We start from the raw sequence: 129566 nt of genomic DNA, 5'->3' as shown, positions 1-129566 counted from the left end.
TGCCTTTGACGCTGTGGTGTGCGGTGGACGAGCCGGGGCCACACGGTGCCCTCCCCCAGCCTCCACCCCCCAGAGCCATTCTTACAGTGTCGCCAATTCTGCGCTTTGTGTTCATCTTGGATATGTATTTGTAGCCCCTCCGTGGTAAACAGGAAAATAAATCATTTCATAGAAAATAAAAGCTACACACCTTGGCCTACGCTGTGTTACCTGTTGCCTTAACCCCACGAAAAGTTTATCTTAGCAGGGCCACCTGCATGGTCACCCTCATGTAGTCCGTCTGCCTCCCAGTGAAGCACACGGGGAAACTAGACAGTAAGCTCTGCTCAGTGGACAGCCTGATGGGGAGCGCATGGGCCTTAAGAGGGATTGCTCAGTATACGATCTCTGTGGACTGTTGGAAAAGCAGATTTTACATGGAAGCACATCCTCTGCCGGGCTCAGAACACCAGCCCGGCCTGCCTCGCCGCCTGAGGCCTTGGGCTAAGCCCTCCAGCCTCCCTCCCTCACCTGAACTGCGTCTTTTGGACTCTGAAGAGGTGTGGGAGGGTGTGTTCCAGGCACACGCACTGAGGTGTGCCCATCGAGGGTGTGTGGATGAGGCTGGGGGGCCCTGTCTGTGTATTGAGCAAGTACCGTCCACTTAACCCTGGAGCAACCCAGGTGGGAAGGCAGGTCTTCCCCAGTCCCAGCAGCCAACCATTGTTGATGCCACCAGGTCCTACAGCCCTCTGCGGGGCAGAGAGATTGTCAATGCCAGCAGATCGACAGCCCTCTGCGGGGCAGAGCGATTGTCAATGCCAGCAGATCTACAGCCCTCTGCGGGGCAGAGCAGATGTCAATGCCAGCAGATCTACAGCCCGCTGCGGGGCAGAGCAGATGTCAATGCCAGCAGATCTACAGCCCGCTGCGGGGCAGAGCAATTGTCAATGCCAGCAGATCTACAGCCCGCTGCGGGGCAGAGCAACTGTCAATGCCAGCAGATCTACAGCCCGCTGCGGGGCAGAGCAGATGTCAATGCCAGCAGATCTACAGCCCGCTGCGGGGCAGAGCAACTGTCAATGCCAACAGACCTACAGCCCGCTGCGGGGCAGAGCGGATGTGTTTTCAGCTGTAGATTTGAAGGAGTGTGGATGAAGAGCCAAGGGCAGGGCACGCTGGCCCACAAGCAGCAGGCCGGGCCTCCCCGGGTAACACTGGATGCCAGGGACCGTGCCTAGCGTGCAGACGTGCCTTGGAAGCCCCGGTCACCGCTCCCCTGCCTCTCCCCCGCCCCCTTTGTGCTTGGCTCCGTTCGGAGCCGTGGGCCTGCGCGGCCATCTCAGCTCGCTTTTGTTTATGCGCTCAGTCAAGTTGTGCGTGCAGCCCCATCCTTCTCATCTGGCGAAAGCCACGCGAGACCCTCCTCAGCCTCCGCGGTCGATGGAGCCGTGACTCTTCTCCGCAAGACCGGCTTCTGGAGTTCGGGTCCTCCAGGCTGTCTTCACCTCCCCTCCAGCCTCTCCAGAACTTGGTCCTGTGGCAACGGTGCACGCGCTCCCCGAGCAGCGTGCCTACCGTACTGGCAAACATTGCGCTGACGAATCCCGTTTCTGTCTCCCACTTCCCATGAACTCAGACTTGTGCGATACTGTATTTGACACCTGCATTTACTTGATTCAGATCGATCCTGTCCAAAACTAAATTCCAATGCCTGCAATTCCAGCATTCAAGCTGCAGCAGAACCGGGAAACCAAGGTGAGCTCAGCTATACAGCTCCCGACACCACAAACCTCGGAGTCCTTCTCATCGGTTCATTTTACACGGAACTGATGAGGAGAGGCTGGTTTACCTCTGGAGTCTGAGCGGCCCTCACCAGGGCACAACCTGGTGCCGTAAATGCTCCAGACTTCCACCATCACCCAGCTTCCCACCGTCCACTTTCAACCGACTGGTGCAGGTAATCCTTTCAAGATAAGAGTCAGAGGATGCAGTTCTGTTGCTTACAAAGCTCCTGTGGCTTCCCACCGAGTAAAGTCTTCCAAAAACCCCCAGTCCTTTAGTGACTGCGAAGTCCTCCTGTCTCCTTGTCTGTCTCTAGACGCCCTCACCTTGCTGTCTCAGATGCCGGGTTCCTCCTGCCCGGACCATCTGCAGAGCTGCATGAGCAGCTCCCCTGAACGCCTTCAATGGCCTTTTGCCTTTGAATGCAGGTGCTTTAATTTAAGTATATCAACTAAAGCCCTTGCCCCGTTTTCCATGACATTTATAACCCTTCTCACTTTGATGGTATCCAGTGAGTGGGTGCCTCTCTACTTGCCATTCCAAGTATAGGAAGGAGGGCGGCTTGTTCTCTGATCCTAAACCTCTGGCTACGACAGCAAGTACGATAGTGAGTGCTCACAGGATTGTTGAGTGTGCTTCCAGTATCTTGAAAATACAAAGAACATACTATTGGTAACAACGTGCTGTGAGGATGAAAATGGTTTTTAGGGTGTTTAGCATCTGCATCAGAAAGCAAGACACGGCTTCTGTAACAAACTCACAGCAGAGAAAAGAAGTGAAAGTACGCTCATGAGCTATGAAGACCCTGTAGCTCAGCTAAGACGCGAACACGTTTAAGCCACTCTCCAGCACGAGAATCGCCAAGCACAGCGCAGGCCCGTGCGGAAGCGGCGAGGCACAGAGTGGCATAGGGAGAGTGAGCCAGCACCAGTTGCCCGGGCCTACATCCCAGCTACTCAGGAGGCCAAGATCCAGACATAAAAAGTCCCCAAAACTCCCCTCTCGGAAATAACCAGGCAAAGGCCAGCTAGAAGTGTGGCTCCAATGGTGGAGCATGAGCTGGGCAGGTGAAGGCCCTGAGATCAAATCCCGGACACACACACACACACACACACACACACGGGAGAGAGACAGGAAACTACCCCTGTGGTGCTGAGGAATCAAACCATCACCGCAGACACCGTCCACATCAGTCCTTCCCCTCTGCAAGGTTAATCAGGATGTCCTGGCTGGTGGAAGGGGGGGCCGGCGCCAGTGGTGTCTGGGGGGATGTAGAGGTCTGCAGGGACTCTGGCATTGGAGAGGAGCAGGAGTCACAGTAGTGGGAACTTGGGGACGAGGTGACTGCGGCGGAACACCACACTTTGAGAACAGTAAAATGGCAAGCGGAAGGCGACTGGTCAAGAATGTAAAGCAAAAACCTTTCACAGAGCAGTTAACGAAGCTTCCATTTCCCAAGGCTGAAGAGCAGAGGGAGCAGAAGTCAGGACCTTAACTGTGAGCTACTGACTTCAAACAAGAATGAATTCTGGGGGCTGGGAAGGTGGCTCAGTGGTAGAGCGCTTGCCTTGCATGCATGAGGCCCTGGGTTCGATTCCTCAGCACCACATAAGCAGAAAAAGCTGGAAGTGGCACTGTGGCTCAAGTGGTAGCGGCTAGCCTTGAGAAAAAGCAGCTCAGGGACAGTGCCCAGGCCCTGAGTTCAAGCCTCAGGACTGGCAAAAAGATGATGATGATGATGATGATGAAAAATTCTGAGTCTGGGTAGGTGTGTGCTCAAGTCAGGGCCCCGCAGGGGAAGGAACGGCACCTGGACGTGAGGTGCAGGTCCTGGGGTGGAAGCCCCTCAGGAGCCAGCGTCTTCAGATTCCCCTGAACTTTTGGGTCCTGCAGAAGTAACCTAACCCCCAATTCCCCTGACTTGCCTTTGCTCAAACGTGATGCTGAAGCTCAACCAAGGCGGACAGCTTCAAGATGATGACGATGCAGCCGGGCACCATAGCTCACGCCTGTAATCCCAGCTACTCTGGAGGCTGAGATCTGAGGATCACGGCTCAAAGCCAGCCTGGGTAGAAAAGTCTGTGAGACTTATCTCCAACAAACCACTCACAAAACCGGAAGTGGCGCTATGGCTCACGCGGTAGAGCACTTGCCTTGAGCCCAGGCCCAGAGTTCAGCCCCATGACCAACAACAACAAAAAAAAGATAATGATGATGGTCCATCCTGAAATCAGACTGTACCTCCCGACCTGCCACCAGACTCCAACGACATTGAAGATCAAGACAAAGGCTCAGGAGTTTACTCCACACTTCCAAAGATGGGGTGGGTCATGAGCAACACTGGAACTAAAAGGCAAAGCATCACCAAGTCCACCATATCACACCAGGCTGCTCACAATTTCCAGCATCCGTGCAATGTTTGAACATAGGATGTCTTGTTCAAAAAGCAAGCACATAAAGCTCTTCCTTCTAAAAACATGTTAGAAAACATCATGGGGTCGATGCCAACTCTCATTAGGGAAATGCATATCAAAACCACATCGAGATACCATCTCACTCCCATGAGGATGCTTATTACCTTAAAAGAACTAGAGTTTTGATGCTGACACGGTGGCTCAAGCCTGTAACCCTAGCTACTTGGGAGGCAGAAAAGCTTCATGACTCTGTCTCATCCAACGCCTGCACATAGTGGCTCACACCTGTCATCCCTAGAAATGCAGAGATGCACAAGTAGCAGGATCACAGCCTAGCTAACCCAGGAATAAAGGGAGATCTTCTCCCCAAAAGAACCAGTGCAAGGAGGGTTGACCGGCGATAGAGAACCCAGACAAAGCCCTAAATTCAATCCCCAATGGTGCAAAAAAAATGGTGGTGAGGACAGGAAGAAATTGAAATCTTTGTACCCTGATCGGGGTACAACAACTAGGGATAGCCATTATGAAAATCAGATATTGGCTCCTTAAAAGAAAAAAAAGACACAAGAATGGCCTGATAGCCCAGAAATGCTGATTACTTGTATAGACCAAAGAGTTGAGCCGGGGATGGTGGCGTAAACCTGTAATCCCAGCAACTCAGGAGAGGCCGAGGTAGGAGAGTCACCAGCTCAAGGTCAGTCTGGGTTACACAGACATTTTGGGGGAAAAAACAAAAAGTTGAAAGTGGCAACTCAGACAGTTGGATGCCCGTTTCCACCGCAGCCTCGTGGCCCCGAGCACAGGAGAGAAAGCCCCCACCGTGTTCAGCGACAGCCAGGGGGTGCGCACCTAGAGAACCCAGCAGGCATCAGCATGGAGGAACCATGAAGTCATTATCTACGGTGATGTAAGTCGGTCACCAGAGGACAAACGTGTGCAATTCGATCAGATCCTGTTAACTGTTAGTGGTTAACTAGTTGGAAATCAGTACTGTCTTACTCACAGATACCCAGTAACTCATAACAACCTGGCCCCAGGGAAAGAGACCTCAAGAAGGTCTTGGGTGTGTGTGGGGGGGGAATCCTAGGGGGTCTTTTGTTCTCTGTGATGGATATAAAATCAATAATAAATCCATCTGTTAGAACTGTCTGACTAGTGCTCTACTACTTTGAGCCACAGCGCCACTTCTGGTTTTCTGGTGGTTTGTTAGCGATAAGTCTCACAGACTTTCCTGCCTGGGCTGGCTTTGAACCGTGATCCTCAGATCTCAGCCTCCTGAGTAGCTAGGGTTACAGGCATGAGCCGCCACCGGCACCTGGTCTCTGTTGGTCATACCTTCTGGAACAGCACTCTGGGCTGGCAGACAGTACCCAGCAGTCCACAGAGGTTTTTAAGTACTGGGAGAGTGTCAAGCACAGTCTGCATGCTTAACGTGAATGATCTCGACACCAGTTACTCTGTTACATTCTGTTCCTGTGTAGAGGTATTCTGGTTCTCATAGCTGCTGGCAGCTGCCACTAATGCTCTTGTTAGCATTAGCAAAATACACCCACAGACTGGCCCAGGCAAAACGTGAGCAAGACCCTATTTCAACCAACAAGCCGAGTGTGGTGGTAATCCCAGCTACTGGGAAGGTATAAAGGTCCAGGATGGTCTGTGCTGAGGGCAAGCTCAAGTATCAGAGCTCTGGCTAGCGAAATGAGACCCTCAGTTCAAACCTCAGTACCCTCAAAACAAAAGTCGTTTTTAACAACAAAAAATGCTAGTGCTTAGCGGACCATAGCTCATTTTGTGAGGAAATTAAGAAAAATTCAGCATTTTGACCATTTTTCCCATTGGTTTTTGCTCTTGCTGATAGACCTCCAAACGAAGTCTGATTGTTACCCTGTGAGTAACACTTTTCTTTCCTATTTTACCCTCCCTGCGTGGAGGAGCCTCTTTAGCGTTGTGAAGATGCAACCAACGTTTCTAAACCCTCTACTTCACACACACGTCAACAGCAGCAGCCCCACAGCAGCCTCCCAGCAGCCCCCACAGCCCCACAGCAGCCCCACAGCAGCCCCACAGCAGCCCCACAGCAGCCCCCACAGCAGCCCCACAGCAGCCCCACAGCAGCCCCCCAGCAGCCCCCACAGCAGCCCCACAGCAGCCCCCACAGCCCCACAGCAGCCCCCACAGCAGCCCCCACAGCAGCCCCACAGCAGCCCCACAGCCCCCACAGCAGCCCCACAGCAGCCCCACAGCCCCCACAGCAGCCCACAGCAGCCCCACAGCAGCCCCACAGCAGCCCACAGCAGCCCCACAGCAGCAGCCCCACAGCCCCACAGCAGCCCACAGCAGCCCACAGCTCCCACAGCCCCACAGCAGCCCACAGCAGCCCACAGCAGCCCCACAGCAGCCCCACAGCAGCCCACAGCAGCCCCACAGCAGCAGCCCCACAGCCCCACAGCAGCCCACAGCAGCCCACAGCTCCCACAGCCCCACAGCAGCCCACAGCAGCCCACAGCTCCCACAGCCCCACAGCAGCCCACAGCTCCCACAGCCCCACAGCAGCCCACAGCAGCCCACAGCAGCCCCACAGCAGCCCCACAGCAGCCCACAGCAGCCCCACAGCAGCAGCCCCACAGCCCCACAGCAGCCCACAGCAGCCCACAGCTCCCACAGCCCCACAGCAGCCCACAGCAGCCCACAGCAGCCCACAGCAGCCCACAGCAGCCCACAGCAGCCCACAGCCCCACAGCAGCCCACAGCAGCCCACAGCAGCCGCTCTCGGAAGCTCCTTGCAGTGCTCACGCACAGCCTCATCTTCCAACTTACTCCCTGGGGCATTATTTCCTGTTGCGTATGTTTTGCCGATGTTTTCCCCCAAAAGTTTCCATTATCCTGTCCGCTCCAAAAGTGTGCGTTGCCTTCCACAGCTGGCCTGACTCCCCTTTTGCAGTGACTCGAGTTGGCTGCACGCACGGCTGTGTCCAGTTGGACTTCGCCGTGCGGCTGAGCCTTCCACGAGCTCCCGTTGCCTGGACAAACTCTGCGCCACGAACAAAACCTAGCCACTTCGAACCTATTGCTGTTGAGCCTTGAAGCCCATCTTCATTTCACTCCCCTCAGCTCCTCTCCCCTCTTTCCAGACTGAATCACCTTTCAAGGCCGGCTCACGGGAGAGCCACTAAGTCTTGTTTATCCTAAAAACTTGGCCAGCGTATTGTGAATTCTGAACAGTAAGCTCTACTTCAGGGGAGACTTTAGGGGGAGAGAAAATAGCTTTTCCAGAAGCAGGCGGCTAAGACTCGAGCCAATCCAGTTTTTTAACATTTCGAATGACTTCTCCCTCCTTTGTTTCATTTTAAGAAGGGCTGGTAAGCCGGGCGCTGGTGGCTCATGCCTGTAATCCTAGCTACTCAGGAGGCTGAGATCTGAGGATCACGGCTCAAAGCCAGCCCGGGCAGGAGAGACCGTGAGACTCCTATCTCCAATAAACCACCAGAAAACCGGAAGTGGCGCTGTAGCTCAAGTGGTAGAGCGCTCGCCTTGAGCTGAAGAGCTGAGGGACAGCGCCCAGGCCCAGAGTTCAAGCCCCACGACTGACAAAAAAAAAAAAAGAAGGGCTGGTGGAGGCCTGGTCGCTTTCAAACGCAGGCCAGGACTGTGCTTGTAAACAGGTTGTTTGTCTGCTCCTCCTGTTTCCTGCCTGCGTCCATTCATCAGAAGGGCAGAGTATTTCTGAAAGGGACGTCTGATGAAACACTGGCTGGGCCGCGTTCATTAGAAATACAAGACTGCTCTAGAGAGACTGATGAGTCCCTTCTTGGCATTCTGCTTGAAACTGAAGCCGATACCTCCAAGTAAATACTGGGCGCTTGCATCTGCCAGCAGGCCCAACCGTAAACTCACTCCAGATGTGTCTCAAGTCGTAAGTATGATTTAACAATGACACGTTTAAATGGAAGCGTAACTTTTCCCCATAACTAATTTGATTGCTAAAAATAAGTGGAGTAAGACTTTTATATTCTAGGCGATCCCCGAGTGCAGGGGTCAGCGGGCAGGCGGGATCCTGTGCCAGAAGGAGAGGTCTGCTCACCTCTGGATGGAATAACAGCCCAATAAAGCCTTTGTGATCTGAAAATATCTGGTTGTAAATGCATTTCACAGATCCGACCTATTGAACAACATAACCTAAGCAACACAGTGCTCTGGGAAGTATCAGGTGTTGAGCCCAGAGGTCATGAGCGTTCGCGAGGGCCTCTGCCCAGCAACGCATTGCACTGCACCTGCGTTGCATTGCAGATGCACCGCTCCACCTCCCCCAAAAGTCAAAGATCAAAACCTGAAGTGTGGTTTCTATGGGCTGTTATCACTTTTATCACTTTTTATATTATTGTAAAGTTGAAAAACTGTGAAAACATTAAGTTGGAAGAATCTGTATTTTGGCTGTAATATATAACTATCTATTAGCCAAAGCTTATTTAGACATAGAGAGGAGGGATTTTACTGAACGTAAATTATTCTTAAATAAATGCATTTAAATTATATTACAGAATAGAAACTGAAAAATAGAAACTGAAATCTCATGTATCCTAATTTCTATGGGCATTTTGCTATACGTATAGATATCTTTTATGTATAAAATAGATATTTAAAAACCTAGGGTGACATTGGGTAGCAGTTTTATAGTTTCACTCAACATAATATTTTATATATCAATAATCTTCTGAAACTTTACTGATGACTTTTTTATTTTGTGATATATGCTGTAGTTTCTTTAACTACTCCCTTAGTAATTGAAAATTAAGGGTTTCCTGACAGTATTTTACAATTATAAAGTATCTCATCAATATTGTTAAAACCCAACGGCCACTTGCATGTATACAAATTAAAATGGAATGATTTTCATTAAACAACAATAATAAGATATTGTATGTTATACTGATACAAAATTACAGGCTTAAAAAGTGGTCCAAAGCCAGGCACTGGGGGCTCACTCTTTTCATCCTAGCTACGCAGGAGGCTGAGATCTGAGGATTGCAGTTCGAAGCCAGCCTCTACAGGAAAGCCTGTCAGACTCTTCTCTCCAAAAAGCCACCAGAAAAAGCCGGAAGTGTCTCTGTGGCTCAAGTGGGAGAGCACTAACCTTGAGGAAAATCAGCTCAGAGCCAGCACCCAAGACCAGCAAAATACAACAAACAAAACAGTGTGGCCCATGCTGGATGCTAGTAGCTCACCCCTGTAATCCTAGCTACTCAAGAGGCTGAGATATGACGGTTCGGGGTTCAAAGCCAGCCAGGAAGAAAAGTCTGTGAGATTGTTACTTGCAATTAACCACCAAAAATCCAGAACTGGGGAGGTGACTCAGTGATAAAGCTAAGAGAGAGCATGAATTCCTGAGTCTAGCCTGAGTACTGGCATAATTGATAGGTAGGTGGGTAGATAGATATACACAGACAGACAGACAGACAGACAGACAATTATTTAGCCAGTTCTGGTAGCACCCCTTGCAATCCCTGCACTCAGAGGGCTGGCCCTTTTTGGAAGAGTGGTTCAACCAAACAAATAGAAGGAACAGCTCCCAAGAGCATCCGTTCCTGAGCTTGTTCTGTTTCGCTAGGTGAGATGAAGGCTGGTAAGGTCAGGATAACCATTTTCCACGTCGACTGTAATTCCTCATAAACACCAGTATAAATCAGCAGCTGCTGTGTCTTTGTGTCTTGGATTTCACAATGGATTTCACCAGAAGCATCCTAATTAAAGTCAACGGAGCCATGGGTATTTCCCGGATGCTCCTGAGCCTGCGGCTTGGCCTACGTGCACACCTCTGCATTCCTGGGCAGAGCACTTCAGCCGGTTTTAGATCACCACTCTCGCTAGGATCTTGGACAAAGCCACATTTTTTCCTCATCTGTAACATATTATGGTAATGACAGTACTTGCTTTATAAGTGTTTTATGGAAGATCGGTGAAGTCAGTCTGGTAAAGTGCTTAGCCTGGCTGCTAGCACATGATAAACCCAATCACCGTCAGCTCTTGTTATTGTTATAATCTGCGCCTCTGCTGCTCCCATGGCTCTTTCCCCTTTGCATATAAACACGCGAAGATGTTTTTATCTTAGCGTAATAATAGTCCTTAGGCATTAACTGTTATTTCTTTTCCTCCCTTTTATTTCTCTCAACTCATATTCTACCTTTGTCTTCAACAACGCACGCACAGCCTAGGAGAAGGCCTGAGGAGCCGAGAATGCTGACCCGGCCCCAGCCCCGGTCAAGGACACAGCAAGGGCATGGCACTGAGGAAGAGCCTGAGCCTACGGGTGGATGGCTGTCCATCACAACTCTTGGTTCTCTGACTTTCTAGATGTGGTCTTGGACCATTTTTGTCTCTGCCCTCTCTGACTCTCAGCTGACTCAGACCAATAAGGTGGGAATGAAAATACGTTTGCAAGATGGCACAGTGAGTTGAAACATCACGCACAGGGCACAGCGCACATCTGCTGCAGCACTTCCTGAGCAGCGCGAACGCATCGCCATCGAAGACACCAGGCGCGTCTACCGGGGGTCATAATGATCTGCTGAAAATAGCTCTAGGACAATTGGAGATCTGTTTGACACCATCTTTAAGAATCATTTGATAAAAGACGGAGCTGAGGTGCTCTATCTGGGGTCAAGGATGCCGGTGGGACGTGGTATCCCTTCCAAGTTTCTAAAAAAAGAATCAGTGGTAGTGATGGGAATTAGGACTCAAGATGACGGACGGACCTCAGAGAAATGACTTTGCCGTTCATTTTCTCCTGGACCGCGGCGGGAATTATCACCTCTGTCACCGACAGGGAGAAAGACTCTGCCAGATGAACGGAACGAAGGCTCTCTGGCTGGCAGAAGAGACGAAGCTATGTCTCGCAACCAGGGCTCAGACTCTGCGTCTAGTGCCTATCAACAAGGCAGAGTTCAGGGCTCGAGTTGCGTTTCCTACGGAACGGGAACTCAAAGTGGATATTTTGGGCATGGAAGACAATTAGGAGGCAAGTGGGGCACAGGAAAGATTAGGGGTAACAATTTGCAGGGTGTGGTGAAGAGAAGAGACCCGGGCTCGAAGGGCTGCTGAGAAGCTAACACACACTGCGTAAAAGAACGCTGGGGAATTCTGAAGGCATAGCCGCCAAATCTTGGCAATTAGCGGGGAGCCAGTTGCTCTGGCACATTATTCTAGCTTCATCAGAGGCGGAGATCTAAAGGATTGTGGGGTTTTGTTTGTTGGCTAGTCCTGGGGCTTGAACTCAGGGCCTGGGCACTGTCCCTGAGCTTCTTTTGCTCTACCAGTTGAGCCACAGCACCACTTCCAGCTTTTTTTTGTGTGTGTGTATGTGGTACCGAGGGCTTCATGCATGCGAGGCAAGCACTCTACCACTGAGCCACCTCCCAGCTCCAGGATTGTAGTTTGAAGCTAGCCTGGGGAGAAACGTCCATGAGACTCCATCTCAGAAATAATCAGCAGCCGAGCACCGGTAGCTCACATCTGTCATCCTAGCTACTCAGGAGGCTGAGATCTGAGGATCAAGGTTCAAAGCCAGCCTGGTCAGGAAAGTCCATGAGACTCTTATCTCCAATCAACTACCAGAAAACTGAAAGTGATGCTGTGGCTGAAGTGGTAGAGCGCTCGCCTTGAGCCCCACAACTGACAAAAAAAAAAAAATTAAATAATAATAAACAGCAAAAAACAGGACTGGAGGCATGACTCAAATCATAGAGTGCTGGCTGAGCCAGGGTAAGGCCATGAGTTCAACAACAACAACAAAAAAATAGTGACAAAAACTGACTGTACATAGAGACACGGAAAAGTCCAGGGTGGCAGGTGACTGGCTGGACAGACAGGAGGAGTGCAGCCCTCATCCGTCAGGGATGCAGGGTAGCTAGACAGGAACAAGCCTGGACAGGACTTTAGCTGGGCCGGGACGGGGCATGAGAAGAGGCTCACACCCTCATGCTGGAGCCTGGAATTCCTACGCGATGGAGAAGTCTAAGGCGGCGAATTCCTTGGGAGGTTATGGGTTAAGGCATAAGAAAGATGATGTGGGTTTTTTTTCCCTGCTATTATATAACACATTACCCAAAACTTAGTCCAGGAAGTCAATGAGAATGGGCTGGGCGCGGTAGCTCATGCTTGTAATCCTAGCTACTCAGGAAGCGGAGATCTGAGAATTGTGGTTCAAAAGCCAGCCTGGGCAGGAAAGTGTGTGAGACTCTTATTTCCAGTGAACCACCAAAAAGCTGGAAGTGGAGCTGTGACTCAAGTGGGAGAGCACTAGCCTTGAACAAAAAATAAAAGCTCATGGACAGTGCCCAGGCCTTTAGTTCAAGCCCTAGGATTGGCGTATAAAGCAAAACCACCAAAAACCCAATGTGCAGTGCACCTAGAAGTGGCATGTACAAGGCTCTGGGTTTGATTCCCTAGACACACACACACACACACACACACCACACACACACCACACACACACCACAGCATTTCCTATGTCACAGTTTCTGCAGGTGAGTCCTGAAGCAAGTTAGGTTCCAATCAAAGTGCCTGGGTTGTAGGAGCCATTCCCAAACTCACAGGCCTATTGCTGCTGCAAGTTGGCCTTTGTTCCTCATATGGGCTTCCCAGCCCCTAGCCTCTCCTCATGTGGCTGATCTGAGCGCAGGGAGACCATCTGAGAGGCCCAAGAAGGAATCCCAAGGTAAGGACGTCACAGTGCTCTATAATCGAGTCTCAGGCAAGCCAGTGTTACTGGTATTCAGTCCAACCGTGCTACAAGGTAGGCAAAGATTTGCATGCACTGGGATCTTTGAGGGCTACTTTGCAGTCTTATGCCCACAGATGAGCTCTCCAAAGATTGCATAGAGTGAGAAAGAGAAAGGAGGAGGAAGAATCTGCGGACGGAGCGGTGGGACACGCAGGGATCTGGAGGCGTTAGGCTCTTTGCCCGGCTTGTCTGGGGCTAGTGTGGAAACAAGGGGACAGGAGAGTGATGGTGTCCTGTAAGCGCTGTCTGTCTGTCTTTGGCTGTCTGTCTTTGGCAGAGTGACGCTGAATTAGGAAGGAGAGCCGTCAGCACTGAGCACGCTCCCAGCCTCTCCCTTTACCGCCGTGTCATGTCTGGCAGAGGCCACTCTTTAGGAAACGTGGCTTCTCTTATGGTAAACCCATCAGCAAGTGGCTAAGAAACAGGAGAAGATGCTGTGAGTAACGAAGACAAAGCAAGCTTTCTCCTCTTTGTCAGTTTCAGGAAAAAATGATGAGAACCAACAAGCAAGAAGGAAAACAGCTAGGGGTGGGCGGGGAGGGGAAGCTGCTTCCACGGATAACGAAATATCTGTTCCTCAGGAAGAGACTTGCATGCGAACTTGAAGGAAAAATGAGAAAAGCAGAAGGTAGAATAGGATGGATCTCAACTTCAAACACCACAGTGTGGGGGAAGACAGGGAGGCCAGGCTAGCAAGGACAGGAGAGTGCTGCAAAACCAAAGCGCTCCAAAGGCAGGGGCGTGGGAGCAGGCTCACGGGACGGCCACACACCTTCGCAACGCCAGTGGTCGTCATTAGCTGACTGCACAGCGATGCCTGGCCGATAAAGGATAAACAAAAGAAGATAATAGTCTCTGGTGTGTCTCAGGTGGCAGAGCACCTGCCTACAAAGCGTGGGTTCAAACTCAGTATCATGTACAAGAGGAAGGAAGAAGAAAGGAGAAAGAAGGAAGAAATTGCAGCCACCACCAGTGATGGCTGGCCCACGAGGAGACGAACTCAAGCGAAACAAAACAGAACACTTTACAAGGCTGTCTCCCGTCTCAGCCAATAAAAGGTTGGGTGTGGCGACCCGTGTCAATCATGAACTGTGTGAGGAAATCGTAAATAGGATGATGACGTCTAGACCAGCTCAGGCATGAACACCAGGCCCTATTTTAAAAAGAAGTACAGCACACAGGGATGGAGGTATGGCTCCACTGGTAAAGCACCTACTTAGCAAGTGTAGTACCCTGAGTTCAAACCTTGGTTCAGGAAGGAAAGAAGGAAAGTAGGAAGCAAGGAAGGGGGAGGGAGGAAGGAGGAAAGAAGGAAGGAGGGAGGAAGGGAGGGAAACAGGAGTAATTGTGCACTGAGCCCCTGAACAACGCCCCTCCCCAGCGCGCCCAGCTGCCTGTCTTGCCAGGCCCAGGCTGCTCAAACCTCCAACAACAACAATTCCTCCCGCAGCTGGCCTGACACACCCCATGAGCCTCTTCCTGGCCGTGTGTGCTGGAGACCCCCTGGCTCCAGGCAGGAAATGGAGATGGAATGCTGTGTGACCGTGGGGACAGCGTTGCCTCTCTGGGGGGGGGGAGAGCAGCTCCAGGTCCAGAATTCCAGGAGAGGGGGCGGCAGGGGACCGGGTGCTGGCCTGGGGAGGCAGGAAGGCGGTGTTGGCTGCTGCGCGCGGGGCTGGGCGTTTCCTTGCTCCTGCGAGCCTCTCTCCCCTGCTCTGAGGAGAATCCCTCTGGCTCATGAAAGCACACGGGTGTAGAAAATCAGCTGTTAATCCCTCAAAGCTGTGCACAAGCTGTCCTTCACCGAAGGCCTTTATTGACTGCAGTATAGGAGACCAGCAAATTTCCTAGAGTCCTGATCCATGGAGGAGTGACTGGAAAGTTCCATGCTTTCAGGGCAGACTGGTGAACTAGCCAGAACGTGGGAAACCGAGGCATCAGGAAAAGAGGTTTACTTTCCGCTTCTGACCCCAGGCTTCGGTTCTTCTCTGGAAAGGCTCTGGTGGCCCCGGTGTTCTCTGGACATGTCCCCAGGATCCTCCTTGAGAGGGAGATGCTCAGATCCCAGTGGGCGGCATGGGGGGGGGGGAGCAGAATGGGGGGGGAGCAGAATGGGGGTGCTCCATCAATCTCTGTCATCGAATCAGAACCCAGCGGGCAGAGATGGCCGACTGTAGCCATGCTGAGGAAAGCTTGGTGACTTAAACAACTGCCACGTCTTTTCCTCTGAGCCCACAAGATGCCAGGACACCGAAGGAAGTTTGAGGGGTCCTGGCGGCAGCTTTTGCCTGGTACTCAAAAACTCAGGCTGAAGCCAGAGAGAATGGCAGGGGCTGCTAAGCTTTTCGCCTCTGGCCGGATGCCCGTGGCTGGACAGTGCGGGGCGACGCAGCTGGCTGGCAGCTGAGGGAAAGAGCGGCGGTGTGCGTGAGAGAGCAGCGCTCGGTGGGAGGGCTGGGAGAACGAGCAAGACATCCAGAGGGACAGCCAGTGACAGGGCCCTGGACAAGGGGAAGCGGGCTGGTCTGTGGAAAGCAAGCCACTGAGAAGTCAGGGAGCAGAGTTCCTGTGCTCTTCCTTTACAAACAGAGAAAGCTGGAGAGAGCCATCAACTATCATCTGAAGAAGGGAGAGGACTCAGGTTTCTCTTGCTCAGGAATTCTTTTTCTCCGTGGGGAAGGCAGCCCAGGAGTGATGTTAGTTCTGTTCACAGAAAGAAAACGTTCACATGGTGCCTGCCCAGCACCGTGGCTCACACCTGTCATCCTAGCTACTCAGGAGGCTGAGGGCTGAGGCTCCAGGGTTCAGAGCCAGCCCAGGCAGGCCATGCCAAGAGAATCTTATCAAGATATGCCCACTTTTGTTCTAGAACCAGGGGCAAGAGAAGAAGGGCTCCGCTTCCCCGGTGAGGTCCTGACCTTCTCTTCTGGCTGGCCGCTCTGTCCTGGCCTTGCGGGGGGGGGGGGGGGCCCGTGTGCTGCGCTCTCCACCGCCGGGGTGGAAATAAAGCCCAGGAGCATCCTCCCACCATTGGACAAGCACACCTGCTGCCTGAGCGGTGCAGGAGTGTGCACATGAGGACAATTCTTGGGGTACATACGGGGGGGGCACGCACCCTCCCTCTCTCCCTCCCTCCCTTTATAGAAATTCAAAACAGACTTCTGGGCGGCTGCTTCCTGAGACTCCAGCCAGTATTAGGAAAGCAGTCCCCCACCCCACCCACGCCGGCCCTCCCCGGCTCACGTGGCCACGTCTTTCTCTGGCCCCCCACTATATAAGCACCCGTGGAGCTCAGGCTCGGGCCAGGGCCCCCTCGGGACAGCGGAGGGCGTCCACTGCACCATGCCGGCCGCCCAGCTGCTGCTTCTGGCCTGCCTGGCGTGGGCCACGGGGGCCAGGACAGCCCAGCTCCGGAAGGCCAATGACCGGAGCGGCCGGTGCCAGTACACCTTCACGGTGGCCAGTCCCAGCGAGGCCAGCTGCCCCGAAGAGGGCCAGGCCATGGCGGCCGTGCGGGACCTGCAGAGAGACAGCAGCACCCAGCGCGCGGACCTGGACGCTGCCAGGGCGCGGCTCGGGGCCCTGGAGAGTCTCCTCCACCGCCTGCTCTCAGGCCAGGCTGCCGGGCCTCAGGATGCCCACGGGGGACTGCAGGCAGAGCTGGACACCCTGAGGGACGAGCGGGAGCAGCTGGACACCCGAGCCCGGACGCTGGAGGTGGCCTACAGCAACCTCCTCCAAGATCACTCGGTCCTGGAGGAGGAGAAGCGGCGACTGGGGCAGGAGAAGGAGGATCTGGCCAGGAGGCTGGAGAGCAGCAGTCAGGAGGTGGCCAGGCTGCGGCAGGGCCAGTGCCCCTGCGCCCCCGAGGCCTCCCGGGACGTGCCCCCGGCCTCCGGGGAAGGTAAGGCCACAGGTGGAGGCCGGGCCCAGCCCGGCAGGTGGGTGTTCATGGCGACCGACCGGGCGCAGGCCCCAGAGCCGCACGCAGGCTGTGTGTCAGCCTCTCCTGCACAGAGCGCTAGTGACTCAGCCCGGGAGCTTGCGGAGTGCTGACGGCCAGCACCGTGCCCGTCCCTGTGCCAGCCCACGGCAAAAAGAAGCTCGGGCTGAGCGAGAGGTGTGCAGGGTGGGGACAGGCGGCAGCCTCCTTGGCACACTATGCTCTGAGTCTTTGCTCAGAAGTGATGATTCTGGTCTTCCCGTGGGAAAATAACCTCACTGTGTGAGAAGATAAAAGGCTTAATAACTACAAAAAAAACACAAGTCTTTTGCTTGTTCTTGCATCTCAACTTTGGCAGAGGAGACAGCTGTTCGTCTCTCGATGGCTTGCTTTGGAGGTTCCCTCTTTTATTTCAATCTGAGACTCCCTTTTTATTTCCCCATACAGCTTTATGAGGTGGCGTCCACCTGCTGACCACGCAGCACTCGCTTATTGAGAGATGGGCTGTGTGTGTGTGTGTGTGAGTGTGTGTGTGTGAGTGTGAGTGTGTGTGTGTGTGAGGGGACAAAGCACATTTTTCCCATGGGCTTGAAGACAGCAGTTGGGTCACTTTGCATGAAAATTCACTGCTTAGTATCTTTTCTTATTCCATGAGAAAATAGCAAGTAAATTCAGTTGTTATAATTAATCTGGGTTCTTTAAAGATAGTAGTATCAAGAAAGAAAGAAAAAGAGCTCTAGCTAGGCACCATTGGTTCATACCTGTAATTCTAGGTACTTATACTCTGGAGGCTGAGACCTGAGGATCGAGATTTGAAGCCAGCCTAGGCAGGAAGATCCCCTTTGAGACTTGTATCTCCAATTAAAATGGGAAGTGGAGCTGTGGCTCTAGTGATAGAGTGCCAGACTTGAGAAAACAGCTTAGTGACAGCACCCAGGCCCTGAGTTCAACTCCCAGGACAAAAAATTAAAAAAGAGCTGTATTCCAGTGGTAAATCACTTGCCTGCCATATGCAAGTCCTGGATTTAATTCTTAGCACTGTGAAAATAAAAGGAAGGGCCGTGCTCAAGGTTAAGGGAGACTAAGAGGCAGGGTAGCCAAACGGAACAGGTAATGCTTCATTGGCTCCTTCATGGAGGAAGAGCATGCTACAAGGGAAAAGCTCAGGACAGCCGGGGAGATTGGAGTGTAGACTGCTCACTGGGTTATGCGGTCACACAATTTTCCATTTGGGAGGTGAAATGTTAGCATTATAAAGGAAAATATCCTTCTCTAAGAAGACACCTGATCACCTGCTTAAGGTTGAGCTGTTCAGATGCTTGCAACTTGTTTCCAAACATTCCAGGAAAGAGTAAATATAGAGAGAATGGGAAGAAGAAAGGAAAAAAAAAACATAATAGCATAAGACCTGGCGAGGTGAGTGGCACATGGGGTGCATTACTTTTTGTGGTTTCGGAGGCCTGGGGTGCGTTATCATAATTATCTGCCAGTGTTTCTATAGACTTGAAGAACTCCAAAATAATACAGTGGGAAAACTTTTTTTTAAAGGGGGATTCTGCATGGAAGACAAGATCTGAATATGTTGATGCTAAAAATCTAATGCCTGAGTGTGGCCAGGGGCAAACTAACTCCGCGCCTTGATTATGTGTCCCTAATGTGACAAAATTAACTCCGAGCCTCCACTCTGTGTCCCTAATGTGACAAAGAAGCCCCTGCCCTCATTGCTATGGGATTCAAATGAAGTAACTAGATGGTGTAAAAGATTAAAAAAACAAAACAAAACTTCTCTGTTGTTGGAATGAATTGGAAGAGATCCAGTTCTGCATTTCTCCACCAAGGAAAGTGAGCTCCTAACAGGCTGTGTGCGGCTGCACAGCCCCAGGGCACATAGCCCTGGGTGGGGCGGGGGGGGGGGGGGGGGGGGGGGAGGTCAATGCAGAGCTCAGAGTTGAACTTGAGTCTGAGAGAGCAAACGACAGTTTGTTATTAACAGAAGTAGCATGAGGCATTATGATATAGACTGTTGACTGGATGAATTACACTGTTAGCAAATGTGTGTGTGTGTGTGTGTGTGTGTACACGCATATGAAAACAGCAGCAAGATTTTGCCTGTTTATGGTCTTGTGGTCATTTAACCCATCTTTGGAGGATTTATCTGATGTATTTTCTAATTTTATTTTACTGTCCTTTCCAGCTGCTCTAGTTTGGGAACAGGGAAACAGCCCATTCTACGAAGTCCAAACTTGGACTTCCTTTTCTCGGGTTGGATTGTTTTGTGTGGGGGTTGACCAGCATCCGGGGCTCGTGGCTCATTTTTCCAAATGTGGAAACTGAGGCCCAGAAAGGCCATTCAATTTGCCCAGGGCCATCTACCCAATGATGGCCGAGCTTGAACTAGAATCCTGTCCACTTCCCCTGAGAATCACTGACCACAGGACCCCAGCCATGCCGCGTGCTCTCCGTCCTAACCACGGGAGACAGAAAGACGCAGAAATGCTTGAACCAAAGATGCGCCTCACAGCCTGAGATGTGGGAGGTACAAGCGCGTTGAGTGCCTGGAACGTAAGGGTGAAGGGAATGACAAAAACTAAAGCCTAGGGTTCAGGTGGTAGAGAGCCTGGCTGGCACCGAAGCACGGAGTGTTTGAAGCCACGTTCGGCCAGGAAGGGAGGCTGAGCACCACGCCTTGGATTTTTATCACTGCTTTTTTCTATTATCATGTGCTTATTTCATAGGGGAAAAAGTCTTGGAATGACAGATAGATACTTAAAAATATGCCAGAAAACACACACAAACACACACACAGATACACACAGACACACGCATGCACACGCACGCACTCGCGCGTGCGCACACACACACACACACACACACACACACACACACAGGCCCAGAGAAGGGAAAAATACAATTTTCTCTAAAACTAAATTACAGTGGAGAAGGTAAGTCCCAACGTTCTTCACCGATCACTCCGCTTCCGCGTGGGTTCTCCCCATAGACCGGAAGCTGGGACAAGGGTGGCCTTCATGGGTCATGGTCCCCAGGGAAGAAAAATAGGGGACAAGAAGGGAGAACGATTAAGGGAAGGAACACAAAAAGGATCTTTTTTAAACTGGTCACCACAGTAAACAACAGCAGCTCAGTCCCGACCCCGAGACCGCCCAGGGCCGGGGGGATGTGCCAGAGGGGGTGGGGGTGGGGACCATCATCCTGGGCGTAATACAAGCTGGCTGTCCTGTGAGATAGTTGCTCGTGGTACCCGGATGTGGCCATGTTGGCTCTGGCAGACTGTGTCGCTGAGGGAGGGCTGTGCCGGTGATGGGCAGATTCCCCCGGCAGCAGCTGCCAAGAGGTGGGCAGGAGGAGGAGGGGCATCCCAGGTGGGCCGTAGACCCTCCGCTGTCACCCCAGGACCAGGACCCGACTCTTGTGGGTGTCACTGTGCAGAGTAGAAGTATCAGGAGAGGCCTGGCCGAGGGGCTGCATGCCAGAGAGCGGTGGTCAAGCACAGGGCTGCTGCGTGAGTCCCCTGCAGGTCTAAGCCCGCACCCACTGCGTCTACCAGACACAGCAAGCGCGGGCCGCATGGCGGCGTTCACACGCTTCCCACAACTTGCAAACGAGCTGTCATGGCACCGTCTTTGTCCTCATTCTCTTCCTGCACATAGGATTGACTGGGAGCTCAAACGGTACTAGAAGATCAATACAAAACCGATGCCAATGCCACTTGCGTGCAGATAGAAGTTAGGGCAGAACAGGCAGAAAGTTGCCAAGATTTTGTAGCAGACACGAACTTCTGAGCCACAGACTGACTCCATTTTAGTATTAAAAACCCAAACAAAATTAAAAAAAAAAAAAAACACCCTAAATTTCTTAACTATCTGGCCTAATATAGTAATGAACGGTTTTGCAATCTCTCAGAGCAAAATGGATTTTAAAACACTCCAGAGAATTCTGCGCTTGGCTGTGGCGCTCTTCCAGTTCCTTATGCAAGCCTCAGCTTAGGAAGCCACTCAGCTGGGAGGTGGTGGGCCTCCAGGAGGGAGTTCCAACTCCGGGCTCCAGGTGGAGCCCGCCTCGGGTCTCCCTGCCGGAAGGCTTCCAATGGGGCCAAAGGTGCCTGGCTGACCATCCCAGCAGCCAGCAGGCTCCCCGGAGCTCCACCCACCCCCCACCGCATGGGGGCGCTCTCCTGCTAGAAGCCATCTCTCACACTGGTTTACCATGGTTCTTGTTTACCCCAAGGCAGCCAGGAAGGTACAGCTCCTACAAGGAGCACAGAGCCAAGATGAGCTCAGCCCCAGGAAGGAGGCGCAATCCACCCAGGCATGCTGGGACTCAGCACACGGGGGAATGGCTCACAGCTTCCATGGATTTGGAAAACATGGGTTCAAGTCCCAGCCCTACCACCTACTAATTGTGTGATCTTGGGCACGTTACTTACTCATCTAAACCTTGCTTTCCTTATTTGCAAATGACGATCGGTGTTCCCTTTCAGGACTGAAAAGCACCTGACCTGGTGCCTGGCTCATAGTAGGCAATTAATTAGTAGTAGCAATAATTACATTCCATTAGGTGCAGACTACAGTCCAAAGCCTTGTTCTAGTTCTCTGAATATATTCATAAATACTTCAAATATGGCAAGAAATCTCAATATCCCCCCCCCGCCCCCCCCACACACAGAGTTCTCAGTATCTCTGAGCTAGTACTTTAGCTACCACAAAAGAAGTTATCTGTGAACATGTCTAACTTTTTTTTTTCCTTGCCAGTCTTGAGTCTTGAACTCAGGGCCTGGGCATGGTCCCTGAGCTTCTTTCACTCAAGGCTAGTGCTCTAATGAGCCACAGTGCCACTTCTGACTTTTTCTGAGTAGTTTGAGATCAGAGTCTCATGGACTTTTCTGCCTGGGCTGGCTTTGAACTGCAATTTTCAGATCTCGGCCTCCTGAGTAGCTAGGATGACAGGTGTGAGCTACCAGCACCCAGCATGTCTAACTTTTTATTTGCTTGCTTGTTTGTTTCCGCTGGTACTGGGGCTAACATTCAGGCCTGAGCTCTGGTCCGGCTTTTTCACTAAGGCTGCAGCATACCTTTGCGGCATGCATCAGGGAGCACTGTATTCAGAGCCTGACTTATGGCAGTGTCACCTCTATCATTACTTAATAAAACACCACCCACAAAAAGAAGGGCCCCCAGTGCAGCCGTCACCCCAGGTCTAGTGGTCCCAGCGCGGCCCAGTCCTGTGCGCGTCCCTTGCCCAGCCCCTTCACCACCTAGACCATGTCTCCAACGCCCTTCTGGCTAAATCCTGCCTGCTTACATGCCTCCCTCCCCTGGGACCATCCCTTCTGGGACCATTTCTTCTCAGCACAATTTTGCCTCTTTTATTGAATACAGTTTCTCCGTGGAATCTGGACAATTTGGCTTTCCAGGAACTGAAGTCCGAGTTAACCGAGGTCCCTGCTTCCCGAATCTTGAAGGAGAGTACCTCTGGCCATCCCCGGAGTGAAGAGGGAAGCCATGGTATGAAGTTAGATTGCTTCCCTTTTAAGCGCCCTTGGTCTTTGCGTGAGTGTGGTCTGGGGTTTGGAGTTGGGATGCGTGACTGTTGTCATCCTTGGGAGCACCAGAGGGCGGAGGGAGTGAGGAACAGCGTTTCCTCTTCAGCCTTCGCCAGGAAGGCTTTGCAGGCTGCCAGCCACACTTGCACTGGAAAAACCCTGCATTGAGAGCTGGCCACCTTGTGGAGAGGGGAGGAATATGAGAGATGCAGAGAGAGAGAGAGAGAGAGAGAGAGGGGGGGGGGGGGGGGAGGAGGGGAGGTAGAGAGAGGGAGAGGGGGAGAGGGAGAGGGAAGGGATACTGAGGCTCTGGGGCTTAAACCTTGCCTGTACACCAATCCTCAGCTTTTTCCTTTCAAGGCTGGTATTCTACTATTTAGGCCATAGCTCCACTTCTGGCTTTTTAGTAGTTAACTGCAGTTAAGAGTCCCACAGACTTTCCTGAAGGTGACTTTGAACTGTGATCCTCAGATCTCAGCCTCCTGAGTAGCTAGGATGACAGATGTGAGCCACCGGTGCCCAGCTTCACTATTTATTTATTGGGGTACTGGAGATTGGATGCACAACGTGGCTCTGATTTGGGGCTGGGCTCGAGCTCATGATTCTCCTGCCCCGTCTCCCGGCTAGCTGGATTGTGGTATGCACAAACACACCCAGCTGATCTCCCCCCTTGTCTCTGCATGTGTCTCTGTCATTTCTCTTTCTCTTCTCAGGTAGGAGCTCTATTCCTTGAACTTTGCCCCCAACTTTTTTTTCCTTCACCTTTGTTATTTTTAATGGGGGGGGGGTCCCAGAATTTTGGTTGAGCTGGCGTGGACTATGACCCTTCTCATCTCTGCTGCTAGGTAGGTAGTTCGAATCACAGCTGTGGGCCACTATGCCCTGCTGACTTTTCTGTTTTAATAACAGATTAGACTCGAACGTCACAAGGACTAGTTCATTAAACACAGGTGAGTCCCTGCCAGACTCCAGGAGAGGACAAATACCACTGGAGCCACCTACACAGCCTTGATTTTTTACAACTCATTACCAGATAGTGCCATTCCTATCGCAGCTGGATCGCATACATTTATTGGATGTTTCCTCCCTAGTACGTAACACTAGTCTAGTTGTGGATAACATTCGTGCGGGCTCCACTAACCCCCCCAATGCTCCCCCTTTGCAAGTGGGAAAAGGGGGGCTTCGGGAAGACTTGCCTTCCTGCCGGCCACACAGCAGCTGGGGGCAGGCGTGCCTCTCAAGGCGGCCAGTGCGCCCCAGCCCTGGCTCCCCGGGGCCCCCTGCCTCACGCTGGCCAGGGCCGGCCCTGCGCGTGTTCCCACCCGCCCGCCCTGCGCGTGTTCCCATCCACAGGCTGCGGGGCGCTGACTTGGGTAGGTGAACCTGTCACCCTGAGGACTGCCGACACCATCACGGGCAAGTATGGCGTGTGGATGCGAGACCCCAAGCCCACCCAGCCCGCCACCCGCGAGACCACGTGGCGGATTGACGCGGTGGGCAGGGACATCCGCCAGGTGCTGGAGTACGGCCGCGCCAGCCAGTTCGAGCAGGGTTACCCCTCCAAGGTGTACGTGCTGCCCCGGCCGCTGGAGAGCACCGGGGCGGTGGTGTACGGGGGCAGCCTGTACTTCCAGGGGGCCGAGTCCAGGACCGTGGTCAGATACGAGCTCAGCACGGAGACGGTGAGGGCGGAGAGGGACATCCCCGGGGCCGGCTACCACGGACAGTTCCCGTACTCATGGGGAGGCTATACCGACATCGACCTGGCCGTGGACGAGACCGGCCTGTGGGTCATCTACAGCACCGAGGACGCCCGAGGGGCCATCGTGCTGTCCAGACTGAACCCCGAGAGCCTGGAGCTCGAGCGCACCTGGGAGACCAACATCCGCAAGCGGTCGGTGGCCAACGCCTTCGTCATCTGCGGCACCTTGTACACGGTCAGCAGCTACTCCTCCCCCGACGCCACTGTCAACTTCGCCTACGACACGGACACCGGGAGCAGCTGGAGCCTGGCCATCCCCTTCCAGAACCGCTACCGCTACAGCAGCATGGTCGACTACAACCCCCTGGAGAGGAGGCTCTTCGCCTGGGACAACTTCCACATGGTCGCCTATGACGTCAGGCTCTCCCAGGACAAGCAGCCCTGAGCCCGGCCAGACGCCCAGCCAGACGCCCAGCCAGACGCCCAGCCAGACGCCCAGCCAGACGCCCAGCCAGCCCCGACCGCAGCCGCTGTGCCCGGAGCCTTCTTCATTCAGGAGAAGGCCCAGGCCACCATCTGACCACGCAGGCTCAGTAACGCGAGGCCTTGTCCATCTCCTCTGACTCTAGGTCTTTTCTTCTGCCAGCTTTTATCTTGAAAGGAATGCTCATTGAAACGAGTGCAGGTTTTCTGGCCATGTGGGGCAGGCGCGTGGCATGATGGGAGTTTCTTCCAAACACCATGGCTCTCGAAAGCTCCACGGCTCACCATAAACCACCCTCAAAGGACGAGGAAGAGCGCTCGCTTTGTGGCTGGAGCTGAACTTATGTACGATGCAGTTAGTATCAATCATTTCCAATGCTTCAAATAATAGAATTTAGCTGGGTATTATGTAATCCTCTGCCCCATGAAATAAAGTTATCTTACACAATTTCATTTTCCAGGAGCTTTCTGTAAGTCTGTGCATTAAGAGAAGAGGGCAGTCTCTAGCCATCAGATAGATTCCTTTGGGTGGAGTAACAGTGGCAGGACGTGACAGGTGTGTGTGTGCATGGGGGGTGGTTACACTGAGGGCTGGGGCTTGGTGTTGAGGCTTCACTCAGTCTAACACTCGGGCACGGGGACCACACGTCCCTTTCCATCTCTTGGTGTTCTACGTCCTCCCTGAACAACGCTTGCACCTCGCCGTCTGTCTCTAAAATCACCCTCCCTTCCTGCTAGGACCACCCACTTCCATGAGTATCCATTTCCCAAGCCACAATATCAGGGGAGCAAACGTGGCATTTTTCATGTGTTTAAATAGCACAAAATACACACAAAACCGTTACCATCTTGACCACTTTTAAACACACAATTCCAGGCCATTAAACGGCCTGCGCAACTATCACCACCATCTCACCTCAGGACTTTTTCCTTCTTAATAAAACTGAAATTCTAAGCTGGGCTCCTGGGACTCTCGCCTGGAATCCTAGCTACTCAGGAGGCTGAGAGCTGAGGAAAGGCCCTCAGATTCTTGTCTTCAATTAATCACCAAAAAAAAAAAAAGAAATCCATAAGTGGAGCTGCGGCTCAAGTGGCAGAGCACCAGCATCAAGCAACAAAAGCTCAGGGACAGAACCTAGGTCCTGAATTCAAGTCCCAGGACTGGCATTAAAACAAACAAAACATTGTCATCAACAACAAACACAAACCCCTGAACTTCTACACTCATTAAATGATAACCTTACCTTCTTCCACACCCGCTAGCGTTGCTTTTAAATAACTGGGTGCAGTTTCCTTCTCGGTTCTCTCTAGTGCCGGCTTACCACGTGAGGATGCGGGCTTTGTAACCTCTACTCTGCCAGTTCAGTCCGGCCTCTATTCCACCGGGGTGCTATCAGTCAGTCCGGGGTTTGAGTCGGCCTCATTCTCCCTGAGGGGGCTTGAGATGCGGGCTGAGGACACTGCTGGGAATGGATGCAGGCCGAGGTTCGTACAGCTGGTTTTGGGCATCAGGGCAGAGTCCAGGGTTTGCTGCCCACACCACGTCCCCCTCGCCAGGCCCGCATCCTCCGCCTTCTCCTGGCTGACTCGCAGGCTGTACGCAGGTGTAGGGGGCATTGCAGGAGCCGCTCCACAGGAGCTCGGCCTCCCCTGTGCTCTCGGTGGTGCTACAGGCTTGGCACCTTCCCAGCATGTCTGAACTCCTCTCTCTCACATGGCTCACACTATCTGGAATGAGGAGCCCTCCAGAGCCTCGGCTTCCCCTCTGGAATCCCTGCTCCCGCAGCCCCTCTCCACTCTGCTTGGATGGTCACCGTTCATAGGACCGGATGAAGACCTCTGATTGCTTTTTGAGCTGAGTCTGGCTTCTCCCTCAGCTTGACCTCACACTTCAGCCTTCTACCTTCACTGCCACGCCCACGAGTGGCCTTTTGATTCCAAAGAAGGTAAGAACTAGCTGTTAAAAAAAAAAAAGTCACCTGGGCTGGTGGCTCATGCCTGTCATCTTAGCTACTCAGAAGGCTGAGATCTGAGGCTCTGGGTTCAAAGCCAGCCCCAGCAGAAAAGTCCGTGAGACAATGATCTCCAATAAAAACCACTAGAAAACGGGAAGTGGTGCTGTGGCTCAAGAGGTAGACCACTTGCCTTGAGCTGAAGAGTGCAGGGACAGCACCCAGGCCCAGAGTTCAAGCCCCACAACTGACAAAAACAAAAACAAACAAAAGAAGTCACAATCGTGGGTCCTGGCATGGAAGCATACGCCTGTAATCCTGGCACTTGGGAAGCTGAGGTAGGAGGAACGAATCTGGAGTTACCCAAGGCTACATTGTCCTAGGCAAAAACAATTAAAAAGCCACACGCTTGGCTTTAAAGATAATTCTCACATAAGCTGATTTTTACAAGAAGACAATTCTCTCTACATCGAGTTCTAAACGCTCTTCTTTGGAAAGCAAATCCGAGAATTCGACTCCTAACACAGTGAGGTCAGGGAGGAATCCCCCGGGCATCTGTCAGCACCCGAGTTGCTGGTTGGGGCGGTTGACATTTTGCAATGATGTAAGGATCCTGAAACTTGTGGTAGGATCAGACTTCAACCGAGAAGGGTTGACTCGTCTCTCCCACATCACTCAATTCCGCTCCGTGCACCTGCCCTCCCACACGCAGCACGCGGGACGTTTTTCACTCTCGCATCGCTACACACATGAATCAGCACCTTGCACGGCCGCGTACTCCCTCAGAGCTCGGTCTCCTGAGTGGCTAGCACTGGAAGTGTGAGCCCCGGAGCCTGGCAACGTTGTCTTTCTTAGAGCAGGTGGAATTCCACTCTTCCAAGTGCTTAAACCAAAACCTTTGCGCAACCCTTTCCCTTCCTGCTGCTCTCGTCATCTTACAGCCAATCCGTCAGCGGCTTTGGTTGGCTGTGCCTTCGAGCGTGTAGATCCAGCATCTGGCTGCATTTCTCATCCCCCCCAAGCTGCCACAGATCCAGTTTACTACAATAGCATGTAAAGGCTCCCGGCCCCACACCCCACACGGCCTATCCATAGGGCAGCTGCAATAATTCCACTAGGCTAGGAGCCACACTGCGCCTCTCCTTTGCCTTAAAGCACAACGCCTTCCTCTCCCAAAGTCAGAACCCTTATAAAGCCCCCGTGGAGTGACCCCCAGGCCCTGCTCTGTGATTTTACTTTGGGGCTCACTCTGCTCCAGCCCTGCTTTTGCCTGTAGACTTCTCGCACCAGCTCCCCTCTTTCCGCTGACACTTCCCCCACATCCTGTCCACACGCTTAACTCCAACGCTGGCTTCTAGTCTTGGCTCAAACGTCACCTTCCCAAAGAGGCCTCCCCGGCTGCCTACGAAGCACCGCAAACACCCCATGCTTCCTGCAGCTCCTCCTACCTCCTTATGCCCTGATTTCTTTCCCGTGACACTTGTCACTCCCCAGCATATACTTTGTGCTTAAGCTGTATGTAAGTTTTGCTGGTCTTTTCCCACTGGAATGTCTTCCATGTGACAAGATATCCCTCCGACTGTACTTGCCTCCCATCATAGATGCTCAATGGAACTCAAGAGACCAGATATTAGAGGAGGGAGCAGAAGGGACATCCTGGAACAGAAAGACCAACGTAGACCACAGTTCTGACGCTGCCAACAGGAGGGGCCCTCGAAGTCTTCACAGGGGACCCAGGAAATGGACTTCTTCCCATTAACTCATCCTGTGCTTTCCTTCTGAAAGTGTTTGAAAATCACTTCAACTTCCTGCAGGTACACTTTGACAACATAGTAAATACATACCTCGATGATCTAACTCACACGCAGAAGAGGAGTGTAGCTCAGCTACACTAGGACGAATTGGCCGTTACAACAGTAGATTTGAACCCTGCTCCTCAGGAGTCTGAACCGGAGATCTTGCCAGCTAATGTCACAGATGCCTACAGTTTTTACTGAGTTAGAGTTAACAACAAACAAGGCCCAATAAATATACTTTTAATTCAAATACTGACGACTACCACAAGTGTTCTACAACATAATATCCATATATATACATATATGTCTATGTGTACATAGACATATATATATATATATCAGAAACTTAGTTTGAAAACTCAAAATCCGATATGTACATGGGTGAGGATAAACAATGTTCAACGGCCATTCTAGGAGAAGGAAAAGAGAAAAGAATAAAGATATGTAAGATGGTCGTCAAAAACATCACTGAACCCGGACTTTAAGTAATTTAAATTGTACTTGCTTGCCAGTCTGCAAAATCCTTTGCTGGAGATGGAGGAGGTGCAGGAGGTAGGGGGGAAGAGGCCTGGCTGGGAGAAGTCTCTTGTTCGGTGTCCAAATAGAAGGATATCTCCTTCACTGCATCATTTTCCATGGTGATCAGCTCTTCTCTAGAAAGAAAGACTCACATTAAACTCCATTTAGATAAAAACATGATAAACAACGTGCTGGTGGCTCATGCCTTTATTTCTAGCTACTCAAGAATCTAACATCTAGGGCTGGGAAGGTGGCTCAGTGGTAGAGCACTTGCCTTGCATGCCTGAGGCATTGGGTTCGATTCCTCAGCACCACATAAGCAAAAAGAAAAAAAGCCGGAAGTGGCGCTGTGGCTCAAGTGGTAGAGCACCAGCCTTGAGCTGAAGAGCTGAGGGACAGCGCCCAGGCCCAGAGTTCAGGCCCCACGACTGGACCCCCCCCCCCCAAAAAAAAAAAAAAGAGTCTAACATCTAAAAGAGAGTGGCCTCGGGTCAGCCTGGGCAGAAAAATCCTTGAGGCTCTGTCTCCAAAAAATAATCCGCAGAAAGCACTGATAGAGGCGTGGCTTAAATTGTGGAGTGCTAGCCTAGTAAGCACCAGGCCCTGAGTTCACGCCCACTACAGACAAAACAGGAGAAACAGGGAAACGAAGCAAGGAAGAAAGGCTTAGATACCAACAATCCAAGAGCAACACCTTAAAAAAACAAAACTTAGGTGGATTTATTGTTGTTAAGACATGGTCTCACTATATAGCTCAAGCTGGCCTTGAACTGTTGTCCATATTGGTCTGGAACTTGCAACCCTCCAGCCTGAGTCTCCCAGGTGCTGGGATACTCTCTAACATGGAGGCCTCTTCCACCACACTTAGAGACTTGTTCCCTTGAAAAACCGAGATAAACCCCAGGAACGCATCCGCTCTTTTCCGAGGGAAGTCTCCAATCGTCCCCAGCCTGTGGCCCTGGGGCTCACACTCTGCATCCTCATACGAGTTTTTTAGGGCTTAGAACAAGCAGTTCTCCCACTTTTTGGCTCTCTCCAATCCTATCAACTGGTTCTCTGTCACGTTCAGCCTGGAGCCGACTCTCTCAAGGTTTCATCTGTATTCCAGCTATTCACAAGCCCGGTCCAATCTTAGATTTAGTTCAACCTCCTTCAGTCCCGACTCTTCCTCCTCTCCAGCCTTCAGGGCTGGAAGGATCCTTCAAGACCAGGACCATCTTGCTCCAAGGCGCTTGGATTAGCATGTCAAGCTATTACAGATTCAGATCCAGTGGCTCCCTGAACAGTTACTAGGTTCCAGGTTCTAAAGAATATCTCTAAACTAGAAATGAGTTGTGTATGGATTCTCAACTGTGCCCTAGAATCCTAAGTCTTAATCCTTCAGCTGAATCTGAGACCTAAGGTAATTTTCCCAGGATGTGGGGTCAGTAAAAGGCAAAACTAGATCTAGTCTGGCTGTGAATTTCCTGCTGTCATCTTTCAGTGAGAGTGGATTCCCTCAAACCATTGAGAAGAGATGGGCTCCCGTGGGCAGTGGTACTTGGTGGCTAGGAGAGGCCATAGAACGGTGTATTTCTCCTTTTGGGTGGACATTCTGACCACAGTCTCTTGGAAACGATGTGCCCTCATGGTCTAAATCACGGATGGATGTCAGTCGGCTATGCACCTGTCAGCCAATGTTTCCAACACCCACATGTAAACCTACCTTACTCTAAACCCTAAACCAAAGGGATGTTATAAACAATTCAATATGTTTTATTTCTTTGACAGACAAAGACATATTTTTTGTGCTGGTCCTGGGGCTTGAACTCAGGGCCTGGTGCTCTCTCTCTGAGCTTTTATTTGCTCAAGGATAGCACTGTAACACTTGAGCCACGGCCCCTGTTCCAGGCTTTTGGAGGTTAATTGGAGGTAGGTCTGATAGACTTTCCTCCCCAAACTGGCTGTGAACTGGAATCCTAAGATCTCAGCCTCCTGAGTAGCTAGGATTATCGGTGTGAGACACCAGTGACCAATAAGATGGTTATTATTATTTTTTTTTTTTTGGGTCCGGTCGTGGGCCTGAACTCTGGGTCTGGGCGCTGTCCCTCAGCTCTTCAGCTCAAGGCTAGCGCTCTACCACTTGAGCCACAGCGCCACTACTGGCTTTTTTTCTTTTTGCTTATGTGGTGCTGGGGAATCGAACCCAGGGCCTCAGACATGCAAGGCAAGCGCTCTACCACTGAGCCACCTTCACAGCCCCAAGATGGTTATTTTTAAGCTAAATAATGTACAGGACAAAGAACTTAAACCAGAAGTGACAGATCCATCAATTATTGCTGTTAACTTGTAATTGCAATGTTCGAATGATTTTAGCCCGGGTTTTCTTGGAAGAGAGTTTTCTTTTAGAGTACATGTCTCTTTTTTAACCAAGACTAAATTATATAGCTTGTAAATCCATGAAGTCAAGTACACTACAGCAGGTTAGCATTCACTGAAAACAGATCAGCCTTGCCCTCCACCCTATCAGGAAGGATCAGTACCCGGCACACAGAATGTGGCACACAGACTGGCAATTCCAGTAGAGTTTCATTTTAGTGTCCGGCCATCTTCTTTATATGCCTTTTTGGGGGCTTTGGGCACTGAGCTGGACCAGGCCAGAGAACGAGGTCAACCCCACAGTGGTTAACAATGCTAGGCCACAGGTAGCAAATGAAAACAGAGGCTGCCCTGTTAGACTCACACTTCAGGTGAACAGTGAGCACTTTTCAAGAGATCAAAAATGTTACGCTTCAAATATTGTACATTAGATGAGAATCCTCTATTTTGTTTTTGTTGTTGGTTGTGGGGCCTGAACTCTGGGCCTGGGCGCTGTGCCTCAGCTCTTCAGCTCAAGGCGAGCGCTCTACCACTTGAGCCACAGCGCCACTTCCAACTTTTTCTGCTTATGTGGTGCTGAAGAATCGAACCCAGGGCCTCATGCATGCGAGGCAAGCGCTCTACCACTGAGCCAACTTCTCAGCCCCTATTTTCTGTGCCAAGACTAACACTCGCTTTAAGAAGGTGCTAGGCATCTTAGGACTGAAGGGCACAGTCCAGGTGGCACCATACACGGTACTCAGGAAAACCCTCCCCTTTGGACCAGCCAAGCAAGCTGGCCAAGGTCTCTTCTAAGGATCCTCAGGCCCAGTACCTGGTGCTAGGCATCGAGCGGTAGAGGAGACACACACAATCCCCCCAAGCCTTGTTGGGAATGAGAGTGAGCTTTCAGAAAACCAAGGTTGTCCCCACACTTTGTAAAAGTGTGCGTTTTCTTCCTAAGAGGTTATATCATTATTTCCACACGGTAGCAAAGCATCAAAGGGACCGCACATTTCATGAAGAGCTATTGACATGTCTGGACTCTGGCAGCTCACGTTGTCATCCTAGCTACGCCGGAGGCTGAGATCTGAGGGTCACGGTTCAAAGCCAGCACGGACAGGAAAGTCTGTGAGATTCTCATCTCCATTGACCACCCAAAAGCCAGAAGTAGAGCTGTGGCACAAGGGGTAGATAGTGCACTGGCCAAAAAAGCGCAGGGAGAGCACCCAGGTCCCAAGTTTAAGCCCCAGGCTTGGCACACATGCATGCACACAGCACAGAAGAGAAGAGCTACTGATCTGAAGTTCATCCCATCGCTCCTATGAGAGACTCGAACAATTAACACTCATTGCCTCCTGAGGGACCCTGGGAGAAAATTCCCTCACATTTCCCTCTTGCACAAGCAGATGTATTCCTCTGCTCTGGTTTAAGCAGAGGAATAGTTACATAAACCCATGTCTCTTGCACGCCCAGTGGGGTTCTCCATCCCAAACCCATAAGTGAGCGAGCGAGCGAGCAAGCGAGCGAGCTGTGGGGTACCTTGTGGCCATGTTAAGTCTGCGTCTAGACACCTCTGTCTCCAGGTCTCTGCAGAGCAGGTTGAGCGCGGTGTCCATGGAACTCTCCTGGGCCATGGCCGCCCTCAGAGCTCGGGAGGGCCTGGGATGCGTGGCAGCTGGGAAGGAAAGCTGGGTGATCACACCGGCTCTGCAGGTGTTGGGGATGCTGGGCTCCATGGGGGGAGCTGTTCTCCCACTCTGGTCAAGAGGCCACCCTTCCTTCCTCAGCTGCTTGGGGAGGGGGAAGGAGAGGGCGCGGCCCAGAGCTGTCTGCAGGAGCCACACACACGGCCACCCCAGCCACGGGAACGAAGCCCAGGACACAGGGCAGTGTCAGCCCCAGGTAGGACTGAGCAACTGGTGCCCAGAGAGGTCACTTGATTCTCCCCAGCAGGGCCGGCTGGCTCTGGCCGGTGCCGCCTCTCCTGACAGAGGTCTTTCCCTCCGGGGACTTCTTCCCAGACCCCTTCCTTCCCAAAGGATGGGAAGGAATAAGTGAAGCAGGCTCGGGGCCAGGCCGCTTCCCGGGCAGGCAGCGGGTGTCAGTGCTAAGGCTGGACCTCCACTGTGGAAGCCATGGCAGCCACCTAATTCAAAGCAGACGCCATGGCTATGATATTGTGACCTGCAGGACCCCGCCCCCCAACTCCCATGAGACAAATGGGAGATGTGGGGGGGGGGGGCAGAGGCACTAGGGGCTTTACCAGGAACCACAGAACACCTTCTCGCTGAACAACCTCCAGTTGTGCTTCTCTGAAGAAACGGGCCGAGTGTCCCTGCCTGTTCCCTGGGTCACACCCGCAGTGGCACCGCGTGAGGCGACATGAGCGAGGCCCGCATCCCCCAGCTCGCTCCTCCTTGCCCTTGGCACTCACCTTGGAATCCGGGTCTGCTCAGGGTCTGGGCACGTCCACTCTCTGGCTTGTGGTTTGGCAACGAAATGCTGTCATTGTCCCCGGTACCCACCTATTCGGCAAGGGTGAAGTCCACGAGAACACCTAGGTCACCGTCTTTCCTTCAGCATTTATCTCGTAGCAGCAGGCTCTCTCAGGAACTCGATGAATAGGATCCATTTGCGCCCTTCGATGGATGCAGCTGACACAAATGATCCCTGATGACCTAGCCTTGAGAAGCCCCACAGGTGTGCGGGGCAGAAAGCAATCCCGCGCAGAGCGCAGAGCGCCTTCTGTGCCGCAGGCCATGGAAGCCTCAGCGCTAAGCCCACGTCCTCACCTGTGTCCACGGACCACGTGTTCTGAATGGCGCCATCCTCGCTCCCACAGCACTCAGCGGAGGTGGCGGGCGCTGTGGCTTTGATGCTATGAGACAGCGATGGCTGTGTAGCTTCAAGTTGTTTTCCCTATCCTGATTGAACACACCTTGGAAGGTATATCAACTGCAAGTGTTGTCAGTTCACAGCAGAACAAGGCGGTGGTGAGCGGAGCATGCGAGACAGCCTGCTGCGGTACGGCATCATGCTGGACAACAGGCGAAATAAAGTCCTTTGCTACCTGGAAGAAAAAAAGAAGCATAACACATTCAGAAAGCTAGGACTTTGCGAAACAAAACGACTTCTTGGTACTGACGCCCATCTGTCAACATTTGTGTGTGTATAAATGGGTGTGTGTGTGTGTGTGTGTAATGCCAAGACCAATATGTATGCTACTGGCGTGGGAGCTGACCCGTTCCGCCAGCTGTCATTCCCATTTCTGCTAATGGTTCCTCCTGTTCAAACCTCCATTTGAGAAGTTCCCTCCCTCCCTCCCTCCCTCCGTCTCCCCTCAACCCCACACTGAGTCCATCCACAGGGAGGTGTTCAGCTATCCGGACCCAGTCTCTTCTCACCAGCTCCGTCCTTAGCTCCTGGCTCAGCTCACTATTTTTGGCCGGGAGCATCAAAGGCTTCCTGTCTGGCCTGTATTCGACGTGTCCCTCCTTCAGCCACAACCATGTTTTGTTTTGTTTTTTAAAGTGTCAAGTAATACTGCTTCTCTGCTCTAAGGACGTCCATCTCACTCCGAGGAAACGGGACACGTCTGCCTTCTTTCCCACCCGTCTCTCTGATGGCTTCCCCTGTTCAACTCTGTTCCCGTGACTGTGGCTCAACCAGCCGGGGACAATGGTCCTTGAAGCCAGGTTTTTGTGTTTGCTGTCACCTCTGCCTGGAATATTCTTTCTCCAAACAGGTGCACGATCCCTCTCTTCGAGTCTACCCTCAATACAGTCCGCGCAGTGATGCCTTACTGAGCCCTCCATGGCAAGTGTAGAGACGCGTGGCTTTTGTCTGCTACCTTTGATGGTCGCAGTCTGCAGCCAGCTCTGCGGTGCAGGGATCGCTGCAGTAGTGAGCCCTGCCCAGCTCTCCTTTCTGGCAGACGCACTTCTTTCCCTAGCTGGTGGTCCCGTGGGTCGGTCATGTTGGCTGCTGGTTCTTAGCGAGAGCTTGGCTGGCGTTGCTGTCAGCTAAGACAGCTGTCTTAACCAGGTTTATGCCCTTCCCCTAGAGACATAATAGCCAGCGACTGGCGCATGTGAACCTGCTGCCAGGTCTGCATTCTCTCACTCCACGGCTGCCTGTCATGGCAGCTGGCCTCTGCTGTCACCGCACCACGGCTCAGCTCTCCGTCCAGTCCTCCTCTCTTCCCCCACAGGTTCCCCGGGCCGAGGGCCCCTCTGCCCCACCCCCTCACACGCATTCTGCCCCAATCCTTACCTCAGTGTTGATGTTCCGGCGGACTTGATGGAACACAACTGGTGCTTGCAGAGGCTTAAGGAAATGGATTCTCAAAGAGATTTTTGTTTTTCCTTTCTTGCTTTCTTTTTAAACACTGGAAAACCAGGTACAGAGAATCCTCTCCTTAGTGTTCAGTGAAGAATCGATGGCTCTTGGCAAGCTGGCCACTGTACTTGGCTGGCAAGCAACGGCACTGTCACAAGCTGTTGCCTGCCTTCACTCTGTGCATGTGCTGCAGTGCATTTGTTGACTTGTGAAGGTCAAACCATCCCTGAATCTATGGTATGAAACCAACACGATTGTGGTGTAGGATCCTTTTAATGTGTTGTTCAGTTTAGTTGGTAAGATTTTCATTGTGGTTTTGAGTCCCTGTTCATCAGGGAAATTAGTCCCAGTTTTCTTCTAATGTTCTTATGCAGTGTTAATAGAGAGTAATACTGGCTTTGTAAGTTTAGAAATGTCCCTCCTTTTTTTCTATTTGATGGAATAGTTTGGGAAGCACTAGGCTTTACAGGTCTGGTAGAATTCTGCATGGAGCTTCGGGTTTTCCTGGTTGGGAAGCTATGATGATTCAGTCTCATTGCCCACTGGAGATCTGGTTCAATTTTGATAGGACATGTGTGTGTAGAAATTGATCTATAGGATATGAGTGTAGAAATGTATCCACCTCTTCCAGATTTTCCAACTTGTGGGAGTATAGTTCTGAAACGATTCCTTAATGATTCCCTGAATTTCAGGAATATCAGCTGTGACATTCTATTTTGCTGGTTTTATGCTTGCTTTTGGCTGCTGTGGTTAAGGACTTGTCCGTCTTGTTCATCTTTTCAGAGCCCTCTTTTTATTTCGTTCTTTTAATTTTGGTTTGTGTTCCACAGTTTCACCTCTAATCTCCATTCTTCCTTTCTGGAAGGCTCATTGGTTAGGTTCTAGGCCGCGCTGGGCTGGGCTGGGCTGGGCTGGGCTGGGCTGGGCTGGGGTTCTAGTTGTGCGGCTCTGCTTCCCTCCAGAGGAACAGGTCATTGCTGCTGTGCATGGCAGCAGGAGATGCCTCCAGCGCCAGCCATTCCTGAAGAGGAGTCTCACAAGGTTTTTTTGTCAGTCCTGGAGCCTGAACTCTGGGCCTGGGTGCTGTCCCTCAGCTCTTCAGCTCAAGGCGAGCGCTCTACCACTTGAGCCATAGTGCCACTTTTGGCTTTTTCTGCTTATGGAGTGCTGAGGAATCAAACCCAGGGCCTCATGCATGTGAGGCAGGTACTCTACCACTGAGCCACCTTCCCAGCACGAGCCTCATAAACTTTTATGTTCCAGCTCTTCTTGAACATGAACGGCAGACTGCTACTTCCTAAGGGGATAGGATTATCCACTTAGGTGTGAGCACCATGCCGGCTTCCTTAATTTGTCCACATCATCAGGTGGACAATAGGTTCTTTGAGATCTGAATTTTTAGATAAGGTCTCATACCCATAACCTTTCTTTTTTGAACTGTCTGTGCTGTATCCCACAGGCTGTGGTAAGTAGTATTTTTCATTTGACTAGGAACCTTCACATTTCTCCTGATTTCTTCAACCACTCAAAAGCATATGGGAAGTCTGCTTCCGTCTTGACAAAACATGGTCAACATTATCCTGCTCCTTCTCCCGCTTCCCTCCCTCCCTCCCTTCTCTCCTTCCTTTTTCCCTCTTTCCCTCTTCCTCCTTCTTTTTGCCAGTCGAGGGCTCAAACCCCTGGGCCTGGGCTCTGTCCCCAGCTTCTTTTGCTCAAGGCTAGCACTCTACCACTTGAGCCATAGAGCCACTTCTGGTTTTCTCATGCACCTTTGTGCCTGGGCTGGTTTTGAACCATGGTCCTCAGATCTCCTCCTGAGTAGCTAGGGTGACAGGTGTGAGCCACCATCACCGGGTGAGCGGAGGCGGAGGAGCGTTCAGTTGGTCTTGTTACCATCAACTGTCCGGAACATTCACTGCTCCTCTTCAATGGCAGGGAATCATGTACCCAAGGCTCTACTGCAGTGCTCAATCTCCATTTCTTAGTTTCTCTTGGTATTGGTATTGACTTTCTTCAAGGATCTGTTAAGATACAAGGAATAACTTTTTGGTACGTTTTTAAGACTTGTTATATGGCCTACCATGTGAACTATCTTGGAGAAAGTTCTGTGAGCTGCTGAGAATTTTTCCCCTGCAACGGTATCTGTAGATGCCTAAGTCCACTTGACCTATGTATGGTTCGGGTTCACTTGTTAAGACAGTTAAACTTGGTTAATTTTTTTGTCTCGATGTGAGGGTGGGGTATGGAAATCTCCCACTACCACTGTATCTTTTACGCCCGCTAGTATTTATAATTATTTCCAGGTGAGCAAGCTTGGTTTCAAAGGTTATTATAGATGGTAAAGCACCGTCTTGGGCTTATATTAAGTTCTAAAGGCGTCAGGGCTCCTGTTCTGATCTTTTTAGATGACATAGCTTCCTAAGTGTGTTTCTGTTTTAGGGAAACCTTCCTTCACCTGGCTGGTAGTCGGGAGATAGTTGTCCAGCCAGCTGCTGGGCTCCACTCCCTAGCACGGCTTCCAGGCTCCTGGGACAGCCTCTTCCAGTCCCAACTGCTTCTCCCATTTCTATGGTCTGCACTACTTGTAGTGTCTCCTGTCCTTCCTTCTTCCCCTCTGCAGTGGAGCTGGTGATTGGTTCAGTGGGTATGTGTGTCTTCTTGATGAACTGTTTCCTCTATTCGTGCATGGTTTCTAGCTTTTCTAACTTGGGTTTGATGCTGATGTTGGACAGTAACATTACTCCAGTTCTCTTTTGGACTCCATTTACTTGGAAGAATGTTGATTTCCACTCTTTCATTTTTTTTTTTTTTTTGCCAGCATGTCTCTCGGAGAGTAAGCAGCTCAATCTCAACTGTAAAATCCAACCAGGACAGTCTACCTCTTTAAAGATCACTTTTATGCCTATTAGTGACAGGTACAGGCTTATGCCTGTAATTCCTGTAATTGTTTTTCCAATTCAAACCTTGTTTTAGTTATCTTAGCAGTTTGCTAGTATACTGAGCTGATGCTTGGCACAAAACTCTTTTATTGAGCAGCCAGGATGGTGACTTCATCCATGTGCAGGATTTCTCTAAGTATCTTCTGGCACAGTGGAGGGAGGGCAAATATTTCAGCAGGTTTTAAAGATAACTGCTGGATATTGGGATCTTCGTTTACAGATATTTACTGCAAATGCTGAGTATCATTCTATACGTTGTTGGTGTTTTAGGGTTTCTGCTGAAAAGGTCTGATGTAACTTCGATGTTTCCTTTCCTAGGTAAAAGAAGCTGAGCACGTTTGCGTTCTGTACAGCTGGCATTTTAGCCATGTTACTGGATTCCAAATTCCTTATTCCCTGAGATTTGGACAATTTTCAATCTTATTGAATGGGTTTTCTGTGATTTTCATCTGTATCTCAATTCCTTCCCCCACACTGAATCTTTGGGTATGTGGTCTCTTAACCATGTTTCAGAACTCTGACTTGCTTATCTGAATGCAACCTTTCCCTTCAAACCCTTATATTTTCTCCTTTATTTCATGTAGTCTTTTATTTTTTTAAAAAATTGACTTCTTAAAGCTTTTCATTTCCCAAGATTTCAGGTTGTCTTCCCCAAACCTCTTGGTGAATTTATTATACAAGTACTTTTCTGTATGCATGTACATATATGCACACACACATATAATTATCCTTAGCTGTACAATGGGAGCTGCGATTCATCAGGTTGAGTACAACACATCTTTATTAATGACCTTTTTACTACTCTTATTGAAGTCTTGAAACAACCTTTCTCCATTTGTGTACCTGTCACCTGTTTTTTTAAATAATTTTTTTTTTGGAATTCTTTTGTATTTCTTTGGACTCAAAAAAATTTACAAACTTTTGGAGATGTCCTATTTTGACCCCTCCCCCATATTCCTTTTTTTTTTGGTGATCCTGGGGCTTGAACTCAGGGCCTGGGTTTGCTGTCCCTGAGCTTTTGTGCTAGCACTCTACCTCTTGAGCCATAGCGCCATATCGTGTTTCAATACTGCCATCCATTTATGTCTTTAGAAGAATACCTGTTTTAAATGGGGAACTTTTTAGTGAAAAGCCTTCACTTGAGGTCTTCAACTCAAAAACAAGCCAGATATTTCAATAAGGACAGAAAAGGAGTTATAACTTCATAGAACTTAAAAAGGGAAAAAAGAAAAATCAAGACCTCCAAGAGGGGGAAGTGTATAGGATGCAGTTACGGGCAGCGACTTAGGAATAGGATGAAGACGGTTCTGAGAAGTGTGTAGGATGCAGTTGCGACTGAGGAACAGGATGAAGACTATGCTGAGAAGTGTGGCAGCGACTTAGGAATACGATGAAGACCATGCTGAGAAGTGTATAGGATGCAGTTACGGGCAGCGACTTAGGAATACGATGAAGACCATGCTGAGAAGTGTATAGCATGCAGTTACGAGCAGCGACTTAGGAATACGATGAAGACCATGCTGAGAAGTGTATAGGATGCAGTTCCGGGCAGTGACTGAGGAACAGGATGAAGACGATGCTGATTCTTCCTTGCTATGAAGATGGAGATGCTGCTTTTTCCTAGGCTTGTTTACTTGCTGTGAGGTCAGGGAGTTAGTCGAATGTGTCTGAAGGCTTTCCTGCAGTCACACCGTGCTCTACTGTGACAGGCGTGGGACAAGTCCTGCGATGTTTTCTGCCATCAGGACCTGCTTGGAGTCCGTGGACCACCCACCCCCTGGCTCCTCTACATCACAGGCAGCCCGTCAGTGTGGACGCAGATGTGGGAAATGCATTTCACCAAACATCTCTGGGGTCGAATGCTACAAGTAGTTCATCTGCAACTGTCTGAAAGGAGGCCGGGTGGGAAGAGTGAAGAGATCCTGTGTGCCCGACCTTGTGTGACTCTGGGTACCTCTGTGATTCCCAGCCCACTGCTGGAAGTGCAGACAGAAGCCAGGAAGTTAATGATACTCCATTTCAGCAAGACAGCCATGGTAATACATGCCTGTAACTCCAACTATTGCTTACCTGTGCAGGAGGCATAGCTAAGAGGAAAATGGTCCCAGCCTAGTGGAGACAAATACATTAGCCCACTTCTGAAAAATAAAGAAAAAAAAAAAACCCAGAACTGACAAAGGCTGGAGTGTGACTCAAATCACAATGGCCTGACTTCAAATCTCAATAGTGCCAAAAAACAAAAACAAAGCCTATGTTCAGGCTCCTTTATAATCAACCATGCCACTTTACAGACAAAACTGAAAACTACAGCTATGTATGTAAAAAGCTCGTAAACATCTCAAAGAAATAGCATAGCCTTTCAGGGAAACCATCTATAGCTCCTGTTTTTAGCAAAGTCCAGAGATTCCTACACTGAAAGCATGAAGACCGGCACACAAGCTTTCTAACTCAACAAGAAAAGTCAAAGTGAGCTGTAAAGACAGAACCCTCCCTTAGCTGAAGCCTCAGTACCAGCACAAAACCAAGATAAAACAAAAGCACAAGGTAAATGCAAGCACTCAGGAGGCTAAGGCATTAGGACCAACTTCAAAACTAAGCTTACAAATGATATGGCAGAGCTATACCACTGTTCTGCCTCCCCAAAACAATAACCCTCAAGCTTGTCAAATAAAGGTACTATTTATAAGCACTGCACTTATCTCCAAGGTAGAAAAAAACATCTGTCGTGCCAGCATGAACCACCAAACCACCTCACCGGTGCCCCGCTGCCAAAGATGGACTTAATGCATTTAGGTTTAGCCTTTCAACTCTCTAGGCCAAGTTAACAGTGGTATTTTAAGTTAATACAATTGAGTACACATACTTGGTGATATGTGAAGATAATACAAGCAGTATAGTAGGTCATCTTTTAGATCCTAAAACTTGGAAGTAATTTAAAGAAAAACATGCAACAGAAGTGGCACGGTAAGAAGGTAAATACGTGAAGTGGCCATGGCTCTCTGTACAGTTAAGAGCGCCAACCTTATCATACCATTTCCACTAATGTAGAGCGTATCTTGAGGAAAAAAAAGCATAGGTCAAGGTTGGAATATTTTTAGTGCTTAATAATACTATCCATAAGTAAAGAAGCACATATAACATTGGTGGCTGTACTATCAGTTCTGCTAAAGCTTTGCCTACAAGGTTATGTTCTGGGTATGAGTTTTAGAATAAGCAATCACAATCTGACAGCATTACATGAACTCAGTAAATGAAAAACTAATGTCCTAGTCTTCTTCAGTAGGCTAAATACTCTGTAGAGAAATATGCAAAATATAAATGTATAATACATATTTCCTATTTTTTGGTCCTTCAACTTTTCCTGAAGAAAAATGGGGAAACTATGCTACATTTATTCCTCCCTGGCAAATTATTTTTATTTCTAAGTTTGACCATTTTGAGAAAAGAAGCTATAACTATTATCTCCTGCAAATACTGACTCTGAGAAAGCTTCATAGCCATGGAAAGGCAGAAGTTAAGTCTTTGGAAGATGTATTATTTTTGGTACATACAAACTTTAGATTTCAGGAATAGATTAAAAGCACCAAAATTCATTATTTAGAGAATACTTTATTAGTTTCTGTAATCAAACCCACGTAGATAAGACCTTACATATTTAATACAGTGCGTTTACCCCTGTACAAATGGAAAAAAATTAAGTTTAACATTTCTAGACCAATATGGCTATTAATTTCTGTACAATGCCAACTCAACACGGTAAACTGGGATACTTTTTCCAAAGTTGACAGCACAGCTAAAGTTTCCAAAAATTCAAATTATATATATGTATATATATATATTTATATTTATATAAAAAGACCAATAATAGCAGTATGTTATGCATCAATAGCAGCAACAGCTTTTCCAGGTTCTGCAGTCATCTGAACAAAATTAGACATCCAGCACATCCATTAATAAAAAGAAAAAAAAAGATAAAAAACAAAACCCCAGAAAAATGCGAAGTTCTGTTACTGTTGTGGTACCTGGCACCATTTTTTTTTTTATTAACTTCTCAATCATCATCTGGAAAGAAAACATTCTTGAGTAACATCATTAAAAACAGCTCTGATAAAGCACAGTCACTACTACGTATCATAAAGCAGGTACAAGATATTTATATTCACAGAGGGATGATACAGTACTGTCCTACGTCTATAATACTAGAGGATACAATTAAAAAGGCATTATTGAGACTTGATTCTACTTTTCCAGCAGAGGGCCAAAGGATGGTATGACACAGCTCTGTGAAGAAATGCACTTTCTTAGATAGGAGTTCCTTCCATCAGGGGGACAGTTCCAAGTACTCAGTCTCTTAGTGAACATCAGCTACAAACCGTTTGAAAATGGAGGTGCGGGAGCAGGAAGGGGGGAAAAAAAACCCAAACAACAAAACAAAAACCATACCCCACAACCACTGGACGCATACCAAGATGACTGAGTGAAGGCAAGCAAGAATCAACCTGTCTGCTGTATGTTTGAATGGCGAGACCCTCACAGAGCCAGATGAGAATGGCGAGACCCTCACGTAGCCAGGCCCTGCACGTTTGGATGCTGTCATTTGCTCACTCAACCAGGAAGGGGAGATCAGTTACTACAATCCAATGACCATGTTATAAAAGTAGCAAGCTGCCATGATAGAAAATGAGGCTTCTCTACCCAGCACCAGTTATCTTCAGCTCACTTCCAAACCACACACATCATAACCATCTCCAAAGAATGCAAGGAAGGGAGGGAAAGACTCAGCGTTCTGATGGATTGGCTGGGACCAACACATTGTTCAGGTTGAACTGTTTATCCTCTGTGGTACTACTTTCTTCCTATTTTTGGTGTTTCACCTAACCATTAAGAGATTTTTAGATCTAAGTTGTATGCACTCAAGGACTATGTGCATGTATCTGTATATACATTCTGACTGAAGATGCATGTCCATCAGCTGAGTGAAAGTTGTATAGGTGTTAGCTTGCGAAGGTTCATTTGAACTGGCACAGCAGCTGTGTGTCAATGTAATTGCTCCTGTGCCCCATGTGCACCTCTCCAAGCTCTACACAAGGTAACGTCACAGACCAATTTTCCTCTGTGGCTGCTGGCATTATCAGACTTCATTCTCCCTATTCTCCCTACATACCCTGCAGGAAACTACAGCCTTACGATTTTGTTTCTTCAGTTTTGATTGCCTGAGGTTTGATTGGTCCAGTTCTAACAGGCTTGGTAGCTATGGCAGGTGCAGGGGGCGGCTTTTCTTCTACTTTTTCCTGACAGACACCAGGAGGGTCGGTCCGTGTTTCAGGAGTTTTACTTGAATCACTGTCCACTTTCTGAGCTTTGCCTCCTATCTGTTTGCTCTGTTGTTGTTCAGAGAAGAACCGCTGCGTGGACTGAAGAACCTCTGCTCTCTGCTTTGCCTTAAAAAAAAAAGAGAAACAATAATTTAAAATGTTTCAGCATTATCTAAGCCTGTCAAATCAATCTCAGTCCAAGTTCTTTTACCAATCACAAATCATTTTTCTCTATCTTGGTTTGGCCCAAGCCAAAAGTACCTCATTGATCTTTCAACTTTCAATGTATAGACTTCTTCCTATCTCTGAAAATATTCCATTATATTTTTATTTTTACATTTGAAACAATAACCACCTCCCACCATTTTTCCAGAGTCTGCCCTCTTAGCAATAAAATACAAATTGCTGCTGGACTGTATCTTTTCTGGGATAGCTTATTGATATATTTTATTCAAGGAGGCTGCTTGCAAGTCTGAAAACATACATGTAACACTTAAAAAACTTCTAGTTATCAATATGTGGTCTACAATAAAATGAAAAGGAAGCACTTATATTGTGGCATTACCAACACCTAGGACCAAATGTCTTGTGGCTGAGTCCTCTTCCCACAGCTCTCTTCTGCAGGGGAAGAGCATCAGAAATTAGTAACTACAACTTCACTTGATCACTAAGTTCTGATAGCTCCTACCACAATTCTGAGCTGGTAAAATAGTTTCATAGTTTCACTCACTATGTGCCCCAAAGATTATACTTACGTTACTATATACAGTGTAATATATATATATATATATATATTAAATCTTAAGTTTCATATAACAAAAAAAAAACTTCATGTTCTCAAGGTAACCTATACTAACCAAAGATTTAGAGCAATTTAAGAAATTTTGTATCCTCTCCCACCCCATGAAAAGTTCTAATGTCAATTCTAATAGGAATGTGTGAAAACCAAGTGGTAAATAGCTAGGAGCAGAGTTGGAACCAAGGCCAAATTACCTCCAAAGCTTTTTAGCACACTAGTATTTTTTAGTGAAAAACAAAAAATCCAAGGCACATGGCCTAATCAAAGATATTAAGGCCTCTGGTAGACTATAATCTGATTATTATTCATCATCAGAAACACAAAGGATGTCAACTCCAAAAAAAAATTCTGCCATTTGAATTCTTTAAGAGCATCATCACATATGTTTCTAGTTTAGTATAAAGCCATGCTGTGTACACTCCCCTGTTTGTAAGTAGTATGCTCTTTGTTGTAGCCTGGTTTACATAGTGGCAAACAGGTAAAATGCCTACTAAGATCTCTAAAGTCAATCTCTTGGTCTACATAGTGGCAAAACAGGCAAAATGCCTACTAAGAGCTCTGAAGCTAATCTTCAGTGAAACACTGCAACTGGCTGGACAGGCAGACAGATAGGCTTATGCTCCAAGAACTGTCCCCACACAAACTCCTAAAGGCACCTGCTTTAGCAAACCTCATGTTTATTTGTGCCTTTCATCATGAAGGATCCCAAGGTGCTTTTAAGTTTGTCATGTACAACTGCACATTGTGGAAAATGGCTTCCTTAAGTGGCAGGCAAAACACTATGTGAACACTGCTTGTGGAAATTTCAAGTGACTTATAAAGGGAGAAAGGTCAAGATAGTAACAAGTCTTACCCATTTCAGAGCTTTCAAAGAACCATGATTACACATTAAGCTACATTTTGCAGTGGGGGCAGGGTAGGGAGAGGTAAGGAAGAAAAACAAGGAATAAAAAAAAAGAAAAAAAAAATGAGGAAGCTTATAAATAAACCACCAAACCATATTACTACTTTGCTATTTCAAAAAAATATAACACATGAACTCAGATCTCCATCAAACACTTGTTTTATAAGCAATTCATTTGGCCGCAGAGTTTAAAATGTTAATTTGCTGACTATAGTTGCAAAAACAAAAACAAAACAAAAAAATCCCCCAAAGAGAAAAAAACCCCAAAAACCCCAACCCCAAAAACCAATTAACAAAACACTCCAAATCCCAACTCCAACAAACCAAAAAACAAAAAGGAAAAAAAAGGGGAAAAAGGTGAGGGTAGGTGGGAGGAAAAAACAACAACAACAAAAAAATCAAAGTTAAAAAAAAAAAAGAAAAAGGAAAAAAAAAAAAAAAAAAAAAAAGGAAGGAATCAAAGTCGTTAGCGTGGTTTAGTATGCTAACACAATGAATGCCCGGATTTGTGACCATGGGTCCCGAGGCATTTTAAGACGTTCAGAGACAGACTCTTGATCTGCTGGCTGTTCACGCTGTACTAACCTTCAGATCTTGTTCAGCCTTCAGCACAGCCTGGGCCTGATTACCTCTGACTCCCGACAGTGATCCACAAGGGCCCCTGGCTACGTGTGGCACACGAGCGTGGCTCATGAGGCCTGTGGTCAGCGGAGGAGGCATCTGGCTGGCCAGAGCCACTGGCGGCCTCTGTACAGGCGCTGGGAAGGTGTTAGTATGTGGGGCTCTTACCAATGGAGGGACCAGGTTAGGCTGGGAGAGAATCTGAGTGAAAAGACAAAACATACAACATTCAACTGTTAAAAAAAAAATTGCCCATCAGACCGGGTCTGCTTATCCCAGAGTAAACCTGCCCACTGTGCCAATGAAAGGCAGTTTATGGGTTATGTTATTTCATTAATGAGGACAAAGGACAGGCAGGCTGTGACTGGAAAGTTGAACAGAAAAATTAGGCAAAGTACTCTATGGCACTTCAGTTGGTTCTAGCTTCTCAGCTAGACCCTACATCGAATAACTGAGTAGAAAGGCTATTAATTAGGGTATCTTTAAGAAAGGTATGAATGCAGAAGAGATCCACATCTAAAACAAATGCAATTTGATGATAAACAGACCTAGTCCAACAATTGTGTGTTTCAAGTTTGTGAAACATTTTAATCAATTTTTTGTTAGTCTTTCAATATGACCAATGAAGGGAAGAAAAGCCATTTTTTCCATATTTACTGAAAACATCTTCCTGAAAATTTTACTTAAGCTGCACAAAAACTCTAACATATGAAAACCACTTGGGGCCTAGAAAACAGCAAGCATTGGGACCCTTCGCTGAAAAATCAGCTTCCTCAAAAAAAGATAAAGGAACAGGCTTCAAATGACCAGAGCTGTGTGGGGACTCTTCTAAGAATTTCTTGTCTGCTTTCTAACTAAACAATTACTGCCTGTGTTGAGCTACATACTTCAAGGAATGCACTTGAATACCATAAACATGTATGAATCTGGAGATTTTCCATTCAAAAGTTCTTGGTAAACTGACTAACATGTAAGATCGTAAAACTGGATATTTACTCAGACTAACGATCAAATCTGAGTAAACCACACTCATTCTTTCTTCTATCTACCTACCTGGGGAGCAAACTGTGTAGGAAATGGCTGTGTCATTCTCACAGCCGCAGGGGCTGACTGGAACTGCTTCTGATAGACAATGCTGCTCATTTTGCTGGACTGGCTGTTCGGACTTGTTGAAGTAGCCCTTGGAAGGAATCCATCACTGGTCAGTACAGTAGCACCAAATGAGAAACACCGTTAGATTTATAATGATTCTTTAAGTATTTAACACATGGTGATCCATTACTTTGAAATACTTAAGTGTCCATCTTACCGGAAGGGACTAGATGTTGGTGTGGTGCTTCTACCACTGATTGGAGGTGTGCCAGGCTTTATATCAATGCCACTTCCAAAGGCTTTCAGTTCCATTTCAGACATCTGAGAAAAAGTATAAAATAAAACTTAACATTCTTTCAGTTTCATAAGCTAAGTAACAGCACTTAATCTTTAAATACAAAGGCTCAATCCACAAAAGAGGAAAAGACCTTAGGGAAAACATTTAGGCTTCAAATTCCATGGAATCAACAAGGCAGTTAAGACTTATACTAAGTAAATGACTCTGTAAACATAACTTCTCCACAATGTGTCTTACATCTGCGTTATCTGAGGGTTTCTTTTTTGCAGGGTGTTAAAAAACAGATTTATTTTTATAGACTATGTAGATGATACAAACACCCAGCTTTAAAATCTGAAAGAGGCTGTCCAAGTCTCTCTTTACTTACCTTTCCTGTGGTGGCCATCATGCTATGCTGAGTCCCAGCAGGGATTAACCCTCGGAAAGCCTGGCCTACTTGTGGAGGACGGCTCAGGCTTGGAGCCTGTGCTTGTGGGGTGCTATGTTGTAATGGGGGCTGAAGAGTCTGAGGCAAAGCAATCAGAGGCTGTCCTGTAGATCCAAAATTAGTCAAGGAAAGCTGGGATGCTGGCAAAGGTACTGTAACCTAGAAAGCAATCAAACAAAAACTGCAGCAATTTGCTTATGATTATTGTGTATATATACACATATATGCATCTATTGTAGGTGTAACTGATATGTCTCAGACACAAATCTTAAGCTTCAGTAAGTTACTGCTTTCATTCTTTTGTTTAATGTACAACAAAAAGTAAGGGAAGAAATGGGTGGAAGGGGTGAGAATGTTAAGGGGTGGCACTGACCAAGTGCATTGTATTCATAAGCTACTTTGTTGTAACTTCCTTTGTATCACTACTTAATGTACAAAATTGAGATGCATTGTACTCATAAAACAACAACAAAACAGTCAGGTAGGACTTAGTGATGGCAAACGTCTCGCTGCTTGGGCAACTTCATCATGTGCAGCCCGAGAGGCTACCTCCGCAAGCTAAGGTGACTTCTTTTTGAGATGACCAGGGCATGCAGTACTGCCCAGGCTGGCCTTAAAGATCTGGGCTCAAGTCACATTCTCCCACCTCGACCTCCAGTACATGGGTGTACACCACAACTTTACAGGTAATATTATCTTAATAATATCAAGCAGTCTGTTAGTAGAAATATCAGGTAGCGTATGACTGGAGTTCTGAAATAATTATGATTAAACTGTCCACAGTATATATTAAATAACTATAAAATATTTGAGTAAACTTGAATAAGAATGAACAAGCATCAGATTCTCATATACGTGTTAGTTCGCCTTTTGTCAGCATCCCACCAGCTTTTAAAGCATAAGATCATTAACATTTTTAAAAATTCAACCAATTTTTCACTCTAAATGTGAAAAATACTCTTAAGTATTACTGAATCCATATTTTAGGCATTTGTCATTTGTTCTCTGTCATCCTCTGCCACCCCCACCTCAAGTATTAGTTAGGATTATAGGCGTGAGCCACCAGCAACCCGGCCTGAAATTCTTTAGTCTTCCTTTACTTCTAATACTAAATGGGTAAATCATCTATCCTAATTATACTTAAAAGATGGTTTTCAAACTTCCATGTTCATGGATTTTTTTTTGGTCCAAATAAACTATGATATGGAAACGTATTTTGAATATAAGAGGTATAACCAGAACTGCCTGAAGTAAGGTTCTGGGGAGGAGCGGAGACTGGTGCGAAGAGACTGAATGAAGCCCTCACTTCCTCCTAGTGGACACAAAGGCGTTCCCAGGCTTCTGCAGTGAAGTTTGAAAACCAAGCTTTTTTTACCTCTGCTCCATAAATATTCAAACTTTAATAATAATAATAATAAAAAGAAAAGTGAGGAAATTTACCATGCCATAGTTTACCTGCTGGAGAGCACTTGGTGATTGGGCAGTGTTATAAAAATTTGTTTGACCAGGCTGCTGTACTTGTCCAGAATAAAGATTTGAAGCCTGGGTAAGATTTGCTCTAGCCTAGGAAAGAAAAAAAAAAATTTAAAAGCAGCAGTAAATTAATGAAAAATTGCTAATTCATCTATGGAGACTAGTATTTCAAAGCAAACTGTTAACAATACTAGCAGTAGATAAAAAGACTTTAATCTTCCATTTGAGCTACATCTCCAGATCCAGCTTTTTGCTAGTTAATGAACTAGTTTCTGCTCAGCTGACTCTGAACTGAGATCCTCAGATTTCAGTTTCTTGAGTGCCTACGATTATAGGTATATGCCACCAGTGTCGGGTAATTATTTTTTTCTTTCTGGATGTATTTTTAAATCGGAATACAATGATTGTACGTTGTTCTGGCCTTTGCCTTACCTGGAGAAGGTGTGTATCAATCAACTGGGAGCTTCCCAGTCCTGATGCCTGCCCCAGCTGATGTTCATACAATATAGGGATAGGCTGAGTATTTGAAGTCTGCTGGAAGGCAAGACCTGACTGTGCCTTGGCAAGTTCTTGGTGTTGTACAGCTGGGAAGTTGTGGATAGCAGTTCCAGAAAGCACCACAGATGGCTGGGAAAGACTGCTTTGCATAAAGGCTGGTTGAGACCTACATACACAAGAGGAAAAGCTTGTGTTACAAATCCATTTTATTTGGGATCTAAAATTCTTAAGAATGACTATTTTAAGATGACCAAGCACTGCAATTAGCACACAACTGAAGAAAAGTGGCAGAGAATACAAATTGTTCCTACTGTTTCAAGATTTAGAGATCTGCATCTAACAAAATTCCACATGTAGAAATTCTGCAAAAAGCTTACTATTGCCAAGAAACTGATTGTCGTTACTTCTTGAATTATGAAAATGATTCTCTTTTTACATGTTTACTGTCAGCAATGTCCTAAATAAGGACTATGCAGATGAGGTTATAAAGAAAGCAAAGAGTAGCTGAGTGTTGCTCACACCTTAAACCTGGGTATACAGGAAGCCTCAGTAGAAGGACTGAGACCTAGACTAGCTCAGGCAAAAAACAATGGGGGTGGCTCAGTGGTGCCACAAAAACAAAACCAATCAAAAACTCCCAAACATCAGAAACCAAAACAAACTGTACTTAGGGACATAAAATTCTGAAAATCTAAACCTGTGCTTTCCAATACAATATATATTTGTCACAATTACATATGTATGTCAGTGCACTGCTACTATATTTTCCATGGCTATGGTGGACAATACTAATTTATCATTGTATTCTTTTTGACAAAACACACAATGGCAACTTTGTTTCAAGCAACCAGCATCAATTAATGGGATGGGAGTGCTAGATCTGATCTCCAGCAACAGCAAAAACAACCCAGGCTTTTGAGAATGAAAGAAATTACTTCCCGGCTGGGATGTAGCTCAGTGGCAAAGCGCTTGCCTACCAAGTGCAACGTCCTGGGTTCGATCCCCAGTACCAAAAAAGACAAGACAAAAAAAAAAAAAAAAAAAAATACAGTTTAAAAAAACCCAAACAAACAAACAAAAAAAGAAATTACTTCCATCTTCTATAAGGGTAAACAATTCTACAGAAGAATGTAAAAGAAACAGCCCAGGGGCTGGGAAGGTGGCTCAGTGGTAGCGCACTTGCCTTGCACGCCTGAGGCCCTGGGTTCGATTCCTCAGCATCACATAAGCAAAAAAGAAAAAAGCCGCAAGTGGCGCTGTGGCTCAAGTGGTAGAGCGCTAGCCTTGAGCTGAAGAGCTGAGGGACAGCGCCCAGGCCCAGAGTTCAGGCCCCATGACTGAACCCCCTCCCCCCACCCCCGCCAAAAAGAAATAGCCCAGTTAAATAAAACAGTAAGACCAGAATAAAAAGGAAGTATTATACCTGTAACAATACAGACATTCTAGATTCTACTGAAAACTTTTAATCAAAACAAAAAAGTAAAAAGTATTATCTAAAACATACAATTTACCTTTCAACACGTGTAACAGCAACCTATGTCATGGTGCGTCGTTCCTACCACTTGACTCTCCCAGCACCACTCCTACTGCTAAGTCAAATAGAGAAGAACAGAGATCCTGGGGTTCAACCCAGGCTGTCTCTTACATTGTAATCTGGGGTAAAAATGCTATATCTTGATGCCCAATTTCCATTGATATTGGATGGAAAGCATACAATTTACTACATGTGAAAGGTTGGACAGTTATCACATGTAAGGAACAGTTAATAAAATGTTTTCATTATTCTAATTGTAATGGTAAATAAGGGCATCTAACTTTCGTTTTTCTTTTGTACAATATAGCTTATTTGGTCACCACTATCATACTGCTTCTGTTCTTTATCTGACATTGTATTTACTCCTTTCTTTTCAGTTCTCTGCTCCTAACACATGGTAGTTATTTGCCATGCCTCAGCTTAAACATATTTATGAAGTAAACCTTTAAGGTTCTCAGCAGCTATTTTCAATGATTTTTAAATGCTGTGTGGGAGATGTTGCCTACTTTATCAAGATAATCTGAGGTTGAATTATCAGAGACTAAAGCTCACAACATGTAACTAAGATGCTTGAATTATTTAGTATGATTTACCACAAGGTCACCCCAGCTTTTGGGGAGAGTCGTTGGAATTATGGTAAGGAAAACCAGTAACTATACTACTTTGATTAAATGCAAACAACTTTGAAAGAAATTACCTATATGGTTGAAGTGAAGAACTGAATAAGTCCTGAGCCTGGGAAACAGCAGGTCCAGCCCCTAAACTCAGTTGGGCCTGATGCTGCCCTTGCAATGGTGCGTAAATAGGGATTGGAATCTGCTGGACTGAAGTTGGCTGCAACACAGTGAAAAGTACATGCATACATAAATGGTACATATGCAACATATGAACATGTAATACAAATTAGAAGATTCAGAAAAAAATAAGACATGAGAATAGAGTATTTATTTATTTTACACAAATTTCCCCTTCAATTAATTTAACATTATTAGCTAGCTGAATTCAGCACTGGTAAATTTGTAGAAGCTTAAAAATTCTGCTAGTCCGTTATGCAAGGTAAGAACATAACTATGTAAGTTAAGTATATAACATCAAGGAGCTTATTATGGGAGTTCAATAAAAATATTAAAACCATAAAAATGTCAAGAAACGAATATAGGACAAAGTAGTCTTTGAAATTTACCTGAGAGAGACCTGGCTGAAAGCCCTGTTGCTGAGCGAGGGATGGTGGAGCTAGCCGTGCATGCTGAGTATTGAACAAATGACTTGTGTCCATATAGAAAGCTGGGATTTGAGCTGAAGACCATCAGGAAAAACAAAACATAACAAACAATAAGTGTCAAAATTTCAACGTTTTCCAAATAGCAAATAGTTTTATAGAGATTTCAAATGAATCATATGAAAATAGTTACATTTGAAAAATTAGCAATGTAAAAACATGCCAATTCAAAAAGATGTAAAATTTTTGAGAGAGAAGGAAATGTAAAATATAAGCTGGTGCCAGTGGGTCACATCTATAACCTTAGCTACTCAGGAAATGGGCAACTCAATGCTAGCCTGTGCCAAAAGTCCATGAGACTCCATCTCCAAATGAACAGCAAAAAGCCAGGTTGAAAGCAAGTATTAAGTGGTAGAGTACCAACCAAGCAAGTAAGCAGGGAAAAGCACAGGGCTTGATTTCAAATCCCACAACCAGCAAAAAAAAAAAAAAAAAAAGGTTATCATGAATAGAGACTATGCTAGTAACGCTTCATAAACCCACACACCCAACAAGCAATGTACTCCATCTGAAATATTCTCATTACAATTTAGCAGAAACTTAACTAATATATAGTGTATTTAACACAACATATCTTACTACTTTGTGATTTTTTTTTTTTGGTTGGTCATGGGTCTTGAACTCTGGGCTTGGGCGCTGTCCTTGCGCTCTTCAGCTCAAGGCGAGCACTCTACCGCTTGAGCCACAGCGCCACTTCTGGTTTTCTAGTGCTTTTATGGAGATAAAGAGTTTCACGGACTTTCCTGCCAGGGCTGGCTTTAAACCGTGATCCTCAGATCTCAGTCTCCTAAGTAGCTAGGATTACAGGCGTGAGCCACTGGCACACAGCTTTTGTGATTGTTTTTATACAGCAGTATACTCTAGAAAACTCATAACTTTTAATTTGTCACTATCATAGTTGTCAGATAGGACTCTTACATCTGTTAACTACAGTGATATTATATACTCATAAATCTTCTAAGACAATTTTCAAAAATAATTATGTCAATATATAGTATTAATACTGCTTGGTATAGGCAGATAATAACTGATAGGTAATGATTATTAACAGATGGTACTTACTAACCTTATACAAGATAAAAAAATGCACCTATTTTAAATGTAAATGATTACTGAGTTTAGGTACTTCAAATGTTACAGATGAACACTGTGACATTCAAAAGTTTCAGACACTCTACTCTCAGTCTGTAACCTTTATTATTTATTTGTATGAAAATATGGCATACTTATATATTAGTTTGCAAGCTATCAGATCATCATGTGTCAGAAATGTACAAGAAATATTGGTACACATCCACAGTGTCCGAGAGTCCTAAAATTCTTGTTAAGGAGGGATAGAATTAAACTCTGTAGAGGGACATATTTATAAAGCATATAAAAAAATATCTAATCTGGAAAGCATTAGCTAAGAGAAAAAAATGATGTTAAAAAATCTTCATTCTTGCCACTCTTTACAATATTACCTGCTGCAGACTGAGAAACGTAAACCTGTGGACTCTGTTGTTGCTGGGCAATAAGAGAAGGCATACAGCTTAGCTGTGAAAAATGACTTGCAGAAGGCAGGCTGCTTGTCTGTAACTGTTGCGGTTTCACTTTACAAATATTAGGAGGGTCTGATGTGGTGGTAGATTTTGTACTCAAAGAAGAGGTAGTGTATGTACCAGCTCCTGTATTTGGTGAAGGGACAAGAGGAAAATACAGCATATTTAAAAAAGCCAACCAAGAACTGAGAAAATTAATGTTTACACCCAATATATAAAGTATGCTCTTCATGTGGATGGGTTCTACACTGGAGTATTCAAATACTGTAGTATTGAAAAATTTTGAGAAAAAGTCAGATAAAGAGTCTATTTCTTTTTAGACAATGTCGCCCTTCCCTTGTTCTATCTCAGTTGTTCCCTCCCATCCCCACCCACAAGCTGTATAGTTCATTTGTAATGTAGTATCTAGTATCACTGCTCTTTGTGTATTTTAAGCAATCTAGAAGCAATTCAATGTATACTAGAGGGTGTATGTAGGACACATGCAAATATGGCATTTTATGGAAATGATCTGAGGATTCAGATTTCAGTTATGATCATGGATGGGACCTGAAACCATTCTCAAATTGCCTTAGGCCAGAAGTAGATACAGGATAGTTTAAAAAAAAAAAAAAGGCTGGTGGCTCAGTGGTAGAGCGCTTGCCTTGCATGCATGAGGCCCTGGGTTGGATTCTGCAGCACCACATAAGCAGAAAAAGCCAGAAGTGGGGTTGTGGCTCAAGTGGTAGAGTGCTCTCCTTGATATGAAGAGCTAAGAGTTCAAGCCCCACAACGGACAAAAAAAAAAAAAGAAGACTGAGTAAAAGGGTAGTTAAGAAATGGAACGGTGACTCTTGAACAAAAGACGTGAGGGACAGGGCCCAGGCTCTGAATTCAAGCCCGACAACTGACCAAAAAAAAAACAGGATAATGGATTGGGATTGGGGGGGAGGGGGGAGGCTGGGAAGGGAGGTGAAGGGTAAACAAAGGAGGAGACTGCAATGCTTGGTAAGAAATGTACGCATTATCCTGCCCATGTAATTGTAACCCCTCTGTACAGTATGTTCACAAATAAAATTAAATTAAATTAAAAAAAAAAACCAGGATAATTTATATTTCCACTCATTTTTGACCAGAACAAGTGCTGCATATTACGTCTAATTATAAATGCAAATGGGCCTTGAGAGATCATAATTACTCCTAAGAAAGTCACTCATTAATATTAGATTTTTTTCTTCTGTGAAACTGATGTATCTTAAGATATAAATAAAGATGAGTAACGAGGTGAAATTGTAAAATTTAGACCCTAAAGAGCCAATTAAGTGTGTTAATCAATGAGCTATGTGATCATAGTAATATAAACAGAACAAACTGAAAATTCTAATTGGCACAATAATACTGCTATCACTGGTGCTCGGCCAAAATATCTATTTTAGCTATTTTATAAGAACCATGATTATATATTAAGTAAAGAGCGCAATTTTTCTAGAGTCAAACATTTTAGGAAAATTTGTTTCTTTTAGAGGCAGAGAGGGTCCAAATGGACAGTTTGAAAAGATTCTACATCAGTGAAAATTTAAGAAAATAAGAAAAACACTAACCTCAGGCACTAATAAGACAATCAAAGTAAACAAACCAAAACAAATTCAAAATTGGAGTAAACAACCCAATCAAACCAAACCAACCCAAAATATAATGCATTTCAGCCTACATCTCAAACACAAACAAAATACAACTAACCAAAAATTACTTCTTATTTTCAGTGTTACCAGAGGTTTGAAAGCAGGGTCTCAAGCTTGCTAGCTAGCGAGGTACCTCATCAATTGAGCCACATTTATAATACTTCTTTGCTTTATACAGGTGGGAACTCCTAACTCTTTAACCCCTTTGCTCCACAGGGCTGGCTTGGGACCATGACCCTCCTATCAACTCTTGGTGCATGGCTGGAATTACAGAAAACTTCTGTTTGTCTAGCTTTTTGAGATGGCCCTAACTATGCTTTCTGTCTTCATTCCCACTCCCTTGACCAGCTGATCGTACATGTACACAGAACCTGGCTTTACATATAAGACGTCATTAGAAAAAATAAATTACTTCCACAGGTTTAGGCAAATGGTACCTTAAATTTGACAGATTGTAAACACCGTGCCATTCTGTGATCTAAGTAGCTGTGTATATGTGAAAATGCAAATTAAAAGGTAAATTTACAGAAAAATTTAGAAGATATTATTTCTTTTCATCAATTCCTGATCTAGTATCTGGAGTATGCATGAGGATCTAGCAAAATCTATTTTAGTAAGCCACCAATAAAATGTTTTTCATACTAATCCAAATTCTGAGAAGGTAAAGTAGTTTATAAAAGAAATGATAACTATTTCATGTTTAATGAAGATTATAGGAAATTATAAATAATCAAAGATATTTAAGCTGAGGATGTTGCTCAGTAGTAGAGTGCCTACCTAGAATGCTTAAGACCTTTAGTTTTTTTTTTTTTTTTGGGTACGGTAGTGGGGCTTGAACTCTGGGCCTGGGTGCTGTCCCTCAGCTCTTCAGCTCAAGGCTAGCACTCTACCACTTGAGCCACCGCGCCACTTCTGCTTTTTTCTTCTTGCTTATGTGGTGCTGAGGAATCAAACCCAGGGCCTCATGCTTGCAAGGCAAGCGCTCTACCACTGAGACACCTTCCCAGCCCTGCTTATGACCTTTAGATTCAATCTCCAGTACCACAAAAAGATATTTAAGCATGGGCACCAGTGGTTCATGCTTGCAATCCTAGCTACTCAGGAGCTAAGATCAGAGGATTGGGGTGTGACGTCTGGGCAGGAAAGCCCACAAGATTCCTATCTCCAAAATGCTGGAAGTGGAGCTGGGGCTCAGAGTGGTAGAGCTAGCCTTGAGTAATAAAACTTACAAACCCTTAAGTTCAAGGCCCTCCTCTCCTCCCTCAAAAAAAGAAAAAAAAAAAAAAGATTTAAGGAAAGGGTATAAAAGAAGTTCTACCAGACAGTGATGTTGTAGGAGTGACAGAAGCCACAGGAATCGGAGGCACGGACGCACTAGAGAATGAACTGTAGTTAGCAGGGCTTGGTCCACTAGTGCTACTGCTGACTCCAGCTGCCATTGGGGGAGCTGTCGAGGTTACTGGAGACCCCTTTTCCCTTATGCTCGGAGAATTCTCCCACGCTTTGCGTGCAGATTCCATCTGCAATAACATAGATATTTATAACAATGTTAACATAAAATATAACCCTATGATTACATTTTTCATTTGCTCCTTTACTCAAACTGAGACGATCTACCAGCCCTCTAGTATTTTGTTCTTATAGCACACCTCAAATTAGACATAGTTCATGTGATCAATAGCTACACATACCTAATAAGAGACACAACTGGAGCATACAAGACAATTATCACAAATATGAGCATACTTAATAAGTGTGCATATTTTAAAGATTCTTAGCAGAACAGTGCAAAAATTGGGTTGAAGGTAATCTCTTTAAGACTGAGTTATAATGGTTTATATAAGCAATTTTTTTTTGTTGTTGCCATTTCTGGGGCTTGAGCTGAGGGCCTGAGTGCTATTCTTGATCTTTTAGTGTTCTACTACTTGAGCCACAGCTCCCACTTAGGGCTTTTTGATGGGTTAACTGGAGTTTAAGCATCTTGTGGACTTTCCTGCCCAGACTGACTTTCAGCTGTGATCCTCAGATCTCAGCCTCCTGAGCAGCTAGGATTACAGGCCCAAGCACTGCCATCTGGCACATTCAATCTTTAATAGCACTGTTAGGAAAGTGGGCCTTTGAGGTACACATTTCTGAAGTTTTAACCTACTTTAAAAATTTGAGAAATAGTACATATTTTACTCTATTTCCTGTAAAAAAAAAAATACACATACTACTTAACCTTTTCTTAATGACTGCCATAATTACACATTCTGAAGAGAATTAGGGCAGGAAGTTGCCGAGTGCTTGCTATAAGCACAAGGTAAGAGTTCCAACCCTAACATGCCAAACATTAAACTAAATCATTCACAACAAACTAAAATTTTCTATTTCTGGCTTCAAGCAAACTAATTAACAATATTTAATTGCATATACAGCCAATGAAATCCAAACAAAACATTTTAATAATTTATTCACTTCTCAGAGAGATGACATAAAAAATAAAAATAAATGGAACCAGAGGAAGTTTTAAGGTAATGCAACTTAACTGAATGACACCAAATGAGTGAAAGGCAAAGTTGAATAGGGATTTTACAGAATTGGCTGGTTTAAAAATCATTACAGAAGATAATACATCTGCTCATGTGGCATTCTATTCTAATGATAAAAATCATATACATTGTAAGACTAAAGAACACAGGTGGAGACATTCATTCAACCGGAAAAACAACAGTAAAAGCAAACAGGAGTTAGTAGCAAACTGTTAAGTGACTGTTGGCTATAACCAGGGATGACACAAAGCACAAGTTAGCTATATAAAATTCCCCATCTCCAAGTCTGAAAGTTATTATGAGGCTTACGACTCAAACAGAAGAGTCCAGAAACCAACTATGTTCACATGACTAAAGACTTGGTTTTCTTTCCTTCTCTTGAAAGCTATCCTAATTCATTGTCAACCAATGCATCAGAAAGACCAACTGTAACAGAAGTCACGTTATATTTGCTTAGATCATGAATAAGCACCACAATTCATATCCTGTTTTTCTTAAGCTCTTAACCCCAAGGCAAACAACTTGTTTTAACTGCTCTTTCATCTAATATTTGTCACTACCCTGTATTATTCCAATTCATTCATGACTCAGGAAAGACAAAAACAAAACAAACCAACATTCTTACCATTATTATTTATTGGAAAATAAATCACAAGAAATGTCCTGTATTTTAAAGACAGCACAATAGGACTTGCTTTAAACAAGAGGGTGTCAAACCACTGTTAAGTGGTGTTAAGAGTTAGTAAGATTTTAAAGTATAAATTCTTTCTAGTTTACGTACTGGTGCATGCAATCATTAATAATGGACCTTTCGAGATGTACGTTGTACATACCTTAAAGGTGAGGCTGAAAGTAGTGGGAGGAACGGAAGTGAGGCTGGAGCTCTGTTGTGCAGCCTCCCTCTTGGGGAGGGGCAGAGTGCTGGGCAAGGGGACCTGAAAAGGCAGGCGACAGGTAGGTATCACGCTAGCTGTGCTATGTATGGACGCCCACTAAGGAGAGGGCGGCCACAAGGCTGTGGTTTTCAGCAGAGTCAACAGGGATACTAATTTACACCATCTGTGGCACGACAGAATGACCTACAGTTAATAATTAGGGTAAAGTTACAAAGAGAAACACCTGAGGTGATGCTTCTCACATTTAACATGTGTGTGACTCACCCAAGACTGCTGCTAAAATGTTAAATTTTTGATTATGCTTGTCAGGGTTAAGACTTGAAATCAGGTGGGTCTAACAAGCTCCCAGGTGATGATGCTATTGCACGTCCAAGTGCCAAGTGTGTAGCAAGGCTCTAAGGAATACTATTTCACCATATATGGGGAATTCATAGGTTCTACCATGAGTACTTAATCTGGAAATACATGATATTTATCTCTTCGTTGAAATGCCACCTTCTGAGAGCTATTTTTAAGAACAAAAGTAATTCTTGGAGTATAGATTATTATCCTTATGTCTTTACAACAAGTATTGTTCTACTAGTATACTAATTAATAACAACAATTATGGGAAACCCACTCACTGCCCATACATATGTTTTCCCCCTTTTCCCTCTATTATCTTGGAATTTTATTGCTTCTGTTTATCTGTTTTTGGTTTACCCAGCTGTTCAGGAAAAAAAAATGCTTGAGTTTTTTAAAATGATCATTCTGAGATACTATGGACTAGCTCATAGAGAGCTTTCACAGCCTGGATTACTTAATGTAGGTTTCTTTTAAGTATCTTAATTATGCTCTATTATAATAAAAAATGCCACTTGTTTTTAAATCTCCAGGAAAACAAAAACAGGAAATGGGTAATACTATTCCATAAGTATCAATTAAGACAGTGAGAAAAAACTGTATTAAGCATCAGTAACAGAAATAAACTGAAGTATAACTTAGTTAAGAAAACAAAAATTTATGTATAAAGTTGAAAAGAAAAAAACTTCAAAAGGACTTAAATTTTTCCTATGTGAGACTTTTGACTATTACAGTAAGTCCAGAATCCCTGCAACATACGGCATAAAGCAAAACTGAAATAACTCTATGATGTTCCATGACCCAAACTTAACAGTTCTATCTCCAAATATATCCCAAGTATGCTGCTAATAATTAAACTACAGACTATTTACATGAGACTGGGTCTTGTTCCTCTGGTTGTTTTCAATGTATAAGCCATGCATTTACAGAACATGCACAAACTATTAAAATGATCATGTGTTCATCCTCAAGACAAAATTTTAAAGGTTCTGGGAATTTTTTTTCTTCTATACTCACGTTTTTTTTTTTTTTTTTGGGGGGGGGGGGGGAGGGATTGGTTGTGGGGCTTGAATTCAGGCCTAAGCATCATCCTTGAGCTTTTCTGCTCAAAGCTAGCACTCTATCACCTGAGCCAAAACTCTACTTCTAGCCTTTTGTGGTAAATTGGAGAAGAGTCTCATGGAATTTCTTGCCTGGGCTGGCTTCAAACCATGATCCTCAGATCTCTCTCAGCCTCCTGAATAGTTAGGATTACAGGCATGAGACATCAGTGTCTGGCTACCCCCACATTTTAATAAATATTATTTCAGATGGTTGAGAGAAGAAGCATCATATACTTTTTTTTTTTTGCGAACTGAATGTGCTACAAGTATTTGATTTTTTTTTTGGTCAGTCATGGAGCTTGAACTCTGGGCGTGGGCGCTGTCCCTCAGCTCTTCAGCTCAAGGCGAGTGCTCTACCACTTGAGCTACAGCGCCACTTCCGGTTTTCTTGGAGATCGGAGTCTCACGGTCTTTCCTGCCTGGGCTGGCTTTGAACCGTGATCCTCAGATCTCAGCCTCCTGAGTAGCTAGGATTATAGGCGTGAGCCACCGGCGCCCAGCTAAATATTTGATATTTTTAAAATGAGCAAATTATACTTAATTTTTACTATTTCAGTATCTAGATAATCTAGGAATTGATATTAGTATTTAAAATGAAGGGACATCTTCTATTTCCTAGGTTTTCTACCACACAAGGAGTTAACAAAAAATATTCAAGCCACTCTCAAAAAGATATTTGGGAGGCCTAGTTTGACACATCAAAATTTAGTATCAAAAACTGGACGAAATGTGACAGCTCTTTTGCTCTTAACACTATGAGAAAGTATCACTCATTCTTCTCCATTCCATTAAGTCTTTCCACTGGAGCTCCAAAATTGGATTACATGTACATCACTTTTCTAAAATTCCATATACTTGCTATTAGAGGAAACAGCATGGGGAAAAATGCAAGGCCAAAGTTAAGATAATTATATTCAAAATGATAAAGTTCTTTGTGAAAAACCTTACAATATGTACATGTAAAAGATACTTTTGAAAATTAGTATTTTAAGTTTAGTCTCATAGCTTTTGAATAGAGGTTTGTATTTCAAAGATCAGCTGACAATATATCACTGCAACATTTTTCTTCTAAAGGAGAGCTGCACGTAAATTACTTCTAAAGTGCAGTTCTTAAGTTATACTGTTATTAACATTTTTCAGTTTACAACGTTTCTATCAGTGAGCTGGACAAAATGATAAATTATCTTAACTATTCTTCTTTTGGTACTAGTCCTGGGGCTTGAACTAAGGGCTGAGCACTGTCCCTGAGCTTCTGTGCTCAAGGCTAGTGCTCTAGCACTTGAGACCCAATTCCATTTCTGGCTTTTTGGCGGTTAATTGGAGGTAAGGGTCCAACCTCCTGAGTAGCTAGGATAACCAGTATGAGCCAACTGTATGAGACTGGCTGTATAGCTTTTACCATAAACTTCAACTATAGCATGTTTACTCTGGGAGACTGGGGTTCAATTTACAATAAGATTCAACACCACCTAATATGAGAGTATTTGAGTTTGGAAGTGGTTTTAGATACTTCATTATAGCTCAACATAACGTATACATATATAATTGTACACATTATAGCTCAATTTTCATAGCAGCAATGTTGGCAAAGACATAAACTGAAAAAGAAATAATAGCATCTTTGGAAAGCTGACTATTTCAAGGAAAAATAAAAGTTTACTTTGCCTGGGACATGCTCAAGAGGTATAGCAATTTTCTCATAAGCAGGCCTTACGTTCAATCACCAATACTGCTTCAAAACAAGGCCTATTTTTGATTATTGTTATGACTTATATATAATACAATGCTTACAGAAACAAACTTACTATCAGTATTTCCCTGGTAAGTCAAATATTGGTCATAATAGTAGTAAAAGATCTGAGGTAACTTCAAGATTCCTAGCCAAACTTGTCAAAATCTCAAGTGATTACTTACATTATTAACCAAAGTGTCCTCCATCTTTGTACTATTAGTAGCCACAGTAGTAGGCAGAGAAGAAGAAGGTGTAGTATAATCTGTTACAGACTCCTGTGGAAGAAGAGTAAGAGAAAAAAAAAGAACCTTTTTACAAAGTGAATAAATAAAACATTTTTAGTGATAGCCCTAACAGTAAAATTGTTTCGGAAGAAAGCAGTGGAGGGCAAATAGTTAAGACTTCGTTTAAAACTAAATTCTCAAACAGCAGTGGTGATATATTCACATGCTGAATAACTTTATTACTGAGCCTTTTCATATTTAAAAAATGCACTGCATAGTACTAGGAGGTCATTAATAGTACCAAATATTTATTTTCATGTTAAATATTTTATGCATTTCCCATACTTATCTATAGGTTATACATTTTGAATTATATGAATTCAGGCTGGACGACAGAGAAAATTGTTCAAATGATATGAGATCAAATCTATATTCCTTCTCATGACTGTATGTACTGAACACAAGATGGCAAACAGAAATTTGCCTCAATAAATACAGTAGTCCTGTTGGTATCTATGGCAAACTAGTTTCAGGACCCCTAGACATCAAAATTTGTGGAAGCTTAAGTTGCTTATATAAAATTGGATAGGATTTGCAAAATGTTAGGTGATACGCAAAATTAACAGGACTTAAGAAACAAAGAACTTCTGCTCATCTGGTCCAACCACTACTAAATATCCCCATGCTGCTGATCACATGTATGGTGTATAACATGTGAACACTGTTATATGTTATAGACTGTGATAGACAATTTGCTCCAGGAAAGTTAGAATGAACTTGTGACTTTAACTGAGCATCATTATTCCACAATACTGTGAAATTCGGGAAATTATGTAATCACTTAATAACAAACCAACAAAAAAGAACCTCGGTGAAGGTAGGGAGGGATGATAAGGGGAAAACAATGGAGGGAGGGTAACAACGTTCAATAGGAAGTGTACTCATTACCTTGCTCATGTAACTGTAACCCTCTGTATAGTATCTTTACAATAAAAAAATAAAATAAAAAAAAATTGGATAGGATTTGGATATAACATATGCACACATTCAAGTACACCTTCAATAAATCTCTACAGATTACCAGTGACGCCTGATACACATACTCACACACACACTCACACTCAGAATACACTTAGTTGCACTATTTCGTTTAGGAGATAGTTAAGGGCAGAGGATATATCTCAGTGGTTGAGTCCTTGTTCAATACAGATCCAAGTTTTGTTTGCAGGGGTGGGGAGGGGTGATTGTGATATGCAGCTGGTTGAATTCATGGATGGTGAGCTTACAGATGAGGGCAGACCATATATTAAAAGACATCTATCTTTATTCAATTTGGCCCTTAAATCCAATCAACATTTAGTGTTTAACCAAAGAAATGTAATGGTTCCACTCATGAAAGACAACTGGCCCAGGGTCCAAGCACCACAACCAAGGAAAAAAAAAAAAAAAAAGAGAAGACAGACAACTGGCTGTATGGTAGTTGGTAGTTACTATAAACTGGCCATTTTCCTCACTTTTAGCAAAATAAAAAGCAGCTTAGAGCCATTCTAGCAAAGCCTACAAACCTAACAAAAAAGATTCCCATTTCATGTAGACATTTTCCAATTGAAGCAACTCAGTACAAAAGAATTTCTACAAAAATTTACTACCAACAATTATATATTACAGATGGACACCATGGAAATCTACTTTGTATCCAGGCGCTGGTGGCTCATGCTACTCAGCAGGCTAAGACAGGAGGACATGAGGATCCTTGTTCAAAGATAGCTTAGGCAAACATATCTCAGACTCTCATGTCTAACTACCAGCAAAAGAGCGAGGCCTGAGTTTAAGAGCAACTACTATGATGGCCCCCTTCCCCACCCAAAGGAAGAACATCTACTTGGCAGAATAACTCAGAGGCTCCATGCTTATCTGCCTCAGCAAAAAAAGTACACTGCTGCTATTCTGGTTTATTTTAGACATAGCCTGTACATCAAGTGAACTGGTAATCCGCACATGAACCTTACCTTTGCATTGGCACTGTATTCTGCAGATGACACAGAGATCATTGTTCCGATTTCAGTAGACATCTCAGAGACTGCTTTGGTTTCCTTTGTTGAAACAGGATCTGTGCTTCTGACTGTGGGAGAGCTGGGCTTCTCTTGCCCTTCTGGCTCCACCTGTTGGGCGTCTTTTACTTTTCTATTTTTGAGTGACCTTTCCTTTCCAATGGGACCAGGTTTATGTTCTTTGTTTTCTATGAGATTCAAATCTGGAAGCTAAAATCAATGTTTATAAGATGGACCACCATGTGAAACATTTATTAAAAACCCAATTTGATTTTAAAATGGTTTGCTTTCTATAAGTGCAGTGCAGTGATTTTCCTGCAGTGATCGTAAGATTATGTTTACCTTCTGGGCTTTGATAGGTCCTGCCCGTGGCGGTTTCTGCCGCTGCTCTTTAGGCTCAGGTATCTTTTCAGATTTTTCAGGAAGCACAGGGACTACTTCATTTTCACCACCATTTGAAGCTGGAGCACCAAACTGAATCGTGTCAATTCCAATTTCAACGCTACTCTCTTGATTATTCTTTGTCCCCTATTGTAAGAATATTTAAAATCTGTTATCAAAGCAATGTTCAGATTGGATTGAAAATGGTTTATGTAATACTACCATATAAAACAGTACAGCAGAAGTTTAATTTGAATATTAACTGACATCAATTGGCATTTTAGGGGAACGTTTCCTGAAGCACTCTTGGCTTGTAATAGAAAACAAATTATGAAAACTAGGAAAAAAATTTAATGTGTAAAGGCCTAGATCTTGTAAGTGTGGTGATGAGTGAATCATAGCTTAAATCGTTTCATCCCTTAAAAACAACTGTAAAAGCAACAAGTACACAAAGATACTATGAAACAGACAAAACTGTGAAGAAAAGCAAGCAAGGAATACCAGTGCCACTTAGATCTTGGAAAGCAAAATCAATTCAACAAGTTACTGAGTACAGTCTTTGTGCTAGGCAATGTAATTTGGATTCAAGTGATTGAGAGACAAAACAAAAATCTCTAAAGAGTGTTGTTAGTTCCTGAGGAGAACAGGAATGAAATCCATAGGAAGTGTTTCAGAAAAAAAACACATCTACCATAAACAAATCCAAAAAGAGCCATGAGAATGGAGTACAGCAGCATTAGTGACAGAGGTGGATGGCATGGGGCTTCATTACAGATTAAACCAGGCACAAAGTGCAACTACAGTTTTGGCCTATGACTACTCTTGAACTTAATGTGATTAGACGCTACATTGCAGTCTAGCAGTTTCGCTTTACATTCACTTTCAAATATAGGCAAACGTTGATCTAAGTTTCAATAAAAATGTCCTTTTCTTCTGGTCAATGTGGAAATCCTACAATCAGGTAAATATAAACTTATTAGTATTAAGAATAACATGCTGGGCTGGGAATGTGGCTTAGTGGTAGAGTGCTTGCCTAGCATGCATGAAACCCTGGGTTCAACTCCTCAGTATCACATGAACACAAAATGTCAAAAGTGGCGCTGTGGTTCAAGTGGTAGAGTGCTAGCCTTGAGCAAAAGCATCTCAGCGACAGTGCCCGGGCCCTGAGTTCAAGCCCCAGGACTGGCAACAAAAAAAGAAAAAAGGAGTAACATACTGTAGTATATTCATGACTGTGAAAACCTCTGTACAAAATAATTAAGACCTCATTCATAAACAGAAAAAGGTTTAGCAACTATTAAGACAATTTTTTAAGAGCACCATAACCATTGAAATAAAAAATGCCTATAAAATACAGAACACAAATAATGACTCTACTTCATTAGAGTCATTCAAAAGAGTACCGTTGAAAATGCTTTCTACCTTGTGAAATGTCAACTCTGATTTGGAAGTTCAACTATTTTTTTCTATTAAGAACAAAAGACAAAAAAATCATCTTCTGATCATAAAGATGAACAAAAAAATTGTGGAGGAAAAAAATGAGGAACTTCCAAAACGTGTAGGTCCCATATGGACTAAAGGTCAGGACAGAAACATCCCACACCGTAACGCTGCACATGTCTACAAGAAACATCTGTGGAAAAACAACACTCCAATATATCCTTCCACCAGCACAGATGAGCTGAAGGTGTGTTTAAGGAACAGTCTCTAGGATTAATGTAACAACAAAAGTATGAAAGTTCCTGAACAGTAAATCCAGTGATTTGATACTGGTTGTGCAGAGTTCTCTAAAAAAGTTTAATACCGAAAGAGGCCTACTCTGGACCAGCTATATCTGAAAACCGGAGTGGCAGGTGAGGTGGCATCAAGATTTTTTCCCATGCATTTGAAAAACGTTTTTTATTGTTATTATAAAGGTGATGGACAGAGCGGCTCCTGTTACACAGGTGAGATAAAAAGTACATTTCTTTTTGAACGTTATCCCTTCCCCTTGCCTTCTCCCAGTTTTTCCCTCCCATCCCCCCCCCCCCCCCAAGTTGTAGTTCGTCTTCAAGTGTCTAGTGAATATCACTGCTGACATTTGTTCACCCTGTGTTCCACAACTTCTGGGGAACAGAGACAGATAAGACAAAAGGAAAACAACAACACACAGCAACGAAGGTAAAAAAAACTTCATCATTTTGATGGTATTTTATATGATCAAATACACATAGATATTGTGCCTGAGAACAACTTCCTCTGGTCTCACTGTATGTGAATGTCTCAAGACGTGTGTAATTTATCAAGCTGCAGTTTTTTGTTTTTAAACCATCCAGTGTGTCTGCTGATTTCCAGGCACATTCTGGCTATCAAAAATGAGGGAAACCATGTAACCTATGTTTCTCTGGGTCTGGCTTACTTCGCTCAACAATGCTATAGAGAGGAAACAAAATCTTAAATCTTTCTTCATCCTTCATCTACTGGCCTATTCTGCTGTGCTCTGTGTTCTTTTATTTTGTCAGTTGTGGGACCTGAACTCTGGGCCTGGGCGCTGTTCCTCAGCTCTTCAGCTCAAGGCTACTGCTCTATCACTGGAGCCACAGTATCACTTCAGGCCTATTCTGCTTACCTGGTGCAAGGCAAGCACTCTACCATTGAGTCACCTTCCCAGCCCCTCCTGTTTTACTCTTATAATGACAATGTGTTCTTAAGAAGATGTACTCAAGATAACTGACTTTTGTTTTTGGTCAGTTCTTGGGCTTGAACTCTGGGCTGGGCACGGTTCCTCAGCTCTACAGCTCAAGGCTAGTGCTCTGCCACTTGAGCCATAGCAGCACTTCCTGTTTTCTGAGTGGTTTATTGAAGGTAAGAGTCTCATGGACTTTCATGCCAGGGCTGGCTTTGAACTGTGATCCTCAGATCTCAGCCTCCAGAGTAGCTAGGATTATAGGCGTGAGCCACTGGTGCCTGGCGATAACTGATTTTTGGGGGGTCCAGTTGTGGGGCCTGAACTCTGGGCCTGAGTGCTATCCCTCAGCTCTTCAGCTCAAGGCTAGCACTCTACTACTTGAGCCACAGCGCCACTTCCGGCTTTTTTCTTTTTGCTTATGTGGTGCTGAGGAATCGAACCCAGGGCCTCAGGCATGCAAGGCAAGCGCTCTACCACTGAGCCACCTTCCCAGGCCGCGACAACTGATTTTTAAAAAATAAGTACCATAGTGTTTATGAAAGTCCCATGTTTCTAGGTAATAGTCTCATGGGACTCATGAGGCTGTGGGTACTGTGGTACCCATGGCCCATCACTGATGTCTTTACCAAAATGTTATGTAGTTTATGATTGTACTACTAAGTCTCCAGTGAACTCCATATGGGTGCCTCAATCCAGTGACTTTATCACATGACTTCTATCAGCAGCAGCATTTGACATACTTCATCTATTCCTTCTTAGATAAACTCATCTTTCTCTTTAAAGAGAAAATGTGGCTTTTAGGATACTTACCCAATCACAGAAGTTCTATGTCTCCTATGCCTGAGGTGGAAAACCCCCAACACTGATGTTTTGATTCTCTTTCTGAACTACTTTCATAATCATTGTTTTTTGGTGGTCTCATCCAACTCTACAAATTCCCATTCCCAGACTGATTATTCCTTCTGTACTACTTTGTTTCTTTGCCACTAATTAGCATAGCTTCCCACCTCTTCCAAATGCCATTATGTCCATTCCTACCTCTGCTGAAGTAGCTGATCCAAATGATGTTAAGGGTTTATTCCATGCACTGACTGTAGGTGGCTGCAGCGGACTAATTGGACCTACTGAAAGAAAGAAAGAAAGAAAGAAAGAATGTGGCCTTTAAAATTTAAAAGTGAATAATCTCCATTCCTTTTAACACTTCTTTCTGGTAATAGCAGTCAGGCAGTTAAAAAAAAAAAAAGACTGTCACACATAAAGTTGTTCTTAAAAGCAAAAGTAAGTTCCTTGGCCAAGTTAATTATACGGACTGAAAAAGCTCAGCACTTCCATGCCGCTATCCACCCCACAATTCCGGGTTGCACTTACATTTCTTAGAGATGTCATTTAGCACAGCTGGAGGGGCCACTTTATTATCCCATAATTCAGCTGTAAGAGTGTTATGTGATTGTGGGGTCTGAATGGATTTTCCTGGAGCTACATAATCTGTGCCACTGGATGTTTGAGCTGAAGGTAACCGAATTGAAGGTGGTGGTTGTTTTGCAGACGGTGTTGAGGCTTGTAGTGGGCTCTGAATTGGTTTCTGGGTCTGTGCCTGAGTTGGGGCTGGAGCAGTTGGGGCTGGGGCTGGAGCTGGGGAAGGGGATGCAGCCGCGGCTGGTGGAAGTGGGACTGAGGTGGTGGGGGCTGAAGCTGGGGAGGTTGGGGCTGAAATGGTTGGTACAGATGGGGTTGGCACTGAGGTTGGAGGTGAAGCTGACGTTGGGGCTAGGGCTGAAGCAAGGATAGGAACTGAGGATGAGGCAAGAACTGAAACAGAGATTGTGGCTGGAGCTGAGGAAGGGACAGGGGTTGGAGCAGGGGCTGAAGCTGGAGGTGAGGAAGAGGCTGTGGATGTAGGTGAAGTGGAGGTTACTGGAGCTGAAGCTGAGGTTGGAATAGGAGCTGAGGTTGAATTTAGAACCGGAGCTGGGGCTGAAGCTGGAACTAGAACTGAAGGAGATGCTAGAACTGGAGCTATGGTTGAGGCTGGGGCAGAAGCTGAGGGTGGAGTCAGAACGGAAACTGAAGTTGAGATTGGGGCTGGAGCTGTGGCTGCAGCCGAGGCAGGAGACTGGATTTGCTGGGTCCCTGTAGCCTGCTTTTTGGCAAATCTTGGAGGAAGCTTGGAAGTCTGATTTCTTCCTTTGTCACTTGTATTCTTTTTGTTCCAGACCTGTAAAATTGGTGGGAATCATTTAGGTCAACTATATAGCTAAAAGTAACAGTTCATGCATATAGTATTTAAAAGATCTTTTTACTAGCTTGTATTAGATACTCATTGTTAAGGTTGCTAATAAGAATCCAAGATAATATCCACAAATATACACCATGTATTTCAGCGTTTACTCTAAATTCTGAGATAAAGGACGTTTGTAATAAATTTGGCATTAAAACTTGACTTGGGATGAAATAGTTTACAATATCTTTAACTCACTTTAGCCACAAAAACATAAACTTCAGAGTATGGCTGGTGTTTTACTACAGAGTACATGAACTATTCTTAACTTTAAATTCCCTCACTTCTGAAAGTATCTGAATCTAAGGGCTAGGAATTCAATTGACTCAAATATGTACTTAAATAGCTATGCATTTATTATTATTATTTTTGCTGGTCCTGGGAGTGGTCTCTGAGCTGCTCCTTTTGCTCAAGGCTAGCACTCTACCACTTCAGCCACTGTGCCACTTTAAGAGACTCAAGACTTTCATGCCTGGGCTGATTGATTTTCAAATCTCAGCCTTTTCATTAGCTAGGATTACAGGCATGAGCCAATACCACCCAGCTAAGCTGTATATTTGAATAAGCTAAATTAGATTAAATGGGAACTTTTATATACTAAGAATCTATAGTTTTAATAGTAGCTCATGGCATTTGTGTTTAGATTTCCAAGGCCATCAGAAATTATCTCATCATATAGCAAATAAATACACCTAGTTTATGAGTTTAAACTATGAATATAGAAATCACTCAAAACTTGTAATAAACACAAAAACCTGAATCCTTTGTATAATATTCTTTAAACAATAATCTACATAACTAACAACTGATAAAGCTTTAAACCTGTATGACTTGTTCTTCCTTCTTCCGGCGTTCCTCATCCTGTAAACGTTTTTGTTGTTTCTTAGATACCACTTCAGTAAAACCATCATCATTTAAATTTGACTGGGGATCTTCAACCACTGTGACTTCAGGATGATCATCAATTATAACAACACCTGCCAGTAGGAAAAGCAATTTAATACTTTACTCATGTTAAATGAAGTAGAAATGTTTGTCCAGTAGCTAAAATAAAAGCAAGAGGTCTAGTTCTCATCATTTTGGGGTATAATAATGTACCCTCTACCTTGTAAGATGGGTGGCAATTCATTAGTACGATTTAGAAAGTTTCAGAATTATGAAAAATTCATTAAGTCCTAAAACTATATGCTTTCAATAATATTTTGGTTTTTCCTTACTTAAGCAATAAAAGTTAATGTCTAGGAAAATAAATTAAACAAAACACCCCAAACACAAATTATTACACGACTTAACTCTTAAACATCAGATGTAAAAATTTTTTCAGTGCTTTGCCACATTTACATCTTACCATTCTAAGAGGTAGCTTATTCCTTTTTACAAAGGATAAATAAGCTCTAAGAAGCTGATTTACTTTAAAGGTAAGGTGGCTACCCATATAAATTTTAATGCTTGTGTTTACAAGGACCCCCATATAATTTGTAGTTGTTAAAATGTCACTATAAAGTGGCACAGATGTACAAGAATTAAAATCAACTTAATGGCGGTAAACTGATTGGGGGTGGTGGTGACTCAAATATTTGAGTCTTTGCCTGCTTAGCAGGCTAGAAGATGAGTTCATCTCTTAGTAACACACACACACATATCACATAAAACCAAAAAAAATTGAATCCGGATAAATAGTATTTCAAATAAAATCAGCTTAATTTAACAGATATGATTTTTTTTTTTCCTGGTTGTGGGGCTTGAACTCTGGGCATGGGCGCTATCCCTCAGTTCAAGACGAGTGCTCTACCCCTCTTGAGCCACAGCTCCACTTCCACTTTCCTAGTGGTTTATTGGAGGTTAGAGTCTCAAGGACTTTCCTGCCTGGGCTGGGCTTTGAACCATGATCCTCAGATCTCAGCCTCCTGAGTAGCTAGGATTATAGGATTACAGGTGTGAGCCACTGGCTAACAGATATGATTTTGACTATAGATTTAATTATATAATCCAAGAGATTTGCCTTTTTTGGGTTTTTGTTTTGTTTTATGCTGCTCTTAGGCTTGGATTCAGGGCCTGGGCACTGTCCCTGAGCTTTTTTAGCTCAAGGTTAGTGCTCTATCACTTTAAGCCACAGCTCCCCTTCGGATTTTAAGGTGGTTAACTGGAGTCTAACAGGGTTTTCCTGCCTGAGCTGGCTTTGAACTGCGGAAGTTCAGACCTCAGCCTCCTGAGTATCTAGGATTACATCAATAAGCCACTGGCAATGATTTCTCAAGAATTTCCATGCTTTTTTGGTAAACATACTGAACACTCACATTCAGGTAGACTAAAGGAGCATGAAAAAGGTTTCCATCCTTTTAAAATTACTGTCATACTGTTTCTCTAGTAAAGCTTGACTTAAAAAGAAAAAGCAGCCAACTGATTATTAATGTCTAAAATATACTTCTGCTTTTAAATCCTTTAAAGAAATTAACTATGACACATACTCATTCCAATGTAAGTGTTACACGTCTAACCTTTTAAAGATCACTATCATGGGACATTTAACGGAATTGTTAGCCTACCTAAGATACCAATAGCACTTTACCCCAGCTTCTGAGAACTGAAAATGTTTCACAAGCTGGGAGCCAGTGGCTCATGCCTGTAATCTCAGCTGCTCAGGAGGCTGAGATCTGACGATTCCAGTTCAAAGCCAGCCAGGGCAGTAAAGTCCCTAAGTCTCATTTCTCCAATAAACCATCAGAAAACTGGAAGTAGTGCTGTAGTTCAAGTGGTAGAGCACTAGCCTTGAACTGAAGAGCTGAGGGACAACGCCCAGGCCCAGAGTTCAGGCCCCACAACAACAACAACAAAAAAACAACTCAAAACTTTCAGAGACTATATGCTCCCTAAGAAAACAAATTACTCAAGTTGAGTGTTATTCCTATAATCTAACATCCATTCTCAAAAGTTTGGAGTAGAAATGACCCAGATGACACTGAGGACACTTTGAGAAAGTGGTCCAGAAATAGTGTCCAAAGAATTGACTAAATTACTTTTAATATTTACAATTACTAAGTAGAAGAAAAATCCATCTATAGCACTAATATCACAATAACTATGCTAACTCTTAACTTTCCCATTACTATGATACGGGTTTAACTTTAAGCAAATCAGTAAGTCAATTTTAAAGTATTTTCAGTTTCCATTTCATCTGTAATAATGGCAGATTGTACATTTTAACTGTATAAATGTCTATTATTCATGGATATTTCTCATCCAATATTCTTGTTATTCTTCAACTTTGACAGTTAATTTCATGATTTTCCTAAATTATTTATCAATAGTAACACTGTCTCCCATCCTATCACTTATTCTCTATGGTTATCTTAGAAATTAATTTTACCAAGCACACAATTTGTTGCATTATATTTCTACCCTTTTTGGAAGTGGTACTGGGAATTCAGAGCCTTGGGTGTGCCTACAATGAAGCAAGCAATCTACCACTTAAGCCACAGCCCATTTTTGTTTCATTTTTCAAACAGTTTTGCATGGATGCCTGTAATTCTCCTATTTACAACTTCTTTCAAGATGGGATGATAAACATGTACCATACCAAGCAGATATTCTACCTTCCAAGTAGCTAGGACTACAGACATGAGCCACAGTGCCTAACATTTTTTTCCTATTTTAAAGAACAATACAGATAATTACGTTTTTCATGCTTTTTCTTAACGAGGTAGGATGGGTAAAATTTTTCATCAAAAAACAGTAAAACCTTGTGGGATTAAGCAGCATTCAAGGCTACACTAAGAGCTGATATAATTTTAGCTTGTGTTAAAACAGTGTTTCCTAATCAGCTTCTATCATTGTCTTGTTGGATGACTGACTTCTTATAGTATCCCCCTAAATGAAACAAACCAACGGAACCTATGACATACTTGCATAATTATTGAGATCAAACTGTGATAAAGCATCTACTTTCTCTTTGGGTTTTTTAGGACCAGGTTTGGTGTCTTCTCTTTTCTTCCCAGTGGCATCTTTGAGACTCTTTTGGCCTGTACCATTAGGTGTTCCTTCCTGGTGGTGTGAAGAACTTCCATTGGCAGAATCACTACCAGTAGTGCCTGCAGACGGGTCATCAAATGGCCTACGAAGAAATGAGACATTAATCCTAACAAAAACACCCTTGATGATTCCTCAAGATGAAAACAGCACTGCGATGATAGATTCCACATCTAATATTAACAAGTCAGAGCAACTTTTTTTAATTCTTTTTTTTGTCCATCATGGGGCTTGAACTCTGGGCCTGAGCGCTGTCCCTCAGCTCTTCAGCTCAAGGTGAGTGCGCTAGACCACTTGAGCTACAGCTCCACTACTTTTTTTAGTTCTTTTCAGCAACTAAGTTCCAGAATTCTAAATTACTTCAGAAGATTTTTCATTACATTCATTTTTTAAATCATTATAAATCAACCATTTAGCACTGTTCATAGCAGAAAGTTTCTTCAATCTTATCAAGTTTGAAGTATTTAGAACTGGATCCTCCCCCCCTAAACTTAAAAATCAAACCAAACCTAACCAAACCAGCCAGCATCTGTTTACATAACATGTGCAGATACATACTGAAAAACACTGTCAGGAGTGTGGTACAAGCCTATTGTGCCCATGTTGCTTGGGAAGCAGATGTAGGATCATGAAGGCTGGTACAACAAAATTAGGGAAACACAGGAACAAAATAAATGGGAATATGGTTCAAGTGGAAGAAGCCTTACCCAGCATGCTCCAGACTTGGGGTTGAATGCCTAGGGCTACCTTCCACACTTCAGCTACAGAAATATTTCACGTCACAAACTTAATATATTTCTAGTTCTTGTTCTTTAACTAGTAATTCTCAGGAATACTTTAAAAACAATTCCAGGCAAAAATAAATGACAGAGTGGTTTACTATTAATTTTCATGTTAGCTTATATTCATTACAGTAAAAGATGGTATACATTTTCAAAGATCTGAAAATGAATTAGCATCATCATGTAAATAGGATTTGTCTTTACTACAATCAGCCACTGTTTTGCGCAGGTTCAAAGCTAGATATAGCATGTACCACTACACCCAGCTTGTTGGTAGAGATGGTTTATCTTGCTTAGACTGGCCTCCTCCATCTATTCTTTACGTTGCAGGGATTAAAAATGTGCCCTACCCACCCAGTTTACTCAGTATTGTTTTTGTGTGTGGCGTTAGGATTTGAAGTCAGGGTCTTGCGCTTACTAGGGTGGTGCTGTTACTTGAGCTATGCAGCCAGACTAGCTTTTGGCTGGTTATTTTAGAGATGGATCTTCTAAACTTTTCTGTCTGGGCTGGTAGTCTCAAACTGCAAACTTTCAGATTGTAGCTTCCCAAGTAGGTAGGCTAAGAGATGTGAGCCATTGGTGCTTGGCTCAGTACAGGTATTATGCTGCTATCAGACTTTTATTAAAGAGATGTGCATATTCTTAGGTAAGAAGGTACTCAGGAAATGCAACTGGCCATTGTTATGTCTTTGAACTTTCTCTGAATTCTCTGAAAAGTAAAAATACTTTCTACTACCAGTATGTGTAACTAGGAACGGAACTCATGTATTTCATAAACAAACCTCAGTTCTGGTCGTAAATCTAGGAATTTGGTCTAAAAACAGGGCCTACCATAACACTTGCTTACTACATACCAGGTGTTACTACAGGTGTACCAAGAATGATCACTTTATGTTCTTCATAAATCCTTATGAACACTATTATTTTCTCCCTATTTTACTTATGAGGAACCAACTACAAAGTAGCAGAGTCCAGATTTCAACAGAGCCATTATGAACCTCATGTGTCAAGTTTGCAATGCCTCCTCCTTTTCCAATACTGAAGTTTTAGCATTTTAAAAACCACCACAGGGCTGGGAAGGTGGCTCAGTGGTAGAGCGCTTGCCTTGCATGCCTGAGGCCCTGGGTTTGATTCCTCAGCACCACATAAGCAAAAAGAAAAAAAAAAGCTGGAAGTGGTGCTGTGGCTCAAGTGGTAGAGCACTAGCCTTGAGCTGAAGGACAGCACCCAGGCCCAGAGTTCAGGTCCCACGACTGGACCTCCAGCTCCCCCCCCCCCCAAAAAAAAAGAAAATTAAAAACCACCACAGACACTGGTGGTCATGGTGGTTGGGTGGGATTTGTTTCTTGGGCTTATCATGTTGGATTTCCAGAAGGGAATATAATGTATCTTTAAGGTTCAATTTTGACTCGAGACAAACAGCATAGTAATGGAGCATAATTTCACGTTAGGTCTCAAAGGACACTTGGTACAACACCAGAGGTTTATAAGGGAGCTCATAAAGAATAAGACAGCCTACCAAATGAAGATACCGTATCTCCCCTCCCCCCATATGCACTTTTTCAAAGTTACAAATTCCCATGAAGACTCCTCTGAAAGGCGTTTACTTTGCAGATTGAAGATTCCCCATTTAACCTCTTTGTTAAGCACCCTACCATTTTGAGAATAGAAAAACACTTGAGGATTATCTCATCTTCATTGGCTCCTTGCCTAATTCAACTAAGAGTTCTACTCTTGGCTTATTTAGTAGTACAATTTTTATATCCAAAATACTCACCCTCTCTTCCCACTTTTTGATGGTGGGCCATTTCTTCTTTCATTCCTAGGACCTGAAAAATTCCTTCCTGATTTGGGTGGCCCGGTGTTTCCACGTCGATTCTGGCGATCGATTCCAGGTCTCTGACTAGAAAAGCTTCTCTTCGCTATGTCTCTCTTTGGTGGAACAACATTCTCCCCAGTCTTTACAACTGCCTGTGTACTCAAATCCACATTTTTTTTCTCACCCCTCTCTCGCCTCTCATTGAAATCGCTGCTTTCAGAGGCTGTCTCCCATTCTTCATTTGCCTGATCGGAAGAGTTCTGATTAGATAAATCTGGTGTCTTATTCCCAGAAATATCCCCAGAAGCACTAACTGGCTCTTGAATGACACCACTCATGGTGCTGTTTGTGGGCACTGGGACCTCATCTGGCTTTGAGGCTGCCTCCCGCTCTCGAAGCCGTCTGAACCGAGGCGGCTTGTCCTGCCTTGGTGGTCGGGTAGGGCGTTGCCTTCGAGGCCTTTCTCTAGCTGGGTCAAATTTTCGCTCAAACTTCGGAGGCCGTTTATCTGCTGGTACAGGAATAAACTGCTCATGTCTTCTTGGTGTCTCTCCATCCTCTGTTTTAGGAGCCTCTGCTTGCCTTGGATTCCACTGATTATCCCTATAAGCAGGTCTCCTTAGGGTAGAAGGGCGTGAAGGACGGCTTCCTGGGTCCCTCCCACCACGTCTGAAGGTGCCCCCCCTGCCTCGCCTGGTTGGCTCTCCTTTAGGTAGGAAGCCTGGTTTAGATTTATCATCGTCCCTTAAATAAGGCTTTTCTAGTGGCCTGTTATCTACTCGGACGTGACTTTCAGGTTTGAAAGAGGACTGGGGCTTTATGGATTTTTTGTTCTCAGATCGCTCCTCTCTTTTGGGCAGTTTGCCTTTGCTTAAACTGTCTTTGTCACTTGCACTTTCATGAACCTCACTGTCTGTGTCAGTCTCTGAACCCCGCTGCCTCCTCCTTTTGGGGACAACTTCAAAATCAGAACTCTCACTTCGCGTTTCGCTTTCTTCTCGCTGTCTGTGAGAGCCTGAGGGCACATGTTCTGTTCGGGGCTTACTGTCTCTATATTGAGGATAGTCTCGCGCATGCCCTCTACCACCCCGGCCACGTCCTCCGTAAGAGCCTCTGTAGCTTCGCCCTCTTGAATAATATTCACCTCGTCCTCGGCCTCTATACCCTTGATCTGGAAACCAATCTCTGTCTCTAGCTTCTTTCCAATAGGTCCTAGGGGGCCTATTGGAAACTACTGGTCTTGAGTCCTGTCGAGGTCTATCTGTAGCAATATCTTTGCTGATGATTTTCTCAGGCTGTTTCTCTTCCTTGGAGGTTGGTGCTGCAACAGTTTGTTGGTTTGCAGTTTTAACTGTAGGCTCTACCTGAACACCAGTCGCAGGTTCCAAAGGCTTCTCAGCATCTTGAGAAGGCTTTTGAGCCAAAGCTGACGTTTCTGTTGAAGGTACTTTCTCTTTTTCTGGTTCTGGCTGTACTGGTGGAACTGGCTGTGGTGGAATTGGCGCGGGAGGTGGTGGGGGAGAAGGGAGATCTTTTTTTTCGATCTTTTCGGGTTTAACCACCTTTTCAGGAAACTTCTCAAGCTTTTCCCCTTCTTTCTCTTTCCTTTGTTCGCGTTCCTCCTTCATATCCCTAAGTACAGGTTTTTTAATGGGACCTGATCTTCTCACAGGTCTATCATTACCTTCTTCCCTTCTATTGGAGGATGGCCTTGGGCCCCAGCGAGTTTCTGATTTAGATTTATATACTTTTTCTGGTTTTGGTCCTTCAGAGGATCTTATAAAGCCTTCCTTCCTCGGCTTCTCCTCTGGTCTTTCTGACGCCTCTTTTGAATCAAGACATCTGCTTGTTACTTTAGGAATGCTTACAGATGATGGCTCATTTCTTTGCTCCTCTGACTTTTGGGTATGGCTAGATCCATGGGAAACACTTCTTTTCCGAGCAGGTTGACTTTCTAGTGTGGAGATCCTCTCATCTGCTAGAGTAGATAAGGTCTTTTGATCAGGTACTTCAAAGCCACCAGACTGATTATTTGTATCAGTATGGTGAGGTCTGATGTCTTCCACAGATCTGCTTAAAAACTTAGGCACTTCCGTGTCATCCGGTGGTCTGACGCAGTCTGTTTTTGGATGTGCTTCCAGCTGACCGTGTTCCATGGGGTAAGCAGCAGAAATGTGCTCCTGCTCCAATGCAGTTTCAGGCCTATGATGGAAGCAATTCAAAAGCTTAACTGACATAACAATCTTTCACATATGCAAATATATAGAAAAATAACCAGTCCAAATTTAAAATACAGAACTATGAACCTTAATCATGATGAGTTATCTTTGGCATTTTGATAGGAAAAAATAGAGCATCATTATTCACAGTAGCCAAGTGGATATGGTCCAAACATCTAGCTACAGATTAAAGAGTAAGAAAAATGTGGTATATACATAAATGGGAGTGTTAATTTACTCAAGGATATAAAAAGGAATGACTGTCAAGCTGGGTGCCGGTGGTTCACTCCTATAATCCTAGCTATTCAGGAGGCTGAGATCTGAGGATCAAGGATTGAAGTAAGCTAGGACTGGAAAGTCCTTGAGAGTCTTGTCTCCAATTGAACAACCAAAAATGTGACTCAAGTGGTAGAGTGTTAGCTTTGAGCTAAAAGGCTCAGAGATGGCACCCAGGCCTTGAATTCAAGCCCTCAGAACATCCCTGTCATATACTACTAAAGACAACTACCAGATGACCCCGCTATAATAGGGAATATTCAATTATAGCACAGGAGGAGAAAAAAAAAATACACCAGGGGCTGAAGATAGGTGAAAATGGTGATGATGCTATTTCTTATTTTATTCCAATGTTATAAAATTTCAATAATGAAAGATAATGTTATAAAGCTCTGTTATAGAACACTGGCCTTATACTTGCAATACTATATTGGAAACTCACAAGTTAGACCTAAAATTATGTGGGTTTTTAAAAACTTATCAATCACGATGCATTATACTCATAAACTGACATGTTGAATGACAACCCCTTTATGGAACTATTTAAAGATAATAAAATCTAGTAAAAAACTGTAAACCTTACCAAAAAAGACTAGTTTCCACCTAGAATTTAACTCTCCCAATTAATTACAACTCATTATAAAATATTATACTTAAAAGAACAATTATATTGTTATTATAAAATATTATACTTAAAAGAACAATTATATTGTTATAGCTTACTATAGGTTACCATCAATTGTTTCTGCAAGTACAAAACAACTTCATAAATTAGTACATCTCCTTAACTTGTGGTTTCAGTAATTTTTCTTAAGATACCATTAAATTTCTACCATTTCTTTCTACCAGAAGAATTGTATCAACACTTTAGCCAGGTTGAATAAGCATGGTAGATACAAATAAACTTCTTTATTCATAATCTACAATATGTTTCAGTTTGGTCTGAACATTTAATGCTAAATTTCCCAATCTAATTAATAAAAAAAGGTTTAATCTGAAATTTTAAAAAGGACAGAGGAAGGAAGGAAGAAAATATGCCCAAAGACAAAACGAAGAAACTAAATGGTACGGCTCAGAATAATCTTTAAGGACAGCACAGGTTTCCTTTTAGCCACAATATTCCATTTAGTCCACTAATATGATTTTCTTTAATAATCTCAATAATTTGTAACCTTGGATCTTCAGGTTCTTCAGGAGCCTTTGGAGTAGTTGCCGGCTGAGGCTCAGCGTGAGGATAGGGTTCTGACCCCCACATCATACGAGGCTCAGAAAGGGAAATTGCATGATCTCTTGCAGATCGAGCTATATGTTCAAATGACTCAGAACTGTTTGGTGATCCTTCTATCTGGTCTCTTCTCATTAATGGCTTAGTAGGAATCATTCCTGTAACACAGGTTTACAGAGAGATAAATCAGAATTGAAGACAAAACATGCATCATTAATTACTTGGAATTTTTTTTTTAGTTTTTTTGTTGTTGTTATTTTGAGTAATACTGAAGGTTGTTGAGAAATTATATAAAAGCTGTTCTGGGCTAGGAATCAGAAACTCATGCCTATAATTCTAGAGTGACTCAGGAGGCCAAGATGTGAGGATCACAGTTCAAAGCAAGCTTGTGCAGGAAAGTCCCTGAGACTCTAGTCTCAACCAGCAAAACGCTTGAAGTGGAGCTGTGGCTTAAGTGGTAGTCTTGAGCAAAAAGGCTCAGGGACAGAGCCTAGACTCTGAGGTCAAGCCCCAGGACTAACACCAAAAACAAAACAACAAACTGTTATGGGAATTTGATTTTGCTATTGCTCTGAAAATACTGAGACCAAAATAAGTCTACTTCCAAGGGGGGGGAATAGGCATAAAAACAGATAGTAATGGGCTGGGAATGTGCTTAGTGGTAGAGTGTTGGCCTAGCATGCATGAAGCCCTGGGTTCAATTCCTCTATACCACAAAAACAAAAACAAAAAAAACAGAATCCACACACTGTAATTCTAAGCATGTTAATACAAAACATCAGAATTAGAGCAACAGGATAATTTTCCAGAGAAAACTATTTGCTATAGCAAATTCTTTTTCAGGAGGACTGTGGTGGGGATGGGAGCAAAAACAGTGTCTTGCTATGTAACCTAGTCTGGCCACAAACTCCTGCTTCATCTCCCAGAGTGCTAGGATTACATGTGAGTCATCTGGTGCTGGTTCAAGTTGTGATTACTGATCAGCTTGTTATGACACTTTGTTTTCCTCAGTATCATTTTGATAATAGATGATTTGGATTTATTCTAATGGATTTCATAAAGGCACTAATTATTTTGACTAACACGAATAAATTCAGTGTTAGAATGGTAAACAATACAAGGATTAAAAAAGACGGTATAAAGCTGGGAAATGACGGCTTTCCCCTGTAAAAGTAGGTAACATTTAAATAATGAATTACTAAAGAAATGTCTCAGAGGGGCTGGCTCAGTGGTAGAGTGCTTGCCTTACATGCATGAGGCCCTGGGTTCAATTCCTCAACACCACATAAGCAGAAAAAGCTGGAAGTGGTGCTGTGGCTCAAGTGGTAGAACACTAGCCTTGAGCTGAAGAGCTGAGGGACAGTGCCCAGGTCCAGAGTTCAAGCCCCATGACTGACACACACAAAAAAAAATGTCTCAGAGCTCAAATCTCAGCACCACTGAGAGAAAGAAAGAGATTTAAAATAAAACCATTTTAACCAATGGCAGGCATTTAGAAGACATGGAATAACTGTCATTTAAAAATTTAAATAATATTCATAAAACAAAAGAAAGTATTTTGGTTTTGCCACACAGTTGATGTAAGTACCTGGATTGTTTGTGTGTTTTTTTTCTGGGCTGAGATTTATATTATGAAAACCTAGAGTTCCTATTTAAACTCTTATTAGATTACAACTCTAAAATCGAGACTAAATGAGGGGGGAGGGAAGCAAACCGCAAGGAAGGTTTGGCAGTCCATTTTGACTGACCAGGATGAATGGGTGGTATGTCCATAGCAGGTCTTCCAGACATCATCCGAGGATCCATGTAGGACTGCATCATCAGCCACCTGGGATCAAAACCCATGGAGGCCAAATGTTGGGGGTGAGGTTGCAAGGGCTGGTAAAGAGGTCTGTGTGGTGGCGGAGGACCAGCACCACCCGACGGCTGTGAAGGGACGGTTTGTGGAAGTACACCCTGCTGTTGCTGCTGTTGCTGCTGCTGCCATTGCTGCTGCTTCATCTGTTCCTGAATGAACAAGACCTCACGTGTTAGGATTCGAGTCACACGTCATGAATCAATAAAATCAACTACATCACAAATAATGCCTTTTTTGAAACCATGAGGGAAAAGACAATGATGAAAGTTGGCCAGGTGAAAAGACCAAAAGAACAAGTAACAAAATTTGGTCTTACACTATAGAATCATTCTGAAAAGTCAAAAGACAGTATCTATAAATTAGACAGAGACCATGAAACAATCTCACATATTCATGTTAAAAACCTTTTTGCATCATTACCTGCTGCCTTTGGAATCTTGGTGGTAATGACTTCTGAAACTGTTTGAAATAACCAGATAATACAGCAGGACGGGGTTGAGACCCCGATTCTGGTTCTGATTCGTGTGCTACTTGAGTGGTCTCCTTTTCACTGCGATTGCTGTCTTGTCTAGTGAAAACTGGCTCCCCTTCTGTATGAGGAAAAGGTAAAAGAACTGTCAAATGTATTAATGACCAGACTGAAGTACAATGAAATGTAATAAGAAACATCTACAACACTTCAAAACATCTCTTTATATTCTAAATTGGAAGTCCTAACCTTAGATTTCCCCAAAACTTGATTGTGAGAGACCACAGTGCAAAATACTTTGTTGCACAAATATTGTTTCTATTTTCCATTAATTTCCATAAATATCAAGGATATATTTAATGTCAGTCTTAGTAGGACCTATATGAAAACTGGCTTATAAATACTTAAGAATAGAGCACATTGATTCATTAACATACTTACTAGATTAAGTAACTATTATCTATAAAAAAAAACAACACCTTACTGAGTTTAAATATGAAGGCAACAGTGCCAGCTAGCTACTTTCCAACAAAAGAATTATTCATAATTAGTATTCACTCAGTCAATTACTGTGTACCAAAAGAATCACAGACACATGCATATGCACAAACATTACAGGTTTTTGTTTTGGTCTGTCATGGGGCTTGAACTCTGGGCCTGAGCACCGTCCCTCAGCATTTCAGCTCAAGGTGAGCCCTCTACCACTTGAGCTACAGCGCCACTTCCACATTACAGGTTTTTATGGTAATGAAAATTAGTGGTAATTCTAGAGAATGTCATATATCAACAATTACAGAAATATGTTACAAATTCTTTTCTCAGATGACTTGTGATGAATGTTAAAAGGAAATTTTTTTTGCCAATGTAAAAATGTTGTCAAGAATCAAATACATTTATCTTTTTTGTTATTATATTTACTATCATGAATGATAAAATATATAGTAATATAGGTGCTATAATTAAAAATTAAATAGGTGCCCCTCAATGGAAAGCTAGCTAAAATTAAACTGCAATGAGAGAACACATAAAATGCAAATGAGACACTGGAGGCAAAGCTAAAGTGACAGAGTAACTGCCTAAAAAGTGCTCATCTTAGCTGGGCACCATGCCTGTAATCCCAACTACCCAGGAAGCTGAGATCTGAGGATCACAGTTCAAAGCCAGCTCGGACAGGAAAGTCTGGGAGACTCTTATCTCCAATAAACCACCAGAAAACCAAAGTGGTGCTGTGGCTCAAGTGGTAGTGTTCTCCTTGAGCTGAAGAGTTCAGGGACAGCACCCAAGCCCAGACAGAGTTCAAGCCTCACAACTGACCCATCCCCCCCCCCCCCCCCAAAAATGCTATGCTCAAATCCTAGTACAGAGATAAGTGATAGTACAATGTTAACGAATAAAGATTATTAAAGAGACAATTAAAATGATTTTAGATACTGTTACCATTCAAAAGTCAAATTCATCAATGTTAATACATGTATTCAGTGGCAGCTTTACAATTACTTTCCTATTTTTTAATTCAGTCTTCTCACTATTAAATCAGATTCCTAAAGGATGATTATAGAATTTATGAACATTCAAGTATAACAATGTTACCAATTTCTGTTGTGCTACATTACATTTTGCTTTTTTTGGTGTTGTGAACAATTTTCTTATGCATTTATAGACTTAATCATATAAATAATATATAAGCTAATATTAATATCAAAATATTTCCAAAAATATTATGGGGTGGGCACTAGCAGCCATGCTTATAATTCCAGATACTTGGTAAGTAGAGAATGGAAGATTATAGTTTGAGGCCAGTCTGAGTCAATATTATTCAAAAACAAAACAAAAAAAAGCCTGAGGATCATTGTATTTATGGTAGGAAATAGGATTTCAATCCAAACCAGGCTGGAGGATGAGGAGAGAGGGAGATGAAGGGGAAATTCAAGACTCTAGTTTAGTGGCAGAGTAAATGCTTAGCAAGTCTGAAGCCATAAGTCCAAACCCCAGTACTGCCCCCTCCAAATACAAATGAAATCAAGTAACGGAAATAAAATTTTATTTTTATTCTATCTCAAACCACTCATTAGAAATTAGCTCCATTACAAATTAGTAAGGGTTTTGTACTACATTTTCATTAAGACTTTTAACAAGAATAAATTTTTCAAGTTAAAAATTACAGTCTTAGCCTGGTGCTGCTAGCTCACGCCTGTAATCATAGCTACTCAGGAGGCTGAGATCTGAGGATCGCGGTTCAAAGCCAGCCCGGGCAGGAGAGACCGTGAGACTCCAATCTCCAATAAACCACCAGAAAACCGGAAGTGGCGCTGTAGCTCAAGTGGTAGAGTGCTCGCCTTGAGCTGAAGAGCTGAGGGACAGCGCCCAGGCCCAGAGTTCAAGCCCCACGACCGACAAAAAAAAAAAAAAAAAAAAAGGAAAAATTAGTCTTAGTAGCATTATAAGCTACAGCTTGGAAGCTGGTGAATTTAATGTAGGAAAAAGCCAAATTTAAACTGGTATAGTCACTTAATTATGAGAATGCAACATTTTGTCAGTCGTGGAGTTTGAACTCTGAGCCTGGGCGCTGTCTCTCATCTCTGGCTCAAGGCGAGCGCTCTACTGCTTGAGCCACAGCACCACTTCTGGTTTTCTAGTGGTTTATTGGAGATAAGGAGTCTCACAGACTTTCCTGCCCGGATTGGTTTTTGAACTGTGATCTCAGATCTCAGCTCCTGAGTCACTAGGATGACAGGTGTCCAGCTGAGAAGGGAGCATTTTTATGAAGGGCTATTCAAGTTCAGTTTTAAAGGTATGAATCAAAGTCAGTAAATAAAATTTTGTAAGGTAAATGTCTGAGAAAAAAAAAACCACATTAGACTCTGAAACCAATTATATCTGCAGACAAAATAAAACTGAAGCTCATTTCATAATTTCAAGAAACACGGTGTTTATATATAAAATTAGAAGAGAAGGCTATAGTCCTTTATTTTTAGTATTACAAATGGTACCTCAAAACAGTCACCTGTTTATATTAACAAGATACAAATACCCATGGATTGAACTAATGTATACATTTATAAGGTTTATGTAAGAATGAACAAGATAGGGTGGATACAATTCAATGGTAAAGCATTTGTCTAGCTTGCAAAAGGCCTTTTTCAATTCTAGCAAACAAATCAAAAACAATGAATTAGCAACAGTACCTTTATTACAGCTGTTTTCACTTTCTTGTTTTTCTGCCACAGGCTCTAAAGGAGATTCCTTGGGTTCAATTTTTTCCTCCAGCTTCTCCCTTTCCGTCTTCAATTCACTCTCCTTTTCCTGTTCTTTAATCTTTTGTAGTTCTTTCTCCTTTTCCCTCTGTTGTTCTAATTCTTTCTCTTTTTCTTGCTTTCTTTCCTTCTCCATTTCTCTCTGTTTTTCCTGCTCTTTCTCTAGCTCTTTCTCCTTTTCCTGCTGTCTCTGCTTTTCCTGCTCCCGCTCCTGTTCTTGTTCTTTTTCAAGTTCTTTCTCACGCTCTCGTTCTTTTTCCCTCTGCATCTCCTCTGGAGAAGGTTGCTTCTGCACGATGGCACGCTTCTCATCTAAGCGCTTCAGCTTCTCTGCGCAAGCCGCCTTTCTCTGCTCCTCCATTCTGCGCTCTTCTTCTTCACGCCGTTTACGAGCACGCTCCACTGCTGCAGAAACTTCCGACTGTTGTTTTCGCCTTTGCTTCCATATCTCATCTTCATCAGGTACTTGCTGCTTGGGAGGAAAAGAGCCTGGTCTTCCAGACACTGGCTGGCGATCTGGAGGTGGATGCTAGAACATTCAGATTTTAGATGAGAATGAGGAATTCTGACCATTACTGGGCGTCACAGGTATGGAAAAGTATGAAGAAAAAATGGACAGATTGAGGATATTTAGGAGTGTGAGCACTTCAGTAGGTGCAAAATATTCAGGATAGCAGCACATGTGCCTAGGAAGGTCAGCATGCAACAGTGCGGAGGAATCAGATAAATTAAAAAGATGGAGAAAGAAGGGCTATTAACACCAAGAAGAAATCAACATGGGTGGAGACAGGTCTATGTTTAGGCTGAAATATCAAGAAAAGCATATTTAAAACTATTATCTAAAACATAATATAAATAACATAACGAGACTTCTAAAAAACTTACCTGCTGTGCAAGCAATTTTGGAGGTGGTGGTAGGTGTGAAGATGGTCCTCGTTCCTATTATAAAGACAGAATTTCAGTGACAACACAGTAAAATCCATCTATCCTTTTCTCTTTATGAGACCTAGATATAATATATGGAATATTTACTTGATTAAACTTGCAAAAAGTTCAAGATGCAGTTCTCCATACTTCCATGAAGAAACTCTCATTCCTGATTATATTAATGTTATATAAGACAAAAACTTTAGTAGTATGTGAAAAATCCTCCTTTGATAAGATTCCTTAGTTCGTTCTTCAATGATCACCAATGCCTTTGGAATAAAATCCAAACTCTTTTTACAGCATCCTCTTGTTCTTTGACATTGCTGGGAATGAACTCAGGCCCTTGCACATACTAACCAAACTTAATGCCTTTGAATACCATTTATTTACATAATTCAGCTCCAACAAATGGTTCTTATATAGCTTACTACTCAGTATTTCTTTTTTTTCTTTTTTGTTGGTTGTGGGGCTTGAACTCTGGGCCTGGGCGCTGTCCCTCAGCAATTCAGCTCAAGGTGAGCGCTCTACTGCTTGAACCACAGCGCCACTTCTGGTTTTCTAGTGGGTTATTGGAGATAAGAGTCTCACAGACTTTTCTGCCCGGGCTGGCTCTGAACCGTGATCCTCAGATCTCAGCCTCCTGAGTAGCTAGGATGACAGGCGTGAGCCACCGGAGCCCGGCTCAGTATTTCTTAAATTTGACTTCCTTACCTCTTTATTCTTCCTAGAACTTGAAACCACACTCTCACTTTTGTTTAATGGGCAATTACTGTTTTAAGAACTGGCTCAAGTATTAAGTCTTTGCAAAGCCTTTGCCTGAACTTATAATCTTTAAGACATCACACTGTGAACTCAGCCTTACTATATATCACAGTGCATTAAATATACTCATGCTTATTAGCTGCTCTTTATCCTTTGAGACTGTCAGCTACCTTCTTTTAGCTTCCCAAAAAGAGATACTTGTTCTGTACAAATTCAACAACTATGTACCAACTATGTTATGATTCCTTAAGGAGAGTTGAGTGAACTCTTGAAGGTGCCCTTCATTCCTAGTTCCCATTAACATTTACAATAACATCAATGGAATCAAATACACTTGTTCCCCCCACTCCCCAACAATGGTCCAGACTTCTTTCTCTGACAAGCATTGTCAGTAGGTGTTATTTACCTACAAAGACAGCATACCACCTCATACCTAGACCCAACTAGATAGTAAAATATATTCAGTAATTGATAAATGTTTACTTTTACTTTAGAAAAACAGTATTATCCTTCCATTTAGACATACCTGAGAAGAAGGAAAAAAAAAGGTAAACTTTAGCTTTTGCTTGGTCATTTTAGCCACTATTTAGTGTAATAACTCAGAGATCCAGGACACTTACAAAAAAGATGAAGTTCTCATTTTTAAGTCCCCATCCCAAAACTAATTCACCCACATTATCAGTAATGATGAAAGATTTGTATGAGCTCAGCAGACCTGACTAAACGTAGGTCCTTTCGCATAGGGTCCTTTTGTCACTGGTGGCTGAGCAGGTGTCTGGGAAGGTGATTTACTATTGCGAACTTCTTCTGCTTCTTTCTGGTTTTCAGTATTTTCAGAGACTTTTGAAGTTTGATCTTCACTGAAAAATGAAAAAATGTAAGAAATAAGAAAGTGAAGGATGATATAAGCAAATATGATTTTTCTAGGAAAAACAAAACAGTTTCTGTATGGCTTTGGGGGCAAAAATATATCAAAGAATGAGCTGAGTATGGCTTAGAGACATTACTCACACCTGCTACAAAAGAATAGAAGCTCATCATTTAAGTAATATTAACGGCATTTCAATTTATTGATCTAATGAGAAAACATAAACCAAATGATAGCTTTTATAAATCTGAACAAATCACAATGCCGTATCTGAGTAACTTATACCAGTATAAACACCTTGGATATTTTAAAAGCTCAACTTGCTGGGTGCCAGTGGCTCACACCTGTTAATTCTAGCTATTCAGGAGGCTGACATCTGAGGATTGCTGTTTGAAGTCAGCCCCAACCAGTAAAGTCCACGAAACTCTTATCCCTAATAAACTACTCTGAACAAGCCGTAAGTAGTGCTATAGCTCTAGTGGTAGAGCATTAGCCTTGAGCAAAAAGAAGCTCGGGGGCAATACCCAGGCCCAGAATTCAAGCCCCAGGATTGGCAATAAAAACAAAACACAAAAAAACAAAAAATCTAACTCCCAACCTTTATGATACATAACCCATATTTTTTATTCTTATTTTTTTAAAAAAGGCAGAAAATACAAAGCTCCTCTAAGACCCTAATGCTAAGCTTAACAAAATCAAGGAGAGACTTTTACAGAGCACTATTATGCTCTGCAATTGTTTTGTAACAATGTTATGTGTCTATCCAGTAAAGTCAGGTTGAATGTTTAAATAAAATAAAATCAAGAAGTTTGAAGCAATTATGTAAACCCAAGGAATTTTTGTCCAGTTTTTCAAATACGGGGTCATTCAAGTAAAAATCTAAAATGGTCCCTGATACCTTATATCAAAACATCTCTAGTCAAATGTCAAGCACCAAATATCCTTCATAAACTGTCCCTTCCTATGAAAATTCCACCTCACATTGGTACTAGTAGAAAATATCACAACAAGTTACCTGCTGATCTCTTTAGGACTGCTACTTCCTTGTTCATCATCATCACTGAAATTCAGCTGTTCTGTGTAATCTACTTCCATCTGAGCGCCTGTCAAATCAAGGAAAACTCAGACAGACTGCTTAAAGTAAACAACCTCAAACACTTAACTACTTTTGCATCTTACCTGCCCAACCTTCATCAGCTTCAGCATCTAGGTTATCAAACTTATCAAGTTCCTTCAGTTCTGACGCACTGAGGATAGATGGGCGTTCAGGCTCCGAGGCCCATGAAGGGGGAGGGCCCCTTCCTCGAGGTCCTCTAATGAATGAGAGAGGGCATGGTGGAAAAAGGTGAAGTTTTAATGATACAAAATTAGGTGCATGTTTAAAGGTAGGAAATTAGTGTTTAATTAGTATTGGCACACAAATGTAATAATGCACAATTGTTATAATAGCTGGAAAGTTTCAAAAACTCTTATAGACTCAAATATGAAATATGGTAAAGGCTAACATTAAACTAAATTTGAAAATATAAAACCGTAATAAAGAAAACTACCATATTAAGGAAATTTTCAACACAGGGCACCGGTGGCTCACAATTAAGTGTAATCCTATCTACTCTAAGGACTGAGGTTCAAAGCCAGCCTAGGCATCTTGTTTCCAACTTATCACCAAAAAGCTAGAAATGGGACTGACTGTGGCTTAAGTGGTAGAGCAACAGCCTTAAGCAAAAACAAGAACAAAAAGAATAATAATAGCTCAGGAACAGTGCCCTGGCCCGGAATTAAAGCTCCAGGCCTAGCACAAACGAAAAAAAAAGGAAAAGAAAAAAATGTTCAAGGAGGGTATTGGTGCTCATGCCTGTAATTCTAAGAGACTGAGATCTGGATAATCAAAGTTCAAAGCCAGCCTAGGTAGGACTATTATCCCTAAAAATAACCAGACACAACCAGGGATGGAAGCGTGGTTCAAATGAGTGTCAGCTGAGCTCAAACCACATCCTGTTAAATACTACCTCCACACCACCAAATAAGCTCAGGAGAAAGGGAGGGAGGGAAGGAAGAAGAGGGAGAGGGAACAGGGATTAATATCATGGAAAGTAAAAGGGAGAAAAAAAATGTGTTGTCAATTTCAGGCAGAATTATTATTATTTTTTTACAATACTTGGGTTTTGTATTCTGGTCCTTGTACTTCCAGACATGCATTCTTATCATAGAGCCACACCTCCAGTCCTGAGTTTTTAATTGTGATTTCTGAAATAGGGCCTCTCTTCCTGTTCTGGACACAATCCACCTTATGATAGGCTTGGAAGCTAAGACAGCAGGCTCTTGCCACTGCATCTCTTCCTTGAGAAGGTGTCCAATGAGCTTTTCTTCTCTTGGCCTATGTAGGTCTGGAACTCTGTCTAAACAACCTCAGCCTCTCAAGTACCTGGGGATTACAAGCTTAAGCCACTACTAGTGCCTGACAACAAAGTTCTTTAACAACTCCACTTCTTAAACAATGAGGCTTTATCACTGTAAGGTATGAACAGCAACTATACTCATGAGAACACAAAATAAATCCTCAATCCATACAGCATTCAGAAAGTTTAATGAGCACATGTGACTCTTCTAGACATCGGCTGTTTTGTGCCCTTGTAAGTCAAGCACTTTACCGCTGAGCACTGCTGAGCACTATCGGTAGCCTAGACTTTTAATAGTCTTACTTGTTCGTTTCAGATAAAGAGGGTGGGAAACGCATGGGACCATGGAGAGGAGGATATGCCATTCTTGGGTACTGCTGAAACATCTGAATGAAGAAAAGAAAAAAAAATACATTTTATCACTTACTTGCAAAATATTTTCAATTTGACTAGGTGTAAAATCATAACATTAATATTATTTTTATCACTAATTCCGTATTTCATTTTATTTACTAGGTATAGACAACCTCCCACCCCAAACCAAGCCATTTACAGGACCACGGCCTCCTAAGTACTCGAGTTTTAGGCTTGAGTCATTGTATCTGTCCTTACATATTTTCTTTTAAAAACGTACTGTTATTCGAGAGGTGATGTACAGAGGGGTTGAATGGGTCAAGTAGAAAGTACATTTCCTTCGCAGTGTCGTCTGTTCCCCTATTCTCTCCCTTCTCCTCCCTTGAGCTGTATAGTTCACTTTCATCAATGTCCAGTACTTTCCACTGCTACTTTTTTCACCTTTTTGAGTTCTATGCCAATCCCCACCTGCTCCCATAGATATAGATGTAAATACACCATATATAAGGTAAAGAATACAGAATCATCAGAAAGAGAAAAAAACAAAATCTTTTGTTTCCATGAGTCTGTTTCAGTATACATATTATTTTACATAAATATAAAAAGATTATGTGCTGTATCTCTTTGGTATTGGCTTACCTCATCAAACATGATTTGTTCTAGTTCTACCCATTTCCCTGCAAATGACATTATTCTATTCTTTCTAATGGCTGTATAAAATTCCATTATGTACAAGCACCGCATTTTTCTGATCTACTCTCTTGTGGGGCAGCTGAGCTGTTTCCATATCTTGGATGTTGTGAATAGTACAGCAGTGAACATGGATGTGCAGGTGTCCTTATCATATCTTGGCTCATGATGCTCAGGGTAGAGTGGTTGTACTAGTTTACATTCTCACCAGCAGCAGGGTTCCCTGGGTTCCCTTCCCCCCACATCCTCGCCAGCATTTGTTGTTGTCTGAATTCACAATGTTGTCCAATCTTACTTGGATGAGACAGTATCTCAGGGTTGTTCTGATTTGCATTTCCTTTATGGCCAGGGATGAGCATTTGCTCAGGTGTTTCTTTGCCATTCTTACACCTTCTTCTGAGCAGTCTCTCCTTAGCTCCCTTGTCCATTTGTGATTGGTTTATTAAGTCTGGGAGGGGTTAATTTCTTGAGCGCCTTGTATATATTAGGCCTTTGTCTGATGCGTTGCTGATAAAAATCCTTTCCCAACTGGTTGGGAATTACATCCTTAGCTGTGCAGGAACTTTTTATTTTAATGTAGTCCTACCTGTTGTGTCTCTCTCCTATCTGTGTGCCTCTGGGACTCTATGCAAGTTCTTGCCTGTAAGTTCTAATGTCTTTCCTCTTGCAGTACAAAAAAGTTTCAAATCTGATGGTGAGGAATTATTTTCTTTATAGATGGGTTAATATTATGTATTTGTCCCTGAAAAACCTTTAAAAATACAATGCAAACTACTAGTAGATGAAATAACACATTTTTTTTTTTTTTAGTAGTCTAAAATGATGGAAGGAAAATTCACTCTTTTTTGTAGCTGTTTAAACTTTGTCTAGTATGAGGGGTGGGAAAGCAATTAAAAGGATGGACATGGATCAAGATACACTACTTATAAACTGGCATGCTGAATTGAAACCCTTTTGTACAACTAACGATGATCTTAAAAATTCATACAGGTGTAGCAGCACACACACAGCACTCAGGAAGCTGAGGTATAAGGGTTGTAAGTTCAAGGCTAGCTACCCTGGGCTATATAGCAATACACTGAAAACAAACACATGCACATTGACAAAACAAAACCCAACGTTCAAATTAAAGCAAATACTCTTGGCTCTTTTTTGTGCCATAAAACATCCCGTTGGCAATGTTAGTCCTGCAAGATTTCTTCTCAGAGAAATGTTTTACATTCATTATCTAAAATATGTAATTCAAAAATAATTGTACTAAAACTCTACTAACAGTAAAACTTTTCAAAAATAAACATTTGTGCTACATGCTGCTTTATTAAGTCCTAAAATAGTCTACACATGTGGGATCAATTACGTTTTGAAGAAATGTTCAATGTAATATGAAGTGAAACAACCTGTGATTTCAATTGATATACACGTGTAATTTTTTACTATGCTTACTATTTTTTTAAATGTTAATTTTCAGTTAGATAGCCTTAAACCTGCCCCCATTCCAATTCTCTCCTAATACCATAGACTAACATACTTACGTAAGGAGGCATCATAGCTCTGTACTGGGAAGCAAGGGCAGGCTGCTGCCCATTGAGTTTGGCCTGGGGAGGACCGCAAGCTATTCTCTTTTCCACAACCTTGAGGATGTCATTTTGTTCTGATGATATAGCTGGGTTTTCATCCTGGTTAAGAAGCTTTTCATCCTGGTCAGATGGGCCGGCAGACTTACCACCATCTCTCCAACAAGCAACATCTGGTGTGGAAAGAAAAAAAAGGACTAAGGAAATATTTGAGCATGAACACTGAAAGCAACTTAAGCACATTTCAAGAAAATAAGCAAAGCAGTACAGTGAAGGAGGAGGGCTAGTTATTTAATGAACTCTACTAATGCTAATATTTAGGTAGTCTAGAGTAGTGTCTTCCAAAACAGAGACTAAAATTCAGTGCACTCTGCATTCCCTATGACCGTGCATCATAAAATCACAGTTCTCACCTGACCTGTGTTACGGGGTCACCTGAGCTTTCTAAAGGAAGAGGTGAGAATTTCTCACCCACCAGTGGTGGCAGTGCTCTCATCTATTTCATTCAGTTCTGCTACTCACCATGTGCCCAGGTGCCCAAATTTAGTAACCTCTGGCTTAACCAAGTACAATCACTATGTGGTATATACCAAGAGACCCCATATGGTGGCCAACCTCCTCCTCGATGGCTTAACCGGGCCTCTACCTCACACTCACTCTGGGTGGCCTCCTCACAGTAGACCAGGGTCGGTCTGCAAACCTGCAGAATTACAGCTGAAGTAACAGTGTATGTCCCTTTCAAAAACAGTGGGGGGTTCTTTTGGGGTTCGGAACGCCTATTTCTCTTCACATATATTAAGGAAGTTGTGTTGTGAACAGCCTCAGCCACAAGCTGTGCAAGGGATCCAAGAAGTACACCCCAATCCAAAACAGCTTTAGCTCCCAGCTTTATTGTGGCCTGTAAGAATCCATTAGCCATAACCCATAAATTGCTCTTGAATTCATGATCCCAAGATGCAACAGGAAAAATGTATCACAAAATGTTTCATGCAGCAAAAAAAATAACAATAGTACAGTGGTAGTCTGTCTTTTCACACTAGGCAGGTCACACAATCCAAGAACATTTAGAAAGTACATCCAAGATAAAACAGTACGATTTTATTGTGCAGTTTTAATAGGTAGGTAGAAAGCATACACTTACTTGGTGGTCGTAAACTGGGTCCAGGTCCATAGTTGTCATCATTTGCTTCCTTTTCTTTTTTTTCTTGGTCTCCAGCTGCTTGCAGGCTAGGAAATTCCTGCTGAAACTGGCTATTCACCTGGATACCTAGATTTGTTAAAAAACACATTAAAGATAACTTTTATACTAATAGTAGTTCAAACAGCCCTCCCAGGATAGTTTCTTTCATCTTTCTTATAAATTATTCCTTATTTCAATACTGTTCATATCCATAAAAAATTTATCTCCTCAAATCTTTTGCAAAGTTATTGAACAGCCATGAAGAGATAAAAACCTAAAGAGCCTGCCAGGTATATCCTAAAGGACTCATTCATGAAGATCTGCCATATAAGTAGCATTCTGCCCCTTTCCTCTTTTATTATGACTCTGACAATACAGCACAAGCCAAAACCAATTCCTTTATTAAAATTGAACCAACTGAGCAACAGTGGCTCATGCCTGCAATCCTAGCTACTCAGGAGCTTGATATCTGAGAATTGTTGTTCAAAGCCAACCTAGGCAAGAAAGTCTCTAAGACTCCAATTAATCACAGAAAAGCTTGGAGTGGTGCTATGGCTCAAATGGCAGTGCTAGCCTTGAGCAAAAGGAGCCCAGGGACAGTTCATAGGTCCCAGGACTGAGAAAAAAAACAAAAAGGAAACAAATAGAAAACAGTAACAATTAAATTGTTATTACTGAAAACAGCCTTGTACTGGCAGTTGGAAATGTCTTTAACCTACCACTGAGTAACTACTTGTACTTCACTATTAACCATTCACCCCCACTTATGTACTGGTTATTATACGTCTTTATATTGCTAATTTTACTAGCTTAGGGCTTAGATTTACTCTTTCACAAAATTCTACTTTACTGAGTTTCTGTTTTGCAAGTCCACCATTGCTTGGAGGCAAGTGTGTTCACTATTAGCTCTTCCTCTCATTACAAAGTATTTGAAACAGACAGAAATGAGTTTTGAGTAATCAGTACAATGTATGGTTACTTGTATGTTTCAAAATATTGATAGTACAGACTTTCTCTTGCTGTGTAGGGATGAAGATAAAGACCTTTAAAGACTCCCTTTTTAAGCAGTATCACTGGATCATGCATGCCTCTTAATAAAAAACTTAATTACCTCAGATTTTTAAAGGGTCCATTTTAATAATCTGAATGTTAAAGTGAAATCCCTTTATACAACTAAAGATATTTTTTAAAAAAAGATCTGAATAGATCTGTTGACAATGCTTTTTACACCTAATCTTCTGCATGGCTGTTCAGTAACTATCAGACCTGACCATATTCCCCAGCTAATGGCCACTTACCATCTCCTTGCCCACCTTGCTTGTTACTGGCCCATGATTTGGGAGCAGGAGCTACTTCTGGGGGAGCTGTTACCCCAGGTTTTGGCTGTGCTGGTGACACTTCTGGTGCTCTTTAAAAAAATGTGAATCCATTATTTCAGACATTACATATTAAAGTAAAATAAAATCAATATTACATGAAAGGTAAATCTGTGTGCTAGGTATCGGAGTTACAGATCTACTCAGATGGTTTCTCTCTGCAACATCCCTTTAAAATTGTAGCTATTTTTGTTCTTATCTCTATCATTGAACAATGGTAAAAATGACAGCTTCGTGTCCCAATGCTGGATTATTATTAGAAATAGCCACAGCAACACAATGTTTGAAGTAAACACTGGTAAGCAGAAATTTAAATATATACGTAAATACATACAATCTGTACAATGAGCCAGGCTAAGGCTAGGCAAGCTCTCCACTTGGCAGTCAACAGGTTCACCACTGCACTTATATTGTAATTCAAACAGGTAACAGCAACCTGCCTGATCCATTCCCATGAGAAAAAGACACTTAAAATGGTCTACACAATCTTGTTTTACACAATCCTTGTGCTGTGGTAATGCTTAAAAGTAAAAAAGTAGTTAAGAGATGCAAATGTCAATACATTTCTAGTACACTTAGACCTACAATTGACTTGTTACTATAAAGTAATTTTATTACAACTAAAATTCAGAGCACAATAGTCTACAAATTTCTAACAAGTGATCAAATTCACTATTTCAAGCTCTCTATAAGTAGGGCAGGAATTTGATAATAGATATAAGCCCTCAAACCCAATCAAGTATTCAACAGCTGACTTCTTTTTAAGTAAAATTACTGCTATTTAGCTAGGTCAGTTAAAAGTCCTATACAATGCTTGACAAAGAGCAAATATCTGAATGAATCATGATTGAGAGACACTACAAAACTGATTTCTGCTTTCTTGCTCTTTATTCAATAAAGAGTATTTTAATGCTTCATGTACAATGTCAACGCTAAAGATACACAGTGAACTAAGCAGGCAAAATCTTTAGCATCAATGAAATTAGGGTAACAGAATTGTTTCATATTAGAAAAAGAACCTGGCATCAAATCATCTGATTTGATGAGAAAGGAGAGACTGATATAGGCTATGATAAGCAAAGTTCATTAGTAACTCTATTATCTGTTCTACTATGACAAATAGATACTACTACTAGACCAAAGGGAAAATTAACCAAAAGCTACTATGGAATCAAGACTTTAAAGGGTTCTGAATATGTAAGATAAGCAGTGTATCATTTAGTGCACAGTAGGAAGCCTAAGTTCTCCACAAAGAAAGGAGTAGGGTTTCACTCCTTAGTAATTCTGACTTACTTTTCTTCTTCATGTTGCTCTTGTTTTGATGCCCATCCGGTGCCATCTTTAGGCACAATGTTTACATTAGGATCATTGCCTTTGTTTTCTGCTTTGAGGCTTGGGAGGTTAGCTGGTGGAGGCATGCGCCGTGAAATTCCAACTTTTCCAAGACTCTGTAGCCCATGTCGAGCTGCAACTAAAAGATCAGTAGCATCAACTTTCTTAGAAGACCTATTTTATTCTTCCAATCATATAGAACAATAAGAATTAACAGACGCTTTGAATTTTTTTTGTTTGGTCGATCAAGGGGGTTGGGGGTTGAACTCTGGGCTTGGGGGCTGTCCTTGCGCTCTTCAGCTCAAGGCGAGTGCTCTACCGCTTGAGCCACAGCACCACTTCCAGTTTTCTAGTGGTTTTTGGGAGATAAGAGTCTCACGGATTTTCTTGCCCGGGCTGGCTTTGAACCGCGATCCTCAGATCTCAGCCTCCAGAGTAGCAAGGATTACAGGTGTGAGCCACTGGTGCCCGCTTGATTATTCTTAATACTAAGAAAAGGATTTATAGACTCATCTTACAAACCTGTGACATAATTCAAAGTGAAAACATTTAAGGAAAATTAAGAGGTATGAATTTTCAATTTTAGCATATTTAATTCGTGTATCTTAAAAAATGTATGCCTTCATAAAAAGGCCAATGTAAGGTTGAATTAAACTTAAAAAACAAAAGCACCGAAAAACATTAAATGGCACTTCATTTTACTCACCTGTAGTTTTCTGAGTTTCTAATGATTTTCCCTTGTAAGTATTAAATAAACTGAGTGTTGCATACTTTTTCCCATCCTTTGCTTTTGTGCTCTGGCCTGACTTCTCCGACATTTCGGTGGAAACTCATCGAGTCCAAAACCTCCTGGTCACACCCCTTAAAATCAGTCTTTAATATGTACATGAAAAAAAGAAGAAGTATTTTAGAATTAGCTGACTAAAAACAGTATACTCATATGTTAACAGAATTCTTTAAATGAGAAATGAAGGTATCAATTTGCAGTAATTTAACATCAATATTTCACCAACCTCTTTACTATGTGCTGAAGTTAATCAAAATAAACACTTGATTGTATTATCTATGGTTTATATTCACTTAATGGCATTACAGAGAATACTGCATGTTTCAAATATAAAGAATTTGTAGAGATTGTCTACTTAGTAAAGATGAATATAACTTATGAGGCTTGTAAATGACTGGCACCACCAGCCTACATACATATATAGAATCCATGTAATTAAACTTTTATCATTCCCCAAAATGTACCCTAATTTTGGAGATGCATAACAACCTAAAACTAGCCTATTAATAAGTAGGAGAAAGACAGCTTACACTATTCCTACAACCTAAACATTTGTTCTGGAAGTTACAGTTGAATTAAGTGGCTAATTCAACCACAGAAACTACCAAGAAAGACACTGACAATAGAAGCAGAACAATTAAAGTCAGTGTAAATTCCACATATACATTTAAAAAAATCATATAAAGTATAAACACATGTCAGAGAACAAGGTTTTGTCAAGCCCTAAAACTTAGTGACTCTTGTGCATACTATCTAGGCAAGTGCTAAATGTTGAGTAGATATATATATTTTCCCCCTTTAAAGCCTGTCCTAGGGCTTGAAATCAGGGTGCTGACCCTAACTACTCAGGAGGCTGAGATCTGAGGACTGCAGTTTGAAGCTAGCCCAAGCAAGAAAGTCTGTGAGACTTATCTCTTAACCACCAAAAAGCTAGAAGTGGAGCTGTGTCAAGTGGCAGAGTACTAGCCTTGGGGGAAGAAAAAAGCTAAGCTCAGGGACAGCACTCCAGGCCTTCAGTTCAAGCCTCTGGACATGTGAACACATGCTTTAGTTCAAAATTCCAGTTCAACAACAAAATCCTACAATAATACATTGCGCATTTACTGTCATGTTCAATTAAATATATCTTCAGGGGTAATTTGATTTGAAGAGATATACTCCTAGAAATCTAACCCATTAGAAAAGCTCTCACGAACAGCATGAAAAAGGAAGAACAATTATAGTGACAAAAAGGGACAGCAAATATTTACTATATGCTAAAATTCAAAGAGATATTTTGCTAGGTGAAAAAAAAAGGAACTAATGCATCACGAAAAAGTCAACGTGAGCACTTTCTTTCACCCTCACTCGACGGTTCATAACTAAACATCATTCAATATCAGACTCTTATAACACCACTACTCAAGCCAACTATCTTGAGCAGCATATCCTTCCTTCTCTCTTACCCAAGAGACAACAATATCACAATACAACTTCCTAGGAGCAAATCTATAAGACCACTTGAATCTATACCTATCTTTTTTCTCTTCCACCTACTGCTACAGTGGTTAGCAGTACTAGTTTCAATCCCAGTAGTTTTGACTTTATCTAGAACATGGACATCTATTCATATCAAAGGTTGAAGAATGAAGTCTGACTAGCAGAAGAAGAAAATGGTAGTTAAAGCATTGACAGGTAATGTAAACAGCTGATGAAACATAAAAACCCGTAAATATATTACCAGTGCCCGACACTCAAGAATCACACACATTAAATCTCAAATAACTTACCACAAAAACTAGTGAGCAAATGTACTATAAGTCAATTTCATACCTTAACAAAAGTCAAAGTAAGATAGCACATTTAGTTTGTCCATTTCCTTACACGAGGTTAGCAACATCACACAATTTAAACAGCATTATACATTATCTGCTTTAACTCTAGCTGTCATAGAATGGAAAGAATCATAAAATTAACCTTAACTTCCCTTATTAAATGTGAGCCAATTAATACCAACCTTTAAATTCTTCCCTAAATTGAAAGGACAGGTATACTTCCAAACTTATGAGGATATTTTCCTCTTGATACCAAACCTAGACAAAGGCACCTACAGACCATTATGAACACATTTGCAAAATCTCCAACAGAAATCTGAATTCAACAATACATCTAGATTTGAAGTTTGATTTATCACAGAGAAACAAAACCAGTCAATGTTATATATCAGAAAGTTAAATACATTGATCATCTCAGTAAATGCAGAAAAAGCTCTCATCTTTTAATAAAAAAAAGCTCAACAAAATAGATACACAAGAAAATAGTGTCAACAGAATGAGAATTACCAAAGCTAACATTAGAGTCGAATAGAAAACCCAAAACAATTCCACTAAGATGTGGTATAAATTAGGATGTCTTATCACCAGTTCTATTCAATGAAGAACTGTAATTACTATAGCAAGAACAATAAAAGATAAAAAAAGAGGGGAGTAATCCAAGCCCCAAAGAAATAAGTAAAATTGGCTGGGCGCTGGTGGCTCACGCCTGTAATCCTAGCTACTTAGAAGGCTGAGATCTGAGGATCACGGTTCAAAGCCAGCCCGGGCAGGAAAGTCCGTGAGACTCTCTCATCTCCAACAAACCACCAGAAAACCAGAAATGGTGCTGCGGCTCAAGTGGTAGAGCGCTCATCTTGAGCCGAAAAGCTGAGGGACAGCGCCCAAGCCCCGAGTTCAAGCCCCATGACCGACAAAAAAAAGAAAAAGAAAAAAAAAATTAAGTAAAATTACCTATTCGTAGTTAACATGCAAAAACACTAAAGATTTAAAAAAAATTCAGTAAGGCACCCAAAAAATCAGCTGCTTTTCTTTTCACCAGTGCTATTTGAAATCAAGAAACAATTCCATTTCCCACAGCAGCAAAATTAACAAAATACTTAGGAACAAATTTAACAAAGGAAACCAAAGATCTGTAAAGATCTGTACACTGAACATTATTAAACACCGATGAAAGAAATTAAAGATACAAATAAAGTCATCATCTTTGTTTATGATGGAATCTGCATGTTATCCAGTTGCTATGCTTTAACTCCCGGGCACAAAAAAGTCTCCTATCCAAGCCTGCCAACTGTGACAGGCTAAAATTCATTTCAAGAAAGAAAAAGCCTAAGACAGCAAACTCTCTTTTCCAATTATAACATCATTATTATCCCAGTAGTGTATAATCCAAATAGACTAATGAAATAAAACTAAGGGCCCAGAAATAAAGATACTTGAATAGACAAAAAATACAACCATAGCCAATAAATGTGAAAAGGTAATTGCTAAGGAAATGAAATTAACTACAAAGGAAAAAAGCAAAAAACACTTGTAATCAAGGTTGTTATAAAAGAAAAAGTCTGCCAAGAACATGGAGACAAGGCAACCTTTGTATACTGTTGGTCCCAATGTAATTTAGTATGGCTATTACAGATAACAACAGTATAGCAGGTAAATGACTGTCTAAATCCCTCTTTGGGGACCCAAAAGGATGCAAATGATTACCTCATGGACATATGTTTCCATGTTCATGGTAGCTTTATTCACATTAGTCAGGGCATGGCAACAATCGAAGTTGTCCATTCATGGATGAATGAAATTGTGATGTGTATATGGCCACGACACATGCATATATGCATGTATGCACGCACACACACAATTTTCCAGCCTTAAGAAAACAACATTAGCAACAACAAGGACGAACCTATAGGACATTATGCTAAGTGAAACAAACCAGATGTACAAAGGGAACATAACAAATACTACAATCTTGCATACAGAATTGTAAAGCAACAAACAACTTTTCACTCACTTATGTAAGATGAGAGACTCAGAGATCTAGTGCACCATGTGAAGGTTACAGGTAATAGCCGAGTACTGTATTGTTCAAATTTGCTGAGTAAATTTCAGGTGACAATCATGGTGGCTAACAAGAGGTTAATTTGCTTAACTGCAGGGGTCATCTCACAGTGTTTCAAGCAGCATGCACATATATATATATATATATACACACACACATATATAAATATATGTGAAAAAATTAAAAGAGCAAAAACAAAATTTTTCTATAAATAAGGAATTTGCACATACCAAAAAAGAGCATACAATTATTCCTAAAAGTCACAAAATGATGATTCTACAAAAAACCAAAATAAAAGCTCCTATGCTATAATGAGTAGTGCGTTTTAGATCAAAGTTCTGTGAAGTCTCTTCTTTCACTATGAATAAACTAGTTTATATATACTTTTCAGTATGCACTCTTTCTCAAGGAAAAGGTAAACAAAGTACACACATGGTACACTCTCTAAGGTAAGAAAAGTGCACAAAGAATCAACTATTTTCAAAGCAATAGAACAGAATATTTATGCTTCTTGAAGGTTATGAGAAACTCAATCCTATGTTCTATAGTACCAACTATACCACAAAAAGAACACATCAAAAAGCTCATGATCACAGTACAGGTGCAAATCAAGGGGACAGTTCCATCAAATATAAAGAGGAACTATGACTTACTGTACCCAAAAAAGGGATCTGACTGGTTAACAGAGAAAGGCAACCCCACTATAGCTTGCTAGTCAGCTGTGGGTGTTTTTAGCTTACAGCCAAAGTTTAACTTAACCCTCTTTCCTTTTCTGGTGTCTTCCTTTTTGAAGGCTTGGGAAACACCCAGAAATTCTGAATTAGGCTGAATTTTCACTCTATACATGTGAAAAATGATAATAAACTCTTTAAAAATGAAGACTACTTCCAGGAAAGACTATCAAAAGAATCCAAGCAATTCAGAAGAGGTCTCATACTAGGGCTTAACTTTGTTTTGTACAATTTATTTAAAGATTAAAAAGAAAGACTTGACTCGTGTCTGGATACCTAGAATGAATCAAAGAACCATGGCTATCTAAGACTTTCTTTAGACCCACACCACTAACAGCCTTAGATGTTCAGTCAAGATGTGTAATAGAAGTGAGATTTCCTCCATTTTTGAAATAACTCAAAAGCTAGACTGTATATTTATATACACACACACACACACACATATATGTATATGTATAGAACCAACAGCTTAAGATACTGAACATAAGCAAAAAAGGGGCAGGGATTCCTGATACCTGGGAAACAATGAGGTTGAACCATCCAGCTGCCTAAATTTACTGTCTAAGGGAGTTCTACGAGCTTGGCACAAGGAAAGAAATTAAACTGAAGGTTGGTAGGTCCTTCAGCTGAAAAAAATTGAAGCTGATAGTTCAGGGAGAGCAAGGCAGCCACCAGAAAGAGTTCTCTACTAGAAGCATCAAGAAAACGGTAAAGATTTGCAGAGAAGCAACGGTAGGGGGTGTGTCCCAAAACAAATTTAAAGAATACTAGCTGTGTAGCAAGACACTATATCAAAAACAAATAATATCATGTAGGCAAAGAAGCAAGAAAACACAAAACAATAAAAAAAAAGAACAATCCAGTTGGGCAAACCTGTAATCCTAACTACTCAGGAGGCTGAGATCTGAGGATGGCGGTTCAAAGCCAGCCTGGGCAGGAAAGTCCGGGAGACTCTTATCTCCAATAAAACCACTAGAAAACCAGAAGTGGCGCTGTGGCTCAAGTGGTAGAGAGCTCGCCATGAGCTGAAGAGCTGAAGGACAGCACCCAGGCCCAGAGTTCAAACCCCATGACCGACCAAAAAAAAATCCACTGAAAAATGCCCAGCATTTTTGCAGATACTATAATTAGTGGACAGGAATGTTATTTTATAAGCATATCATAGGAAGTGGCACCGTGGCTTAAGCGGTAGAGCGCTTGCCTTGAGCTGAACAGCTGAGGGACAGCGCCCAGGCCCAGAATGCAAGCCCCATGACCGACAAAATAAAGTAAGCGTATCATACTACTCGTCCAACAAGTTCAGTAATGGCTGAATTCAGACATAAAAGACGAATAGAGGGGCTGGGAAGGTGGCTCAGTGGTAGAGCGCTCGCCTTGCATGCTCAAGGCCCTGGGTTCGAATCCTCAGCACCACATAAGCAAAAAGAAAAAAGCCGGAAGTGGTGCTGTGGCTCAAGTGGTAGAGCACTAGCCTTGAGCTGAAGAGCTGAGGGACAGTGCCCAGGCCCAGAGTTCAGGCCCCACAACCGGACCCAAAAAAAAAAAAAAAAAAGACGAATAGACCAAAATGTGTAGAATAAGACATGCACTATGCACAACCTGTCTAACCACATACACATGGTTCTTTTTCTATATTATACACACCTAATGGTGCCTATATCATTTATAGGAAAGACCATCTTTTTTTACCCAGGGCATTCCTTCTAATTGTCAAAAATCAGATATTTTTAGATTCTATTATATTCCATTGGCCTAATTGTTATTTTTACAACCAGAGCCACACAACTTTACTACTTGACTCTTAAATCAGGTGTTAACTCCCAATTTTTATTTTATTAGACTATTGTAGATCCTGTCCACTTCTTTCTGTATTTTAGAATAAGCTTTTAAAATTCTGCCTGCCTTGTCTCTTATGCCACAATTTTTTCTCCTGAGCTTTCTTCCAGGAATTGTTTTAAACCTGTAGATGAATTTGTAGGAATTCTCAGTTTAATTTTGAGTCTTGACACCCTTAACATGGGGACATACATACACTTATCTAGGGTTTAATACTTTGTAGTTTTTAATATACAGATCTTATACATACTTAACAGAATAGATTGTCAGAATTTTTTTAAATATTGCATTTACTTTCAGTTTTGGATTGTTACTGATGTTACAAAGAAATGCAACTAATTTTTGTACAATCTTACTAAACAATGAACAGGTAATAATAACAAGGATAACTCTCAGCATGATTATGCTGAGTAAAACAAGCTAGAACTATGGCTCCTATGTTATATACTTTTCATGCAAATTATACAATTGTCTATTTTTTTAAAAAAATCACACTTGGAGCAAGGTGACTATGGATTACACCTGTAATCCTAGCTGCTCAGGAGGCTGAGATCTGAGGATCACAGTTCAAAGCTAGCTGGGCAGAAAAGTCCATGAGACTCTTTATTTCCAATTAACCACTAGGAAACTGGAAGTAGTGCTGTGGCTCAAGTGGTAGAGTATTCGCCTTGAGCTGAAGAAAGAGCTCAAGGGCAGCGCCCAGGCCCAGAGTTCAAGCCCCAGGACCGACAAAATAAATAAATACATAAAAATAAAAAAAACTGCTATTTAACAAACTGGTTAATGAATACAATATATCTTGATCAATGTGACAAATTGCAATAGTCTCACACCTCTTTTCCCTACTCAGCCCTTCTCTCACTCTTGTTCACTTTGTAAGGTACTCTGGATTCCTGACTGCACTCCCCCTTCTTCTGCCTTCATCTGTCTACCACTGTCCCCTTGGCCCCACTTCATCCCTTTCATGTAACCCCACCACTTCCTGGTGTTTTGCAAATCTAAATTTCAACCCCATCAAAGCACTCTGGTTTATTTTGTCCGTTAGTCCTCCGCTTACCAGGATAAGAAGTCATACATACCATCATGCCCTAATACCAAAATGGTTCTTAAAAAGCACCACTTCTGGCTTTTTTCTTTTTGCTTATGTGGTGCTGAGGAATCGAACCCAGGGCCTCATGCATGCAAGGCAAGCGCTCTACCTTTGAGCCACCTTCCCAGTCCCAGGCATGGTGATTTGGAAACAAACAAAACCCACAACTGATTTCAAGACCATAAAATTAAAAATATACATATTAAGCCGGGTGCTGGTGGCTTATACCTGTAATCCCAGCTACTCAGGAAGCTGGTATCTGAGGATCATGGTTCGAAGCCAGCCCAGACAGAAGTCCAGGAGACTCTTACCTCCAATTAACTACCACAAAACCGGAAGTGGCACTGTGGCTCAAAGTGGTAGAATGCTAGTCTTGAGCAAAGGATCTCAGGGACAGTGTCCAGGCCCTGAGTTCAAGCCCCATGATGAACAACAACAAAAAAAAAAGAAAAAGAAAAAGAAAAAAAATACATCCATATAAAAACAAATGAATATGAAAAGGATAAGAATTTGGTCTTCATCAACTACAATTATTTCCTAACCCTATGCTACATTCCTTTGTTACTGCAGTTATATCCCAAAGGATAGCATTTAAGTGCTTCACTAGAGTATTTAAGACTCTATGTTTTCTTAAAACATGGTAATAACCATATATATTTTTATTATTCAAGCTGGGAATGCTGGTCACACTTGTAATCCCAGCAGTGAGGAGGCTGAGACCAAGAATCTGAGTTTGAGTCCAACCTGGGCTGCTTAGTGAGAACCACTCTCAAAAATAAGGAAATAGAAGAGGAAAGAAGGAAAGGATTCAAATTTATCCATATTGGCAGTCCCAATACATACACAACACAAGAATGTTAACAAAAACCACAGGTGAACATGGAAAAAAAGTAGTTGATAAGCAAAAGCTTAAAAAAAAACCCAACTTCTTATGTACTTAGGCAACAAGTAACATGAGCAAAAGGTTATTTATAAATACATGCACATACCTACCTGAACATTAACTATATCACTGCCATTAACTCTTCTTCCATCACCGTGCAACATGCCTGTGTGCTCCTGGCACGGGAACCTAATCCACATTATTCTACCCGTTATTCTAAAGGATAATGCACTTTACTACTGTATGTTGTTATTCTTGAATACTACAACCTTAAGTAACGAAAATGTCCTTTTAAACCTGCTAGAGCAATTTGGAACTTTCAACAAGAATATAAAATCATAGCAATGAAAAAACATAACTAAGTAAAGGGACCACAAAAAGGGAGAGAAGAACTTTAGTAGAGGGGTAGTAAAGCTCAGTAAGACCTTTCTGATCAGGTAATGAGTCAAGAAAAAAATGAATTCTCAATGCAGGCTGCACAGATTTCTCTCTCTCTCTCTCTCACACACACACACATGCAAGCGCGTGCAAGCGCACACACACTTTCCAAAGCTGCATGCCAGACAAAGCAGAACTTCTGGGACTACATCTGACAGTATTATGGAATAATTTCAAAGTATTCTTTAAAAAAAAAAAAAAACTCTCCAAGAATGTCTATCCACAGTATAGCCACAAATGAGAATTTCTGAAATAAACCCATTTTGATCTAGAAGTATAAAGTCTAAAAATTATGGTTAAGGGTGAGAGCCAGAAGATGAAGCCAAAATAAACAGAGTTGTCAAACTTCAGAGTCTACTAGACTAAGAAAAAGAGTATTACCCTAGCACTTATTCTAAATGTTATCAAGAGCAAATAGAGGAAAACACGGGTTAAAACATCTGAACTGCTGTTAAATACATGGTTGCACACAATATAACAAACACATCTTAAACTGATTCTTGTACAGCTAATACACTAAACCCCTTCAAACAATGAGCTCAACAGGCGTATTTGTCTTCAGCTTGCCAAATTGACTTCAAAAGAAACTATAGCCATCAAAAAAAGCTTTTCCTTACTAATACAATGGTAACAATACTTCTAGATTACCGTTTTGCTGACCATGCACCCTAACATCTAAATTATTAAAGTCCAGTATGTCTGCAAAAACAAAGCCTTTAAAAAAATCCTGTCACTGTTTAAATAGCAATGACAAAAAAAACCAAAAAAACATCCCAACAGTTTTTTACTGAAATTAGATACAACAAAACAGGTACCTTTTCCAAATTATGCAAAAAGTGTATTTGTCTTTTAACAGGTTTCTAGCAGAAAAGCACTGAAAGGAAAGGGCTGGCAGTGCAGTTCAAGTAATAAAAGTACTTTCCTAAGAAGTGTGAAATCCTGAGTTAAAACCCTACGACTTCCACGGCAGCATGGTTCAAGTGGTAGACTGCCTGCCTAGCACTGTATTGGAGCTCAAACCCCAGTAGGAAGAAAGAAAGGAGGGGGCGGGGGAAGAGAAAAGAAAAAGAAACAAATAAAGGGGGAAAAGAAGGAAGCCAGTGCTTTTAAAGCAAATGCATTGCTCCTAAAAGGTTTAGAAATTTGGAAGGCAGTATCAACCTTTCAAAATGAAAGGATGGGCCCAGAGCCCCGGCTCACACCTGTAATCCTAGCTACTAAGGAGGCTGAGATCTGAGGATGGAAGTTCAAAGCCGGCCAGAGCAGGAAAGTCCCTGACACAACTCCAATTAACCACTAGAAAACAGGAAATGGCGCTGTGACTCTAAGTGGCATAGCGCTAGCCTTGAGCAAAAAAGCTCAGGCCTTGAGTTCACAGGACTGACAAAAAGAAGAAACACAACACCAAACAGTGATAACAAAAAGATGGTTTTCATGAAAACCAGAAATGACAAGTTTACCCCAAATGTTAAGAAAAACAATTTCTATATGGTAGAAATGCTGTCATAAGCATGTTTTCTATAATCAGCAGAATTGGGATATTTGGTTCATTTTTCTTTGTAAATAACCATGTAATAAAGCTTCAGTGGTTTTTTTTAAAAGCTATCATTTAAAACACTGTGGAAGAAAACCTTTGTTTTCTACTCTATAGAAAAAAATTAGCTATGATCCCTGAAATTCCTTTAGCATCCAAGCTTGTAAGATTCCAGTTTTCAATACTGAAAATATTAACATTTAAAATCTAGTATATGCGGAGAAGTAGCTTTTTTAATTTCAGGAAACTGTAATTTACCAAATTTAACAACACAATTATCTTTTCAATTATTTGAGGGTTTCTAAGTATCTGTTTACTGTTGTCCTAATTATTCATATGGTTCTAAGTTTAGACTGTATTTTCAAGAGGAACTAATGTCCTGCAGTTGTGTTAACATAAAAAATGTGTAACCATTTTCAGAAAAACATACTGTAGGCATTTAACAAAGATTTACTGAATATATCAAGATTTTATACACACATATACATACATACTATTTATAAGAGCCAAACAAACACTCTTTATAAGAGCCAAATACCAAACACAAACGTTTGGCAAATGGCTCAACGGAAAGCATTCTCTTTGATTTCTAGGTCGACCTAAGTTTTTAGCTTCACCTCCCTCCTCCCTTACCATCAGGTGGTGTGGGGACACACCTCAACTGGTGCATATAGAATGCTATAAGGTAACATGAAAAAAATGCCACATAGTGTGATCTAGATGAAGCAATAGGGGATTCTGTACTAGTACTGAAACTTTTCTATAAAACTAAAGTGATTACCCCACTCCCCGGACACTAATCTGTTCTCCCAAGCATGTTATTTCTTGCTCATCTTTGTTGTTTGGAGTGCTGAAGTTTGAATTCAGCTTCACATTTGCTAGGCAAGTGCTCTACTACTTGATCCATGCCTCCAGCCTACACCGTGGTAATCTTTGATGTTTACTTTTCACTAACTAACATCAGAGATCTGCCTGTGTTCTATACATACACCTACTACTTCTCCTTCCTGTTTAATTTTTATAAACCAATTATTCAAAAAGTCCCTACACATCCCTCATTAAATGCATACAACACAAATGAGAACTAGAGTATTTGAAGCAGAAAAACAATTTAGACTTAATAAAGATTGTGATCAGTATGAACTACAGTTAACTCTTGGTATCCACAAATTCCATGTCTACAGACTCAACTGTGGGCAGAAAATATTAAAAAATACACTGATTATTTTTTATAATAATAAAAATAAAGACCGAAATTCCTGAAATATATTTCAAATATTTAAATGAAAGATAAAACAAGTTAAAAAACCATTACAGTATAACTACGCACACAGTATTTATATTATCTTAGGTATTAAGCAATGTGGAGATGATTTGGAATACACAGCCTGTACATGTTACATGGAAACAACACATTTTATATATGCATTTGTGGATTTTGGCATGAGGGTTATTTCTAGAGTAAAGATACCGAAGGATGCTTATAACATGGTCTAAACAATTTTGTACACTGTTCATTTCAATGACTTTTGTTAAGTTTGAATAAAGAACTGTAAAGGAGATACGGTGAATGAAATACATCTGAACAATGAATTCAGTCTTTCAATGACTTTCTAAGCTTTAAAAAGGTATCGGAGCTCAGTATTGGTGGCTCATGCCTGTAATCCTAATAATTCAGGAAGCTGAGATTTGAAGATCTCTCTGAGTTTGAAGCCAGCCCTGGCAGCCAAGTCCATGAGACTCTCCAATTAACCAGCAAAAAGCCTGAAGTGGAGCTGTGGTTCAAGTGGTAAAGTGCTAGTCTGGAGCTTTATTTTAAAGCTCAGGGACAGTGCCCAGGCCTTAAGTTCAAGCCTCAGGACACTGGCATGTGCACGTGTGCATGCGTCTACCCTCTTTTAAATGGTCTTGGAATGGTATGCAGATCACTCTTGGATCAAAACCAAAATGTCATTGCCCTTGGTGATATGTGACTATAATTCTCAGAGGCTGGGCAGGGGTATCCTAAACTCAGAAATCGAAGACCAGAACTAGGAAACAGTCTCAAAAAACAAACCCCCAGACACTAAATTTCCAAATGCAGAATACAGACCCAGTGTGTCTGCAAGAAAAGATTCTAAGGTCTGTGACAGCTAGTAATATTATAGCACTATTCTATAAAAATTGTTATTTTAATAGATACCTAGGTACAAATCTGAAATTCTAAGCTTCTACAAATTTCACATTCATCATGCTTTAAAGTATCTCAATTCCAGGCTTAACCATCTAGAAATAACCATTTAGACTGAATACAAAGGAAAATCTTTCTAACTGGCCATTTATCCATGAGTAGAAATGAGTTACCTTAAAACTCTTAGCATTCCATTTATACAATTTGCCAGGAAACCCAGAGAGCTGTGAAAAGATTTAGTTTTGCTGAAACACAAAATTTGCATCCAATGACACCAGATATACTTCTAGGTGGATGCTTCTAAGGGAAAATGGAGGTATTTCACATTATCTCCTTCGTGGAGCCTTCCCCAGGCCCCGGGGGCACTTTGTTTTCTTCTGGGAGATACAACAGAAAAGAAATGAAGAGAGACAAAGTGAAGGGGTTTGAATGTTAGTATATCTACAAACCTAGAACGTTAGAAGATTGTAGAATACATGCCCTGTGAATGTTAAAGGTCAACTGTCCTGAACTCCTGATCCTTTTTTTTTTTTTGGCTGGAGGAATCCTAGCATAATCAAGTTAATCTGTTGTCATGGCAATTGTTTTGGTGAAAAAGTTGAACTCACTAACTTACTAAGGTCTCTTCCATCTCTAATTGTCATAATCCATTAGTAATTCTAAAGTGTATTATAATCAGCAATTCTAAAGTCTAAAATAACATCAAATGGATTTTTATTTTTAAGTACCACATAATCACACATAATGAGTAATTATTAGATAACCGGTATAACCATCACCTCACTTACCATTGCTTTGTGTAAAGAATGGGAAATGGTCTTAAAGTTTTATCAACTGCTATAATACTAAAGTTAAGGATACTACCATACATATGTAGAATGCTTCTATATGAATAGTATTACAGAAAAATAGTAAAAACACACATTTCTTAAACATCTAGGCATCAGATATTCACTTCTCTTTCTGGTCAGAAAATTCATCAGCACATGTGGGCAACTTTTGGCCTTTCCATCTCTGTTAACAGCTCTTCAGCACAAAAAACAAAGTGAAACAACAGCAGCAGCAACTTTGCCTCTAAAATGCCAAAAAATCTGTTTATTGATGAGAGGTGTTTCATCTTTCTACAGCCGATATAATATCCTAACTTTAGTGGGGGATACACAAATCCTATGTGATAAAAACTGGCTGAACTATAAAACCAGAGTCCATTTTTAAAAATACAAACTTGAAAAACTCATAGAGCAATACAATGAACCCTTGCTTCTAGGTCAAACACCTGCATTCAGTTACCTTCTTCCCCTAAGCTGGGTGTAGAGGCACATATATCTGGTAATGCCTGCACCTGGTAGGCAGACGCAAGAGGACTGGGGTGAGTTAGTTCAACGACAGTTTGGGTCATATAACAAAACTGTTTCAACCATCCTCCAATAGTCTTTTTCTTATTTTTAAACTAGAATTTCCCCATCTGTTCCATTTCCATAACCTTCAGAAGTAATTCTGTACTCCTCATGTTGTGCTCCTTCAATTAAGATCTACAAAACTTAAATCTAATGTCAAGGTACTTCAAATACAGACAAAGCTACAATAGTCATATTGTGGCCCCCTCTCAATTTTAATTCAAATCAACAATTCTATCTGAAGAATGAAGTGTATTAACTGCAATTACATGTTCTCTGGCTCCTTTGAAATCTGATCATGTTTGGTATTTAGTATACCATTTCCCATTTAGTAAAAAATGTTAATAGTTAACTTGAAGATATATTAGAAAATTTCAGTTCTAAACTTGCTCAGCCACCTGTAATTTAAGTAAAACGCTCAAAAATGTTTGCTCCTTAGTGACCATTTCTCCAGTCTCTCAATTGTTTTTTTTGTGTGTGTGTGCTGTTCTAAATGTACTCTTAATTTTTCCCCCAGGAGCTTTTTCTTAATGTACATTGGCCTCTGGGCAAACAAAAAAACCCATCTTTGAGGGGAAGATACAGGTACTCTTTGCAGGAGCTAATAGTCTTGAAGGAGAGGAAATTTCCTGTTCCCCTACCCCCAACATTGTCTACTGGAGCATTTGCCTGGCACATGCAAGAGCTTGGCTTTGATGATCCACATCAAGAAGACAAGGAATAGAAACCCTTTCCAGATCAGACACGTGTGATGGCATAGGCCAATAATTCCCAACCCTTCAGGCCCCAAGGCAAGAGGACCCTGAGTTCAAGGTAGCCTACACAAATACAAAACAAACCTACAGTTACTTTTACCCTTTAGCCACCAGTCTTACTATTCATTTGTAATAAACCAGATCCATACACTGACATTTTTCTATTTATGAATTTATCTCCACCAAATTTCTATTATCTTCTTATATACCTTTGTTTTCACCTTTTGGCATGACTCCAAAATTTTTTTTGAGGGGAGATAGGGCAGTACTGGGGACTGCCCCAGGCCCTCAAATACCTTAAGGCAAGTATTCTATTACCCTAGTTCCAAGGTAACATTTAGTTATTATTAACCCTTGAAACTGAGTATGTTGGTAGAATCTTATTTCTGTTTCCATGATTCTGTGGGCCTTGTAAAGTTGTAAGGATGTTTAGTTCTTGGATAAAACTACAATTTAAGGAAAATATGATACAAGTAAATCTATTAATTCTACAATAACTATCTGCAACATTATTCGAATGGGAAAATAAAGGGAAACAACAGACAAGGTGAGTGCTTTTTTGAACTACTATGCGTATTAGTTATTATTAGGTGAGTATCTATCCTTTGGTAATTCAAATCTGTTGTCACTAAATAATCCACAAAAACTACATTCCAATCACTACACAAGATGAGAACACTGAAATAGCTCAGTAAAGAAAAATTTAGGAACACAGAAGGTAAACTGAAAAATTACTAGACAGCATGCTGCATGAATAAACAGTTGTGTTTTAAAAATACTAGATGTGATCTGTACATGGTGATTATCCCCTTTTTAATATGGTGCACCAAGACCACCACACAGGGATGATTACATCATTTTGGCAGCAATAATTTCAGCCCTTTTTGGGGGGGGGGGGGGGGGGGCGGGGTGGGTCCAGTCGTGGGGCCTGAACTTTGGGCCTGGGCGCTGTCCTCAGCTCTTCAGCTCAAGGCGAGCGCTCTACCACTTGCGCCACATCCGGCTTTTTTCTTTTTGCTTATCTGGTGCTGAGGAATCGAACCCAGGGCCTCAGGCATGCAAGGCAAGTGCTTTACCACTGAGCCACCTTCCCAGCCCCCAGACTCTTAGATAGTGTATGTCAACCACATCTGCCAAGGAGACACAAGTTCCCTGCTGAAACTCAGCTCATGCCAGCAAATAAATGCAGACACAAGCCACAAAACATGGCTAGCATTCTATCAATCTAGAGCAAAGTCAGGATTTGAACTAGCACTATTTCTGTCTTTTCTCATGGAAAAAACCTGAAGTTACCCCTACAGAATACTCTGAACTGCAAAAATGTTCTGACTGCTCCACCAACAGCATTATCCTAAAACTTACAGTGCTATGACTAAGTTTTCATTGTTACGCAGTGCATACGATGACAAGTTTTGCTTTACTGAAAGGAATGTTAGTCATAATTCAGACACAATTTCTGGATCTCCTTTTATGAATACAGTTCTGTTCAAAATTTTACCAATGGTCAACTCTTGCTGATGACAGAAATAGCATAAAGACACATGTTACCAAACAAATTTACAAACTGAGCAGTGTAGGTGTGGTAGGGGAACTTGAGGACATAACATAACCTTCAAAGACATTTTTTTCCCTTAAGGTAGAGAAAGGAGAGAAAAGTTGAAGGCAGAAATACTGCTTTTCCTTAGAAGAAGCTGATCTCAGAGCTATCTAGTATATAAAACAAAAAGAACAAACATTTAAGATATAAATCTAGTCTGTAAATGTAAGGAAAGAGAGAACAAAAATTATGTTAAGTACCTAGGAAAAACTTTGTTCAAACCTGAGAATACAGATTACTTGCTACCCTTCTCCCTTCATTATTAGGACTTTTTCTATGTACTGAAATCGAAATAAGCCTTTTACATACACAATCTTTCTTTTTAACCTGTCCCGCAAATCTTTGAGAAGAGCTACTACCCCACTTTACAATGAGAAAATACTCTACCAACATTCTCTCAAATTCTTAAAATTACATACAATAATGTAGATCACTAAGACTTCAACTGGCCTAAACAGTGAAGAACACACACACACACATCCTAAACAGCGAGGGATGGATCTATAGAGACATGTATGTAGATTACAGCCCATTTTGAGACCCAGCAACGCATTCACCTTTACAATACAACAGCGTTGCACATACTGCAACCCGGAGATAGATAAAGTTAAAAGGAACAAGAAGGCAGTTGGACAGCTGGGTCTCACCCACGGGTCTGGGTGTACATATGTCAGCAGGAACTGCTGTGCGACCTTGGGCGAATTTCTTTCATCTGAACTCATTTCCCTGTCTGTACAATAAGGGTAGGGGAAGCGCCTGAGGAGTCTGGGAATCAAGAACAACACCCGAGCGGAGCCTTGTCCATCTTGCTGGACTCACGCACAGTAAAATGGTGGAGCAAATCACACAAGCCAAGCGCCTCGGACTCCCCAATCTGGAACCCGAACACTGGGTCCCAGAGGGCAGGAGGCTGTGCTGCCGGGCGAGGCCCCTTCAGGCCGGCGCCGGCCTGCCGTACCCACCACGTGCACCGGCCTCCCCCCCGGGCGGACCGACCGGCCCCTGCCACCCGCGGGCGCGAGGGGCCGCGGCGGCCTGGCGCCAGGAAGCACGCCCCGCCCCCACGGGAGCCGCGGGGCCTGCCTCGGGACGGCGGCCGGGGCCGGGGTGGGCCGGGGCGCGGGTGCACCGGGAGCCGGGCCCGGAGGGGGGCCGGGGCCGGCAGGGGCCGCACCCTCCATTCCGGAAGGAAGACGCTCAGCTCACGCCTGCACACACTCACGACCCGCGGCCGGGCCCTCGCGTGGGCTCGGGGAAGGCTCGCACACGCGCACTCACACTCGCACGCACACGCGCGCCCCGAAAGGCCGCGCGCCGCCGCCCGCTCGGGCGGGATGGAGTCGGGCCTCCCGCCCGCCGGCCGGCCCGGTGCACTCCCGCCCGCAGCGCGGCCCTCGGCCTTGCCGCCCGGCCCGGGGCCGGTCCCGCCGCCGCCCCCCCCCCGGGGTCTCAGCGCGGGGTCCCAGGCCGCCCCCCCCCGGGGTCTCAGCGCGGGGTCCCAGCGCCCCCCCCCAGGGTCCCAGGCCGCCCCTCCCCGGGGTCCCAGGCCGCCCCCCCCCACGGGGTCTCAGCGCGGGGTCCCAGCGCCCCCCCAGGGTCCCAGGCCGCCCCTCCCCGGGGTCCCAGCGCCGCTCCCGGGGTCCCAGGCCGCCCCCCCCCGGGGTCTCAGCGCGGGGTCCCAGCGCCCCCCCAGGGTCCCAGGCCGCCCCTCCCCGGGGTCCCAGCGCCGCCCCCGGTCCCAGGCCGCCCCTCCCTCCCCCCGGGGTCCCAGGCCGCCCCTCCCTCCGGCCCCCCCCCCCGTCCCAGGCCGCCCCTCCCTCCGGCCCCCCTGGGGTCCCAGGCCGCCCCTCCCTCCGGCCGTCCCTCCGGTCCTGGGCCGTCCCCCCCCCGGGTCCCAGGCCGCCCCTCCCTCCGGCCGTCCCACCCCGTCCCGGGCCGTCTTCCCCCCCGTCCCAGGCCGCCCCTCCCTCCGGCCCCCCCCCGTCCCAGGCCGCCCCTCCCTCCGGCCCCCCCCGGTCCTGGGCCGTCCCCCCCGGGTCCCAGGCCGCCCCTCCCTCCGGCCCCCCCCCGTCCCAGGCCGCCCCTCCCTCCGGCCCCCCCCCGGTCCTGGGCCGTCCCCCCCCGGGTCCCAGGCCGCCCCTCCCTCCGGCCGTCCCCCGCCCCCCGCCCGCCTCCCCCCCCCCCCCCCGGTCCCAGGCCGCCCCACGCCGCCCCGTCGGGGCCCTTCCTCCGCCCGCGGCTTCCTCCTTACCCGCCAGGGTGGATGTCAGGTCCGCGCACGAGGGTCGCGCCGAGCCCGGGGCGCAGGCGAGGGCGGGCGGGCCGGGGCCGGGGAGGCGAGGAGGGGCCGGGAAGGGCCGCAGGACTCGGGGCCGAGGCCGCGGACGTCCAAACCGCCACAAGCACTTTCGCTGCTGGCCGAGGGGGAGAGAGCGAGCGAGGAAAAAGAGGCAAGATGGCGGCCAGCCAGCCCCGGCGTGCTACGTCACGACGCCGCGCACGGACGTAAAGTAATCTCCGCAAGACCGCCCCCTGGCGTGGAGGCGGCCGGGTCACGTGACGCCTCCGTGGCGGGCCCGCCCCCCCCCCCCCCCCGCGAGCTGACGGAAGGAAATGGCGCCTCCTACTGGAGAAAGGCGGCTCCTGCAGACAGAGCCCCGGCGGGACAAAGCTGCTCAAGCCGGGAAGGTTCTAGAACTCGGTTACAAATTGGCACACTTCAGTGAACTGGACATCTGACGGACGGGCCTGTCACACTGCTGACGGGAGCTTTCCAGAATGTTCTCTGAGGTCGAGAAGGCGTGGTGTGCGGGGAGTCTGCGGTGCGGCCTGGAAGGCCTTGTGGGGAGCAGGTGGAGAGCATCGCCTTCTGGAATCTTCTTCCCTTTCAGCGCGGCTTGGTTGGCAGGGTTTAGCTCTCCGGCCAGCTACAGAGCAAGTACCCGGATGACCGGCCCGCCGGGCCGTGGCGGCCGAGGCTGAGGGGAATACCTATCTATAATGCGGCCGGGGCTGCCGGGGCTGCGAGCCGGGGCTGCGGCCTGCGAGCCGGGCTACAGCTTGCGAGCCGGGGCTGCCGGGGCCTGCCAGCCGGGGCTGCAGCCTGCGAGCCGGGGCTACAGCTTGCGAGCCGGGGCTGCCGGGGTCTGCCAGCCGGGGCTGCCGGGGCCTGCGAGCCGGGGCTGCGGCCTGCGAGCCGGGGCTGCCGGGGCCTGCCAGCCGGGGCTGCGGCCTGCGAGCCGGGGCTGCGGCCTGCCAGCCGGGGCTGCCGGGGCCTGCCAGCCGGAGCTGCCGGGGCCTGCCAGCCGGGGCTGCCGGGGCCTGCCAGCCGGGGCTGCCGGGGCCTGCCAGCCGGGGCTGCGGCCTGCGAGCCGGGGCTGCCGGGGCCTGCCAGCCGGGGCTGCGGCCTGCGAGCCGGGGCTGCGGCCTGCCAGCCGGGGCTGCCAGGGCCTGCCAGCGGGGCTGCGGCCTGCCAGCCGGGGCTGCCGGGGCCTGTGAGCCGGGGCTGCGGCCTGCGAGCCGGGGCTGCGGCCTGCCAGCCGGGGCTGCCGGGGCCTGCGAGCCGGGGCTGCCGGGGCCTGCCAGCCGGGGCTGCGGCCTGCGAGCCGGGGCTGCCGGGGTCTGTCAGCCGGGACTGCCGGGGTCTGCCAGCCGGGGCTGCCGGGGTCTGCCAGCCGGGGCTGCCGGGGTCTGCCAGCCGGGGCTGCCGGGGTCTGCCAGCCGGGGCTGCCGGGGCCTGCGAGCCGGGGCTGCCGGGGTCTGTCAGCCGGGACTGCCGGGGTCTGCCAGCCGGGGCTGCCGGGGTCTGCCAGCCGGGGCTGCCGGGGCCTGCGAGCCGGGGCTGCGGCCTGCCAGCCGGGGCTGCCGGGGTCTGTCAGCCGGGGCTGCCGGGGTCTGTCAGCCGGGGCTGCCGGGGTCTGTCAGCCGGGGCTGCCGGGGCCTGCGAGCCAGGCTGCCGGGGCTGCCGGGGCCTGAGAACCCGGGTCCGTCCGGGCAGAAGAGCCCAGGAAACCCGTCTCCAGCCAACGCAAGGCCAGGCCGGAGGCGCGACTCAGGTGACAGAAGGAGAGATGTGAACCAGGTACGAGGTCAGGACTTCAAGACCTGCTACTGACATGACAAATAGAAGGGGGGAGGGAGGAAGTAGGAAAGAAGGGAGGGAGGAAGGAAGGAAGGGGAAGGAGGAGGAAGAGACACAGAAAGGTGGAGTGTAGGCATCCCTTTCCTGATTCGTCTTGTTTCCTCGACTCCGCTAGGGATTGGACACAGGCCGTTTTCCATGCCGTGCAGGTGCTGTAGCCTTGAACGACGTAGCAACTAGGAAAGCTTGGCAGATTGATATTATGTCATTATCAAGGGAAGGCCTGGTGGCTGTCCCCAAGAGAACAAAGAAGCATAACTTCGATGAATTTCTAGAACCTGGGCTAGGGTGTCTTGGTCTTGAAATATCTTTTTTTGGTTTTTGGGGGCGTGGATTAGGTCAACCTGGGATTGAACTAGGCCTTGTGTTTGCAAGTAGATTGCTGTTCTAGTTGAGACATGCCTCCAGCCTCGTTTTTGTGTGGTTATTTTTGAGGTAGGGTCTGGCTTTTTTGGGGGGGGGGTCTGGTCATGGGGCCTGAACTTCCGGCTTTTTTCTCTTTGCTTATGTGGTGCTGAAGAATCGAACCCAGGGCCTCAGGTATGCAAGGCAAGCGCTCTACCACCTTCCCAGCCCAGGGTCTGGCTTTTATGCCTGGGTCAGCCTGGGCTGCTCTCCTCCGATGTGTACTCCTCTGAGTCTCCACTGGCTGATTAGTGCACACCACCGTACCAGCCTTGTGCTCTCCCTGTAGCCGGGATAACTGATGTGCCAACGTCGCCTGAGAGGAGGTCTCTTGAACCTTTATACCAAGGCTGCCCCTGAACCATGATGCCCTGATCTCTCTCTCGCTCTCTCTCTCTCTCTCTCTCTCTCTCTCTCTCTCTCTCTCTCTCTCTCTCAAATTACAGCCTTGAACCACTGCTCCTGGCTTGAAATATCTTTCTTGAATAAAGAAGAGTACCTTTGGCAATCAAATCAGCTTATATGAATCAAAGTTATGAGACTATCATATAGAAGCAGAATAGTGTGTTAATTTCCAAGAGCTATAATTTGTACATCTGAGTAGCAGCTGGGTAGCTAAACCTCCTCAGGAAAATAAGGCGTGATTCAAAGGTGCATGATAGCACAGATTCAAAATAAGTAGAGTGATACACACACACACACACACACTTTTCAATTCCTATTTTCACAGCAGGATTATTTTGACCCAAAGATTAAAAAAAAAAAGTACTCAATTTCCAGTGGCTGCAATTTTCTGCACTGATCTCCAATATTGTAAGGACATTTTAGCTCTGTTCTTGATTTAAGCTCCTTTCCTCCTTGACAAAACTTCGCTGGGCAGCAGCCGTGAAGTGCTGAGATAGCTTCCTTCTTCTGTGTCCATGGCTACCTCTTAGCAATGTTCTTGGAATAAAAACCAAGTAACAGTTAAGTCATGCCAGTTTATGCTTTAAATGTGACTTTGCTTATTTTTGCTTTTATTCTTTGTCGGAAATCTATTTCAATTCTTGGGCTTATTTCTTTTTGTTTTCAATTTCTTGGGGAAAATATCTGAATGAAACCTTCGTGTATTGGTACAATATCAAAAACCCAATAAATATGTTTTAAAGGCCAGATGCTTTTGGCTCATGCCTGTAATCCTGGCTACTCAGGAGGCTGAGATCTGAGGATCACAGTTCAAAGCCAGCCTGGGCAAGAAAGTCCGTGAGATTCTTTATCTCCAGTTAACCAGCAGAAAACCAGAAGTGGCGCTGTGGCTCAAGCGGTAGAGCACTTGCCTTGAGCTGAAGAGCTCAGGGACAACGCCCCAGCCCAAGAGTTCAAGCCCTATGACTGTCAAAAATAAAAATAAATATACATATATATATATTTTGGTCAGTCGAGGGGCTTGAACTCTGGGCTTGAGCACTGTCCCTGGGCTCTTCAGCTCAAGGTGAGCACTCTACTGCTTGAGCCACAGCACCACTTCTGGTTTTCTAGTGGTTTATTGGAGATAAGTCTCATGGTTTTTCCTGCCCGGGCTGGCTTTAAACCGTGATCCTCAGATCTCAGCCTCCTGAGTAGCTAGGATTACAGGTATGAGCCACCGTTGCCCAGCTAATAAATATGTTTTTAACTTTGTCTTAGTTTTTTTTAATACTACTTTTAATCAAGCTAAGAAGATGTGATACAAAAATACCTCATGAGAAGCTGGGTGCCAGTAGATCACATCTGTAATCCTTGCTATTCAGGAGACACTGATTCTGAGCATTGTTGTTTGAAGTCCACCGGAGCAGAAAAGTCTGTGTGACTCTTACCTCCAATTAACTAGTGAAGAGCCAGAAATGGAGCTGTGGCTCAAGTGGTAGAACACCAGGCTTGAGCAAAAAAGCCAAGTGAAGAATGTGAGTCTCTGAATTCAAGCCCTAGTACCTGCACACACACAAACAATACCTTATGGCACATTACATGAGATCTTACCAGTTAACTTTCAGTACAGATTATTAAATGATAATTTTAGGATAATATTATCAAATTGTTATCTAGCAGTATGAAATCAGGCAAACTAGTTTCTTCCTGAAAACAAATTGATGGTCTAAATAACATAACTTACTTGTGATTGCCCTGCCTTCTTTAGAAATGGTTTTTATTAATTTTACCATTTCTTTGGGATTGATTTTGTAACTACCAATCCATGGCCGTTGAAATTTTATGAGAAAGTAAGTTGCAAATAATTATTTTTCTTAGCCAGGTTCTAGTGGCTCATGCCCATAATCTTAGCTACTCAGGAGGCTGAGATCTGAGGATTGTGGTTTGAAGCCAGCTCAGGCAGAAAAGTCACTGTGAGACTCATCTCCAATTAAACTACTCAAAACCCAGAAATAGCACTGTGGCTCAAGTGGTAGAGCACTAGCCTTGAGGCACAGGGACAATTACCAGGCCCTAAGTTCAAGCCCCACAACGGACAAAAACAAAAAACAGAACAAAAACCTCTGTCGTTTTCGTCCTTTTCTTGTGTGCTGGTGCTGGGGCTTGAGCTCTGGGCCTCATGTTGTCGCTTGGCTTTTTTGCTCAAGGCTAGAGCTCTACCAGTTGATCCACACCTCTACTTCTTCACTTGGAAGTAAGAGTCTCTCAGATTTGTCTGCCATGGCTGGCTTGGAACCGAGATTCTCAGATCTCAGCCTCCTGAGTAGTGAAAATTATAGACCTGAGCCATTAGCACCAAACATGCAAATAATACTGTTTCTTAAGTGCTTATGAAGACAAAACAATTTTCACTTCACAATATTAATGGCCCAGTAAGCCATATTTACTGTAAATCATATGCCAGATATAATGAAACTTGTAGAGCATCTGCTTACAAAGTGTGAGGCCCTAAGTTCAAACCCCAGTTCTGCCAAAACCAGGCAAAAACTAGCAGAAGAACAGCATAATTCCTAAACACTGCAAGAAAAGGACCTTGTCTTATAACTGTTGCCAGAAGTGGTAAGTTTGTAAATGAAGATAATGACAACACTGTCAATACCTTTTGCCAGCTTGTAAGAAATTATTTACTAAACTGTCATATACCTAGTATGTAAAATTTTGTACTAAATATGAAGTTGGATAAAATATTGTTACTTACTAGTCTATCATTAATTGTCTTGGCACATTTCCTTTGAGACAAGACCTTGCTAGACATGTCAGGCTGAGCCAAAACTTCAGTACTCCTGCTCCATCTGCAAGTGCTGAGATGAATGATGTGTCCCACCACACTTGGAGGCAAACCTTTGTTTTCCTTTGGAGACCTGGGTTTTGAACTCAGGGCCTTGTGCTTGCCAGGCAAGCACTCTATCATTTAAGCTATACCACATTTTGCTTTAGTGTGCTTTAAAATAAGGATGCCTAAGTAGGACCCTTTTCTTACTTATGCCTTCCATATAGCTCATAGATTATTTATCACCACACCTAATTTGTTTATTGAAATGGGACTCACACTGATTTTTTTTTAACCTGGCCAGCCTAGGCATAATCTTCCTGATCTCCGTTTTGTGAGTAGCTGGAATTACAGGCATGAATCACCATATCTATGCAGCAAACATTTTATAATTGATTTATTTTATTTTATTTTTTTGGTTCCGGTTGTGGGGCCTGAACTCTGGGCCTGGGCGCTATCCCTCAGCTCTTCAGCTCAAGGCTAGCGCTCTACCACTTGAGCCACAGCACCAATTCCGGCTTTTTTCTTTTTGCTTATGTGGTGCTGAGGAATCGAACCCAGGGCCTCAGGCATGCAAGGCAAATGCTCTACCACTGAGCCACCTTCTCAGCCCCTTTATAATTGATTAGAGGTATATTTTGGGTAAAAAAGTTGTCACTGTCACAAGTTGCTAATGTTAAAATTAACTCGAATTTACCATCTACCCCCCCCCCCCAATTTTTTCTGGGCTGAGAGAAGCTAAGTTTTTGGAGGCCTGGTTATAGAACAGGGTATAGTGTTTTATGGAGCAGAGAACGTTATCTGTGATACTTGGTCCCTCATGGAGCTAGAGGAGGAAAGGAGGGGGGAAAAACATTAGTGGTGCACAGCTTTGCCTTAGGCTGGCTAGAAGTTGTGGTCGTGAAGCCAGCATGATACGGGAGAGATAGCAAGGGGAAAGTGGTTCAGGCCCGGCAGATGCAGAACAGAAAAATGAGGGAAAAAGGGAAATAGCAAGCCAGCTAGTGGAAGAAGAAAAGGGATATTTTACTTTTTAGATCAGAACATAGAAACTCCAGATCATGCTGATGAATATAATTATGACCAGTTCTCAATAATTATTTTTGAAACTGCAATTCTGGTGGCTGCTTCTAGCATTTCTCAAGGTGTAAGGCACTTTTGAATTTCCTGCCTAACCAATTGTACAAGCAATTATGAGTGGAACTACCTTATTGCAGTTCTTTCATTGCTTCGTGGTAATTAAGTAAGGTTGAGTGTGTAAATTCTCATTCTGATATAACATCTGCACATTCAAAATGCAAAAATGGGGAGATAAAGTTGGCAGTCCATTTCTTCATTAGCACTGGAACGAGGTATTTTAACAATACCTAGTGCTAAAAGGAATTTCATGTGTTAACAAAGCTACCATAACCCATGCCTACTTCTGTTCTGTTTGCTTGCTTGTGTTCTCCCTTATTTCTGCTGGGGTTAATTAAATAGTTATTTCAGAAATATTTCTTTGAGTTGTTCAGAATCTTGGTGAGATAATTGCTTCCGATGGGAATTAATACAGCACTGCATCCTGTGCGCCGTTGTTAAATTCATATGGCAGATAGTCTTGGTAGGAATAGTAATAGGAAAAAGAACATTAAAAAGTGTTTCAGGTATTTAACATCCTGGATAAGCTGCATTAAAAAAATTTCAATACTCAGTATCAACTCAATGCATTGGCAAGTCTCAATCGCTATAATGATGGGGTTACATGTGACCAGACCACTCATGCAATTTTGAGAAGGTCCCAGTTTTCATGCCCTGGGTTAGCATAGATGTCCCATGACCCAAGCAACAATTTGACCCAGGGCAAAGAAGGACAGTTGGTCACCCCACGGTGGCCACAATGGAGTGGAGTTTCTAGATTATAGTCTCAGGCTTAGTTCACATTAAACTCACCTTTGTGGTTTCTTCTGTCTGCCCAAGAAGATGGTCTTGTTAGGGACTACCACCAAGAATGGAGCCTCCTGTGATATTAGAGAAAGGCTGGTTGTTCATTCTGAAGGAGAGAGAGAGAGAGAGAGAGAGAGAGAGAGAGAGAGAGAGGTGTATGTGCCTGTACTGACTGGGACCTGAACTCAGGGCCTTATGCGTTCACTCATGGTTGGTGCTCTACCCCTTGAGTCACACCTCCACTTCTGGCTTTTTGGTGGTTAACTGGAGATAAGAGTTTTGCAAACTTTTCTGCCAGAGTTGGCCTCAAACCACGATCCTCAGATCTCAGCTGCAAGTGCTAGGAGTACAGGTGTAAGCCACCAGCACCTGGCATTTCAGGATTTTAAAGTCTCCCAATAGCACTGTGGCTTAGAAAGTGAAAAATAAAAAGGGAGAAAAAGACAAAAAAGATCAGAACTTCAAAGGGAGAAATGAGAGTTGGAAAAGTCTGATAAATTGAATTTATATTCCAGAACTGAAAGTCAGGTTTTATCTAGAATATTGTTGTAAGTCAGGCAGACCGCATGATTTTTATTGAAATATAGCTTAATGTATACTATTGCTTAATGGTTTATTTACTTAGAGATACTGAGCCTGCACGGTGTCTGGGGCAGTGCCATCTGAGGGAGATGTAAGTGTCACTGCGTGAAACGTTTGTTTGGCTCTAGTGTGTGGAACAGCAGCTCTGGTAGGAGCCTCTGATGTCAATGCCAGGACTTGGGAGGGGCTGGAAAGGGTTGGGGCTACTGAATGCTGTCAGGATGGGGAGAAGGAAGCAGAGCCAGCGCCCCCTAGTGTTTGAATTCTGTAGAAACCTCACCTTTATCACCTAAGGACATGTGGAAGTTATTCTTTCAGTGATTTGTTTGGAGAAGACAAGGCTTCTAAAACTCCTTTTTGAGTATCGTAGTCAAAATCTCACTAATAAACTAGTGTAGTACTTCACTGTTGATGCGGCTTTCTCATATTCCACATTATCAATCTGAGAAAGAGTGTTCTGCGTGTCTGTGCGAGAGCCACTATCTTGGGGCCCTGAGTTGTGTCCTCAGATCTTGTTCTGGGAAGGAATGGTTTGTTTTCCTAGCTCCTGGGAGCGCTGGTTGAGAGGGCCTGCCTTCAAATAGGATCGCCTTGTAGAGGCAGACCTTCTTTCAGAGTCAAGCACTGTCAGATGACTGGTCCCTACAAGCGTGTAAAGGCTCACCTCCTCTCAGGACCATTCTGAAGGTGTTTTTCGGTGTCATGCCCCAGGGTGGCCTTGAACTTGTCCTTCTCCAGCTCAGCCTCCTGGTGCTGGTATTACAAGTATGTGCCCACCATGACTTGTTCTGTGGGCTGTTTGGTGAACACACACACACACACACACACACACACACACACACACACACACATGCACACACACACACACACGCACATACACACACACACACACACACACAGAGTTTTGTTTTAAAAACAAAGTTTTCATATATAGGGCACTGGTTTGAGGATTATAGTTTAAAGCCAGCCCAGACAAACGTGTTATTTCCAATTAACCAGTTAAAAAATCCAGGTGTGGTTCATGTGATAAATCCCCATCCCTGATCTAAAAAGCTAAACAACAGCATGAGGTCTAGAGTACCATCTCCAGTATCAGTACACACACACACCCAAGTAAGATATTGCATGTGATTTTGATGTATCATTCTGATAAGGGAAATGTTCTACAGGCACTATTCCACTTCACATGTCTAGGAGAGGAGTAAATGTGACATAAAGAAAACCAAGTAAACTTTTTCTTTTAAATTTGGGCTGAAAAACACAGCCTAAAACTTCATATAGCAGGTTGATTTTTTTTTTCTAGTCCTTGGCCTGGATGCTGTCCTTGAGTCTCTTTGTGCTGAAGGATAGAGCACTACCACTTGATCCACAGTGCCACTTTTGGCTTTTTCTGAGTGGTTTATTGGAGATCAGAGTCTCATGGACTTGCCTGTCTGGACTGACTTTGAACTGTGATCCTTAAATCTCAGCTTCCTGAGTAGCTAGGATGACAGGCATGAGCCACCAGCTTCTGGCTAAGTGATATATTTTATTTATGTTACTAAAATTGAGAATAAAGTTGTCCTATGGAACAGTACTCCGGCTGATGGAATGTGTTTCTATATAAGCCGGTAAACTTCATAGATACGGCAAATTCAGGCATTGGGTTTGACAGGTATGACATCTTTATCAAATTGGCTGTTCATTCAGAAGAATCTGTACTTTGCTGACACATAAATAGTACTGAGAGGAGCCCTTCCATAAGGAAAATGCCTCCACTATTACTCATTGCCTGGAGGTTGAGAATGGTAGCCAGCAGGGATGCCAGAGGTCTCCCCTCACACAAGTGCATGCAGCCTGAGTGCTGGGAGGTCTCCTCACACAAATGCATGCAGCCTGAGTGCTGGGAGGTCTCCTCACACAAGTGCATGCAGCCTGAGTGCTGGGAGGTCTCCTCACACAAGTGCATGCAGCCTGAGTGCTGGGAGGTCTCCTCACACAAGTGCATGCAGCCTGAGTGCTGGGAGGTCTCCTCACACAAGTGCATGCAGCCTGAGTGCTAGGAGGTCTCCTCACACAAGTGCATGCAGCCTGAGTGCTGGGAGGTCTCCTCACACAAGTGCATGCAGCCTGAGTGCTAGGAGGTCTCCTCACACAAGTGCATGCAGCCTGAGTGCTGGGAGGTCTTCCTTCACACAAGTGCATGCAGCCTGAGTGCTGGGAGGTCTCCTCACACAAGTGCATGCAGCCTGAGTGCTGGGAGGTCTCCTCACACAAGTGCATGCAGCCTGAGTGCTGGGAGGTCTCCTCACACAAGTGCATGCAGCCTGAGTGCTGGGAGGTCTCCTCACACAAGTGCATGCAGCCTGAGTGCTGGGAGGTCTCCTCACACAAGTGCATGCAGTCACGTGTGCTCACACAGGACAGACCTAGCAAGGCTCACATTGTAATCTGAAATTTCTGAAACTATGGGCCAAAATAAACCTTCTTTTTCTTTTCTTTTTCCTTTTCTTCCCTTCCTCCCTCCTTCCCCTCTCTCCCTTCCCTCCTTCCTTCCCTCTCTTCCGTTCCTCTTCTCCTCCCTTTCTTCCTCCCTCTTCCCTCCCTCCCTCCCTCCTTCCCGTCCCTCCCTCCCTCCCTTTCTCCCTTCCTCTTTCCCTCCCTTCATTCCATCCTTCGTTCTTTCATTCCTGCCTTTCTCTCTTTATCTTTCTTTTCTTTTTTCTTTCGTCCTTTCTTCCTTCCTTCTTTTCTTTCTTTTTTTCTTTCTTTTCTCTCTCTCTTTCTCTCTCCTTCCTGCCTTCCTCCCTTCCTCCCTCCCTCCCTCCCTCCCTCCCTCTCTCCCTGCCTGCCTGCCTGCCTTCCTCCCTCCCTTCCTTCCTCCCTCCCTCCCTCCCTCCCTGCTTCCTTGCCTGCCTGTCTGCCTGTCTGCCTGCCTGCCTGCCTGCCTGCCTGCCTGCCTGCCTGCCTGCCTGCCTGCCTCCCTCCCTCCCTCCCTTCCCTCCCTCCCTCCCTCCCTTCCTTCCTCCCTCCCTCCCTCCCTCCCTGCTTCCTTGCCTGCCTGTCTGCCTGCCTTCCTTCCTTCCTTCCTACCTTCCTTCCTTCCTTCCTTCCTTCCTTCCTTCCTTCCTTCCTTCCTTCCTTCCTCCCTCCCTCCCTCCCTTCTTCCCTCCCTCCCTCCTTCCCTTCCCTCCCTCCCTTCCTTAAGTTGTTCATAACAGCCATTTTGTCACAGTGCTGGACAGCTGGCACAGATTCTAAGTACAAATGTACAACTGTGTCATAGCAGGAAATGCACTGAATACAGATAAAATGTATGAATTAAAAAAAAAAGCTTTTTCCTACTCAGTTCCAGGCAATATATTTTACACCATTAGGTGTTAATTGTTGTTACGTTGGAAACTTGGAGTTCAGCAAAATTCAGTCAATTTTTTGAGAACCTGTGGAGTGCAGCATAAGAGAGAATGTTGGAAAGGTTGATATCGATCAAGATGCATTGTAGCAACTCCTGTGTATGACTACTTAAAGATCATAGCAACATTAAAAAAACCAGTGATACTTTACTTTGTAAATTCGTCTAAATGCAAATATTTCATAGGCCAGTGGCCTCTTAAGTTTCTGTTGTTATTATCTGTAGTATGGAGGGTCCTATGGACTGCTGCCAACTGTCATTTGTATTTTGTAATTTTTACATTTTTATTTTTTACGTATATATTTATTATTGTAAAGATACAGAACAGAGAGGTTACAGTTATGTGAGTAAGGTAATGAGTACATTTCCTATTGAGCATTGTTACCTCCTCCTTTGTTTCTCCCCTACCATCCCTTCCCTTCCCATTTTTACATTTCTAGATGTGAGGTTTCTGAGACTGTGTCATACTATGTGGCAGATGGCTGAGTTATAGGACAGACTATTAACTAAGTAAACAAGGACATGGAAACAGGTTCTGAAAACTACCTTGCTTTAGCTTTCAATTTTACTTTTGGTCAAAATTTTCCATGATTTATCTACAACGTTTTCCCTGGAAAAGGATGATTAAATTTAGTAAACTGATGCTAAGTTAAAATATCAGGAAGAAACTGATAACTAAAAATAACAGGACGTGATTAATGGTTTTGATTCACAGCCTATTTTTATACTCTTCTAGAATCTGAACACCCAGATTTATATTTTCAGGACAATACAGAAAAATGACATTGCAGTATTAGTTTTAAACCTCTTCTTAAATTTTTTTAGATTCATTGAAAAATTATTGCTTGGCAACCTAATCCATTTAAAGATTCTCTGGGACTAGACATTGGCTAATTTAAGGATGTCAGTTATTTTATAGGGTATGATAAAGCTAATGTGGTCATGTTGGGTTTTTGTAATCTTCCTCTCGTAGAGATCCTTACAGAAATATTTATAGGTAAAATGATACCATTGAAGATTTTGCTTTAAAAATACTCCACAAAAACAAAGCGAAAATAGAGAACCACATGCAACAGATGCCGCGTGTTGATAATTGCTAGAGGTGGGACACACATATGTGGTCTCAGTATACTCTCTCATTTCATGAGCTTTAAACCTCACCTCAGTGAGGTATTTCTAAAGGCTTGTCTCCATAACACCTTTTACAAAGCTATTTTTTTCTTCAACCTCTCTAGAAATGTGTCCAGCTTAT

General features: G+C 43.7%; 2 protein-coding genes across 9 annotated transcripts; one reads left to right on the top strand and one right to left on the bottom strand.

Moving 5' to 3' along the window:
* The first annotated feature begins 16296 nt into the window (after positions 1–16296).
* Positions 16297–24604, top strand: Myoc (myocilin). Its single transcript, XM_042674298.1, has 3 exons — positions 16297–16858; positions 22294–22419; positions 23811–24604. Exons 1-3 carry the CDS (start codon positions 16297–16299, stop codon positions 24602–24604), a joined length of 1482 nt encoding a protein of 493 aa, XP_042530232.1.
* Positions 24605–42358: 17754 nt separating this feature from the next.
* Positions 42359–117114, bottom strand: Prrc2c (proline rich coiled-coil 2C). 8 transcript variants are annotated; one of them, XM_042674260.1, is made up of 36 exons: positions 116907–117114; positions 98271–98437; positions 97526–97697; positions 96155–96264; positions 94818–94943; positions 93635–93849; positions 91362–91444; positions 89839–89972; positions 89675–89762; positions 88507–88651; positions 86988–87041; positions 86034–86631; positions 82800–82969; positions 82270–82528; positions 80469–80679; positions 76760–79003; positions 74077–74285; positions 70997–71151; positions 69265–70111; positions 68935–69020; positions 65190–65375; positions 64806–65057; positions 62755–62847; positions 59333–59434; positions 57287–57488; positions 54230–54433; positions 52671–52783; positions 52185–52321; positions 49888–50119; positions 49438–49545; positions 47923–48141; positions 47475–47578; positions 47219–47363; positions 46130–46366; positions 44407–44459; positions 43805–43967 (listed from the first exon to the last, which is right to left on the bottom strand). In XM_042674260.1, the coding sequence occupies exons 2-36, from the start codon at positions 98380–98382 to the stop codon at positions 43895–43897; spliced, it is 8478 nt and encodes a 2825-aa protein (XP_042530194.1). In that variant the 5' UTR covers positions 98383–98437; positions 116907–117114; the 3' UTR covers positions 43805–43894. The 8 variants fall into 8 exon arrangements, with proteins under 8 accessions (XP_042530192.1, XP_042530191.1, XP_042530193.1 ...); XM_042674258.1 differs by lacking the exon at positions 44407–44459 and having other exon boundaries at positions 42359–43967; positions 47219–47345; positions 97526–97703; XM_042674257.1 differs by lacking the exon at positions 44407–44459 and having other exon boundaries at positions 42359–43967.
* Between the last annotated feature and the right edge of the window lie 12452 nt (positions 117115–129566).

The sequence above is a fragment of the Dipodomys spectabilis genome, unplaced genomic scaffold, assembly GCF_019054845.1.
Source record: "Dipodomys spectabilis isolate Male_0828 unplaced genomic scaffold, ASM1905484v1 ptg000019l, whole genome shotgun sequence".
Taxonomy (NCBI): domain Eukaryota; kingdom Metazoa; phylum Chordata; class Mammalia; order Rodentia; family Heteromyidae; genus Dipodomys; species Dipodomys spectabilis.
Note: the sequence above shows the minus strand (reverse complement) of the source record. Positions and strands in the feature narration are given on the sequence as shown.

Coding starts and splice junctions, on each gene's coding strand:
- Myoc (XM_042674298.1), top strand. CDS start 16,297: ATGCCGGCCGCCCAGCTGCTGCTTCTGGCCTGCCTGGCGTGGGCCACG. Junction 16,859..22,293: donor GCCCCCGGCCTCCGGGGAAG/GTAAGGCCACAG, acceptor TATTGAATACAG/TTTCTCCGTGGAATCTGGAC. Junction 22,420..23,810: donor GAGTGAAGAGGGAAGCCATG/GTATGAAGTTAG, acceptor TCCCATCCACAG/GCTGCGGGGCGCTGACTTGG.
- Prrc2c (XM_042674257.1), bottom strand. CDS start 98,382: ATGTCGGAGAAGTCAGGCCAGAGCACAAAAGCAAAGGATGGGAAAAAG. Junction 89,973..91,361: donor TCTTTATCTGAAACGAACAA/GTAAGACTATTA, acceptor CTCATTCATTAG/AGGACCTCGAGGAAGGGGCC. Junction 47,579..47,922: donor TGATGGCCACCACAGGAAAG/GTAAGTAAAGAG, acceptor ACTTTTTCTCAG/ATGTCTGAAATGGAACTGAA.